Below are 144179 nucleotides of genomic sequence, written 5' to 3'. Positions count from 1 at the left end.
TTCCTCTGGATCTCTTCTCAACAAGCTCTCCTCCAGCCTCCATGCCTTCTTTTTGGGTGTTGCTCATTGAGTTTAGTTAGAGTTTCCTGTCCGGGGTGGGTGACAGATTGGTGCAATCTAGTTTCTGAACCTGGGAAGTACACAGAACAATTGTGACCTTGACTTTGCAGAAAGACAAAGGACCATAGAAGATATATTTGCCCAAGCACCTCCAGATGTGTGGTTCCAACAGCACTCTTCCTTCTAGAGTCTAGAATCTAGACTTTGAGGAGACTCAAAATAGAAGGACTTGCTTATCTAGACTTTGAGGAGACTCAAAATAGAAGGACTTGCTTCTATCAATCTACTGGAAAACAGTGAAAGGCATTTGCTTGGTGGGGAAGTCTTTGTAGCAGAAAACCAACCTGTAGTTGGGCTCAGATATTCTTCAGTTTAATGGCTAGAGTGTGCTCACTACGGATCAGTAAAGGGTGTCTGCACTAGCCTCTCTCCCACTGGTCCCATTCCCTAACCCCATCTGTACCTGCGGGCCTGAAGGCTGGGTGGAACCTCCACAGGCTGGCAGAACTAGTGTCTGCGTGACCCTCCTCGCGTGGCGTCCTTCACGGTTGCTCTGGGACACAACCGCAGCAGCGTTGGATCGACAAGAGGTAATGAGGGACACATGGAGGTGCCAGCGCCCCTGAGGCAGGTGCTGCCCGCAGGAAATCCAGAGCAGGAAGATCTAGACCTAAAGGAAACCCCTAAAGGATTGCCCCCTACTACCCTTAGGATCATACGGAGTAGGGAATCCATGACCCATCAACAGAAAACGTTAGGGACTGGCTTTGGACACGACTTTCTGGTGAGTTTCAGTTCCATAACAGCTTCCTTTTCCTCCCCAGTATAACCCTACAGGCAACTCTTGCCGCAGAGAAGAGCCTTTGACGGAGTTTGTTACATATTTTAAAAGTCGTCACCTCGTAACGGGTAAGTTTTTAACTCAAGCATCGTCTAAAATGCTTTTTGATATTCCTTTGTGTATTTTCATCCTGTCGAAGACCAATGGGCCGTTACTAAGGCAACTGAAACCTCCAGAGTTTGTGGCTTATATGAGGAGAAGAGAACGTGCAAATGCAAGATCTGGAAGCAATGCTGAATTCTAGATACGACGGTGCACAGCAGTTGAAGGAAAAGGGGAAAGACTGGTCAGACATTAGAGAGGGGGAGGGGTAGAGAGCAAGGGTGGGGAAGTGAATTTTCAAACCTATGTTTATCTAGAAAGCCACATAAAAAATGTGTCAATCTTTTGGCTGGAAAAAAAACCCAAAAATTGTCGCTTATTGGTTTGAGCAACATATGAGTATTTATACAATGTATACGAATTCAGACTTCCAACAGGTAAAACCTAATAATGCCATGGCTTCTAGCTTTTAATATCTTCTCAATCAAACTCTGCCAGATCATCAGGGAAAGTTTACCCTGTGCCCCACTAAGTGGCTTAGATATCCACCTTTGTTCAGACCAGCTAGAATCAAAAGAATACTTTTCATGGGTATTAAATACAGAAGCTGAATAGGGGTTGTGACTCCTACAAAATAGGAAGCGTTGCCCTCGCTATCAGTGTTGGAGATGATGAGTTACCTACCGAAACCCCCTCCACTGTCTCGTTCACTAACTTAAGAAACCTACCTACTCTCTATAGTATTCTATTTTCCATCCTTCTCTGAAGCTAGTGTATGCGTGTGACACAGATCCTTCCAGTCAGACACCCCTGAGACACACTTGAACTTCCATGACACCAATAAAGAGTAATAGGCTAAATCAAAGCTACCAAGAGCCAGAACTTTCTGATGCTGCAACAAGGACACATGAGTGGGGGCTAGAGGGACTGATGGGAATGGAGCAGCTATCATTTGGTACTTAGCCACAGTCTAACTTCTTGAGAGATGAATATTACTACTAGTAGTCTGGTTCAAAAGCGTCGGTCAGGGAACAATCAAGTATCTTTTAAAAAGTGAATGGCAGCTGTGGAATTAGATTCCCCCTCAGGCTTAGGAACCTTACCCAAGAGAAGAATAATAGTCACTAACAGATTTAATTTATATTGATTTTTGTCCACATTTTTCACAGGAGATATCCTCAGATCCCTCTTCGTGAATATGCCACAGAATCGTCTGTGGGTAAAGCAGGAACTGACATTGTTGGGGGTAAGAACAAGACGCTGCTCCAGTGAGCAGGTCAACTGTGAGAAGGTTGTCCCCCTTAACACAGGAGACCTGGACCACCTCTGTATGCACCATGAACTCTTCAAATGGAGGCAGATCTGTTACAATGGTTTCTGCAGGTGACATGATACCAAAACATAGACTGAATTTGGACATGGAGAAAAAATATTCTTTTTTTATAACCATCTATCAATTATTTCTATTGTAAACTGATGGCATGTCCCAAATGAATTGAGCAAATTGTCAGTAAACCCAGAAGAAGCTGCAGACGACACAGCCCTGTGAACAGTGGTTGGTCACACAGGTGCTGTGCTGTCCGCACCCTCTCACAGACACGCTACTGCACGCCCAGGCCGTCCCATCCACTACATACTTTGCCTGAGCAATTTTGCATCATCCACTCATACTACTGAATGACAGAGCCAGATTAGAAGTTATACACAAAGGATTAAAAATTAGATGAGAAAATCCCTAAATAACCAAAACATGCACACATATAAGCACACATGTGGGCACAGGGGATCTAGAAATAAATTAAGCAAAGGCACAAGATACAAGATGAATTGTGTTTCTGTACAATAATAATAAACTTGAAGATATCAATCCCCAAAGAAAAAATACAAATATTAAAGAAACCATATATAGAACTTATAATTTGAAAATGACTAAATACTATTGGAAAGTTCAAATTAGGTTACATCAATAATAAGACACGTTTATAGATTGCAAAGCTCAACATAGTAAAACTGTTAGTTTTTCCTATCCTGGTGTATGGGTTTGGCAAAATTCCTATTAAAATCCTAGCAAGTCCTATTGGTAGTCAAAGATTATGTGGAAGGAAAAGAAACAAAAACAACTAAATCAAAGTAGGAGAAATAACACTAGTTGATTTTTAAGATACTGTCTGCCTATAGTCATCAAGATTATGTTCTTTAAATAAGAAAAACACAGACAAACAGAACAGAACACAAAGTCCAAAACTAGACTCCACAGAGACAGCCAACTGATTTGGGGAATAGGAATTGTTTATTTGTGTTTTGGGAAGTTATCTATGTGGCATAGGGGTCCTCAAGCTACAAACCCTGCTTCCTCAAGCAAACCAAGCCATTGCGGGTGTGAATCACCTTGGTTGGTCAGTTGGTGTTTTCATAAAAGAACTCAATGGAAAGTTTCTCAGAAGAATAAAGAACAGAGATCAAGTGAAAATAGGAACAAAGAGCCTTAATAGACTCCCAGATTTTGAGAAATTAGGTGACTATTTAAAATCTATGAGAACCAGGTGAGTGATCACCAGGAGTAACAAAAGTCAGTGGGAAAGTCACAGGAAGAGTAGAACTTGAGACGTCTCTGTGGTGACAGAATAGGTCTGTGACTTGATTACGTTTGATAAAACATGACAAGAGGGCCTAGACCTATACACAGAGCATTGTGTCACGGCTGATGTCCTCTTCGTAAGTTCTGGAAGCTGTCACTACCGTGGTAGAACACCACCTTTCTTCATTCTGGCATTCGTCTTGAGGCAAGTTCCTTTCTAAGAGATAGCTGGAACTCTAAGAATGGTGTCTTTTCCTTTCAGACTGTGCAATTAATGACCAGCCTGATTGTGCAGAGCCTGGGATACTTCTGGACATTCCTGTACTTTTCTCAAAATATTGCATTTGAAATGGACAGTGAATATACCCCTATCGTTGGAACTTCAGGATACTCACTTTGGGCCTCTTTGCTTGTGAGTAACATCATCTCTATAGAAACTACAAATAATGTATTCCTTATATGTCATAGATTCTGATCCAAGTATACACAATCCCTATTCCCTAGGAAACCATCCCCATGCCTACCTGAAAAAGAACATATCATGATGCTCCTGAACCCCATTTCTATTACAACCATAACATTAGTGAATAGGACCTTCAAAGCTTTCATCTCCATACATACAAATCTTGAATTATTTCTTGAGTTGTTTTCTTAGTATTCCCAACTAAGGAACCAAGCTGGTATCTCTCATGTTGCAGAATTCTAGAATTATCTTGAAGCTTATATTTTACATAGTGACTGGGTATTAACAAATGTGGTATTTGCTTCCAGTTTAGCCTATCAGGAAGTTTTTCAATAGCATTGCAGCGGAGGCCTTCAAATCACATGGTAAGTCAGAAGACTCTGAAAATTTTTCATTATCAATAAAAGTATTAAATTTCCAAAGACTAAATACAAACTTTAAAAAGGAAATCTAAGCCAGTGAGGAATGAGCATGGCCTCTGTGTGACCGGCCATCTACCTGGAAGCCATGGGGGGGTGGGGGCGGTGTTTGAAGTATGAGAAACATAACATGAACCAAAGAAAGGTGAAGTGGTTAATGTCATCTCAGACAAAGAAAGTACAGAAATAGTACTATTGTCATACACGAATACTCAAGTATTCATGATGATAAAGGCCACTACTTCTTAAGACTTAACAAACCTCAACTTCAAACTATGAGAAGCAAGGGCCAGGGTTATGGCTCACTGTCTGTGCAAGCAAAAGGACCTGAGTTCAGATCCCCAGAATCCATATCAATGCTGCGCACACTAGCAGACATCTGTAATTTTAGTGATTCACAACAAGATGGGAGTAGAGGCAATGGAATCCCCAGACAATCCCAGGCTGGCCAGCCTGACATATGCAATTGCAAACAACAAAAAGAGACTCAGTCTCAAAGTAGATGAGAACAGACACCTAACATAGTTTTATTTCCTTTTGTCTAGTGAAATTTTCTTATACTTTGAATTTCATAATGCAATTTTATATATGCAATTATACAAATAATTTCATACAGTGTATTTTAATCATATATACCCTCCATTATCTCCCTCTGACTCCTCCTGGAACACCCCTCTCAATCCATCTCCCTCCCCACTTCATGCCATCGATTATTATTATTATTATTATTACATTCTTATTTTATTAATCACCCCGAGACCATTCGTACTGAGGATGTGAAGTAATCCAGTGAGGTATGGGCAATCTGCCAGAAGTCACATCCCCAAAGAAAAGTGACTCTCACTCCCTCAGCAGCCACCAACTGTCAATAGTTCCTCAGCTATGGGTGAAATCTTGGGAGCCCTTCTCCCAATTTGAGGATTCTGACTGGCTTTTTCTTGTGTAGTTCTTATACAGGCAACCACAGCTGCTCTGAGCTGATAAAAAGCAACAACCGTGTCATATCTAGATGACAGCATTTCTCTTTCTCCTTAGCCTGTAGCGCTTCTATTCTTTCTTATCCCCTTTACAATATGGTAAATTTTGCTCATCTACGACTGAGCACTCGCAGCCATTTATTCTAAATATCTTCACCAGTTATGACCTCTGCGTTATCTATGACCCACTTCAAAAAAACCTCTCTGACCAAGAGTGAAGTCAGCACTAAGCTATGGGCATAAACATAAATATTTAGAAGGCAGCTTGACAACATAACCATTTAATAAAAGATTATTAGTAGGTTCCCTCTATGGCCTATGATATCCCCAGATATGATGATGTTTACAGCACCAACTGTGGAATCCATCGTGTGGAATAGGCCTCAGAACCAATCAGAAAGCAGCTGGCTTTCTGGTCATGCCACTATTGCACCAGTGAGCATAACGTGCCTGGCAGGTTGGTATTATAGCATGCAATGCCCAGGGCTAAGGAAGCCCACTGATATCTTTGTTCCATGAATGCACAGTGTGTACCACTGTTCAGTACTATGAAAGCTAGCCTTTAGGGAGTCAGCTTCCAGGGAAGTTTGAGGTAAAATTCTTCATAGCCTTCACTGGTTTGCTTTCTACAAAGGAGACGTTTTCCTGGAGAATAAATGAACTGACATCAATGTACAACATATAACAGTTTACATGAAGGGTTTTGTTCTTTGAGGTAGGTTTCAGGATCTAGTGATTCAAATTGTCATGCTTGCTATCTAGCTTTATGAACTAGGAAGAAATTATTGTGAGTATGGACAAGGAATAATAGTTATTCTTCTTAATAACAATATTAAATAATATATCTCCTCCCTGGCATTATATGTAGATAAAACACAATTATTTAGCAACATCATAAATCATGAATTATCTGAAGTATGTAGGATGACAAACATACAAACATGTGGCCTGGGTAATGACCTCCAACCATGTGTAACTCTGTACATCAAAAAGAAAATCTCCTCATATTGAGCTAGATAGAACCTGTATGCCCAAGAAAATTCCCCAAATTTTGCTTTCCTGATGTCCAAGAACCATAGAAATCTTCTAGAGTATTAGATCTCTGGCAATGTAAAGCCGTGCAATATTGTGAATTTGTCAATATCATGGGAATGTTTTATATTCTATTTACAATTTATATGCACTTGATTTTATTCCATAGTTTGAAAAATATCTCATGCACAGACCACCTTTTTTCTGTCCCTTTATCTACTAACTCAGGAGAGAGTAAACATTGAGTTTGCTATCAGTAGAGAAATAAGTAGCTGCACATCATTTCAAAAGTTTTATTATCCCCCAAATTGTTTGGTCCTACTAGGAGCCTAACCAATCTGCAGTTCTAACAATCTTTCTGGTGCTCTCACTATGCCAGGAAGATTAGAATTTCTATAGTTCTATAAGAATACACTTGCAGAGAGGACTATGGAATAGTTTCCAATGACTGGACAATACTTTTCAATCTGTTCTAGCTGATTTGGACTATGACAATGAACATCTTAAGCCTCTTCGCAACACTAATAGGAGTGTTTTTAATAATACTTGAACTGATGATGACTTCAGGTATACAATCTTCTTTGTGGCAATACGTAAGTACTGGGTTTCTAAGAGAATGTCTTCACAATTTTAGAATTAAGCCTTCAGTGAGGATCAAAATAGTCAAGTATCAGCCAAATCACCAGAAGTCCTCTCATAAGTTTACTCTCAGGCATATGCGCCTATTATTAGTGTGATACAAGCTACATGTTACAGTTCAAAGTCTGCATGATCATATAAAATCTTACAAATATTAATACAGATATTTTGTGGATGAAGCATTATGGTCAATCCTGATTCCTCCTGGTTGCTACGAGACATTTATGAGTGGCAGGTTGTTCTTCCTAGGTACCCACATCCTTAAGACCAGATTTCCCAAGGGTTTAAAAGATCAAATTTGCTAGAGTAAGACTTTCTTCTTCCAAGAATGAAATGGCATCCATATGGACTTATATTAGCTATATACTCTTGGTCAGTGAACGTGCTGTAGTTGAGAGCCTTCATCCAAGAACTGATGGAAACAGATTCAAAGATTCATAACCAAGCATTAGACCAAGTTTGGGAAATCCTGCTGAAGAAAGGGAGGAAGGATTATAGGATCCACAGAATCATGGACATCACAAGAAAACTGACAGAAACAATTAACCAGGATCATAGGAACTCACAGAGTCTAAACCAACAAACAGGGAGTCTGCATGGACAAAGTTATGCCCTCTACACACATATGACAGTTGTGTAGCTTGGTCTATTTGTGGTACTCCTAACAATGGGAGCAAGAGCTGTCCCTAATGCTTTGGCTGGTTCTTGGAAACCTATTCCTCATCCCGGTTTGCCTTTCCCAACCTAAATACAAGAGGAGGTGCCTTGCCTTACAGCAACTTGATATACCATGGGGGGCCTGTTCCTTTCTGAACAAAAACAAAAGAGGGATAGATTGACAGGTAGGGGGAGTTGGGGAAGAGAATAGGAAAATAGGAGAGAGGGGAAATGTGGTCAGGGTATAAAATAAATTAATTTTAAAAATAAAAAAGTGCTGTAGTCTATAGACTGAAGCTTATCTTGACAATGGATATAATTTGGAAGGCTCGTATACTCTGCTCTGTGTGCACTATGCCATGAGGACATTATGTGTTTCTGCATCTGTCTGTTAGAGGGTCCATGTAGAACTATTTAAGGCTGTTTATGTTTGTGTCTCTGTGGTCCTGTGCAGGTGGCACTAAGAACATAGGCACACTTAGCTATTTAGGTTTGTTGGTGTGAAGAGAAAGGATGATGAAGACAGAGAAAGAAGGAGGAGATTCTGAGCAAATTTTGTAAGAATTTGAAGCCATGGTGTTGAATTCTTGTCGGTGGACTACTATCCTTCTAGTCTATGCCCAGAGCTTTACAGGAGCCAAAACAGCTGGGCTCTAAACCATAACTTTAAATTGATGCCATTAGATGTTACTTGTATCTAACTTCCTATCTGAATTAAGAAAGCGCTCCTTATTTCAACATAAAAGAGTTATGGTTAATAGACTAGTTCCAAACTATATATGTGTGTAATTCATCATTCCATTTTTCTTATTTCTATGTATTATTGAGAAAACTTTACAATAAATAAATACAGATATAGATAAAAGCTTGTGTATCTCTGATGAAATAAAGAATGAATGTTTAGCTATTTGATTAAGGTCATGGGTCTAATAACCTGAAAAGCATTTATGCCAATCAAAGCTAAATCCAAGTCACTACACCACAGTAAATAGAGTCTTAACAAAAATCAAGTCAGTGACACATGAGAGGATCACTTTATCGATGTAGGAAGTGCATTTCTTTAGGAATGCAGGAATGTAGGAAGTACCATTTACTAAATGGTAGGGTAAAGTATAAATATATATGCTTCCCCATTAAATAAGTCCTATTACACCGAACCTCAAAAGAAAATGTATCACTTTTTTATCTTCTCCAGAGTCTCGCTATCCTTAAGAAAATATACTTGTTCTATCCACTACAAAAAAAGAATATACAATGATTCCCATTATTTTCTTGGCAGAAATGTATCAATTCACCATTCTCAATAGCTATCAATTATCATATAATCAAATATATGCATGAATTTTCAACTATTAAGGGAATAGGATACAGGAAACTTTATCTTTTCATTTTTTTCTCCTTCCTACAACATAGCTATACCTCTGTGAGTTTTAGCATTGAAAAGTAGAGTTTAGAAAGCATTCTAGTTTGCTTTCTCCTGATGTAATAAGACACTAACCAAAAACAACTTATGAGAGGAAAGAGTTGATTTCAGCCCACACTTTCAGGTCACAGTCCATCACTGAGAGCAGTCAGGGAAGAAACTCAAGCAGGAACTGGCACTATAGAAACAGGAGGAGAACATTGCTTACGGACTCGCTCTCAGACTTTCTGTCTTGCTCCATGTTAGCTTTCTTTTTTTTTTATAGCATATGTTTATTTTTATTTTTTTTATTTCCATCTCCTTCCCTCCTCCTCCCCCCTCCTTCCCCTCCTCCCCCCCTTCCCTCCCCTCCTTCTCCCGCTTCCCTCCCCTCCCCTCCACCCATACCTCCCCTCCCTCCCTCTCAAGGCCAAGGAGCCATCAGGGTTCCCCACTCTATGCTAAGACCAAGGTCCTCCCAACTCCCCCCAGGTCCAGGAAGGTGATCGACCAAGCTGAGAAGGCTCCCACAGAGCCCGTCCATGAAGAACAATCAGAGCCCAGAGCCATTGTCCTTTGCTTCTCAGTCAGCCCCCGCTGTTGGCCACATTCAGAGAGACGGGTTTGGTCGCATGATCCATCAGTCCCATTCCAACTGGAGTTGGTGATCTCCCATTAGTTCTGTCCCACCGTCTCCATGAGTGAACGCACCCCTCTCGTTCCTGACTTTCTCCCTCATGTTCTCGCTCCTTCTGCTCCTCATCGGGACCTTGGGAGCTCAGTCCAGTGCTCCAATGTGGGGCTCAGTCACCTTCCCCATCTGTCGCCAGCTGGAGGTTCCCTCACGGTCCTGACTTTCTTTCTCATGTTCTCTCTCCTTCTGCTCCTCATCAGGACCTTGGGAGCTCAGTCCGGTGCTCCAAGGTGGGGCTCTGTCATTTTCTTCATCTATCGTCAGGTGGAGGTTCTATGGTGATATGCATTCAACCTACACTGCCCTGCCTGGGGATGATGAGATCCACAGTGGTTTGGACCCTGCCACATCAGTCATCAACCAAAACAATTCCTCACAGGCATGGCCTCCCTTATCAGATATCTGGAGGTTGTATCTGGCTTACATAAAAGCTGACAAGCATGGGAACCTTCCTCCTTTGCTATTTCATAAAACTAATGTTGAGTTGTGTTCTTAATTCTTCTTTCAAGTTCTGGGAGAATTCTATGATTAATCCATGGCTGTTTCTTAGGAGATATTTTATTGCCTCTTTAGTCTCATTTCTGGAGATGTTTCAACTCTTTCATTCATTATGGTTTAATTTTGATATGTTGAATGCATCTAGACATTCCTCCATTCCTTTAGGTCTTGCAAGCTTGTGAAATATAGGTTCTTACAGCATGTCTTTCTGGATTCCAATTTTTGTTGGAAAGTGTTATAATGTCTCTCTCTTCATTCCTGTTTTATTACATATTCTCTATCTTTCCTTTGCTTAATTCAGCTAACAGTTTATCAATCGTTTTATTTTAAAGGACCAACTCTTCATTATATTGATTCTTTGCATTGGTTTTTGTTTATTTGTTTTCATTTTCTTAATTTTATTTTTTTGTTTCCCAGTTTTGTTTTTCCTAGCTACTGTTTTGAAATTTGCTTTGTTGTTGCTTTTTCCAAGGTTTCAAGATGAATTATTGAACTGTTGTTAACCTGAAATGCCTTTTTGATGTAGGCACCAAGTGCTGTAAACTTTCCTTTCAGGTTGTCATCAGCATGGCCCATTGATTTTGGTCTGTCATATTTTTATTTTCAGTCAATTCTAGGAATGGTTTTTCCTTCCTTCTTGGTCTCTTCAGTAACACAATTATTCAACAATACGCAGTTTAAGCTCCATGATTTGATATACTTCTTATAGTTTTTTTTAGAGTTTTTAGTTTTTTATTTTGGCTTGGTTTTTCAAGATAGGGTATCTGTTTAGCTTTGGAGCCTGTCCTGGAACTTGCTCTGTAGACCACACTGGCCTCAAACTCACAGAGATTCATCAGCCTCTGCATCCTGAGTGTTGGGATTAAAGGCATAGCTCTCCCTGTAGTGTATTTTTTTTCTGTTGATATCTAGTTTTATCACTTTGTAGTCAGATAGAACTCAGAATTTAATTTCAGTTTTCTTATGTTTGTTGAAACTTGTTTTGTGTCTTAATATGTGATAGATTTTGGATAAAGTTCTATAGGGTGCTTAGAAAAAGAATGTATATTTAGTGTTTGAATAAAAGGTTCCATAGCAGTTAGGTTTGACATCTCACCAGCACTGAGGCACAAGAAACATTACAGAAGAATTAGAATGTGAGAGCTGAAGGATGGCTGGGAATGCTGCAATGCCATCTTCTGGGAATGATATCACTATCATTATAGAGAACCCCCAGCATCTGTGCTTACCTGCACAGAATCTCCACAAGATTAAGCCAGCTAAAATTCTGGCATAGACATGGCAGATGAACACCAGGCCCCAACCCTTTCTAAGGAGCTATTGGAAGCAGATAATTGCTGTGGGAAGAATCATACTTCTGTAATGATATGGTCATTAGTCCACTAGATGGCTCCACACATATGCATATATGGGCTATAAAAAAGACATGAAATTGGGAGGGGAAACTGGGGGTTGAACCAAGAGTTGGAGGAAAAAATGGGAGTAGAAAATATTGTATTTCATTGTATACCTAGATAAAATTCTCAAAAATAAAGAAATTACTAAGTAAAGACTATATTTTTCTCTTGGGGTACAGAGAAGTGGTAGGATGCTTACAGGATATCTCTTCCTGTTCACTGTCTTGGAGATGTTTATGGCATGCACAGTAACTGAGTGGACCTACAAAGCAAGACAAACAGAAGATTAAAATGGTGAGTCTATCATTTCTCCTTCGGTGAACAGAAGCTACTAACTTCTGTGATATATCCTGTTCAAATTACTTAGAAAGAATTAAGCATCAGTAATGTCATCCCTAATCTGTGGCTAGTGGTAGGTGAATATATTTTTGTAAAACTATTTGGCACTAAACAGCTTTTTCTATAACTGAAACTAAATAAATTACTCTACATGAAGTGAGTAGGGCTGAGAATGTTGCTCAGCAGTAGAGGACCTATGTAGCTTTAGTGAGACTCTGATCACCAGAAGAAGCACATAAAAAGAAGTCAGGTGGGTAACCTGGGGTAGAGTGCAGTGACAGAGACCCTGGTGCTGGCTTTTATACTCAGCTCTGCTTGATTAGCCAACCGTAGTTCTCACCATCCAGCTGCACAAACACTGTCACCAGCGCCACCACTTGACTCTTTTTTTTTTTTTTTTTTTTTTTTTTTGGTTTTTCGAGACAGGGTTTCCCTGTAGTTTCTAGAGCCTGTCCTGGAGCTAGCTCTTGTAGACCAGGCTGGCCTCGAACTCAGAGATCCGCCTGCCTCTGCTTCCCGAGTGCTGGGATTAAAGGCGTGCGCCACCACCGCCCGGCCACCACTTGACTCTTAATCCATCAATACGCCTTGTTCAATGGACCATCTTAATCTGTAGATGGAATTCCTTAAGTAATCTCTGTCTGAAATTAATGTGAGAAAATTTAAAAGGGAGAAGGCATTATCAGATGAATTCTTCTAGGATTTTCCACCTTATCTTACCTAGGAAGCTACCTCTCAGGGTACTTATATCTCGATGACTATTTGAGATTTAATAAATTTTCCTTAGCTAATGTAGTGAGATATAGAATTGAAATTCATCAAAAAAGAACAACACTAATAAACTTTAAAATTATATGGCTGGAACTAGAGCGATGGCTCAATACTTAAGAGCGCTTGATGCTCTTACAAAGGACCAAGGTCTGATTCCCAGAACCCACGTGTTGACTTACAACCATCCATAATTCCAGCCCCAGGGAATCCAACAACTCTGCTCTGGCTTCAGTGGGTACCAGAAACATGCATGGTGCATGGGTATGCATTCAAGCAAAACAACCATACAAATATATAAATCTTCGTAGAGGTATATGTGGCTCTACTTAAAAGGAAAACACAGAATTCTTTGAGCAAAGGGATGAGAGAAAAAGCATAAATTGAAATAGTTGTTTACTCATACTAATAAAATATAAATGGAGAGAAGCAGAATATATAGGAGAGGCAAAAGGGAGAAAGGGAAATAAATAACACAAGGAGTAGGAGAAAAAAATATTAAAACTAAGATTTAAAAGAAACAACATGATTGGTCTCGGAAATATATCTCAGATGAATCCATTGCTAGCATTTTTAAGGCTCTGGATTCCAAGGCCAACACAAAAGAAGAAACAAAAAAGGTAGTTCAAGACTATTCCCTATTAGATCTCTTTAAAGTGCTGCTGAAATTTTATAATTCTTTTTTTTTTTTTTTTTTTTTTTTTGGTTTTTCGAGACAGGGTTTCCCTGTAGTTTCTAGAGCCTGTCCTGGAACTAGCTCTTGTACACCAGGCTGGCTTCGAACTCAGAGATCCACCTGCCTCTGCCTCCCGAGTGCTGGGATTAAAGGCGTATGCCACCACTGCCCGGCGAAATTGTATAATTCTTTATGATGACATTAATGAGTGATTTCCTGTCATCTGCCTTACCACAGGTTCATAGAAGAAAACGAACCTTTTCCTAGAAGTATCATGGCCTCAGTCAAGGAGGAAAGTTCAATGATGAATGAGAACTTCATTTTGTTCAAGAGACCTCTCAGAAACGGAATTTTATTGTCTGCCTCAGTAATTCCTCTCCTCCATTTCATTAATAAAAAATAACAGCAATGAATATGTTTTCCTTTACATGTGGGAAGTCAAGCATGAGCTGATTTCACTATTGTAAATTAATCTGGGATTGAATCTGGTCAGGTGGACCAAAGGAGATTCTAAGACCAAGGAATCTGATGAATGGGCATGAATTTTCTAGCATGGACTTTACACCTAATGTTGATGAGGTGAAGTAATGCTGACTCAAAGCCATTTTGTAATGAAAAGATAGGCAGGCCAATTCAGTCAGTGGGACAGACTAGCTCTAACACCAAACATCTGTCTAAACAGCTATTGTTAAATGATGCAGAATTTATCTATAGTGTATAATACAGGTAGACTATTAGATATACCATTATATAACTGAGACTACTTGATGTCCACGGAACTCTTTACTAGAAAGTCCATTCTCTGCAATATTTTATTCTTTTTCCCACAGCTTTTCTCTTTGACATATTATACTTAAATTTTATGAATTTTAGAACAACTACCTTTCCACAATATTCTGAGTTTCTGAAAACTTTTTGTGTTGGTCATCTTTCTGTTTCTGTGACCAAATGCCTGAAGAAAACAGCTTCTAAAAAAAGAAAAGTTTATTTGGGCTCCCACTTTCAGAGACTGCAGTTCTCGCTTGGCTGGATCTAGTTCTTTTGGGCTTGTGGCAAAACAGCACCATGATGATGAGAGCGGGGCAGAGCAAAGCTGCTTACTGCATAGAAGCCAGAGAGGGGGGAAGAGGGAGGGAGAGGGGAAGGGAGAGAGAGGGAGCAGGAAGGGAAGAGGGGGAGGAAGAGGAGAGAAAATGTGCAGAAGAAGAGGAAAGGGAGAAAGGAAAAGGGGGGATATGGGGAGAGAATAAAGAGGAAGGAAGGAGAAAGGGGAAGTGAAGAAGAAAGAGGAAGGGAAAAAGAGAGAGGGAGAGGAAAGGGGGAGGGATGGGGAGAGATGAATGTGGAAAGGAAGAGGGAAGGGGAGAAAGGAGAGGGAGAGAGAGGAAGAGAGAGAAATAGAGAGAGGAAGGTTAAGGGAGGGAATAAAGAGACTGAGTGAGGGAAGAGACCATGATGGGGGGAAAGAGGGAATGGGAGTGAGAGGGAGCGGAGATAAAAAGAGGGAGAGAGAGGGAGAGGAGAGAAGGGGAAAAACAGAAAGGGAGATGGAGAAAGAAAGGGAGAAGAGAGAGAACAACAACCAGAGAGTCACCACCTCACAATCACCACAGATTGGAACCAAGTCATTAGCTTCTGGACCCCTGAAGAACACTTGAAACCTAAACCAAGCCTCTTCCCTCCTTCCTTCTCTTTTGAACCCCATAACTTGCTCCCATTTTCCTGTCTTCATAAACAACTGATCCATGATGCAAAAGATACATATTTTACATGCAGGTGCCCCTACAAAGGTCTGTGGCATTTTATTATATCTGTAATTCACATAGATCATACACACACACACACACACGCACACACACGTTCACACACACGCATGCACACACAGACTCCTTTTTCCTCCTAGTAGTATGATTTTAAAATCCACTCATGTTGCTATTTATATATCAGTTGATTTTAAATGCTACCTAATAGCCTGTGGCATCTATGACAGCACATTTATTACATTCTTTCTTCCAGGAATGGGCAGGTAGGTTACATTTTCTCCCCTTGAATAATTTCTTTGGGACCTGCATTCTTCACCAGGGTATCTGATGTACATGTGTATACCCAACACACACACACACACACACACATACACACACACACACACACACACACACACACACACACATCGTTTTCTTAAGCAGAACAAGAAGCGCCACCATTTTGGCGTTTCTCCGTTGCCGGCTACTTGATGTTGCACTCTTTTATCTACAATGTACTCTGTATTCTCTTGGTCTCTTAAGGGCTCTCAGATGCTGATACCTAGCAGTGTTGCTTCCAATGGTCAAAAGCCTTTTTCTTTTTGCCATTGCTGCGAAATGGAGTTCACGTGAGCAGTAAGTACTCATCTACCCTGTGCTCCTGGCGAACTGGAAACCACAGTTCTGAGAGAGAGTGGGAAACACAGATATAACAAGAAGAAATACAGAATGAGGAACAACATTCAAATACATGGGGGATAAAGGAATAACAGCTGAAATGAAGCTCATAACCCATGCAAGGAAGTGAGCTTCATTACACAGAAATGCAGACACTAGCAAATAGAACTCTGGATTCTTAGTGAACAAGGACGTACTGAATGGTGTATGAATACATACACTGGGGAGAGATGATGGAAGAACGGAAAGGCCTTTGATTTGCCTGTCAAACAAATAGAAAGCCATCTAAAGGGGGGAGTGAGAAGATGACTCGATAGATAAAGTGCTTGCCACACAAGCATGGGTACCTTTATTTGAATCCTCAGTGTGCATGTAAAGCCAGATATGGTAGCAAACACATCTATCGTACCCCCTCTCAGGTGAGGAGATTGGGCAACAAAGACAAGAGCATTCCCAGAACCCAACTGCTAATCATTCGGTTATTTGCAATTGAGGTTGTGTTGTGGTCTGAATGTGCAATGTCCCCCATTGGCTCATATGTTTGAGGTTTCACAGCCTGGCCACATTTCTTCTTCTCCTGACTTCCAGATCGAACTCAGGCTTCTGCTACCATGCCATCGTTACCACAACGATTCTATCCTTTCGGATTTGTAAGTCAAAACAAAAGCTTTCTTTTGTGAGGGACCTTTCTCACAGCAAACTAAACGAAGCTAAAATAGGCTCTTCTGAATAATAATGACTAATGTGACTATTTATGGACAAGTTTTTATGGAGTTATGTTTTTAAATTTATGTAGATATAGACCAAAGAGCCTAATCACTAATGATACAGGGAAAACATAGGCAGTCCTTAGAAGAACGTCTACTATTACAAGTCTACTTATTCCCAAGTATCTGCACAATTTACCAGCAAGGTTTTGGGTTCCAAGCTCTCAGTATATTCACTGACTCTTGTTTCTGTTTGTCTTCTTGCTGTTGTAGTCACCCTAGTGGGTGTGAAATCCTATCTTGATGTGGGACATTAGCATGGCTTAGATTTGCATGTAGCTGATCGGAATGTAGTCCAACATATTTTCATGTGATTATTGGCCATTGTAAATCATCTCTGAAGATATAGACTCTTCTGTCAATGCTTAATAAGGTGACATTATTGTCCTCATTACAGCTTGTAAAGGCTGAAATCCCTTCTGAGATGTATGTGGAGACTCTGAGATTTCAGCCCCGATTTTTGTAAATGTTTGCTTCCATAAAAGAGTCATAGGGTTTCTTTTACAATTTTATTAATTTGTAATGCACAAAATATCGGGTTTTACTATAACATTTCATACATGCATTTCATTGTGATTTGTCCGTGCTCATTCCCAGATTATCCTTCCCCAATATGTCATTGAAGTCAGTTTGCATGATTTTATTTTAAAAATTGCTCAACCATGAAATTGCTCTATATTTTGGAGGCCTCTTATATGTTGTGACCTATTTGTTTGGTTTGTAGCAGAGAGAAACTTGCAGCAATCTTCTTCATCAAGGACTGCCCAGGATAGGAGCTGGAGAACTGCCATAAACGCGCTGCCCCCCCCCCATGCACTAATTCAAGCCAAACAAAAAGTCCATCACAGAAGAGGGAAAGTGGGAACAAAGTCCCGCCCCTAACCAAAAGCTATTTGCAGTTTATACTTGCTGCAAGGCGAAATCAGTTTTCTCCAATGTAGTGACAAGGTGTGTAATTCTTCAAAGGGCGGTCTCAGACCAGCAATGTACTACCACAACTCAATGGTAAAACACAGCAGCTCCCCTACTCCACCCGGTTGCTCTGTGCACAGGCACAAAGACAGAATAAAATGCTGGCATTGCCGGGAAAGCTGTGCGTTTGGCAGCTGCTCCCTTTATCCTCAGATGACCTGTGGGATTAGCAGGGCTGCTGTGTGCCACTGCCACTGTCCCCGGTGCCCGCGTGGGCCTCTCGCGCAGTGCCCTTGGTAACCACGCTCTTGACCACAACCGCAGCTTTTGATCCTCGCGAGTGGAGGATGAAGGGGTACCACCCAGTCAGCAGTGCCCACCGGGCTCCGCTCTGCTGGCTGCAAGGCTACAAGCCCCCCCACAGAGGGAGCTGCCCACCCGACCGGGCCACTCAGGGCATGATGTGAGTGTGGGAGCTCAGACGGAGTCACACCGAGGGCAAGGGTTCTGAGGCCCTGGCCCCAACTCTCTCATCCTGAGGTATCCCATCTCTAGGAATGTTTTTCGGGTAACAATAGTTGAGTTGAGACATCCAAGCTCATCTATGCATTTGGGCGAGATTCAGACGACTAGGCGGCTTCTCCGGCTTCACCTGGGAGAATCTTCTAAGTAAGTGAACGTCAGTGGAAAGGTTGCCCATGGTGGGTGCGCACCATCACAAACCAAGACACCCAGGCTATGTGAACCACCAGATTTGAGTTCTAGATTGAAACTGTTATATATCCTAACCCTTTCAACAACCCTAAAGTGTCCTTTTCAACCTGGGAGTCTGCATTGCCAGGGTCCCTAACGTGATCTTCCCTGCCCCAGACACATATATTCCTGTAGCCTGGATTTTAAACATTACCACTTCATACATACCATTCAAATATGATGAAAGTTACTGAGTTTCAGCTTGTTCTTAAGAACAATAGCAAACCCCATAGTGGCTCCATCTCCTCCACCCTCTCTCAGGACAGAACCTCCTTCAGTTCCTCTCTTTGTTAATATTATTAAGCCAGTGAATAGCTTGGGCCCATGTGATCAGACCCACCACCTCAGATACCCTGAACCAAAAGCCAGTCCTACTGGATTGTTACAAACATCAGAAGCCAAAAAACCTTAGACACAGACACACAAAAAAATAGGACATCTTGGTGGAGCAGAAACTGATCAGAAATGGCGAGAGTATGATTTAGCCATTATGTAAGTTTTTGTTTCTGTGTAACCTTCCCTCTTAGAAGTCTGCTCATGGAAATAATGTATTCCCACTGTCATTTGCCCTGAAATATCTTTTTACTTTTTTTAATAGCTATTTATTAATTTAGCATATTTACATGGATTTATAAGAATTTCACTTTTCCTTATTTTACTGAGGGTGTCAAGTTTCGTCCCATAGTCACTGGTGACAAGGACGTTTCAATCTTAATTACTCCTATTTGCACTGTATTTTAAATGTTTGTCACCTATCATACACATTTTGAAATGTGTATTTTATTAGTATTCAAGCCCACAGAAACCACTAGCCTGACTCACAGGAATACACAGAGTCTGAACTAACATCCGGGGGGCCAGCATGGGACCAATCTAGGCTCTCTGCATATATGTGACAGCTATGTAGCTTGGTCTATTTGTGGGACTTTCAGCAATGGGAGCAGGGACTGTCCCCAGTGCTTTGACTAACTCCTGAGAACTTATTCCTCATGCTGAATTGCCTTGCCCAGCCTGAATACAGGAGGATGTGCTTGGAGGTGCTTGGTCTTATAGCAGGTTGATATGCCATGCTTTGCTGAAGCCCGATGGAGGCACGCCCCTTTCTAAGCAATTACAGAGGAAGAGTGGATTGAGGGGGGAGGGAATGAGAGAAGAGGAGGGAGAGGAGGCTGTGACTGTAACATAAAATAAATAAATTTTTAAAAAAGAATTGGGATCATGAAACAACCCAAAAAGTCATGAATATGAGAAAGGGGCTCAAAGGAAAAGGGGCATGACAGAGGTGGGACAGAAGGGAAAGTTAAAAGATTGTAGCTCATACATGTATAAAATTGCCAATGAATAAATATAATCAATAAAAAAGGTAAGAAATAAAAATGTCCCCATGTACCCATAAGCTCAGAGCTATGAGGGACAGCGATGGTCTGCAGGAGCTTTCTGGTCATCAGCCTAGTTCCAGCTGAGTAAGAGACCCTTCCTCAGAGGACTTCAGGGTGGAGTTAGAAGGACAGCAAACATCTTCCTCTGACCTCTACACCCACGTGGAGCACATACATTCACCACACACGCACAAACCACACACATATGTGCAAATCACAAAAATGGAATCCTTGTGTTCATTTAGAGTCATGAAAACTTTTAGTTTTCCCTAAACATTATTGCCTATTCACCCCCTTTTCCCCAGCAATATGTTGACACACCTAATTATAATAATTATAAATATGTGAATAACCCCATAAACCTTTGGTATAATGCATAGAATCACCATCAAGTGATGTAGGAGTGTTTCTATCTGCTGTTTCATTGGTTAATTAATGAAGAAACTGCTTGGCCTGATAGGTTAGAACATAGGTGGGTGGAGTAGACAGAACAAGATGCTGGGAGTGAGGCAGATGCCTCAGGCAATTGCCCTGCCTCTCCTCTCTGGGACAGATGCAATGGAGCCAGCTGCCAGGTCAGACATGCTGAATCTTTCCCAGTAAGACACCACTTGTGGTGCTACACAGATTATTAGAAATGGGTTAAGCAAGATGTGAGAATTAGATAATAAGAGGCTGAAACTAATGGGCCAGGCAGTGTTTAAATGAATACAGTTTGTGTGTTGTTATTTTGGGGCATAAGCTAGCCAGGCGGCCAGGAGCCGGGCGGGACGAAAAGCAGGCCTGCCTGCTGCTCCCATCACTACAATCAAGATTTTACATCAATTAAGTAATTGCAGGCCAACTATGATGAATGCTATTCGATGGAACGTTCTGATAATTTGTCACACTTTTTATCTATTTATTTATTTATTATCACCCTTAAATCAGTGGTTGCTCAATCCTCACCCTTATAGCTGTAAAATATATTAAACCTATCATGAGGGCCAACTCTTTGTTGTCTCTTATACTTCTAGTGAATCACATATTGTTCTTACAACATCTATCCTTTCATGTTTAAACACATGAATACTTATATCTTTGTATATTTATTTGTACTTCAAGAATGGATGAAAACTTACAGGAACAAAATATGCATAGACATATTTTAATTCCCCGCCAAATAAGTTAAAACAATGAAAAATGAACTTTGTGCTAGTATGTTCACATCTTAGAGGTATGATAGTCGCTTCGAGTGATGCTTGAAATCTTCTCTTTTGTGGCTCATAGTGAACTTACAACCACCCAGAGACAAACTTGGTAACTTGAATGAGAATGGCCCTCATTGCTTCATATTTGAATACTTAGTTCTAGTTGGAGCAGTTGGGAAGGATTAGGCCTCGTTGGAGATGTGTCACTAGAGGTGGGCTCTGAGGTCCCAAAGACTCCTGCCCTCCACAGTGAGCTCTCCCTTCCTTGTGGCTGTGTCATAGATGTGAGCTCCAAGATACTGCTCTAGCACTATGTCTGCTTGCCGATGCTATGCCCCCATGATGGTAACAAACTCTAACCCTCAGAAACTGTAAGCCATAAATAAACTCTTCTATAACATGCCAAGATCACAGTGTCTCTTTACAACATTAGAAAAGCAGCTAAGATAACAAGACATTTTCAACAATCATGGTTTTTCTTGTATTTTGTTGTTATTATTGTCAAAATAATTTGGTCACTGGGAGTCTATTGACCTGGCTTCTTTATCTTTTTCAAACACTATTTGATGCTTTTGGCAGCAGCCTTTCCTTTCATTTTTGTTTGGTTTCCTGTTGGTAAGATAAAACACTGGCAAAAACTAAGGTGGTAACTAAAGAGTTTATTTCATCTTACAGGGTCCAGTTCATCTTTGAGGAAGCCAGGGCAGGAACTTGAAACAGAAACCTTAGAGAAATACAACTTACTCACTTGCTGCCCTGGCTTGCTCTGCTCTCTTCCTTACATAATGCGGGTTTACCTACTCAGGAATGGTACCACAGTGGGCTGAATCTTCCTACATCAGTTAGAAATTAAGAAAATTCCTTCACAGACATGCCCACAGGCCACTCTGATGAAGGCAACTCCTCAACTGAGCTTCCTTTTTCCCAGGTATGTCTCAGTTTGTGTCAAGTAGACAAAAGTTATGATACCTTCTTTTAAGATGATGCCCTCACTCATAAAGTCTCACCAACATGGCTGCCTAAACAGGAATTGAGCAAAGACAATGGCAATAGACATTCCAAAGTGCATGGAGAAAAGGCCAAAGGTCTCAACCCTACGCAAAGGACTCAGGCAATTAAGGAATGCTGAGAAAGATAGAAGCAGTCTTCCCCAGGGAAGAGCACACCAATTGTTTATCTAGTGCCAATTAATTAATTAATTAATGCAGTAACATTATACAGACCAAGATGGTTAACTATATATGTATATATTTACATATATACATATAAAAATATATATGTATATATATATACATACATATCAGACCTGAAAGTCTATCTCTGCACTGACATACTTCCTTCTACATACCTATTCCAACAAAGCCACACCTCCCAACAGTGTCATTCCCTGTGAGCTTATGGAGGTCTATTACATTCATACCACCACATTCCATTCCCTGACCCTCATAAGCTCGTAACAATACCATAATCCAAAATGCATTGAGTTCAACTTCAAAAGTTCTTATAATCTATTACAGTCCAACAATATTTAAAAGTCTAAAATTCAAAGTCTCTTCTGAAATTCATGTAGTCTTTTAACTGTAATCCCCTATAAAATCAAAATCTAAAAACAAATCGCATACTTCCAACATAAAATGCACAGGATGTTCATTGCCAGTCCAAAATGTAGGGAAAGAGCATAGCAAGGAAACAGTGGACCAAAGCAAAATCAAATACCGGTTGGGCAAAACCCAAGCTCTGCATCTCCATGTTTGATGTCAAAATGCTCTTCCCATCTCCAATTCCTTTCAGCTTGGTTGACTGTAACACGCTCCTTTCTCTTGGACTGGTTCCTTTCCTGTTCGCAGCTTTCATTGACAGGTATCCCATGACTCTGGCATCTCTAATATCTTAGAGTCCCCAAGGCAATCCAGACATCAACTTCACAGCTTCACACAATGACCTTTCTAAATCTTCATTGAAGGACAACCCTAACACGTCTGGCCTCACTGGCTTTCCTTAGTCATGGAGACAAATTCCATAGATCCCTCTATGAAATTAACTTAACTCCAGAACCACATGGCCAAAGCTGCCAAGTTCTGCTGCTTAGTGTGGCTAGAACATGGTCTTTTATTCAATTACATCTTCAACATTCTGTTTTCAGTGGTTTGTTTCACTGCCTAATCTTGGCTGTCCTGAAATGGGATCTGTAGACTGGGCTGGCCTCAATCAGAGATTCACCAGCCTCTGCTTTCTGAGTGCTGGGATTAAAAGGGTGTACCACCACATTCTGCTTTAAGTTTTTCTTTAATTCCTTTTCACAAGTTGGAAACATAGCTGGATGGGATCTTGCCCTGAGGTCTCCACTCCCTGTATTCCATTTCTTAATCTGTTTATCCCCTTGAAAATAAGACTATCTCCATTCCACTTTCTAGTGGTCTTTTTCTTCTCAAATTGTACATTTTGTATTTTTCCTTTCTCAGCTTGCTCCTTTTCATTATAAATCTATATAAGAATGATCAATAATAATCACATGACAAATCAATACCAGGTTGCTTTCCTGTCCCAGTGGAATTAATTCACATCTCTTCACTTCAGCATCAGGCAGACAGTTCAGACAAGGGCAGAAACAGCCACATTCTTCACCAAAGTATCACAAGAGCAGCCTCTAGGTTATATATTAATATTCTTCTTCTCTAAAACCTCTTGAGTCAGTTTCCCACAGTTCAAATAACTCTTGGAGTCACTGTCTTCAACTAGTATGGCCCATTAAGTAGCATTTAAAGCATTCCACTGCTTCCCTAACCCAAAGTCCTTATTACTCCAAACAAAAACATGGCCCAGCCTAGTACAGAAATACATCCTCCTAGTACCAACCTTTGGCTTAGTTAGAGTTTCTGTTGCATTGAAGAGACATGATCATGACAAGTCTTATAAAGAAAAACATTTGAGTGGCTTACAGTTTAAGAGGTTTAGTCCATTATCATCATGGGGGGGGGAGTATGGCAGCATGCAGGCAGACATGATGCTGAAGAGGTGGCTGAGAGTTCTATGTCTTGCACAGGCAACAGGAAGTTGTCTACAATACTTGGCATGGCTTGAACATATATGAGACCTCAAAGCCCATCTCCACAATGACACACTTCCTTCAACAAGGCCATACTTATTCCAACAAAGCCACGCCTCCCAATAGTGCTGTTCCCTATGAGAATATTGGGGGTCAATTACATTCAAAATATCACAGATGTCAAGGAGGATTATATGGAAGGGTTTGGAGTGAGAAAAATGAAGGGGAAATTATGCAATTATAATTTCAAAAGGTACAGAAGAGGATACCCTCTAAGCATTATTGTATTTCCACACAGCCAACTCTTCTGATTTCTTATGTAAAAATGATAATGAACCAATTTAGGTAACTAAGATTGTACACGGGGTTTTATTAACAAGCCAAAAGGCTACTTCCTCGGGCTAGTTTGAGGAGCTCAGCTAGAAAGGACAGTCATTTTTAGAAATTTGAGTTTACATTGTTTCTTATGGTTTGTGATTTTGTTGACAAGAGAAAATTCTACTTCAGTGGTAACATCCAAACACTATCAAAATATCAAAAATAAAACCTCTTTGGCTATGTTTGTCCCCAACCCAGTATGAAGAATATTCTTTCCAAAATTGTAGCCCCTCATCTCATCTTTCCCCTACAACTCTTTGCTTGTCAATACAATTTACATAGGTGGGTCAGTCCCATCCTTCTCCTTGGCGGCCACTCTCTCCATATGATTTCTCTCCAATCTTGCTCCTCTATTCACTCAGCATGAGAAAAACACCTCATCTGCTGGCGAACAAAGAAAATAGGAAAGTTGAACTTAGTTCTTCATTCTCCTTTTTAACTTCTTTTATTTGTTTTACAGCTAGTATCCATTTATGAGTGAGTACATACCATGTTCATCTTTCTGGGTCTGGGTTACCTCACTCAGGATGGTTTTTCCTAGGTCCATCCATTTGCATGCAAATTTCAAGATGTTATTGGTTTTTTTTTACTGCTGAGTAGTACTCCATTGTATAAATGTACCACATTTTCTTTATCTCTTCTTCAGTTGACGAGCATTTAGTTGATTCCAGATTCTGGCTATTACAAATAATGCTGCTATGAACATAGTTCAACAAATGTCCTTATAGTATAATTGAGCATCCTTTGGGTACATGACCCAGAGTGGTATTGCTGGGCTTTGAGGTAGGTTGTTTCCTAATTTTCTAAGAAATTGCCATACTGATATCCAAAGGGGTGGTGCCAGTTTACACTCCCACCAGCAATGGAGGAGTGTTCCTTTACACCATATTCCTCACAGTCATTTTGATTTGCATTTCCCTGATAGCTAAGGATGTTGAACAAGTCCTTAAGGGTCTCTCAGCCATTTGATATTCTTCTGTTAAGAATTCTGTTTAGATCTGTACCCCATTTTTAATTAGTTTATTTGTAATTTTGATGTCTAATTTTTTGAGTTCTTTATATATTTTGGAGATCAGTCCTCTGTCTGATGTGGGGTTGGTGAAGATCTTTTCCCATTCAGTAGGCTGCTGTTTTGTCTTATTGACTGTGTCCTTTGCTTTACAGAAGCTTCTCAGTTTCAGGAGGTTCCATTTATTTATTGTTGCTTTCATGTCTGTGATACTGGGGTTATATTTAGGAAGTGGTCTCCCATCCCAGTGCATTGAAGGCTACTTCCCACTTTCTGTACTATCAGATTTAGTGTGATATGATTTATATTGAGGTCTTTAATTGTGGGCTTTTGTGCATAGGGATAGATACGGATCTATTTGCATTCTTCTACATGTTGACATCTGGTTATGCCAGCACCATCTGTTGAAGATGATTTCTTTTTCCTTTGTATAATTTTAGCTTCTTTGTCAAAAATTAGGTGTTCATAGGTGTGTGGATTAATATCCAGGTCTTTGATTCAATTCCATTGGTCAACTTGTCTGTTTGTATACCAGTACCAAGTTGTTTTCATTACTCTAGCTCTATACTAGAGCTTGATGTCAGGGATGGTGATTCCTCTGGAAGTTCCTTTATTGTACAGGGTTGTTTTGGCTCTCCTGGGTTTTTTGCTTTTCCATATGAAGTTGAGTATTATTCCCCCACTCCCCCATCCCTGTCCCCATTTTACCCAGGAGATCACTTTTAATTCCCCTTCCCAGGGAAATCCATGTAACTTTCTTTGGGTCTTCTCTGTTATCTAGCCTCTCTGGTGTTGTGAATTATGGGTTGGTAATCTTCTACTTTACTCCTAATATCCACTTATGAGTGAGTACATAGCCTATTTGTCTTTCTGGTCTGAGTTACCTCACTCAGAACGATTTTTTTCTAGTTCCATCCACTTGCCCGCAAATTTCATGAGGCCATTGTGTTTTACAGCAGATAATAATCCAAAGTGTAAATGTACCATGTTTTCCTTATCCATTCTTTGGTTGAGGGGCATCTAACTTGTTTCCAGGTTCTGACTATGATAAATAATGCTGCTATGAACATAGCTGAGCAAGTGTCCTTGTGATATTATTGAGCATACTTTGGGTATAGGCACAAGATTGGCATAGCTTGATCTTCAGGTAGATTGGTTACCACCGCAGCTGTAGAAGTTTGCATTCCCACAAGCAATAGAGGAGTGTTCCCCTTACTCCACATACTCTCCAGCTTTGCCTGTAGGAGGGGTACTTATTTTTTGAGTTAATCTTGTATTCTGCCACATTACTGAAGATGTTTATCAGCTATAGGGGTTTCCTGGTAGAATTTTTGGAGTCATTTACGTTTACTATTATAACATCCCCAGTTAGCAAAAGTTTAACTTCTTCCTTTCCAATTTATATTCACTTGTTCTCCATCTGTCATCTTATTGCTCTAGCTAGAATTTTGAAGACTATATTGAATAGTCCTCAAAGATATGGAGACAGTTGACAGACTTGTCTTGTTCCTGATTTTAGTGGAATCACTTTGAATTTCTTTTCATTTAATTTGATGGTGGCTGTTGGCTTGTTGTATATTGCTTTTATTATGCTTATGCATGGTCCTTGTATCCATGATCTCCCCAAGACCTTTATCATGAAGGGGTGTTGGATTGTGTCAAAGGCTTTTTTAGCATCTAATAAGATGATCATACAGTTTTTTTCTTTTCTTTAAGTTTATTTATATGGTGGATTACACTGATAGATTTTCATATGTTGAACCATACCTGCATCTCTGGGATGAAGACGACTTTATCATGTGGATGGATTTTTTTATATGTTCTGGGATTCGGTTTGCTAGTATTTTAATAATAGGAATCAAAGTCACTTGATACACACTTTTTAAAATAAAGCTATTTCCAAACAATTCTATGGTAGTCAATCAGGGACTCCCATTTTAAATGCCTTCTTCAAAAATAATTAGTACTACTTTTTTCTGTATCTCTTTACAGGAAAGGAGCACATTCATCTTCTACAAACTTTGTGCCATATCTAACTTAAAATGTCACAGAATAAAAGACCAACAGTTTATGTTGTAAAGGAAGAGATAAAAGCAATGGGGGTAAGGACTAAGTACTATTTTGGTTAATAAATAGTGCTACTTTTACTAATGAAAACATGGAGAAGCAATGATGTCATTTATAATCAGTTCCTTGAAGTTCAAAATATAGATAAATGCGTTTTGAAGTAGAGACAATTAGACCAGAGCTAATTGGACACACAGAGAATGATTCATACTCCATTTCCAAATACTTCAGCATTATCCCAGCCTACACAGGTTTTTAGGAAACATATTTTGAGGTAACAGTTGTTGAGAAAATTTGCTTACTGCCTTTGCTGGTAACCCTTATTTGAAAATGTTTGTAGATGATAAAAAGAAGGTCAGGTAGTAATGTCAAATACAAAGCCAAAAGAGGCTGTATAGACTTGGGGTTTTGTGTTGTCAACATGGTGCTCTACACTCAGCCCCAGGGGAATCATATAGTGAAGCAATGCTGTCCCTCTCAGCTCTCTTCAAATTCAGAACACTATCCTTATTCATAATACCCATCCATACTTATGAGACCTTGCACAACGTTTGGGTCCAAGCCAACAACATGAAAACTTACACCCCCTCTCCAACCTCTCTCCAAGCCAGATCTCCCACATCCTTCTCCAGAATCCAATGCTCTACCTGACATTTCCCATCCGTGTACCTTCCGCAACCCATCAGATCTATCTTGAGCCCCACATCTATACCCTGGATGAGTCAAATCACCCCTGATTGCACCATAACCAACCTCTACTACTCTGTCAGGACTTACCCTACCTTACCCCCAAACCACAGGTGTCTCCCACACCACATCCAAACATTCCATCCATTATAGATCCATACCTACACTCAAGGCTTAGACCAGGAAGCATATCCAGAACACTAGCCCATTCTCCTAAGACCACCTGACTCCATTACACCCAAGCTATTCTCAACCTCTAGGTCCAAGTCACCCACATATCCTCTCTTCTATTCCAATCTTTTCTGTCCATAGACTGAGAACACAACACCACAAATAATCAATAACATGATGACAGCAATTAATACAAACATTCCAAGAAAACTTTAAATATCAATGACCTCAATTCTCTAAGCAAAAGATAAAGACTCATCAAACAGACCAAGAAACAAAGTCATCTATCTGTTACCTCCTAGAAACACATCTTATCTTTAAAGATATATACCACCTTAAAATAAAAGGATGGATAAAAGTACTCCAATCAAATGGTACCAGAATCAAGCAGGGATCACTATCATAATATCTGACAAAAGAGGTTTTAAATTAAAACTAAGAAGAGATAAAAAAAATATTCAAGCTAATCAAGGAAGCAAATAACCAAGAAGACATTATTACTCAAATTGTATAAGCACCAAATTCTGGTGCACCCAATTTCATTAAAAATGTATGATGGCAAAGAAAACCAGTGTACAATCCACAATCCCAGACAACTTAGACAACAATGGGTACACTTAAAGAGGCTTACATAGATCTAATCTACATGGGAAGTAGAAAAAGACAAGATCTCCTAAGTAAATTAGGAGCATGGGGACGTTGGGGGAGGGTTGAAGCTGGGAAAGGAGAGGCAGGGAGGGGAGCAGAGAAAAATGTAGAGCTCAATAAAAATCCATTTAAAAAAAAGGAAAAAATGTATGACTGGATTTAAAGATTTAAAGATACAAATAAACATGAATCCAGCGATAAAAAGCAATTGCAATAATCAACTTTCTCCAGTAGATAAATCATCTGTACAAGAAAATAAACAGAATAGCATCATAATTAATTGATATCATACATATCTCTAAAATAGTCCACCCAAACACTAAAGAATACAAATTGCATTTAGCAGCACACACAACATTTTCTAAAATGATCATATCCTGGGACATAAAACAAATCTTTACAAATTCAAAAACACTGAAATCACTCCTTACATCTATCTTACCACAATGTAATAAAATTTAAAATTGACAGCAAACAAATCTCTAGTAAGTATACAAACTCATGGAGATTAAACAACTCATTACTGAATGAATAATGGGTCAAATAAGAAATCAAGAAAGAAATAAAAATTCTCCTGGAACTAAATGAAAGTGAAAACACAACAAAACCTTTGGGATACACTGAAAGCAGTCCTGCCAGGAAAGTTTATACCTCTTAAGTGCCTACCTTAAAAAAAAATAAGAAAAAGCACAAATAAATGACTTAATGATGAACCTCCAAATTTGGAAAAACAAGAACAAACCAAATCCAAACCCAGCTGATGGCAAGAAATGATAAAAAAAATCAGGGTATAAATCACTGAAATAGAAATTAAAGAAAAACAATACACAGAATCAACAAATCTAAGACCTACTTCCTTGAGAAGACAAATAAGATTGACAGACCCTTAGACCAACTAAACAAAAGAAAGACATGGCTCAAATTAACAGAATCAGAATAAACGGAGACATTACAATAAACATGGAAGAAATTGGGAGCAGTATAAAGGGATGCTTTAACATCTGTCATCCTAGCTGGAAAACCTACAAGAAATGGAAGAATTTCCAGACTCAGCTAAACCACCAAATTAAACCAAGAAGTGAAGAAATTAAAGAGACCCCTAAGAAGTGAGAAGACTGGAATAGTAGTAAAAAAGGCTTAACGTCTTAAAAAAAAGAAAGTCCAGGCCCAGATGGATTTATAGCAGAATTCTACCAGACATTCAAAAAAGATCTACAACCAGTTCTTCTTAAACTATTTTTTTTTAATGGAACAGAAGGAGTACTCCAAAATGCCTTCTACAAAGTCAATATCACTTTAATATCCAAACCAGGTAGACACAAGAAAAAAAAAAGAAAACTATATGCCAAAATCTCCAATAAAAATGCTCAATAAAATACTTGAAAACAAAATACAGATACATGTATCAAAAAGATTAGCCACCATGACCAAGTTGGTAGTATCCCTAAAATGCAGGGATGTTTCAATATATGCAAGTCAATAAAGAATCCACATAAGTGAAATTAAAGACAAAAATCACATGATCATCTCAATAGACATATAAAAGGCCTTTGACAAAAATCTAACATGCCTTTATTCCTAGAGAATGCAGACCTAGAGATAACACACTTAACATAATAAAAGCTACATGTGAGAAACCCATGGTCAACACATCCTAATTGGAGGAAACTTGGAAGCAACTCCCGTGAGGTCAAGAATAAGACGTGTGCTACCATCCCTACTCATTGTCAATATTGTGCCTGAAGTACTAGCTGAAGCAACAAAGCAAGAGAAGGATATTAAAGGGATACCACCAGGGAAATAAGTAAAGCTATCCCTATTTGCAGATGGCATGATATTATACATTAGAGATCCCAAAACTTTGACCAAAAAAAAAATCTAGAAATGATAAACAAATTTAGTAGGATACAGAATCAACTTGCACAGATCAATAGCTTTTCTATATACCACCAACAAACACAGAGGAAGATAGTATGGACACATGCCCATTAACAACAGCCTGAAAGGAAATCAAATATCTAGGGAAAAACCTAACCAAGAAAGTGGTGGACCTCTACAATGAAAATGTTAAACCTTTGAAGAAGGAGCTAGAGAAAGACACTAGGAAATGGAAAGGCATCCTATGCTCACAGATCGGCAGTTAGCATTGTGAAAAGGACTGTTTTACCAAAAGTTATGTACAGATTCAGTGCAATCCCAGTCAAAATCCCCAACTTATTCTTCACAGAAATAGACAACACTATCCTAAAATGCATACATAACCACAAAAGAACCAAGATAGCCAAAAACAATCATGAGCAAAGAGACCTGTGATGGAGGTGAAGAGAGTGCTCATCTAGATCTGAAGATATGTGACAGTATCATCGTTAATAAAAGATAACAATACAGTGCTCACACAAACACAAACCTGCAGACGAAGGAAACAAAACTGAAGACCCACATATGAGTACACATAACTTCAGGCACTTATTATTTGATAATGATACCAAAAGCATATGCTGGAAAAGAGAGCATCTTCAGAAAATGGTGCTGGGAAAGCTCAATGTCCACATGTAGAAAAATAAAAGTAGATACATATCTAACATCTTGCACAAAAACTACAAACGTGTCAAAGACCTAAACATGAAGCCTGAGATACTGAAACTTCCAGAAGAAAATATAGGAAGTATTCCACATGATACAGGTACGGCAAAGGACTCCCTTTCCATTTTCCCAAAATGTAAGGCCAACAACTGACCAAGAGGGGGTTGATAAAACTAAAAATTTTCTGTGTAGCTAGAATCAAGCAGGTGAACGGGAAATCCACAGAATGGGAGAGAATATTTTCCAGCTGCACATCTGACAAAGGATTGATATCCACAATATATAAAGAACTCAGTAACAAAGAAGCATAGAATCAAATGACCCATTCAAAAACTAAGGCTGGGACCTGAACAAAGATTTCTCAAAAGAAAAAAAAAGAAGGGTTTTTTAATTAAAAAAAGTTCATTGTCCATAGCAGTTAGGAAAATGCAAATCCAAACAACTTTGAGATTTCATCTTATCCAAGTCAGATGACAAAGAAGAATAAAACAGACAACAAAAATTGCTGGAGGCAGGGGTGGGGTTTGGAGGGGACCCTCATACCCTCATTCACTGTTGCTGGGTGCAAACCTTATAGAAATCAGTCCAGAAAATTCTCAAAAACTAAAACTAAATCTACCATGTGATACAGCTGTACCATTCTTTGGCACATGCCCAAAGGACTGGACATTCTTCTCCATGGATTCTTGCTCAGCCAGCTAACTAACTGGCCGACAGTGAAAATATGACACATATACACCACAGAATCCTACTCATCTGTAAAGAAAAATGAAATTTGTGAACTTTTCAGTAAACTTTTTTTTTCAGTGAACTTTTCAGTAAATGGGTAAAAGTAGTAAAGATCACAGCAAGTGAAGTGATACAGACCTAGAAAGACAAACATTACATGTTCATTGGAAGCTCCTAGCTTGAAAACATAATATAAGTTACACTATACAGACTGCAGTTATATTTAGAAATATATACATTATACATGTACAATATGTATGTACAACAACAATAAATGAAAAGAGAGGCCATGGATTTGAAAGAGAGCAAGGAGGGTTATATGGGAGAGCTTGGAGGAAATAAAGGGAAGGGGAAAATGATATAACTGTATTATAATCTCAAAAACAAAATAAAAACCTGCACCTAGAAAATCCAAACATATCAAATATATGACTATTTTCAGCTGTTTTGGAATTGGCTGGTCTATTACAAAAATACAAGGCACATATATAGTAAGGCCAGGGAACTGGTGGTTCCCTTCCTTACCCTAATCCCATGATATTTGATGGATGCCCCAACAGTACAGAGAAACTTTAGGTGACTGTCCAGACAGCGAGTTGTCTCTGTCATTTCTAGAGTTTTATAAGTTACTTATTTCTTGTTTACTTAGGTAACATTATATCCTTCTAAAGTCTTTGATGGAGTTAAAAAATAAATAGATAGTTATAGATTTCCTTAGTTATGATAAAAGATAAAATAGATTTAAATATTGTAACTGTAATTCTTGCTTGATAACTGTTTTGTTACATGTAATTTTGCTATGTTAAAGTTAAAGCCTTTCTTTTTTGTTTAAACAGAAAAAGGGGAAATGATGGAGGAGAGTTATCTGTCTATATTTCTTTCATTGGTTAATTAATAAAGAAAAAACTGCCTTGGCCCTTTAAGAGAACAGAAAATTAGGTAGGTGGAGTAGACAGAACAGAATTGTGGGAACAAGGAAGTAGAGTTGGAGAGACGCTTCAGGCAGTCGCCATAGGAGTCTCCATGCTGCTCTTCTCTGAGATGGACACAGGTTAAGATCTCTCCTGGTAAGGCACACCTCGTGGTGCTACCCAGATTACTAAATATGGGTTAAAGGAAGATGTGAGAATTAGCCTATAAGAGGCTACAGATAATGGGCCAGGCAGTGTTTTAAAAGAATACAGTTTCCGTGTAATTATTTCGGGTGTAAAGCTAGCCAGCGGCGGGTGGCAGGACGCAGCCCCGCCGCTTCACACAACAGATATTATAGGTCAAGGCAGCTTGTTCCTTTTCTCCTTACACGACCTTGAGAATGGATACTACTACCATGCCTCTGGGAAGACATAGATTGACTTATTAATGAGCTCTACAACCTCAGAGAGAAACAAGGAATTAGAATTCTGTATTCGTTTTTTCTATAAAATCCTTGTGGTTCCTTCACTGAACTTAGAGCAAGTCTGTGGCTCATGCCCCAAAAAGGAGCTAACACCGAAAACCATGAGAATGGGCAAGCCCTGGAAACCCATCCTACATCTCTATTTCTAGACATTATATCAAAGCAGAAGTCACCAGTAAAAACTCCATCACCAAATGAATATATATTTGTGGGCAAATCCAAGCAAGCAATAAGTGAAGAAACAGCCCAAATGCCCAACGCTCTTACTGCTTCCTCTTATCCAGCCTCTATTTGAGGTCTGGTGGCCCTATTATCAGTTAAAACAGGAAGGTGTAATTAAACCTTGGTTTACAAATGATTGTGACTGATATCCAAGAACCTCCCAAGAGTAGATAGCTCAGTACTACAGCCCCTGACTGGGGTACCCCCAAAGGAGAAATGTGACGGAAAATCTTGCCAAGACGCATAATTTCAAGTGCTACACCTGCTTGCTTTTTCTGTACAGGAGAAATGGCGAGATGTATGATCAGAGGCTAGCCCGCTGCTACAAGTTCTATGGTTTGGCTAGCTGATCAGGGGCTTGGAGGAAACGATAAACTGGTGACAAGATGTGACAGTGTTAATTGTCAACTTGACAGACTAGGGGATCCTCAGGGAGAGGGACGTCTGAGCGTGGCTGCAGAAGATTATCTTGATTATAACAATTGTAAAGGGAAGACGTGGCCACTGTGAATTTTATACTGTATAAATGGAGAATGAGGACTGAGCAAAGCGAGCATTCATCTCCCTCTCTGCTTCCTGACCATGGTTAAAATGTGGCCACCTGCTTCATGTTCCTGTTTTCTCAACTTTCCCGCCATGATGGACTGTACCTTTGAACTGTTGGACAAAAGAAACCTCTTCTCTGTGAAGGTGCTTCTGTCAGATTGTTTTTCACAAGAACTAAGACACTACGAAAGCATTGTTTGAAATAAATATCCAGATAAGCAAAAGAAAATTAAACATATTTGCATCTCAAGCTGGCCCTCAGCAAAGGGCACTCTCAGCAGAGAAGGGTTTGAGCAATCAAGTAGAGAGGATGGCTCGTGAGGTGATTGCATGCCTTAGCTTGCTTGCTTTCTGTTGCTTCAGGGGAAAAGAATAACAAGACAGAAAGCAACTTGGGGAGAAAAGGGTTTGTTTGGCTTGTAGGTTACAGTCCATTAACAGAAGAAGCCAGGGTAGGGAACCTAGAGGCAAGCGCTGAAGCAGAGGTCATGGAGGAACACTGCTTACTGGATTGTTCTTCAAGGTTTGCTCCACCTGCTTTCTTTCTTGTTTTATTTTGTTTTGTTTTTTGAGACAGGGTTTCTCTGTGTAACAGTTCTGGCTATCCTGGAATTTGCTCTGTAGACCAGGCTGGCCTTGAACTCACAGAGATCCATCTGCCTCTGCCTCCCGAATGCTGGGATTAAAGCTGTGTGCCGCTACCAATCAATCCATTTTCTTATATATCCTAGGACCACCTGATCAAAAGTGGTCTCTCTACATCAATCATAAGTTAAGAAAATGCCCCATGTGCTGCCCTACAGGCTGGTGTGCTGGGGGAACTTTCTCAGCTGAGGTTACCTCTTCTCCAATGACTCCAGTTTCAAGTTGACTAAAAATGAACTATCACAGTATCAACCCATGTCTTCCCCATCTTCATCACTATTCCATAGATCCTTAGCTTTCAGACTTCATGAATACAATTTTTCAAAACAAGGCCTAAACTAATTTAGTTTCCAGTGGCAAAGGTCAGCACTGGATGTGGGAAGGGGTAGGACAAGGGAAACCAAAGTTCAAGTCTAGTCAAGAAGGAAAGAGAAAAAGGAGAGGCCAAAAGTCCCTAGCTGGTTTTGTGGGTTAAGAACAAGAGACAGATATCTTCAGGCTAGAGACTGCCTAACAACCGTGCCTAAAAAGGAGATCAGTACTCAGAAAAGACTTTGAGATCCCATGATCAGCAGTTCTCCATTTAGCCATAGCACCCTTCTGTGAAAGACAGATCAATAGGCTTCTGCTTTTCACTTAACTGGAGTCACCTATACAATCAAAATAATTACACTTGGAAGCTGCTATTAAATAAAATCCTGCTTCAAGCAAAGAAGATCCAAAGCACCCAACAGTGACTGCCACAACAGTCTCTACCTGGGCTCCTGGCTGACGTATAATTCCTTCAGCACTCAGAGATCGTGAACACTCACCGTCCTGAAGCAAAGGGCTTGACAGCACAATGGAATTGTGTCTGGGGTCTCCATGACTACATCAATCTCCTAGAGACTAGAACCAGCATCTTACTGAATGTTCATCTCTGGAGACTCTTGACTAATATACTAATACACAAAGCCAACTAAACACATTAGAGGCTTCTCAGCCACACGCTGAAACCACCCTGAGTAGATTCACCTTGAAGAATAACACTGGCTTTCTCTTCCCACAGGCTGCACAAATAATGCTTGGCCTAATTCACAGTGCACTGGGGTCTCTCTGGCTCTTTTTGTACCATCTAGAAGATGAGAAACACAGTGTCGGTCCTGTCCTGATGTCAACTGCCGTCTTTTACCTGTTTGTGTCTGGATCATTTGTGAGTAAACTATGGCATTACTGATTTCTCTTTATTTGGTTTTAATTGATGAGTTAAAGTATGTGGTGGTCACTAGTATACTAGACTCAGCCGCTGCTTGTCAGTGCTCATTTGAGCCTGGAGAAGTTGTTTTTTGCGTTTGTCTCATGTTCTGCTAAGTGTCTCAAGAGGTCGAGATGCACAGGTAGAAAAGATATCAAAGGATTATTATTCAGAAGACTCACAAAGGACATGGCTGATTATATAACGACGATAAGGCCTTTCTTTTCAGGTTGAAAACGCAAGAGCAAGAGTTTAATGCCTACAGAATTAGAGGTGATTTTTGGAAAAATTACATAAGAGAAAAGAAAAGAAGAGCCCTGGGGACCCAAAAGAAGTCAAGGGAAATTAAATAGAGGTTCCTAAAGTGGATATTCTAATTTCTTTGGTGTGTTTATCAAATTGCCCACTAGGAGCATCCCCAATTTAAAGTAATTATACTGAGGGAAGCCCAAAGCTATGATTTTCCCCCAGCTATCTTAGTTCACAGACACACTCAGTCCAGAAGAAATTTGTTGATGGGGGGGTCATGTATGTAGAAGTAATGTGGCCTAGTGTCACAACTGACTTTCCCATGATATCAGGCCTCCTGAAGCAGCAATCTTAATCTAAGGGTGAACTTCTTTACAGAGAACAGGTTTCAGGAAATCCTTCCCTGCCTTCTTATTTTCCTCTACCAAGAAGGAGCTATAAAGGAGCAGAGGTCTGAGTAGTGCCTAGTCCCTGAACTTTGTGGAAAGTTCTGAGACATACAAGTAGTCATTTCACTCAGCAGGGATCTGACATTCACTTCATTGATTGGCAGACACTTCCTCAGAGGGCTCACCTCTGAAGGCATTGCAAAACTGACAACTTTCTGGAAAGAGGTATGTACAATAAAGAACAATGACTTAAACTGGAATGGTACAAGGAGTCGCCAATCACAAAGTGTCTAGAAAAAAAATCCTAAGCCCAAGACATAAACAGGAAGTTTATAGAAGAAATTAACCACAAATAATATTCGATATTTCCCAATGGCACTTCAAGTTCATTTTACCAATTTCCCCAAGGATCAAATGCAGTAGCTCTTCATATCCCACTTTACAAATGAGGAAGACAAGTTTTGCAAAGTTTAAGTAACTCTGAAAGAGTGCACCACAATAAAATGTCAGGGTTTTCTTTAGACCAAGTTAAGGTCTGTAGATGAAAGTTTCTTTCCCACCCAGTCCTGCAGTCATTCAGTTCCAAATAAACACACAGAGGCTTATATTATTTATAAACTGTTTGGCCTAATACTCATGCTTATTACTAACTAGCTTTTACAACTTAAATTAACACATAATTCTTATCTATGTTTAGCCACATGGCTTGGTACATTTTCTCAGTACAGCATTCTCATCTTGTTTCCTCTGCATTTGACTGGCAACTGCACCCCTTCCTTTCCTCTACCCAAAATTCTCCTAGTCTGGTTGCCCCACCTATACTTCCTGCCTAGCTATTGGCCAATCAGCATTTTATTAAACCAGAACAACTGACAAATCTTTACAGTGTACAAGAGCATTATCCCCCAGCAACAGTGCCTCTGCTTTCGTAACAGATTGCACCCTCCTGGGTTGGGAGAGTCTTTATATCCTTCTTAGGATATTTGTCATTTTTGTAGGCACTGCAGACAAATGGAAGACATACTACAGGAAGAAGAGTTAACTCTGAATAATCCACAAACAGCCACACTTTCAACTCATTTGAGTAGGTCACAGACAGCACAGTGCTTGAGGAAACTAGCCATAAATAAATAAAGCAAAAACAAATTCATTTGATGAATTGTTTCCTGAAACCATTTTGCAGTGATGGGGCTTTCCCCTGGAATATCATGAGAAGGAGGACTCCTGTGAATGAGAGCTGCCGTACTAGCCCTCTTAGTTTATAATACTTCAGGTCATTGACTTGCCCACTGATCATCAAAGCAAGCCAAGGGTCCCCTATTTGCCCCTCATAAAACTACTAAGAAATTCCTGAGTGCCATCAGCTACATGCTGATCTCATAAATGATAAACATCTTTTAAATGTCTTTTCATCTCTCTAACAGAGAAAAAGTAGAATTTATTTAGGGAATCCCTTAGAACAAAATAGATTTTTTTTTTCATTTCAATGCCACTATCTTCTTAAAAATCCAGGGATACTTTAAACATCAGAACAACACTGGTATTAGGGAGAGAATCTGTTGAGGGGACGGAGCATCCTGAGCATGGGTGTTTCAATATTTATTTCTACCCGCAGTTCATCAACTCAGGATCCAGCAGTGTAGTCCAGGGTGATGCTTCAGCATGTCAGGTATGTGGGAAAGCAGAACACACCCTAAAGACGAAGTGTTTGATGATTCTGAGACATTGTGGTGGGGTGGGGGACCTCTTCCAAAAGCTCAGATGAAAAATATCACTTAGCCGGGTGGTGGTGGTGCACGCCTTTAATCCCAGCACTCGGGAGGCAGAGGCAGGCAGATATCTGTGAGTTCGAGGCCAGCCTGGTCTACAAGAGCTAGCTCCAGGACAGGCTCTAGAAACTACAGGGAAAACCCTGTCTCGAAAAACCAAAAAAAAGAAAAAGAAAAATATCACTTAATGTTTAAAAATGTACCTCAGTGTGTCTTTTTTTAATAAATCAACTCTTTTTGGTAAGTGATCTTTATTTGGGGGGGCAGATTTCGAGACAAGATTTCTCTGTAGCTTTGGAGCCTGTCCTGGAACTAGCTCTTGTAGACCAGGCTGGCCTCAAACTCACAGAGATCTGCCTGCCTCTGCCTCCCGAGTGCTGGGAGTAAAGGCGTGCACCACCACAGCCCAGTTACCTCAATGTGTCTTATGTGGGAGTATGGGAAGGGTGCCTAGTGAGCAAATAAGGAGAGATATGAGAGAGTCCTGGTGAAATGAACCCATATTTGTCATCTAAAGGGAGTATCAAGTGTTGTAGACTACTTCCCACTTTCTCTTCTATCAGATTCAGTGTGTTCAGATTAATATTGAGGTCTTTAATCCATTTGGACTTGAGTTTTGTGCATGGTGATAGATATGGATGTATTTTCATTCTACAGGTTGACATCCAGTTATGCCAGCAACATTTGTTAAAGATGCTTTCTTTCTTCCATTGTATAATTTTAGCTCCTTTGTCAAAAATCAGGTGTTCATAGGTTTGTGAATTAATATCTGGGTCTTCGATTCGATTCCATTGGTCAACATCTCTGATTTTGTGCCAATACCAAGCTGTTTTCATTACTGTAGCTCTGTAATAGAGTTTGAAGTCAGGGATGGTAATGCCTCCAGAAGTACTTTTATTGTATAGGATTGTTTTGGCTACCCTGGGTTTTTGTTTTTCCATATAAAGTTGATTATTGTTCTCTCAAGGTCTGTGAAGAATTTTGTTGGGATTTTGATGGGGATTGCATTGAATCTATAGATTGCCTTTGGCAGAATTGCCATACTGTGTTGATCATCCTGATCCAAGAACATGGGAGATCCTTCCATTTTCTGGTATCCACTTCAATTTCTTTCTTCAAAGACTTAAAGTTCTTGTCAAACAGATCTTTCACTTCCTTGGTTAGAGTTACGCCACGATACTTTATGCTATTTGTGGCTATCGTGAAAGGTGAACAAAACTCTCAAAGGAGAGAAAGGGAAGTTAGGGAAGTTTGAAGGTAATTTAGTCGGTGCCTTAATTAGGTTTCTATAGCTGTGATAAAACACTATGCAGAACCAGCCAGGTTCCTTCTCTAGAAGCAATTGGCATCACTCCTCAGGACCACGTGTTTATAATCGGATGATGTGGGAGAGTCTTCTGTTTGAGTTGATTTCATTGGCTAATAAAGAAACTGCCTGGCCCATTTGATAGACCGCCTCTTAGGTGGGTGGAGTAGACAGAACAGGAAGAGGAAGTGAGGTAGAAGGATCAGTCAGATGCTGCGCCTCTCCTAAGTTAGACAGACCACCATGCCTCTCCTCAGAGAGAAGCCAGACACGATGAAGCTCCAGCCCAAGATGGACATACGCTAGAAACTTCTTGGTAAGGCACCACTTCGTGGTGCTACACAAATTATTAGATATGGGTTAATCAAGATGGGAATAAGAGGCTGAAAATAATGGGCCAGGCAGTGTTTAAAAGAATACAATCTGTGTGTTGTTATTTTGGGTAAAGCTAGCTGGGCAGCCAGGAGCCGGGCAGCGGGAAGCCAGCCTACAGCTAATCACTACAGAATGGCGCCCAACGTGGATAACTGAATCCACAGAAAGCCTGAGAAAGCTTGGGAAAGACTAGAGTAAAGCATGTTTTCTTGATAACAGCAATTTCTCGGGTCTGAGCAAGCGCTCTCATCTAAGAGAGGCTTCCTGACTCAGCTTCAGCTGCAAAACCCTGCAGCTCATTAAGAGGTCCTGCCACAAAACACTTAAATGGTGTTGATGAAAAGCTTTTCAGTTTTCAGCTGTAGCAGGAAAAAAGTTGTGCTGTTTTAAAATGCCAGCTTTCTGGGCCGTCCTGCCAGGGCAAACTCTGACTCTTTCAAGCAGGCAGTCCTGACTATGGAGCTTTTGAGTGTTGTTTAACACTGTTGCAGCTTGCTTGCTGGCAGGGACCTTGAACCGCCAAAGAGTTGTGGTACCTCTGCCATGAGGCTGGAAAGCTAGGGAATGGGCTGGATCTAGCCGCCAAAGTCATGGCTTTAGTCCTACTGATATTGTTTGGTAAAGTAAAGACTCATGTAGTCAGAAAGAGAGATATACAGTAAAAGAAAAATTCAAAGTTGAAGAAAATGTCTAAGTGGTTTACACTGTGTTAAAAATATATGCAGGCTAAAGGTTAAAGTTCTTAAAAGTAAAAAAAAATAAAAAAGAAAAAAAAGGAAGTAGTTTGTTGTGGTGGTACACACCTTTAATCCCAACACTTGGGAGGCAGAGGTAGATTGACCTCTGTGACTTCAAGGTGTGGCAGCACACACCTTTAATCCCAATGCCTGGGAGGCAGAGACAGACAGATCTCTGTGAGTTCAAGGTGTGGTAGCATACGCCTTTAATCCCAGCACTTGAGAAGCAGAGGCAAGTGGATCTCTGAGAGTTCAAGGACAGCCTGGTCTAAGAGTTATTCCAGGACAAAGATATACAGAGAACCTGTCTCAAAAAGTAAAAGTAAAAATAAACGAAATAGAGGTTAAAACAAAGCTGCACAAAGATGGAAAATATACAGAGAATCTTGATACTGTATACTATTATGTTTTCTTTGAATTGTTTGAATGCTGAGGAAGGAGCAACAGCTGCTAAAAGATATTTGTTTGTAAATGCTGCTGAACTAATCCAAGAAAGATATCTTGAAAATACCTTGACTTCAGAATTTGGATCTAAGGATATGATACTTTGGAAAAGAGATTCTCCTTTTGTTTTCACAGAGGATGAGACACTGTGGATTGCTTCTATCCCAATGTGGTATGATAGACCACGCCCTCCCGAAAGATTGCTGTGAACACCTTCAGAAAATTACTTCACCCAACTGATGACTGAGATGAACCTGGCACACAGGTTACACCATGAAAGATCTGATTAACGGCGTCCCCATTCAGCAGGAAGCAGTTTGGAGAGAAATAACTACGTCCATATTCCCAAATATTGTTTATGAATGTTCTTTTACATTTAAAGGGGGAGATGATATAGATATGAATAATTTACATTGGTATAAATTTTGCCTTATTGATAGAAATTTAAGATCTATTTTGTTATATGTATATGTATTTCTAATAACGATTAAGGTATTGTGATTGTGTAGTTCATTTAAAAATGTAATGTATAATTAGGAAATATAGGTTGCTAATGAAAAATCATTGATAATAGTTAAGCTTGTAGTCATGTTAGTTAGATTTTCTAGATACATAGAGATATATTTCAGTTAGATAGGCATACTTCATATCTTCCAAAGACTACAGAATATTGCATTTTAAATGTCTTAATAAGTTAGGGTTTTTCATGACAATGAGACATGTCTGCTCCTGGCAGCACCAATCTACTTCAAGAGGAAGATGGGCATCGAAGAGGCTCCTTATTGAGTTTGATAGCCATTTGGGCAAGAAACTGCTCTTGCCTGGACTGATGCATAGACTGGACACAGAGAACCCTAAGAGAGAAGACTGCTGAACTTGCCTATAGGTGAGATGATTCTTTGGGGTTCCTAATTCAAGAAAGAGTCTGTGAGACATTCTGAAGGACACAGCAGATAGTGACTGAACTACCTTTGAAATTTCCTGATCATGGAAATGTCTGCTGGAAACTATGGGCCTGTAGGCTGAAGATGGATGCCCCAACAGTACAAAAGAACTTTGGGTGACTGTCCAGGCAGTGAGATGTCTCTGTCATTTCTAGAGTTTTGGAAGTAGCTCTTGTTCACCTAGGTAATATTGTGTCCTTCTGGAGTCTCTGATGGAGTTGAAGAATAGATAGATAGTTATAGTTGTTTTCCTTTGTTATGATAAAAGATAAAGTAGATATAAATATTGTACCTGTAATTCTTACTTGATAACTGTTTTGTTATATGTAATTTTACTATGTTAAAGTTAAAGCCTTCTTTTTATTGTTTAAACAGAAAAAGGGGAAATGATGTGGGAGAGTCTTCTGTTTGAGTTGATTTCATTGGCTAATAAAGAAACTGCCTGGCCCATTTGATAGACCGCCTCTTAGGTGGGTGGAGTAGACAGAACAGGAAGAGGAAGTGAGGTAGAAGGATCAGTCAGATGCTGCGCCTCTCCTAAGTTAGACAGACCACCGTGCCTCTCCTCAGAGAGAAGCCAGACGAGATGAAGCTCCAGCCCAAGATGGACGTATGCTAGAAACTAAACGGTAAGGCACCACTTCATGGTGCTACACAGATTATTAGATATGGGTTAAAGCAAGAGATGTGAGAATTAGACAATAAGAGGCTAGAAATAATGGGCCAGGCAGTGTTTAAAAGAATACAATTTGTGTGTTGTTATTTCGGGGCATAAGCTAGCCGGCGATCAGGAGCAGGGTGGCAGGAACGCAGCCCGCAGCTCCTCACTACAATCGGAGAAGCTTATTACCTTTTATAAATGATCTTCATGGAGGGAAGGAGGTTTCCATCAAGACAGAGTTTCCCCATGTAGCCTGGCTATCCTGAATCTCTTTGTAGATCAGTCTGGCCTTGAACCAAGAGATCTGTCTGCCTCTGCCTCCTGAGTGCCAGGATTAAAGGCAGGTGCCACCGTGTCGGATAGGAGGTAGATTCTTAATCCATAGACGAAGCCATGGCTAGGATACTACGGAACTGAACAAAGTGGGGTCTCCCCAAACCCGTCTCTCTGAATGTGGCCAACCGCGGGGGCTGACTGAGAAGCAAAGGACAATGGCTCTGGGCTCTGATTCTGCTGCATGGACGGGCTCTGTGGGAGCCTTCTCAGCTTGGTCGATCACCTTCCTGGACCTGGGGGGAGTTGGGAGGACCTTGGTCTTAGCATAGAGTGGGGAACCCTGATGGCTCCTTGGCCTTGAGAGGGAGGGAGGGGAGGTATGGGTGGAGGGGAGGGGAGGGAAGGGGGAGAAGGAGGGGAGGGAAGGGGGAGGAGGAGGGGAGGGAGGGGGGAGGAGGAGGGAAGGAGATGGAAATTTTTAAATATAAAAAAAATAAACCATGAGAAAAAAAAAAAAACAAAGTGGGGTCTCCTGGTTTCCATGGCAGAAGATTTCAAAGTTTCCTTCCCAACAACTTAAGCTAATGTGGGGAGAACTAACAGATGACTTGCTGGTTAACTGAAGCCCTTTGCTAAACTAATGTGTGAGCAGAGTTCAGATATCCAGAACCTATCTATATAAATGCCAGGTGGGCATGGTGCCTCACCTGCCATTGCAGCCCCAGAAGACAGAGGATCCCCAAAGCAACCTGGATAATAAGACCAATCAGATCAGTGAACTCTGGGTTTGACTGGGAGACCCTGTCTCAGGGAATAAGATGGAAGAGTGATCGAGGATGGATGATACCCAGCCTCAGCCTCAGGACTCCACATGCACACCACCCGCACATTCATGCACATGTACACACACACACACACACACACACACGTTTGTGTGTGCAAGTACAAAATTGGTAGAATAGCTAAAGAAGAAAGTCCTTAAAATGCAAAGAGGACTTCCTGCTAAACAACCTGGCATTTCTGTGTCCCATAAGCCCTTTGTTGGCGGTCAATAGGTCATACCCTCTTCCCATTACCACAAGCACAGCCTTCTAACATGCAACAGTCTCTCACACATGAATACAAAATACATACAACTTCTTCAGCTCCTTCTCAAAGGGACGCCCTTCCTTCATAGCTCATGCAGTGTCCTCAGTGCCTCTGAAAAGAGGTTGGTGGCTGTTTCAACAGAAATTTGGAACCACTAAAAGGGCTTAAGTAGTGAAGTGGCAGGAATAAGCCTGGCAAGTTCTGAGCTTGAAACGTGTCGATATCAGGGTACTTATTAAATTTCATTACATTACAACCAGAATATAATTTTCTCCCCATTATCATTATTCTAAGCCGCTCTTTTTTTTAATTTTATTTTTTATTATGTGAGTGTTTTGTCTGCATGCCTGTCTGTGCACCATGTGTGTACAGTGAGTGCCCTCAGAGGGCATCAGATCCCCTGGCACAACATTGGAGTTACAGACAGTTGTGAGCTGCCCTATGGGTGCTGGGAATTAAACCTGGGTCCTCTGGAAGAACAGCCAGTGAGTTTAACTGCTGAGCAACCTGTCCAGTCCCTGTTGTAAGCTTCTGTGCTTAGCACACTGGAGGTATTGCATAGTGATACCCTGATGAGCACACGCATGCCTCTTGTGAAACAAAACCCTTTTATGTAACTAACTTCTAGACAAGATTGGGGTGGCGTTTTGATAGCTACTACTTTTAATAAGCTTGCCAAAAGTAGGATTTTACAAGTTGTCTTTAGTACAAAAGAGGTAGGGAGATAGGTGTGTGGGTATAATGTTCCTTGCACAAACATGAAGACCTGAGCTCAAATTCCTAGAACCAATGTAAGCAAGACACAGTACCTCACCTGTAACTCCACTATGTCTAGGGTGAGATGGAAGACAGAGAATACCCATGTGTACACACACACAATAGTGTTTTAAGTCTTTCTTTTACCCATGACCTTTTCGTTTTCTTTTTACATATCGCAGCTTGTGTTAGGAATTGTGATGAACACCATAAGTATCTTCGTGGCTATTATGGGAATAATTATATTTGCCGTTGAGTTTCCAGCTTTTGAAGCACTGGGAAAGCAGTACATTTGGTCAAATGTAAGTACTAATTTTAACAATAACTCAGTAATAGTGTTAGAAATAAAACCCTATTATGAATGCTACAATGAAATTGCTCTAAGATACATATGGATAAAAAAAAAACAACAATTTTGAAATTGCTAAGGAAGTCTAGAGAGCACATAATGGCTGGGAAAGAGCAGAGAATTTGCTGAAGTAGCCAGTAAAGCTGCTATTGTGACACTGGAATAAAATCATAGAGTCGTCACACAGACTCACCAATAACAGCGGACAGAGTCATCACACAGAGACAGACTCACCAATAACAGCGGACAGAGTCATCACACAGAGACAGACTCACCAATAACAGCGGACAGAGTCATCACACAGAGACAGACTCACCAATAACAGCGGACAGAGTCATCACACAGAGACAGACTCACCAATAACAGCGACAGAGTCGTCACACAGAGACAGACTCACCAATAAGAGCTGACAGAGTCGTCACACAAAGACAGACTCACCAATAACAGCGGACAGAGTCATCACACAGAGACAGACTCACCAATAACAGCGACAGAGTCGTCACACAGAGACAGACTCACCAATAACAGCGGACAGAGCTGAGACTGGAGGCAACCCGAGCGACACAACAAGATCCCTGTCTCAAGAAACAATTTATCTTTGGGGATTTCATACATGAGTACACTGTATTTACATCATTGCTACCCCCACCTCTTATTCCAGTTCCTTTCTTCTCTCCTTCCTCTTGGCTTCATGACCTCTTTTCCCACAGTCATTATTGGTTATAAACTATTGAGTCTATTCAGTGTCACTCATGTGCACATATGTTTAGGGCTGACCTCTTGGCATTGGATAACCTACCAAGAGTGCATCCCTGGAGAAACCTGATTTTCCCTCCCTCAGCACTTATTGGCTGCCTATCAGGAGTTGGGCTTGTGAAATTTTCTCCATCCTCCTTGGCATGTCAGCCAGTATTGTCATTTTGCAGGTCTTTTCGGGTAACCATATTGTTGAGATTTCGCGGGTACAGCTTCCCTCCCTGTCATGTCCAGAAGACACCATCTCACAGCAGAGTTCTGGTCCTTTGACTCCTAGAACACCTTTATTTGTGGGATGAAGTCATATCAATCATCATTGGGAAATGAAACTTAAATAGTACCAAATCAACAAGATATCTATCTCAAAGAAAATTTAAATAGCCACATAGTCTCGTTGTGTGGAAAAGTAAGTCAGAGACAAAAGCATAAGCATAAAATTATGAAAATCACCATAACTACATGAACAAGAAAGAAAACTAGGAAACGAGAGGAGGAAACTTAACAAAATGTTTTCATTTTTGACCTAAGATAGGCTTAGATAACAGCAGCTAAATAAATGAAGTCAATGCCCAGGGGCTAGGAGAGTAGGGTCACTGCCTCAGTGGGCAAAGACAGTTCCCAAAAGACCAGAGGACAAAGCTACTGAGAATTATTGTCAGGCCTCTTAAACCTACCAAAATGTAGCTCCACTAGGTTGTAGACTTGAATAGGCCCTGTGAGCTTCCCCCCTTTTAATTTTCCACTTTGGGAGTGTGTCCTCTGTCCACTCCACTCTCTGTCTGTCATAGCATTAAATGACTTGTCTTCTGACTCCATGAGTCTACAGCCACAGAGAGATTTTACCCACTACTAAACTGTAGTATGCGTTTCTCCTACAACTGATTTCAAGAAGGATTTAGGCTTCTTGGCTTGATAATATTTAGGAAGATTTTGGACTCAGAATTGATGCTGTTAAAATTTGGAGAGATGTTGAGGTGAGATGAACATATTTTACACATGGAAAGAACATGAACTTGGAGGGACTAGAGGCAAATAATTATAAGTTGAATTGTATTTTATTTTTTAAGTACGTGCAACTGTGAAATTCAGTGAATGGAGCCATTAGAGTAATAATTTGTTAAGTTAAACTGAAATCATATTGGAGAAGGGCAGACCATATCACTGGTACATGAGGAAGAGGGCCATGTGAATATAAATACACCTGTAGTTCAGGGGACTTCCAGAATCTGAAGAGGGAAGTACACTCCTTCAGAGTGTCTAGAAGGAGCATGGTCCCACCAGTACACTGGATTTTTTAGCCTCTTGGACTAGGAGACAATTAATTTCTATTGTAGAAGACATTCATGTTATGGTGCTTCTTTATTACAACACACTTGGGGAACTAGCACAGGAGGCCAGCTTATTCTTTTTTCAATAGCTGATTCTTTGTCTGGCTTCCAATAGGGCAGCATTTGTTATATTGTATATTTTAAATAGGCAGATGGGTTTAACCCATTAAAATAGTTGTGCTGGCTAGTTTATGTCATCTTGACACAAGCTAGAGTCATTGGAGGGAATCTCAATTGAGAAAATACTTCTATAAGATTGGGCTGTAGGCAAGTCTGTATGATATTTTCTTAATTAATATTGATGTGGAAGGGCCCAGATCACTGAGGATGGGGCTACTTGGGGTAGAATAAGCTGTTCTAAACACAATTCATTCTGGAGGAAAAAAAGATGGAACCCAAAAGAATCTGATTGTTTCTAACAGAATGGTCCATTCCACTAGGTAAATTCTCACTCTTCCCATGAGCTGAGAGAGAATAGCTTCATCAACTTCATGCAGCAACACCACTTAGAGCAGGGCATAGTAAAGAAAACAGAATATATTAAATAGAAGAGCATAAAACACAGATCCTATGATCAGCCCCACCAATAGGGACTGAAAAAAAGAAAGTTACTCAGCAAACCGTATGCTGCTCTGTTTCCTCTACTTCCCAGCCTCATCAAGTGTAAAGCAGCAATAAAGTTGGGAAGCTGCTAACAGAATTAAAGCATTTAGCAAGTGATTCCTGCATAGATAATGAAGCAACTAACTTGAAATAACCATAGCTGTTTGGAGCTGAAAGGGCAAATGATATATTCTGAGCCAGCAATGCTTTTCTCTCCATTCTCGGAGGATTTACTCACACGAGGGATTTTTCTTTTCTACTCCAGATGGCTGGCATGATGCTTCTGCAGATCTCCATCTTTTGTACCATCACAGAGCTAGTCATTACAATCATCGCAGTCGACTTGTTCAGAAACGCGTTTCATCAACCCAGGCTCTGGGATGAACGTAAGTAATGGAGAGAGGGGGATGACTCACAGGGTAAGGTACCTGATGCACAAACATGGTGGCCTGAATTCTAGTCCCAACTCGCATGCAAGAAAGGTGGGTGTGGTAGCAGGTGTCTGTGACTCTCCCTGAGGGGGACAGAGATAGCTGGTCTGCCAGTCTAAGATGAAACATCAAGTGTCAAATTCAGTGAGAAACCTGTGTGAAGAATATGTGCAGACAAATAATGAGGTGGGGAACAACATGGCGGCAGCATCAACCTCTGGCCCCCACAGGGGCCTGAAGAAAAAGAAAAAGAGAGAGAGGAGAGAGAGGGAGAGAGAGAGAGAGAGAGAGAGAGAGAGAGAGAGAACATTATTAGATAAAGAACAGAAACATAATCACTAAAAAAATTATAAATTATGTACATTGATTATAATGATGGTAGCTTTAATATCTTTTCAGCTTACCTAATTTTTTTTCAAAATGGATCATTAATCTCAAAAATACTTGTATTCTTTTATATCAGCCTAAAATCCCGCCTGGGGCAGGATGCCAGTTCCTAGGATTCTGGAGGGTACTCTATGAAAACAATTGCTGAAGTGAGGCTGAGTAGTAAATGAAGACAAGATCCTAAGCAGATTTAACTGGGTCATTTAAGAATGTTGACTTTAGACTATGGGAGCCAGGGGGTTCTTGAAGGATTTCAACAATGATGGATCTCAGTCAACCGTTTTTCCTAATGTAATTACATTCATTGGAATATGTTCTGTAGCAAATTACAGGTGCCCAACCCTAACTCAAATTACTCATCCAATCAGAAAAGACTGCATCTCTTAGAACAGCAATTCCAAAGTTAGGAAGATTTTGGGCGTGGTTGGTACAGGACTTTCTTGTCTTCTTCTCTTCTTCCACTCTGCTACCTGCATCCTTATCCTAAGACTATTTCACTTCATGATCCCTAGATGAGTCAGGCAACATAACTCCTGGTCACATCCCTCAGAGACTGACTCTACTGGCTCTTTTTCCTCTGAAAGAATAAGATCTCTCTCTCTCTCTCTCTCTCTCTCTCTCTCTCTCTCTCTCTCTCTCTCTCTCTCTCTCTCTCTCTCATGCAACTGCCTCTAGCCTAAATAATAGCAAAGAGGATGGGATTGACATAAAAGGGTTATATAAATCATAGTGGTAAGGTGATTTTGAGAGAACCCACCAATTTCCAGGTCATTCTAGAAGGAAACAAGAAAAAGAAACCAGAAAAGGAAAAAAGGCATTAGACAAGGATAATTAATGGAGTGTTCCAACAGACCAGCCAAGTGATGCATATCTAAACTTAAATGTCGTGGAATACAGCTGGGCAGTGGTGGCACAGGCCTTTAATCCCAGCACTTGGGAGGCAGAGGCAGGCAGACCTTTGTGAGTTCGAGGCCAGCCTGGTCTACAAGAGATAGTTCCAGGACAGGCACCAAAGCAACACAAAGAAACCCTATCTTGAAAAGACAAAACAAACAAAAAATGCAGACCACATAAAGGAAGATAAGTTTGACAGACAACCAGAACGGTTATAAATTGTTTTATAATCAGTTTTCTCAGGAAACCAGGACTATAGATTACTCAATCTTTATTTATAGTTCCCATTCCACTCAAGGGTTATTGAACATACCTTTGAATATTTAACCTCAATTCCAGTAGATTAGGAGATGGTTTCTTAAATATTCACATTTTAGGGGGATTTTTGTGTGTCCTTACTCAGCATAATGTTTAAATCCTTTAAAGGACAAACACAAAAAGAACAAAACTTTTGCTCAGGAAAACAATAATACCATCTCCCTTGGATATGTTCTAGCCTCAATTTCTGTTGCTGTGGTAAACTACCTTGCCCCCAAAGAAACTTGAGAAAAGAGTTTTCATTGCTTGTAATTACAGGATGCAGTACACTATTGTGGGGAAGTCAAAGCAGGAACTTAAAGTACCACATCCACACTCAGAGCCAAAGAAAGAATAAAAGTGTGGAGCCTTGTATGCTTACTGATCTCAGCCAGTCCAAGGCCTGGCCCCTGACATGGTGCCCCCCACATTTGTAATGGGTATTTTCACCACATTTAATAATCAATATAATCCCCACAGCCATGTCCACAAACCAACCCAATCTAGATAACTCTTCAACTGAAAGTTTCTTCCCAGGTGATAGTAGCTTGTGTCAAGTTAACCATTAAGACTAGCCAACATAGGATGCCTTCTGCATGGCATCCAAGACATCTAAAGCTGAAAGAGCCCCCAGAATATAGCAGAAGGTTAAAGACCTTTTCAAAGGAGTACTGCATGGGGGCAATGGGGTTACTACAATTCCCAGAAAGTTGTGAGGTGAATACAATGCATACATGTATACTCCAGCATTCAGGAGGCCAGTGCAGAAGGATCATACATTCCAGAAGGATCATACATGTAGCAACTTGGGCTACATAGTCTACCCAAAAGCAAACTAACAAAATACCTCATATGTCTTAAGTCCATGGGTCCTGCATCCCATTGACGCCTCCCTCAGAACAAAGCAAATGCTGCCTTTCCAGAATTTCAGCTCTCTGTGATTCAGGCTTGCATGTTTGAGCAGTTGTTGTCCAGTTTAGTTTTGACTCGATAACTCAGAGCAAGACTTTTCTCTTCAAGATGATACTAATTACAGATTTGCTGTCACTCAACTTCCCCTAGGTTCCTCATCTTCAGAATCCCTATAGGAAACCCCAACTCCACATGAACTAGAAGTCTCTGAAGGCTCCCCACAAAAGCAAGTGGAAGCTAAGGATGATGCGACGAAGTGAAGAGCCCAGTGATTGGTTTTACAAGACGCCTCGCGGGAAATGCACTCTAAGGACATCCTTGCCAGTCCTCACTTTTTCCTAGCTCCTTAATAAAGGGTGCAATTCAATCACAAGCTGGCTCTTCCCCCACTGTCTTGTCAGTGTTCAAATTGCTGTGAAGAGATCCCATGAGCATGACAGCTCTTGCAAAGGAAAGCCTTTAACTGGGCTGGCTTACCATTTCAGAGTTTTAGTACATTATCAGCACGATAGCATGCTGCAGGATGCAGGCAGACATGGTGCTGGAGAAGAAGTTATATCCAGATCCCCAGGCAGCAGAAAGAGAGAGCCACTGGGCCTGGCTTGGGTTTTTGAAAGCTCAAAGTGCACCCCCAGTGACTCACTTCTCTAACAAGACTGTATATACTTCCTGATCCGTTCAAATAGTACCACTCCCTGAGCATTCAATAGATGAACCTATGGAGGCCATTCTTATTCAAACCAACACAGCCACTGTAGATTACCAACCTAAGATTTGGAGCATGAAGGGAAGTAGAGGTGACTGCTCGTTTTTATCTCATTCGGTGGAAAACATGATGAAGGAAGAGATCCCTTCACTGCAGAGAAGAAAATTCTGGCCTTGGAAGAGGCATAGTGTTGCTGTAGCAGAAAGCAGACTCTAGCTTGTCTCTGATCTGCTGGCTTGCCTACAGAGCAGAGTGGTCCCTAGCCCACAGAGTAGAAGAGAGAGCTACACGATGTCACTAAAACAGCTTAGAAGAGCACATAGCTAATTCATAGCACTCCATCAACAGGCTGACAGTATCAACCATTAGTTCTCATTATTGTAACCATGGTGATTCAGCTATTTCCCAATACTGGTAACCAGAGCCCATTGCTGAAAGCTAAAAGTATGATCACTTTTAGTATTTTAGGCCCCCCCAAAAAAAAGTCCCTTAACACTTTCTGGAAGAGACTGTTATGGGCTTGTGTCCCTATTAAAAGGAAAATAGATGTTGTTTTAGCACCTGATCTCGGAATATGGCCTTATTTAGAAATAAAGTCTGGGACCAGCAAGATGGCTCAGCAGATCAAGGTACCTGATGTTGAGTTTGACTACCTGAATTTGATCCTTGGAGCCCACATGGTAGAATGAAAGAACTCCTACAAGTTGTCCTCTGTCCTCCACATGTGTATAGAAGCATGAACATGAATGTACAAACAGAATAATTTTGCTTTGTCTTTCAGACAAAGTCTCATTGTATAGTCCTATCTGGCCTAGAACTTAGCATGTGGAGCAGGCTGGACTTATATTCACAGAGATCTACCTGTTTTGCCTTCCCAGCACTAGGATAAAAGGCATGTGTCATTATGCCCTTCAAATAAATAATTTTAATAAAAATAAAATCTTAGCCAGGCAGTGGTGATGCATGCCTTTAATCCCAGCACTCGGGAGGCAAAGGCAGGCAAATCTCTGAATCTCAAGCCAGCCTGGTCTACAAAGGGAATTCCATGACAGCCAAGGCTGTTTCACAGAGAAAACATGTCTTGAAAAACTACGGGGAAAATGGAATAGAATGAAGTAAAAATAGAATAAGGGAGGGGCCTAATCCACTGTGGCAGGTTCTCTTTCAAAAGTAGGGATTTGGGGGAATCCCTGATCCTGTGCAGTGGAGTTCCATCTGGACTGGTGAGTGAGTACGACCCTGAGGCAACCTGCCCTGGAAGAGAGCACAGACCCCCCCTCCCCCAGCTCCCTCTGCAGGCTTGTCTTTGTTTCTCATGTCCCTGCCTCTCCCAAGCCTTCCCTAGTGTTTTCAGGTGTCTTGCTCCCTTACTAAGGCCATCCACCCAAAGGGGTCAGACTCTGGCCTCCAGACAGGTCTGAGGATTCCTGCAAGGGAGTACAAGCTCCTTCAGATTGTGCTGCCAGGTTCGCTGTGTGATATTCCATTCCACCCTGCCCCCACCTTGGCCCTTTTATCCTGGTGGCTTCCCTGGGCTGCCTGGAATCCCTGATCCTGTGCAGTGGAGTTCCATCTGGACTGGTGAGTGAGTACGACCCTGAGGCAACCTGCCCTGGAAGAGAGCACAGACCCCCCCTCCCCCAGCTCCCTCTGCAGGCTTGTCTTTGTTCCTCATGTCCCTGCCTCTCCCAAACCTTCCCTAGTGTTTTCAGGTGTCCTGCTCCCTTACTAAGGCCATCTACCCAAAGGGGTCAGGCTTTGGCCTCCAGGCAGGTCTGAGGATTCCTGCAAGGGAGTGCAGGCTCCTTCAGATTGTGCTGCCAGGTTTCCTGTGTGATATTCGTCCCACCCTGTCCCCACCTTGGCCTTTTTATCCTGGTGGCTTCCCTGGGCTGCCTGGAATCCCTGATCCTGTGCAGTGGTATTCCATCTGGACTGGTGAGTGAGTACAACCCTGGGGCAACCTGCCCTGGAAGAGAGCACAGACCCCCCTCCCCTAGCTCCCTCTGCAGGCTTGTCTTTGTTTCTCATGTCCCTGCCTCTCCCAAGCCTTCCCTAGTGTTTTCAGGTGTCCTGCTCCCTTACTAAGGCCATCCACCCAAAGGGGTCAGACTCTGGCCTCCAGGCAGGTCTGAGGATTCCTGCAAGGGAGTGAGGGCTTCTTCAGATTGTGCCACAAGGAATAGCTCCTGCTCTGGCACTGAGGAGATCCAACCAGATTCAGTCACAGCAAAGAGTGGTTTAAGACACCAAGCACCTCCCGGCTCCATTTGAAGGAAGAGATGGGCAGGCGCCAATGCAAGAACTCCTCCAACAACATGAAAGGCAACATGACATCACCAGAATCCAGACATCCCGAAACAAGAATTGAACACACTTACTCCAGAAGATATAGAAGTAACCGACCTTAAACAGTACTTTATGAAAATAATAGAGGACCTTAAACAAGAGGTTAAAAAAAAAACTGCCATAAAGAAATGGAGATGACAAACAAAAAGGTAGGCGAAATAAATAAATCTCTCAAAGATACCAAAAAAAAAAAACAAGAAAAACAAGAAAAAGCAATCAAACAGGTAAGGGAAACAGTACAAGACCTGATAAATGAAATGGAGGTAATGAAGAAAACACAATCTGAGGGAAGACTGGAAATGGAAACTCTAAGTAAACGAACAGAAACTTCAGAGACAAGTATTTCCAACCGAATACAAGAGATGGAAGAAAAAAATCTCGGACTCTGAAGATACTACAGAGGAAATAAATTCACAGATTAAAGAACAAAACAAATCTAACAAATTCTTAACACAGAACATACAGGAAATCTGGGACACCATGAAAAGACCAAACCTAAGAATAATTGGGGTAGAAGAAGGAGAAGAATTACAACTCAAAGGCCCAGAAAACATATTCAACAAAATTTAGAAGAAAACTTCCCCAACCTAAAGAAGGATGTTCCTATGAAGGTACAAGAAGCCTACAGAACACCAAATAGACTGGATCAAAAGAAAGCATCCCCACACCATATAATAATCAAAACACAAAACATACAGAATAAAGAACAGATATTAAGAGCTGCAAAGGAAAAAGGTCAAGTAACATATAAAGGAAAACCTATCAGACTAATACCTGACTTCTCTACGGAAACCATGAAAGCCAGAAGGTCCTGGATAGATGTTTTGCAGAAACTAAGAGACCATGGATGCAAGCCCAGATTACTATACCCAGCCAAGCTTTCATTCACTATAAATGGAGAAAACAAAATATTCCAGGATAAAAACAAATTTAAACAATACATAGCCACAAATCCAGCCTTACAGAAAGTAATAGAAGGAAATTCACAAACAAAGGAGTCCAGCATTGCCCAAAATAACTCAGACATCTAGTGACCCTTCACCAGCACATCCCAAAGAAAAGAAACACACAATCTCTACTACCAAATAAAAAATGACAACCGGAGTTAACATCCACTGGTCATTAATATCACTTAATATCAATGGACTCAATTCACCTATAAAAAGGCACAGGCTAAGAGATTGGATACGAAAACAGGATCCAACATTCTGCTGTTTACAAGAAACACACCTCAACCACAAAGACAGACACCTACTCAGAGTAAAGGGTTGGGAAAAGGTTTAACAAGCAAATGGACCTAAGAAACAAGCGGGTGTGGCCATACTAATTTCTAACAAAGTTGACTTCAAACTAAAATCAATCAGAAGAGATGGAAAAGGACACTTTATACTCATAACAGGAAAAATCTATCAGAATGAAGTCTCAATCTTGAATATCTATGCCCCTAATATAAAAGCACCCACTTATGTAAAAGAAACACTTCTAGAACTCAAGGCAGCCATCAAACCACACACACTAATAGTTGGAGACTTCAACACTTCTCTCTTACCAAGGGACAGGTCAATCAGACAGAAACCTAACAGAGAATTGAAAGACTTAATGGAGGTAATGAACCAAATGGACTTAACAGACATCTATAGAACATTCCACCCAAATAGGAAAGAATATACCTTCTTCTCTGCGGCTCATGGAACCTTTTCGAAAATTGACCATGTACTTGGTAACAAAGCAAACTTCCACAGTTACAAAAAAATATTAGTAACCACCTGTGTCTTATCAGATCACCATGGATTAAAATTAGAAATCAACAACAATGCTATCCCCAGAAAGCCCACAAACTCATGAAAACTGAACAGTCAACTACTGAACCACACCTGGGTCAAGGAAGAAATAAAGAAAGAAATTAAAGTCTTTCTTGAATTTAATGAAAACAAAGACACAACATACTCAAACCTATGGGACACTATGAAAGCAGTGCTAAGAGGAAAATTCATAGCACTAAGTGCCCACTTAAAGAAAACGGAGAAAGCACTCATTGGTGACTTAACAGCACACCTGAAAGCTCTGGAAAAAAAAAAGAAGAAGCAAGCCGGGCATTGGTGGTGCACGCCTTTAATCCCAGCACTCGGGAGGCAGAGGCAGGCGGATCTCTGTGAGTTCCAGACCAGCCTGGTCTACAAGAGCTAGTTCCAGGATAGGCTTCAAAGCTACAGAGAAACCCTGTCTCGAAAAACCAAAAAAAAAAAAAAAGAAGAAGAAGAAGAAGAAGAAGAAGAAGAAGAAGAAGAAGAAGAAGAAGAAGAAGAAGAAGAAGAAGAAGCAGACTCACCTAGGAGAAGTAGAAGACTGGAAATTATCAAACTGAGGGCAGAAATCAACAAAATAGAAACACAGAAAACAATCCAAAGAATCAATGAAACAAAAAGCTGGTTCTTGGAGAAAAAATCAACAAGATTGACAAACCCTTAGCCAAACTAATCAAATGGCAGAGGGAGAACACGCAAATTAATAAGATCAGAAATGAAAAGGGGGACATAACCACAGACACAGAAGAAATTCAGAGAATCATTAGATCTTACTACAAAAGCCTGTATGGCTGTCCCTTCCCAGCTTGCACCCAGAACCCCCTACCCCGCCTCATCCTCCCGTCTTTGGGGCCACAAAATCCCACAGCTCAGCCTGTTTGGGCTCCGGGGTCCTAGAATTGAGTGCACCCAGGCCAGTGGGAGGTCCCCTCCTTCATTAGCCTGCCTCCAGCAAGGCAGGCCCTTTGTTAGCTAGCTGCTTGGCCTGCAAGGAGACCTGACAGTCTGCCAGAGGATCCATCATTCATTGGGGTGAGTGAAGGAGTGAGTGCCTGAACCGGGCAGCTGCCAGGAGAGGGACCACCTACAATCCCCAATTCTCCCCCCCACCTGCACACTCCCTGCTCTTCCTGCAGGGGTTATTCTCTCCGGATACTGCTTCTCTCTTCTTGTCCCTTCCCAGCTTGCACCCAGAACCCCCTACCCTGCCTCATCCTCCCGTCTTTGGGGCCACAAAATCCCACAGCTCAGCCTGTTTGGGCACCGGGGACCTGGAATTGAGTGTACCCAGGCCGGTGGGAGGTCCCCTCCTTCATTAGCCTGCCTCCAGCAAGGTAGGCCCTTTGTCAGCGAGCTGCTTGGCCTGCAAGGAGACCTGACAGTCTGCCAGAGGATCCATCATTCATTGGGGTGAATTAATTGAATTCATTGGGGGGAATTGAACTTCTAAAAGAAGACCCAAAGGGGATTATTCAGAGGAAGAAATGGGCAGGCGCCAATGCAAGAATTCCTCCAACAATTTGAAAAACAACATGAAAGCACCAGAACCCAACGAAGTTATAACAGGAGGACTTGAACACACTAATCAAGAAGAAGTAGAAAAAATTGACTTTATGAAAGTAATAGAGTCCCTTAAACAGGAGGTGAAAAACTCCCTTAAGGAAAGGGACGAGAAGAATAACAAAAAGTTTGAAGAGTTGAGTAAATCCGTAAATGATATCCTAGGAAACCATGAAAAAACAATCAAACAGATAATGGAAACAGTGCAAGACTTGAAAACTGAAATGGAGGCAAGGAAGAAAACACAACCCGAGGGCCAGCCAGATATGGAAAATCTATGTAAACGAACAGAGACTACAGAAACAAGCATAACCAACAGAATACAAGAGATAGAAGAAAGAATCTCAGATTCTGAAGATACCATAGAGAAAATAAACGCACTGATCAAAGAAAACAGCAAATCCAACAAATTCTCATCACAAAACATTCAGGAAATCTGGGACACAATAAAAAGACCAAACCTAAGAATAATAGGCATAGAAGAAGGAGAAGAATTACAGCTCAATGGCCCAGAAAATATATTTAATAAAATTATAGAAGAAAACTTCCCAAACCTAAAGAAAGATATTCCTATTAAAGTTCAAGAAGCTTACAGAACACCAAATAGACTGGATCAAAAAAAACATCCCCCCGCCATATTATAATCAAAACACAAAACATACAGAATAAAGAACAGATATTAAGAGCTGCAAAGGAAAAAGGTCAAGTAACATATAAAGGAAAACCTATCAGACTAACACCTGACTTCTCTATGGAAACCATGAAAGCCAGAAGGTCCTGGATAGATGTTTTGCAGAAACTAAGAGACCATGGATGCAAGCCCAGATTACTATACCCAGCCAAGCTTTCATTCACTATAAATGGAGAAAACAAAATATTCCAGGATAAAAACAAATTTAAACAATACATAGCCACAAATCCAGCCTTACAGAAAGTAATAGAAGGAAATTCACAAACAAAGGAGTCCAGCATTGCCCAAAATAACTCAGACATCTAGTGACCCTTCACCAGCACATCTCAAAGAAAAGAAACACACAATCTCTACTACCAAATAAAAAAATGACAACCGGAGTTAACATCCACTGGTCATTAATATCACTTAATATCAATGGACTCAATTCACCTATAAAAAGGCACAGGCTAAGAGATTGGATACAAAAACAGGATCCAACATTCTGCTGTTTACAAGAAACACACCTCAACCACAAAGACAGACATCTACTCAGAGTAAAGGATTGGGAAAAGGTCTATCAAGCAAATGGACCTAAGAAACAAGCGGGTGTGGCCATACTAATTTCTAACAAAGTTGACTTCAAACTAAAATCAATCAGAAGAGATGGAAAGGGACACTTTATACTCATTACAGGAAAAATCTATCAGAATGAAGTCTCAATCTTGAATATCTATGCCCCTAATACAAAAGCACCCACTTATGTAAAAGAAACATTACTAGAACTCAAGGCAGCCATCAAACCAGACACACTGATAGTGGGAGACTTCAACACTCCTCTTTCACCAATGGACAGGTCAATTCGACAGAAACCTAACAGAGAATTAAGAGACTTAATAGAGGTAATGAACCAAATGGACTTAACAGACATCTATAGAACATTCCACCCAAACAGGAAAGAATATACCTTCTTCTCTGCGGCTCATGGAACCTTTTCGAAAATTGACCACATACTTGGTAACAAAGCAAACTTCCACAGTTACAAAAAAGTATTAGTAACCACCTGCATCTTATCGGATCACCATGGATTAAAATTAGAATTCAACAACAATGCTACCCCCAGAAAGCCTACAAACTCATGGAAACTGAACAGTCAACTACTGAACCACACCTGGGTCAAGGAAGAAATAAAGAAAGAAATTAAAGTCTTTCTTGAATTTAACGAAAATAAAGACACAACATACTCAAACTTATGGGACACTATGAAAGCAGTGCTAAGAGGAAAATTCATAGCACTAAGTGCCCACTTAAAAAAAACGGAGAAAGCACACATTGGAGACTTAAAAGCACACCTGAAAACTTTAGAAAAGAAAGAAGCAGACTCACCTAGGAGGAGTAGAAGACTGGAAATTATCAAACTGAGGGCAGAAATCAACAAAATAGAAACACAGAAAACAATCCAAAGAATCAATGAAACAAAAAGCTGGTTCTTGGAGAAAATCAACAAGATAGACAAACCCCTAGCCAAACTAATCAAACGGCAGAGAGAGAACACACAAATTAATAAGATCAGAAATGAAAACGGGGACATAACCACAGACACAGAGGAAATTCAGAGAATCATTAGATCTTACTACAAAAGCCTGTATGCCACAAAATTGGAAAATGTAAAAGAAATGGACACTTTTTTAGACAAGTACCATATACCAAAGTTAAACCAGGACCAGGTAAATGCTCTAAATAGTCCTGTTAGTCGCGAAGAATTAGAAACTGTTATCAGAAACCTCCCTACCAAAAAGAGCCCAGGACCTGATGGGTTCAATGCAGAATTCTACCAAACTTCCAAGAAGACCTAATACCTATACTCCTTAAGGTATTTCATAATATAGAAACAGAACAGTCATTGCCAAATTCCTTTTATGAAGCTACAATTACCCTGATACCTAAACCACACAAAGACTCAACCAAGAAAGAGAATTACAGGCCAATCTCACTTATGAACATCGATGCAAAAATTCTCAATAAAATACTGGCAAACAGAATCCAAGAACACATTAGAAAAATTATCCACTACGATCAAGTAGGCTTCATCTCAGAGATGCAGGGCTGGTTCAACATATGAAAATCTATCAATATAATCCATCATATAAATAAACTGAAGGAAAAAAACCATATGGTCATCTCATTAGATGCAGAAAAAGCATTTGACAAAATTCAGCACCCCTTTATGATAAAGGTCTTGGAGAGATTAGAGATACAGGGGTCATTCCTAAATATAATAAAGGCTATTTACAGCAAGCCGACAGCTAACATCAAATGAAATGGAGAGAAACTCAAGGCCATCCCACTAAATTCAGGAACACGACAAGGCTGTCCACTCTCTCCTTATTTCTTCAATATAGTACTTGAAGTTCTAGCAATAGCAATAAGACAAAACAAGGGGATCAAGGGGATTCGAATTGGAAAGGAAGAAGTTAAACTTTCATTATTTGCTGATGATATGATAGTGTACATAAGCGACCCGAAAAACTCCACCAAAGAACTCCTACAGCTGATAAATTCCTTTAGTAACGTGGCAGGATACAAGATCAACTCCAAAAAATCAGTGGCCCTCCTATATACAAAGGATAAGGAAGCAGAGAAAGAAATCAGAGAAGCATCACCATTCACGATAGCCACAAATATCATAAAATATCTTGGGGTAACTCTAACCAAGGAAGTGAAAGACCTATTTGACAAGAACTTTAAGTCTTTGAAGAAAGAAATTGAAGAGGACACCAGAAAATGGAAGGATCTCCCTTGCTCTTGGATTGGGAGGATCAACATAGTAAAAATGGCAATACTACCAATGGCAATCTATAGATTTAATGCAATCCCCTTAAAGATCCCATCAAAATTCTTCACAGATCTTGAGAGGACAATAATCACCTTTATATGGAAGAACAAGAAACCCAGGATAGCCAAAACAATCTTATACAATAAAGGAACTTCTGGAGGCATTACCATCCTTGACTTCAAACTCTATTACAGAGCTACAGTATTGAAAACAGCTTGGTATTGGCATAAAAATAGAGAAGTCGACCAATGGAATCGAATAGAAGACCCAGATCTTAACCCACAGATCTATGAACACTTGATTTTTGATAAAGGAGCTAAAAGCACACAATGGAAGAAAGAAAGCATCTTCAACAAATGGTGCTGGCATAACTGGATGTCAACCTGTAGAAGAATGAAAGTAGATCCGTGTCTATCACCATGCACAAAACTCAAGTCCAAATGGATTAAAGACCTCAATATCAATCTGAACACACTGAACCTGTTAGAGGAGAAAGTGGGAAGTACTCTACAACATTTGGGCACAGGAAACCGCTTCCTACGTATAGCCCCAGCAGCACAGACATTAAGGGCAACATTGAATAAATGGGACCTCCTGAAGCTGAGCAGCTTCTGTAAAGCAAAGGACACTGTCACTAAGACAAAAAGGCAGCCTACTGACTGGGAAAAGATCTTCACCAACCCTGTTGTTGAAGGCCTGATCTCCAAAATATATAAGGAACTCAAGAGACTAGACTTTAAAATGCTAATTAACCCAATCAAAAAATGGGGCACTGAACTGAACAGAGAATTCTCAACAGAAGAAGTTCAAATGGCCAAAAGACACTTAAGGGCATGCTCAACCTCCTTAGCAATCAGGGAAATGCAAATCAAAACAACGCTGAGATACCATCTTACACCTGTCAGAATGGCTAAAATCAAAAACACCAATGATAGCCTTTGCTGGAGAGGATGTGGAGTAAGGGGTACACTCGTCCATTGCTGGTGGGAATGCAAACTTGTGCAACCACTTTGGAAAGCAGTGTGGAGGTTTCTCAGGAAATTTGGGATCAACCTACCCCAGGACCCAGCAATCCCACTATTGGGAATTTACCCAAGAGATGCCCAATCATATTACAAAAGCATTTGTTCAACTATGTTTATAGCAGCATTATTTGTAATAGCCAGAACATGGAAACAACCTAGATGTCCTTCAGTGGAATAATGGATGAAGAAAGTGTGGAATATATACATATTAGAGTACTACTCGGCGGTAAAAAACAATGACATCTTGAATTTTGCATGCAAATGGATGGAAATAGAAAACACCATCCTGAGCGAGGTAACCCAGACCCAAAAAGAGGAACATGGGATGTACTCACTCATAATTGGTTTCTAGCCATAAAGGACATCGAGCCTATAATTCATAAAAAATCCTAGAGAAGCTATATAAGAAGGTGAACCCAAAGAAAAACATATAGTTATCCTCCTGGTTATTGGAAGTAGACAAGATTGCTGGACAAAAAATGGGAACATGGGGGTGGGGTGGGATGGGGGGGGTGGGGGGATGGGGAGAGAAAAGGGTGAAGTGGAGGATGGGAAGAGCTTGGGGGAATAGGATGGTTGGGGTATAGGAAGGGTGAATATGGGAATAAGGAACTATATATCTTAGTTAAGGGAGCCATTCTAGGGTTGGCAGAGACTTGACTCTAGAGGGGTTCCCAGGTGTCCAGGAAGACGACCCCAGCTAGTTCCTAGGGCAGCTGAGGAGAGGGTGCCAGAAATGTCCAGATCCTATTGTCATACTCATGAATATCTTGCATATCACCATAGAACCTTCCTTCACCTGGCATTGGATGGAGAAAATGACAGAGCCCCACATAGGAGCACCAGACTGAGCTCTCAAGGTCCTGATGAGGAGCAAAAGGAGGGAGATCATGAGCAAGGAAGCCAGGACCGCGAGGAGTGCTTTTACCCATTGAGACGGTGGAACAGATCTAACGGGAGACCACCAAGTCCAGTCGGAATGGGACTGATGGAACAGGGGACCAAACCGGACTCCCTGAATGTGGCTGACGGTGGAGGAGGACTGAGAAACCAAGGACAATGGCAATGAACATGAACTCTACAGCATGGACGGGCTCACTGTGAGCCTTGTCAGTTTGGTTGCTCACCTTCCTGGACTTAGGGGGAGCTGGGAGGACCTCGGACTTAACATAGTGAAGGGAACCCTGATGGCTCTTTGTCTTTGGAGAGGGGTGGAGTGGGGGTATGGGTGGAAGGGAGGGGAGGGAAGGGGGAGGAGATGGAAATCTTGAATAAAAAAATGAGAAAAAAAAGCCTGTATGCCACAAAATTAGAAAATGTAAAAGAAATGGACAGTTTTTTAGATAAATACCATATTCCAAAGTTAAACCAGGACCAGGTAAATGCTCTAAATAGTCCTGTTAGTCGCGAAGAATTAGAAACTGTTATCAGAAACCTCCCTACCAAAAAGAGCCCAGGACCTGATGGGTTCAATGCGGAATTCTACCAGAACTTCCAAGAAGACCTAACACCTATACTCCTTAAGGTATTTCATAATATAGAAACACAAGAGTCACTGCTAAATTCCTTTTATGAAGCTACAATTACCCTGATACCTAAACCACACAAAGACTCAACCAAGAAAGAGAATTACAGGTCAATCTGACTCATGAACATTGATGCAAAAATTCTCAATAAAATACTGGCAAACAGAATCCAAGAACACATTAGAAAAATTATCCACTACGATCAAGTAGGCTTCATCTCAGAGATGCAGGGCTGGTTCAACATATGAAAATCTATCAATATAATCCATCATATAAATAAACTGAAGGAAAAAAACCATATGGTCATCTCATTAGATGCAGAAAAAGCATTTGACAAAATTCAGCTTCCCTTTATGATAAAGGTCTTGGAGAGATTAGGGATACAAGGGTCATTCCTAAATATAATAAAGGCTATTTACAGCAAACCAACAGCTAACATCAAATGAAATGGAGAGAAACTCAAGGCCATCCCACTAAATTCAGGAACATGACAAGGCTGTCCACTCTCTCCTTATCTCTTCAATATAGTGCTTGAAGTTCTAGCAATAGCAATAAGACGACATAAGGGAATCAAGGGGATTCGATTTGGAAAGGAAGAAGTTAAACTTTCATTATTTGCAGATGATATGATAGTGTACATAAGTGACCCGAAAAACTCCACCAAAGAACTCCTACAGCTGATAAATTCCTTTAGTAACGTGGCAGGATACAAGATCAACTCCAAAAAATCAGTCGCCCTCCTATATACAAAGGATAAGGAAGCAGAGAAAGAAATCAGAGAAGTATCACCTTTCACAATAGCCACAAATAGCATAAGATATCTGGGAGTAACTCTAACCAAGGAAGTGAAGGATTTATTTGACAAGAACTTTAAGTCTTTGAAGAAAGAAATTGAAGAGGATACCAGAAAATGGAAGGATCTCCCTTGCTCGTGGATTGGGAGAATCAACATAGTAAAAATGGCAATACTACCAAAAGCAATCTATAGATTCAATGCAATCCCCATCAAGGTACCATCAAAATTCTTCACAGATATTGAAAGGACAATAATCACCTTTATATGGAAGAACAAGAAACCCAGGATAGCCAAAACAATCTTATACAATAAAGGAACTTCTGGAGGCATTACCATCCCTGACTTCAAACTCTATTACAGAGCTACAGTATTGAAAACAGCTTGGCATTGGCATAAAAACAGAGAAGTCGACCAATGGAATCGTATAGAAGACCCGGATCTTAAACCACAAACCTATGAACACCTGATTTTTGATAAAGGAGCCAAAAGTACACAATGGAAGAAAGAGGGCATCTTCAACAAATGGTGCTGGCATAACTGGATATCAACCTGTAGAAGAATGAAAGTAGATCCATATCTATCACCATGCACAAAACTCAAGTCCAAATGGATTAAAGACCTCAATATTAAGCTGAACACACTGAGCTTGTGTTCCGGCTGCCAGCGGTCGGAGGGGTTAGGAAATAACCAAGACAGTCCTTTTATAATAAATCAGTTTTAATAAAAGGGGAAATAAGGGAACTTACAGAACCTAGGGTCCAGCGGAGCAGCAGGTACGCAGGGGAGAGCTAAAAACGGGGGCTCCTTCCGGCGCCCCATCCTATTTAAGGGATATCCTACTCCACTGGGGCAGCCACGCCCCTGAACGCAGGGATTGGGCCAGCTGCCCCAACATCTCCCCCTTTTGTCTAAATAAGACAGATTCAGAAACCAAATACAACTATATACAATGGGAACAGATCATATAAAATTACAAGAAGTAAACAATATCAGGCGAGGAGTATATAACAAAAAATTTTTCTAATCACTCTACTTTGGGAAGTCTAAATAATCTAGAAGGTAGCTACCATTATCTAATCTTTAACCCCATCAAAGATCTGAGAAGGAGAGTAAAATTACCAAAGCAACCAGGAAGCACAAACGAGAAACTTCTAAAATGTGGAACAGAAGACAGAGACAATTGACTACCTGGGCAACCACACGAAGTCTTGATAGCAATGTTGAGGCAACCAACTTTGGCTGAGGCCTGAAAAAACCTGACATACCATTATACAACGGCAAGGAACCTTTAGTAGAACAATCCTATCCTGTCTTGGCAAGATAAGACAATTTTGTTTTATCCACTTATGGATATTTTGTAGTTTAGTCAGTAATGGAGGTATGGGCTTTTCTTTGCCCCAAGGCCAGTTTTGCCAAGTAGAAGACAAACTCCCAGTGGAGTGTCTTTGGTGCTCAACGTTTTCTCGGGAGTAGAGCATTGTTGCCAGGAGTGATTGTGTCTCATAAATATAAAACTCTAGGTTAGATTAAAGGCCATGTTTTACAGCTCTTTAAAGAGGTTGAAGATTATGTTATCTATACTAAATACAACCTCTATGTGTCTAAAAAACCTGATTGTCCTAAATATAAATATGACCAACATATAATTCTCAACACTTATGTAACTGTATGACTAATAGAATAGACAACTGTGCAATAAATGAAGACAATGATTTCCAAATGTAAACAGGGTCATTACATAAATAATATCTGAGGTAGATATGTACATTGTAATATAGTAAACAATGTCATTACATAAATAGTATCAGAGGTAGAGATGTACATTGCAATATAGTAAACAATGTCAATATAACAATTGTTTTAAACAGAGGTAGTATCATACTCTCATACAATGTTTAATATATCAATATACAAGAATCAACACTCATATAGTTTTTTTAAAAAACAATAACTCACAAAAATCAATTATTCCTTTAGATCACCAGTTAATCCCTCCCCCCCTGCGCGCGCGGCTCTCAAGGGCCGGTAGCCGGACCTGGCTACGGGGACGCACGCGGAGTGCAGGAGCAAGCCGCGGTTTTGTCTGGTCCCACGGCGCGGAGCGGCCCGTGAGGCGGGGCAAACAGCTCCTGGGCGGAGCAAAGCAGCGAATCTGCCAACCGCAGCAGACTGTGGGGTACGGGTGGTTTCAGGTGGCTTGGCTGCCCAGGGTTTTGCCCCACGTGGGAGCACCAGATGTTCCGGCTGCCGGCGGTCGGAGGGGTTAGGAAATAACCAAGATAGTCCTTTTATAATAAATCAGTTTTAATAAAAGGGGAAATAAGGGAACTTACAGAACCTAGGGTCCAGCGGAGCAGCAGGTACGCAGGGGAGAGATAAAAACGGGGGCTCCTTCCAGCGCCCCGATCCTATTTAAGGGATATCCTACTCCGCTGGGGCAGCCACGCCCCTGAACGCAGGGATTGGGCCAGCTGCCCCAACAAGCTTGATAGAGGAGAAAGTGGGAAGTACTCTACAACAAATGGGCACAGGAGACCGTTTCCTATGTATAACCCCAGCTGCACAGACATTAAGGGCAACATTGAATAAATGGGACCTCCTGAAGCTGAGCAGCTTCTGTAAAGCAAAGGACAGTGTCACTAAGACCAAAGGCAGCCTACTGACTAGAAAGATCTTCACCAACCCTGCAACTGACAAAGGTCTGATCTCTAAAATATATAAGGAACTCAAGAGACTAGACTTTAAAAAGCTAATTAACCCAATTAAAAAATGGGGCGCTGAACTGAACAGAGAATTCTCAACAGAAGAAGTTCAAATGGCCAAAAGACACTTAAGGTCATGCTCAACCTCCTTAGCTATCAGGGAAATGCAAATCAAAACAACTTTGAGATACCATCTTACACCTGTCAGATTTGCTAAAATCCAAAACACCAATGATAACCTTTGCTGGAGAGGTTGTGGGGTAAGGGGTACACTCATCCATTGCTGGTGGGAATGCACACTTGTGCAACCACTTTGGAAAGCAGTGTGGCGGTTTCTCAAGAAATTCGGGATCAACCTACCCCAGGACCCAGCAATTCCACTCTTGGGAATCTACCAAAGAGATGCCCAATCATACTACAAAAGCATTTGTTCAACTATGCTCATAGCAGCATTATTTGTTTTTTAAAAATATTTATTTATTTATTATGTATACAATATTCTGTTTGTGTGTATGCCTAAAGGCCAGAAGAGGGCACCAGACCCCATTACAGATGGTTGTGAGCCACCATGTGGTTGCTGGGAATTGAACTCAGGACCTTTGGAAGAGCAGGCAATGCTCTTAACCCCTGAGCTATCTCTCCAGCCCTAGCAGCATTATTTGTAATAGCCAGATCCTGGAAACAACCTAGATGCCCTTCAGTGGAAGAATGGATGAAGAAACTGTGGAATATATACATGTTAGAATACTACTCAGTGGTAAAAAAACAATGACATCTTGAATTTTGCATGCAAATGGATGGAAATAGAAAACACTATTCTGAGTGAGGTAACCCAAACCCAAAAAGATGAACATGGGGTGTACTCACTCATAATCGGTTTCTAGCCATAATTAAAGGACATCAAGCCTATAATTCGGGATCCTTGAGAAGATAATAAGAAGGTGAACCCAAAGAAAAACATATAGTAATCCTCCTGGATATTGGAAGTAGACACGATCGCCAGGCAAAAATTGGGAACTTGAGGGTGGGGCGAGTCAGGGCCAAGGGAAGATGGGGAGAGAAAAGGGTGAAGGGGAGAATGGGGGGAGCTCGGAGGAATGGGATGCTTGGGATACAGGAAGGGTGGATATTGGAGCAGGGAAGCATATATCTTAATTTAGGGAGCCATCTGAGGGTTGTCAAGAGACTTGACTCTAGAGGGGTTCCCGGGTTTCCAGGGAGACGCCCCCAGCTAGTTCCTTGGGCAGCTGAGGAGAGGGAGCCTGAAAAGGCCAGTTCCTATAGGCATACTGATGAATTTCTTGCTTATCACCATAGAACCTCCACCTGGCGATAGATGAAGAAAATGACTGAGCCCTACATTGGAGCACCGGACTGAGCTCCCAAGGTCCTGATGAGGAGCAGAAGGAGAGAGAACATGAGAAAGAAAGTCAGGACCGTGAGGGGTGCGTTCACCCATGGAGACGGTGGGACAGAACTAACGGGAGATCACCAACTCCAGTTGGAATGGGACTGATGGAACATGAGACCAAACCGGACTCTCTGAATGTGGCCTACGGTGGAGGCTGACTGAGAAGCCACGGACAAAGGCACTGGGCTTTGATTCTTCTGCATGGACGGGCTCTGTGGGAGCCTTCTCAGCTTGGTTGATCACCTTCCTGGACCTGGGAGGAGTTGGGAGGACCTTGATCTTAACATAGAGTAGGGAACCCCAATGGTTCCTTGGCCTGGAGAATGAGGGAGGGGGGTATGGGTGGAGGGGAGGGGAAGGGAGGGGGAGGAGAAGGGGAAGAGATGGAAATTTTTAAATATAAAAAAATAAACCAAAAAAATTAGTTTAAAAAAAAAGTAGGGATTTGGACACACAGACAAGGAGGGAAGGATGATTATGGGAAGACACTTAGGACTGTGGAAGGGGAAGGACAAGAATAATGCATCTAGTAGTCAAGAAACGCCAAGATCAGCAGAAAAACAGCAGAAGCCAGAAAAGGGATAGAAAGGCACCTTCTAGCAAAGTGTCCAACTTTTGAAAATTGCAACATGGCATTGTTGGCTACAAATACATTGGGCCAAACTCATGGCTATCGTGGGATGCATGAGGCCTTCAGAACACATATATCGCAGTGTCCACAGAGAGCCTGATGCTGATAACATCTTGATCTAGAGGAGTGAGATGGTATATTTCCATTGTTCTTAGTCACTCCGTCTGCGGCACCTTTTCACTCTGAGCTGCCTTTGCACCCGAGAGGCCGGTGTTTACAAAGGGAGATCAGCTTCTCACACGGGGCATCCTACCCTGGGAATGTGGCCTTTGAATTAATTGCTCTTTTCTCCTAAGCTGGGTGAGAGAAGAAGCTCTGGAGTTTGTGGGTGCTCCGGGAGAATGTCATTTCCCACGGTTAGGCTTTGAGATAGAAGTGACATCTGCTGTCCAGCTCTAGAAAAATCATGACAAGATCCATGGATTTCAAGGCATGGTTGTCCAGTCATTCAGGGAGACCCAAGGACCAAGAAGGGGCCCCCTCCTGCCTTCTGGCTCCACTATGGAGCACTGGTGGGAGATGAGCCTAGAAGCCTTGGGTTTCCTGAGAATCACCACAGCATGTGGAACAAAGCATGTCTAAGCATCCCATCAAACAAGCAGTTTGGGTCAGTACCAAGACGCAGCAAGTGGCCAAAAATTCCACGAGTGCCACTAGCAATTGCTGAGAATTAGGAGGCTCTTTATTGGGGCCCCTAGAATCCTCCAGAATCCCACCTATATTAAAGTATACAGTCTACAGAAAGAGGACCTTATTCTGACTTATGTGTGCACAAAGGTGTATCAGGCTTTCTCTGGGCTGTCAACCAGCTACTAAATAAAGACACAGATACTTATTATTAGTTATGAATGCTCAGCCTTAGCTTATGCTTGTCCCATTAGCTCTTATTACTTAATTTAACCTGTTTCTCTTCATCTGTGTTTTGCCTTGGGGGTTTTTACCTTTCTCTCATTTTGTATGTCCTACATTTCACTGCTTCCTCCGTATCTGGCTGGCCCCGATGTCTGCCTTCCTTTCTCCCTCTTTCTCTATCCTCACTTCTCTCTCAAACCTAGATGTCTCCCCCTACTTATTCTTTCTGCCCAGCAACCCTGCCTATCCCACTACTCCTAGTTATTAGCCATTCAGCTTTTTATTAAACCAATCGGGTGCCTTGGGAAGGCAAAGCAACACATCTTTACATCATTAAACAAATGCAGCATAAACAAATATAACACACCTTTACATAGTTAAAGTAATAGTTCCCACAAGACACAGGTATATGCACTCTTATACACACACACACACACACACACATTTGCACATGGGTGTGGAGGCCAGAGGACAGCATCAGCTGTCATTCCTAAGATGCTGCCCTTCTAGTTTTCTGGTACAGGGTCTCTTACTAACGTGGACCTCCCCAGGTATGCTAAGTTCACTGGCTGTTGAGCCCTGGGATCTTCCTGTCTTTCCCTTCCCACAGCTGAGATTAAAAGCACATGCCACCACATGCTTTTCTTTAGCATGGGTTCTTAGACTCTCAAGCCTGCAAAGCACCTTACCCTATCTCTCCAATCCCAAGAGAACTCACTTCATTTCATTTTAAAATCAGCAAAGGCTGTTTTTGAAATATTCATATTTGTCATGTAATATGCATATTTAATATTTTATAACAACAAAAACAATTGTAATTGCTACATATGTAAGTAACAAGGTTGCTTCTCAGTTTTTCTGTGATGCTACCGCCAGGCTCCATCATGCAGCTTCTCCAAAGACTCCTTCACAAGTGTAGTCAGCGAATTCTCTATTCCTGAAATGCTTAGCACTGGCAGATAGCTGAGCATCCTTGAGGAAGGTTATGATTTGAACGTGAATTGTATCTATAGGTCCATGTGTTGAAGACTCGGTTGATCTTCCATCTTCCTATCTCTTAGAGCTACCTGCCCACCAGGAAGAGAACAGTATCACCTCAAATCCAAACCACCAGCATTGCTGGTATTGGTTTGGGTATCTGCACCCCTCCTGAGGTCTCCCTCTCCTCAAGATTTTTAGTCCCTTCAAGACAGTTGTCACCATTTCCAGGAAGTCAATAAAATGAAGGAAAATCCCAACCTATATGATAGCTAGTTAAATCTGGTCTCATGAGACTCACATGAACTAAGGCTTGGTCATTTACATGGGCTGGTTCAACCCTTATTACTTCCTTCAGTAATAAAGTGACTTACCTCATCCCTCTCTCTTAGAGGCTGTTGGGTTATTTTATGGAGCTAGACAAATTACAGAAAATGTTCTCTTTAAAAAGCAAATTCACAAGAATAGCAAGAAAAAATGGGTTTAATTTCAAGAAAGATTGATCCTATCAGACATTAAAGCATTGTGTAAAACCTCTATAAAGAAAATACCATTGAAGTAGCACATGCATATACAAGCACGCCAGTGGTATAAAAAAATCTCAAATGGAAATTGAGCTTGTTACTAAGGTGACATTTCAGTACACTGCAGTAAAAACGGACTAACTAGTAGAACGTTCTAAGATAACCAAATAGTCTTTTGGAAAGGTATAGAATCAGAAGTACAGCTTATGCTATTTGCAAGAATGAACTCATACAAGGAAACAAAATGTAAAAGAAAAAACCAGAGCTACAAATGTAGCTTAAGTGGTAGAGCCCTTTCCCCAACATGTGCAAGACCCTGAGTTTCATCCCCAGCACTGTAATGGAAGAAGGGGAGAGAAGAAGAGGAAGAGGATGAGGAAGGAGGAGGAAGGAGGAAAAAGATGGAAGAAGGAGGAAGAATTTTGGAGGGCACGTATGTAAACTATCATAACATAAGCAAACAGTGAGAGTTTGACTTCTTCTTTTCCAATTTGTATGCCCTTGATCTCCTTTCGTTGTCTTATTGCTCTAGCTAGGACCTCAAGAATTATATTAAATAGATACGGAGAGAATAGGCAACCTTGTCTTCTTCCTGATTTCAGTGGGATCGCAATGAGTTTCTTTCCATTTAGTTTGAGGTTGGCTGTTGGCTTGCTATATATTACCTTTATTATGTTTAGGTATGTTCCTTGTATCCTTGCCCTTTATCATGAAGAGATGTTGTACTTTATCGAAAGCTTTTTCAGCATCTAATAAGATGATCACATGGTTTTTATTTTTCGGCTTGTTTATATAGTAGATTACGTTGACAGATGTTCATATGTTGAACCATCCCTGCATCTCTGGGATTAAGCTGACTCTATCCTGGTGGATGATGGTTCTGATGTGTTCTTGGATTCGATTTGCCTGTATTTTATTACTTTTGCATCAATGTTCATAAGTGAGATTGGTCTGTAATCTCTTTGTTAGTAATGTCTTTCTGTGGTTTGTGTATCAGGGTAACTGTAGCCCCATAAAAAGAGTTTGGCAATGTTCCTTCTGTGTTTATTGTGTGGAACAATTTGAAGAATATTAGTATTAGTTCTTTGTTGAAAACCTTGTAGAATTCTGAGCAGAAACCACCTGGTCCTGGGCTTTTTTTTTTTTTTTTTTTTTTTTTTTTTGGTTGGAAGACTTTTGATGACTGTTTCTGTTTCTTCAGCAGTTATAGATCTGTTTAATTTGCTTATCTGGTCTTGATTTAATTTTGGTAAGTAATATTTATCCAGAAAGTTGTCCATTTTCTTTAAGTTTTCCAATTTTGTGGAGTACAGATTTTCAAAATATGACCTAAAGATTCTCTGGATTTCCTCCATGTCTGTTGTTATGTCCCCCTTTTCATTTCTGATTTTGTTAATTTGAATATTCTCTCTATGCCTTTCAGTTAGTTTGGATAAAGGTTTGTCTATTTTGCTGATTTTCTCCAAGAACCAACTCTTTGTCTCATTAATTCTTTGTATTGTTTTCTTTGTTTTTATTGGGTTGATTTCAGCTCTCCATTTGATTATTTCCTGCTTCTTTTTGTTCTAAAGTTTTCAAATGTTCTGTTAATTCACTAGTGTGGGATTTTTTTCCAGCTCTTTATGTAGGCATTTAGTGCTATGAACTTTCCTCTTAACACTGCTTTCATTGTGTCCCATAGATTTGGGTATGTTGTATGGTCATTTTCATTGAATTTTAAGAAGTCTTTAATTTCTCCCTTTATCTCTTCCTTGATATCTTCCTTTATCTCTCACTTCATGATTCAGGTGAGCATTGTTCAATTTCCATGTGTTTGTGGGCTTTCTGGAATTAGTATTGCTGTTGAATTCTACTTTTAAGCAATGGTGATCCGACAAGATACTTGAGGTTATTCCAATTTTTTCTGTATCTGTTGAGGTTTGTATTGTTACCGAGTATGTGGTCAATTTTTGAGAAGGTTCCATGAGGGGCTAAGAAGAAGGTATATTCTTTTATGCTTGGATGAAATATTCTATAGATGTCTGTTAAGTCCATTTGAGTCATAACATCTGTTAGTTCCCTTACTTCTCTGTTAATTTTTTGTCTGACTGACCTGTCCAGTGTTGAGTGTGGAGTGTTGAAATCTCCCACTACTAGTATGTGGGGTTTAGTGTATGATTTAAGCTTCAGAAGTGTCTCTTTTACATATGAAGGTTCCCTTGTATTTGGGGCATAGATGTTCAATATTGAGATTTCCTCTTGATAGATTTTCCTGTGACTAATATGAAATGTCCTTCTTTGTCTCTTTTGATTGATTTTAGCTTGAAGTCAATTTTGTTAGATATTAGGATAGCTACACCAGCTTGTTTCTTAGGTCCATTTGATTGGAAAATTCTTTCCCAACCCTTTACTCTGAGGTGATGTCTGTCTTTGAGTTTAGGTGTGTTTCTTATATGCAGAAGAAAGATGGATTCTGTTTTCATATCCAATCTGTTAACCTGTGCCTTTTCATAGGTGAGTTGAGTCCATTTACATTAAGGGATAGTAATAACCAGTGATTGCTATCTCCTGCTAATTAAGTTTTCATTGTTGGTGATGTTAATTTGTGCATTTTTCCCTTCTTTGGGATTTGCTCCTATGAGACCATCAATTGTCTGTGTTTTGTTGATGTAGCTTGGGTTGGAGTTTTCCTTCTAGTACTTTGTGTAGGGCTGCATTTGTGGCCAGACATTGTGTAAATCTGGTTTTATTATGGAATATCATGTTTTGCCCTTCTATGGTGATTGAAAGTTTTGCTGGATATAGTAGTCTGGACTGGCATCCGTGGTCTCTTAATGTCTGTATAATGCTTGACCACAACCTTCTGGCTTTCATTGTCTCCAGTGAGAAGTCAGATGTAATTCTGATAGGTCTACTTTTATATGTTACTTGGCCTTTTTCCTTTGCAGCTCTTAATATTTTTTCCTCATTCTGTATGTTTAGTGGTGGGTTTTTTTTTTTTTTTTTTTTTTGGTTTTTCGAGACAGGGTTTCTCTGTAGTTTCTAAAGCCTGTCCTGGAACTAGCTCTTGTAGACCAGGCTGGCCTCGAACTCAGAGATCCACCTGCCTCTGCCTCCCGAGTGCTGGGATTAAAGGCGTGCGCCACCACCGCCCGGCTGTTTAGTGTTTTGATTATGTGGCAAGAAGACTTTTTTTGGATCCAGTCTATTTGGTGTTCTGTAAGCTTCTTGTACCTTCATATCTTTCTTTAGGTTGGGAAAGTTTTCTTCTATGATTTTGTTAAATATATTTTCTGTGCTTCTGAGTTGAACTTCTTTTCCTTCTTCTATCCCTATTATTCATAAGTTTGGTCTTTTCATGGTGCCCCATATTTCCTGAATATTTTGGATTAAGCTTTTGTTAGATTTAATGTTTTCTTTGACTGATGAGTCTATTTCCTCTATTGTATCTTTAGTGCTTGAGATTCTCTCTTCCTTCTCTTTTACTTTGCTGTTCCTGCTTGCCTTTGTGGTTCCTGATCTTTTTCTCATGATTTCTGTTTCTATAATTCCTTCGGCTTGTGTTTTCTTTATTGTTGCTATTTCAGTTTTCAAGTCTTGTATAGTTGCTTTCATATGTTTGATTTCTTTTTCTTGGTTTTCTTTAGGTGATATTCTGATGCCTTCCAATTTTTTGTTTGTCTTTTCCTCAGTTTCTTTAAGGGAATTTCTCATTTTGTCTTTAAGAATTTCAAACATTCTCTTGAAGCTATTTTTAGGTCATTTTCTTCTGGTTCATCCATATTTGGTTGTTTAGGTCTTGCTGTTGTAGGGTCTTTAGGTTTTACTGGTGTTGTGTTGCTTTTTGTGGTGTAGAGTGTGATCTTACCTTTTCTACTCATCTTTTCCTCTAGTAGGTGTGGTTGGGGTTGTCTGAGATTCTGTTAGCTCAGATGATTGTTCCTCATAGTAGTCAGTGTCACAGTTCTAGTTGCCCTGTTAGTTACTCCATGTTCCTGGAGATAGCTCAATGCTCCTGTGCTTTGCTCTGCTCTCTTGGAGTTTGCTGTCTCAGGCCTACTTTGGCCTAGGTTGCCGGCTTTGCCCTGTTTCTATAAACCCTGGTCTGGATCCCCTCCTGCAGAAGTCCCTGGCTTGGAGTTGGACCTGTTCTGGGGGAGATCGCTGACTCTGAATCTGGTCGCTGGCTCAATCCTGATCCACCAGTGTCTGGGAACTGGGTTGGCTCCCAGAGCTGGATTTGCTCCTGACTTCTGCTCCTGGTGGAGCTTGTTTCCTCTGGCTCTTTCTGTTCTAGGAGTCTGCTCCTGTGTAATTTGTTGCCCAAGGTAGAGTTCCTTGCCTCAGGGCAACTTTGGCTAGGTTACTGGCTTTGACCTGTATCTATAAATCCTGATCTGAATTCCCTCCTGCAGAAGTCCCTAGGTTGGATTTGGACCTGGAAAGGTTTCTGGTTCTGGTCTACTGCCTCGGAGGTCCCCGGTTCTGGTGTGCCTGGACCCACAGAGGATCTGCTTGCTTCCTCAGAGGTCCCAGACTCATGTTCAGACCCACAGAGGTTCCAGGTTCCTGCCTATTCCCTTTGATGTCCCAGACCAATGCCCGGACCCACAGATGTCCTGGGTCAGGCCTATTCTCTCTGTGGTCCCAGACTCATGACTGGACCCACTGAGATCTATGGTTCCTGCCTGCTCCATCGGAGGTCCCAGGTTCATTCACACCCAGACTGGCAGAGGTCCTGGCTCAAGCCTAGTTCCTGGGAGGTCCTGGATTCACGTGCAGACCCACCAGAGTCTTGGCTTAGGTCTACTCCCTTGAAGGTCCCAGATTCACATCCAGACCCTCAGCAGATTCTGGCTCTGGCTCACTCGCTCAGCAGTTATTCCCCTATACCTGTTCCGGTGGAGATCGATGACTCTGGATCTGGTTGCTGGCTCAATCCTGATCCGCCAGTATCCTGGGACTGGGTTGGCTCCTGGGACTGAATTTGTTCCTGGTTTCTCCTCCCAGTGGAGTTTGTTCCCTCTCTGTCCTAGGTAGCTGGTTCAGTCCCACTCCTGTTCCAGTGGAGATCGCTGCCTCTGAGTCAGGTTGCTAGCTCAATCTGTTTCCTCAGGCCCCATTTCTCTAATTTCTTTCTCAACTCATTTATCATCTGTATAAAAGAGGGCTACTAATTTTTTTGAGGATGTGGGGTAAGGGGAACACTCCTCCATTGCTGGTGGGAGTGCAAACTCCCTTGGCTTTGGAAATCAGTATGGCAATTTCTCAGAAAATTAGGAAATTATCTACCTCAAGACCCAGCAATACCATCATTGGGTATATACCCAAAAGATTCTCAAAAAAAATAACATCTTGAAACTTGCAGGCAAATGGATGGATCTAGAAAAAAACTTATTGAGTGAAGTAACCCAGACCCAGAAAACAAGTATAATATGTATTCACTCATAAGTGGCTTTTAGACATAAAGCAAAGAAAAACCAGCCTACAGGCCACAATATCAGAAAACCTAGACAATAAAGGGGACCCTAAAAAAGACATACATGGATCTACATAGGACGGTGAGAAAGACAAGATCCTCTGAGTGAATTGAGAGCATAGGGGTCATGAATGAGAGAAGAGAGAAAATGTATAGCTCAATAAAAACAATAAGAAAGAAGTTAAGGGGCAAATCCGGTTGAAATGGGTGTTGGCAAGGTTTGGCTGCATCTGGGTTTTTCACCCTTTTTACTTTTAATGTCCCTTATGTGTGCCTGTGCTGCCCAAAGCTTGTCCTGTGCTCCCGTCTCTTCTTGGTTTTGTCCCTTTACATAGGCTCTGCCTATAATGTTCTTTCAACTGGCCAACTTCCAAAGTTTCAACTATCCCCACATCTTTATGTGCCTAGTCAGTGAGATTTTATTGAGTGTCTCTTATAGACCAGTAGGAATTTTCAGCACCTACATGGTGGCTCACAACCATCTGTAGCAGCTCCAGGGGATCCAGTGTCCCTCTTCTCGCCTCTTTAGTCACTGCACACATAGTAGACAAGCAAACATAAATGCAAAAAAAGCCCATACACATAAAATAAGGAAATCTTTGCTAACAAATATGGTTACCCATTGGTTCCAACTTTTCTCAATGCAGTTCAATGATTTCAAATATTGAAGCACTCCAATGCCCATCAGTCATTCCTCTCTGTGTTCTCCTGGGATCACTTTATCTCTTTGCTGTGAAATTGATGTCATCCTGTCCTCTATTTCAGCTCAGTACATCAAGCCCTGAGTGCCCAGGTCATTCTTTTGTCTCCCAGAGCACCCAGCACAATCTATCCATTCAGGCATCACGAAACCCTTGACAAATGGAACTGTATTTAATTGGTTCCATGACTAAAGCAGGAAGCAAATATGGGTGTGGAAGCTCTGAACAGCTGCTGACCCAGCCCTTGCCCGGGAAAGAAGTGGAGAGGACTTTGGATCATTCTAAATGAATCGTCCAACTGGACAGGGTGCAGTCACTCTCTAGAGAAGTAAGTTTTCCACAGCAGAGAGTTGGGAACAGCAGCAAGAGAGGCTTACTTGGCAACAACACAGTAAGGTGAGTGTACATAATCAAGTATTTGTATGGATCGCTGAAGGATGGGGAAAAGGGGAATGTCACATGAGATACGGGGAATGGATGAAAGATGTTGGAAGGGTGTATTGCACTCAGTTTGCTGTGTCTGCTCCAAAAGTGGAATGGGAAAAGGAAAGAAAATTTTAAAGGCACACAAACTCAGCGGATAAGGGTTACTGTTGCCAAGACTGATGACCTGAGTTTGAGATCTAGGACCCACATGGTGGCAGGAGAAACTCAACTTCCACCAGTTACTCTCTGACCTCCAAATGTGTGACATGGAACACACACACACACACACATTACACAGATAATGGACTTTTCTTGAGCACAATGACCTCCAATTTTTTAATATGTCCCTGATACTGGAGAAGTCTCACTCTCCGTTTCCTTTTCCAAAATCTAATAGAACTGAACTCAGTGTTCCCAAGAGTCCACTGTGGCACTCCAGAGCCAGATAATGTCAATGTATGCAAACCAAGATGGAAACACTAGGAGCCATGCAAATGGGGAAAAGGCTCAGCCTGTCTTCCGGGATCACCTAACCTCTCTGGGCCGTACTTTACTAATCCGTGGGACTAAGGTTAAGATTGAAAGAGATGCCTTTGTAAAGCACTGGCTGCCTGGCATTCTCAATAAGTCCTGTAAAGAAGGCTTAATATTGTCTCTAAAATAGGATTAGCAAGGATATGGGGTTGAATTGCTCAAGAAAAAGTCATTCTCAGTTGGGGTTTTTATTTGCTTGGTTGGTTAATTGGCTGGTTGTTTTTTGTTTATTTGTTTTGCTTTGTTTTTTAGAGAGGGTTTCTGTGAAACCCTAGCAGTCTTAGAACTCACTCTATAGACAAAGCTGGCCATGAACTCACAGGGATCTGCCTGCTTCTGCCTCTTGAGGGCTGAGAGTAAAGGTGTGCACCACTCACCATGACACCTGGCTTCATTCTCAGTTATTTTAAAGTGTTTAAAGTCCTATATATGTGCACTTGTGTGGGTGTGCAAGCATATGTGTGCACATATGTATGGAGGCCACAGGTCTATGTTGCGTGTCTTCTACGCTCACTCTTCATCTTGTCTTTTAGACTGGTAACCAGCTAGCCCTAGAGATTCCCTGTCTCTCCTGCCCGGCAGGTATGCTTGGCAATAAAGACAATAACAATAAATCTGTTTTATTATTATTGTTGTTATTACATTTTATTTGCTTACTGTGGATGACCACAGATGTGCCAGTAAATGTTCTTGGAGATCAATGCACAACTTTGGGGAATCAGTTCCACCATGTGTGTCCCAGGGGCCAAACTCAGGTCATCAGGCAGTAAGTGCCTTCACCTGCTAAGACATCTCAAGGTCAAGATCCTAGGCTTGACATTTCACTAAGGTGCTGGAGATCCAAACTCATATCCACATGCTTGTGTAGCAAGTAGCTACTGTTTGGGCTATCTCCCCAGCCTCTTGAAACCTTTTGAAAACTGTAAACACAAGTATACAAATGACAAGTGACTCTATTGCATTTATTTCTTTCATCAGCATGAACCCAATGACTTCACCAGGCCCCATGGCCAATTCTGTATATGTGGTGCCACCCTACAATGGTTACCCAGTGATCACGGGAACGGTGGCTCAGGTGCCTCTGTATCCAGGCAACCAGACTCAAATCCACATAATTCATGGAAATCCACCTGGTTCGGTGCCAGTCCAGAAAGTCTTGAAAGACGGCAAAGTCCTAGGGGTAAGTGAAAGTTCACTTTGTGTAGCCCTGAGGCCACGCTACAGAGAGAGGAAAACAGAGACTTGAGATAAATGGCTAGAAATTCCAAAGAGGGAGCAGCAGACTGGGATAGCTCAGTTGGTAAAGTGCTTAGTGAAGCACTTGCAAGCTGAAAGCCATCTCCAGAGGTCCATTTGTGAGATTTTAGACTCCAAATAAGCCACCATGCACAAGAAATGTGGTACCTATAAGTTTATTTGTTGCAGTGTGGCTTGTAGGGACAGAAAGATGGACACAACCAAACTCTTCTGGTTTTGTTTCTGTTGCTGTGATAAAAAATACTCTGATGAAAAGCAACAGATGGGAGGAAGAAGTTTGTTTGGCTTACAGTTCCAGGTTACCAGGGAAGTCAAAGAGGAATTTGAAGCAGGTTACATCACATCCACAGCTAGAGCAGAGGGGAACTAACACATCTATGCTCCTTCGAGTTCTCTTATATCTTTCTCTATCCTCTACAGTTCAGGACCTCTGTCTAGGGAATAGTGCTGCCCACGACGGACTGGATCTTCCCACATGAATGAATGAGCAATGGAGACAATCCCCCACAGAAATTCCCACAGTCTAACCTAACCTAGACAGTTCCTCATTAATACTGTCTTCCTATGTGACTGCATGTTTTATCAAATTGACAGTTAAAACTAACCGGTATACTATCCATCAGTTTAATATTAGTCAAGCCACTGTGTTGTACTTATAACAAAAAGAATGTTATAGAACCATGAAGAGAACAAGGAAGCTCTTTGTGAAATGGCTGGGTCTTATTCCAAGATATGTTATTAATGTACCATTAGTATGAACCTAAGGAAACAATATATATGCTTTATACAGCATATCTGCAGGAAACACACACACAGCAGTATTTATATTAGCTTTTTATGGATGCTATAATATAGCCAATGGACTGATAGCCAAGAATAACAGAAATGCATTGCTTCACATTTCTGGAGAATATGTATCTAAAATCAAAGTCTGTCGGGATGGAAGAACTGCCATAGGTTGGGTAGCTCCCCCTGCAGGCATAAAGGAAAGATCTCTTACAGATCTTTCTCCCAGTTTCTAGTAGCTCCTTGGCTGCTGCAGCATCACTCAGATTCATGCGTGGCTGTTTCGTTTTATTTTGGTTTTTGAAGTAGGCTTTGGATCCAGAATCCTAGATTTTCACAACTAATTTTTTTAAAGTAATGACACTGGTGATATTGGATTGGAACTCGCCCTATTCCAGCATGATCTCATCTTGATCCATGGCATCAGCCACATTCCTATATTCATATCAGGCCATATGCAGAGAAACTAGGACCTCAACACTTAAATTCGGTAAAGAGTAAGGAAGGACAAAGAATCTACGAGACAAGAAAAAAAATTAAAGGCAAAAAATTACACACAAGGATGCTGAACCTAAGACTGTGTGTAATATAAAAACTAAGGGTCATCTTGCCTATCCAACATCAATCTTAGAGCTGCCCTCAGAAACTCTAGGAAGCCCTTAGAGAATATTTTGAAAAATAGCTAGTGAATAGGGAAGTGGTTCAGAGAGCAAAGTGCTTGCTAGTGTAGAGACCTGAATACAGACCCAAAGTAATCATGTAAAACTTAGGTACAATAGCATGAGCCTATAATACCAGCACTGGGAAGGAAGAGACAAGAGGATCCCTGGAGATTGCTGGCCAGCAATGTTAACCAACTGGTGTGCTCCATGTTTGGTGAGAGACTCTGTATCAGAAAAATAAGATGGAAAATGACTGATAAAGACACCTGATATCAATCTCCAGCTTCCACACTCACATACTTTCACACACATCCATGCGCATACACGTATGAACATGTACAAACACACTCATACATACCAAGAAAATTTAACAACCCAAGGATATTCTCAGGATGAAGCATTAAGTTAATAAAGTACAGAGACATTGTTTCTATGTTACCAAGATTATGCGTTTGAAAAAGAACAATAGAAGGTTATAATGAAATGTAAATGTTTGCTTTCTCCAGGGAGGGTTTGATTATAGGTAGTTTTGATTTTATTAATATGTTTCTCGCATTATCTTTTAGACCAGGGACACCAAATGGGTATTACATAAAGGAAGTAAGAGGAAAGGCAAGATCAGGGCTTAGAGGCAAAGACTTCAGCTTGTGGCTCTCCTGACAGGCCATCCAGATCCTGATTGGCTTGGTGCACATTGGCCTGGGCTCCATCATGCTCACCAACCTTTTTGGGTACTATATACCCGTGTCCCTCTATGGAGGCTTCCCCTTCTGGGGAGGCATCTGGGTGAGTAGCTCCAGTCTGATGCTCAGGGCAGCCTCATCAAGCTGCTGGGGAATACGGAGGTTCTTGATCAAAAGTCTTAGTTGGAGAAGGGGTTGGGATGGACTATAACTAACTGCCATCAGTTGGGTAGCACCAGACCATAGAAATGTGTGATCTCCCTATTCTGAAGGCCAGAAATCCAAGACAAGAATGTCAGCTGGTAATTGCCACTGCAGTCTCTCCTAACCTATGTCTAGCCATCTTCCCCTGGTGCCTGTCTTGTGTCCCAATTTCTTTGTTGTTGTTGTTGCTGCTGTTGTTGTTGTTGCTGCTGTTGCTGCTGCTGCTACTGATGATGATGATGATGGTAATGATGATGATGATGGTAGTGGTGGTGCTGGTGGTGCTGGTGGTGCTGGTGGTAAAAGTGGTGGTGCTGCTGGTGGTGGTAGTGTTGGTGGTTCTGATGATGGTGTTGATGGTGGTGGTGGTGGTGGTACTGATGGTGGTGGTACTGCTGGTGATGTTGGGAGTGGTGGTACTGGTGGTAGTGGTGGTATTGGTACTGATGGTGGTGGTGGTACTGGTGGTACTTGTGGTGGTAGTGGTGGTACTGGTGATGGTGGTACTGGTGGTGGTGGTGGTACTGGTGGTACTGGTGATGGTGGTGGTGGTAGTGGTGGTACTGGTGATGGTGATGGTGGTACTGGTGATGGTGGTGGTGGTAGTGGTGGTACTGGTGGTGGTAGTGGTGGTACTGGTGGTGGTAGTAGTGGTACTGGTGGTGGTGGTGGTGGTACTGGTGGTGGTAGTGGTGGTACTGGTGATGGTGGTGGTGGTACTGGTGGTACTGGTGGTGGTAGTGGTGGTACTGGTGATGGTGGTGGTGGTACTGGTGGTGGTACTGGTGATGGTGGTACTGATGGTAGTGGTGGTACTGGTGGTGGTGGTGGTGGTACTGGTGGTACTGGTGGTACTGGTGATGGTGGTATTTTAAATTAGCATGCAAAGTAATGGGTTTATTATGGCACTTTCACTCCTACTTTGTTCTTCTCTTCTCCCTGGCACTCCCCTCCCTTGTTTCCCTGCTCCCCTCCCACTTGACCCCTTTCTTCCCCGAATACCTCCCTGTTTTAGTTTCCTTTCTATTGCTGTGATAAAACACCCTGATGAAGCAACACAGGGGGAGAAAGGATTTGCTTCAGCTTATGATTCCAGACTACGGGCTACATTCCTTTACTGAAAAGAAGTCAAGGTGTTGAGAACTTGAAAGAGCTAGTCATATCAAATACAGTCAAGAACAAAGAGAAATGAATGCATGCACACTTACTTTACGTGCTTGCTGGGATCAACTCAAGCTCTCAACTCCGACATAATCAGGAACCCGTCTGAGGAATGGTGCTCCCCACAGTGACTTTTGTCTCCCCATATCCTTAACTTAAGATAATCACAGGCCAAATAAATGTAGGCAATCTCTCGTTGAAATGATATTACCTAAATGATCTAGGTAATATTAGGTTGACAGTTCATCACACTCCCCTTCTACTTTCATATCCAGTTTCTGTTGCCACTTTCATTTGCCATTTGCCATCAATCTTATGATCTCTTTGCCCCTTTTCATGACTTAAAACACCATGCATGCACGCACACGTGCACGCGCGCACACACACACACACACACACACTACAATCTGCCCATGAGAGAAATTATGTGGTATTCACCTTTTAGATTCTGAATTATTTCACTTAACATGACAATTTATAGTCCATCCAGGTTAACATCCACTTATAAGAATGCTAATGGATATGCATGATAGAATACACCTTTAATCCCCGCACTCTGGAGGTAGAAGCAGAAGGATCTCTGTGAGTTCAGGGACAGTCCAGTCTACAGAGTGAGCTCCAGGCCAGCCAGGGATATATAATAAAACCCTATCTAAAATCACATTATGAGGTTCTAGGATTAGGTCTTTGAAAATATGAAACTGAGGGTAAGAAATCAAGCTATCGCCCTACAAAGCTGTACCCACCAAAAACAAGGTGTTTCTTCTAGATCATCAACCCAATAATAGCAGCATTTAACTCACAAAGAAAACAATACTGGAGCTAGGCTTTCAACATTGTTCAACAGACACCCAGAAGACTAAGCTAAAAAACAACTATTTTGTTATTGTTATCCAATAGTAAGTGGCCCAGCAGTGGAGATGTCTAACTTATTGTCTATAGATGGGCTCAGAGGCCATTTCAGTGGAATCTCCAACACAATAACTATGCATTCTTTTTCTAAAAAGGTCCATGGCTTTTATTAGATTATCAAGGTTATCTGTGACTCCACAAAAAAATTGCAAGCCTTTCTCAATGCCAGTTTATTGCCTTTGGACTCTCTCATTCTTTTCCTGGTTCCTCCCCAACACACACACACACACATGCATGCACACTGCTCTTCTACAACTCCCTTTCCTTTTTGCTTTCCCCTCATCTACCTGTGATTCAAATATGAGTTTTCCCATAAATACCCAAACTCCAGAATGACCTTAGAAGGCAACCAATGCCATCCTTTCCTGTACAATGTTAATAAAATAGCTTGGCACTCTGCCATTCCCACAGCCTCACAAGCCTGCAAAACCATAAGGATGTATCCTTCAGAGATACATCCTGTTCCCTCTGACTCATAGCCACGACTCCTCCTGTTCATGACTCTTCTTCCTTGGACTCTGACCAGGACTTAGAGATCAGTCCCCTTCTTTCCCCCAACCCTCTACAGATGCCTGTACTTGTAGATAGACTTGTATTGAAATATCTCATAATGTCACAGCTACTCACTGACTTGCTGTACCATGTTAGAGCCCCTGGGTGTCTGCGAACAGCAGGATGTGCCCTTCAGGGCACAACTTTCTTCCCCTTGTCCTCGGGTGTGTTGTTGTTGTTGTTGTTGTTGTTGTTGTTGTTTGTCACTTCTTTAAGTCCGGGTCTGTCTTTCTGTCCCCTTCTAATACTAATGCCCTCCTTCTCCCGAGAGAAGAACATCTCCTCCGGCACCTCCAGAGGACTAACAAGAACATGAAATTCCAACTTCCTTCCCTTATTTCCTAACACATTTCTATAAGGGAAACATTGTAAAATTGGATTTGTTTTTCCAATGAGAGAAAGAAAAACAGGACATTTTCCTTGGAAGGGAAGCAGCTCAGACACATTTTCGCTGTAGGTGACCACAAATCTGCCCTGAGCGGGAATACGGGATGAAGACTGAGATGTTGAGTCTGATGTCGGGCTATCTAGGTTTAGTCTCGGGCTTTGCTACTTGCTCGATGATCTTGGGTGAATTGTTTAAAACCTATAAATCTCTTCTGCCCATTTTTCAAATTTACTTTATTCATTTTTAAAATTTTATACATTTATTTATATATTGTGATCACGTTCGCACCCTCTTCTCACTCCTTCTAACTCCTGTCTTTCCCCCAACTCGTCCACCTTCTACTTTCATGGTGTTTTTTTTTCTTTTGACCCACTGAGTTTAGTTAAGATTGCTTGTATGAGCATGGGTGAGTGGTATTGACTGGAGCATGGTAACTTCTTAGGGGCTACACTGCTGAAGAAAATGATTTCTCTCCTAGACCCAGATTTTGCCCATCTTTAAAAAGGAAGTAACAGCAGTGTTAGGTGGACTATTGCTCAAGGTTTAAGTATGGGATGATGAGGATGTTCTTGACTCACATTGTACAACTCTGTAAATATATTTAAATGCTGGGATTGTGTGCTTTAAATCGATGAATGGTAAGGTATGTGAACTTCCCCTCAGCAGAGCCATTTCTTAGAGCACCTCAAGTAGAACCCAGCAGATAGTAGCTTTTATGAAATCTTAGCTACTCTCTCCCAGACCACCATTGTTATCACTCTGGGAAAGCAATGGCAAGCGATCCCTGAGCCACGTTGCCTGCAGAGCACCAACAATGGGGGGAGAAAATTTCCCCTTGTGTGATGCTCAGCGTCAGAGACTCTCATTCATTATCTAAGTGATTGACAGAACCCATTCAGGCATGAAACCAGAAGGACTGGTGCTGAACTCCTGTCTGGACACCCAGAGGAATCAGTACCCTTCCCCTCTCCCCTCCAGGGGGTCCACATCTCATAAACCCTGGTCAAAACCCTGGAAAGTAACAGATGGTGGACATATGTAAACCAATACCAGGAAATGAGGTACATCAGTTGGGAACTATGAACAAGATATAGTAAATATGAGACATAAGTTATAACAATGATGCCTAAAAAGATATGAACGGCCACATTGTTTTCAGATGAGGAAATAAAGACTTGGAGCGGCTATTAATCCGCCAAAGATGATTTAAGTTTCAAACTAGATTTTAAAACCTGCTCTGGTTCTTTGACTGTGTGTATGGTTTATAATTTATGTGTTCTCAGTGTGTACTCTGCTCTTTTAAATAAACAGCAGCCATGGGCAGGGGAAGGGGGACCTGTTCTGGTGAGTCCTAAAATCCTGACTATCCCAGCACTGTCCTTTAGCAAGGCAGCAAACACATTTTCTACCACTGCAGAGCTGGGATTGCCATAAGTAACTCTGTGAGAGACATCCCTCTCAGAATCAGATTCCTAAGAAAGCGTACACTGCTGCCTAACACTTGGTAAATTCCCAATCTCGTGCACAAGTTTATCATTTCAGGATCTCTCTCAGTGGCGGCAGAAAAACAACCCAATTCACCATGCCTGGTAAGTCACATTCTGAGGCTGTGCGTCCAGCGGGGATCTGTAGTGTCACAGTAAGGAATAAGACTGACAAGCAATCCTTCCCTCACTCTGGCTCCACCAAGACCAAACCTAAGGCACTCACTTTCACGCTAACCCTTACGTACAGGACACAGACCACACACACACAACTCAGAAAAGGAAGAGCAATGCTTCCACCACTGTCAAGGTGTCAGGATGGAAAGAAAGGCAGAGGAAGAAAGCACTGGCTTGCATAGGAGACCTTCATAGGAGGAGACACAAAGCTGGGAGGTACTCGGAACACAGTACACAGAGTATGTCCATAGCACATAGAACACATAAAACATTTCTGCAGGGGCCAGTAAAGGTTCCAGCACCTGCTTCACTAAGAAATCCAGAAACTGAACTCTGAAGAACTACGTAGAAAGAGCTTTTTCTGCTTCCCTAGTAATGGACCAGTATAATAGCTGCTTCCTTGATGGCAGGTTGCCCGGAGTAACTGTTTCCTAGTGATCAGGACCCTACAATCAGATGAGCACTAGTGGAAAACATCCAGAAAGGGAAGTTCAACATATCTAGACATACCTTTCTGTAGATGGTCCAGATGCATAAAGGGTTTCATACCATTGAACCCTGACTTTTACCATCAAATGGTTTTGACGGTAAAGATTACACACAGTCTAACTGAACACAGTGCAAATGGAGGACGGGAGCGTGCTGAATCTGGCGTCTCAGCTTTGCTCAGCTTCCTCTCCCGCCTCGACCCTGTGTGTCCTCTCCAGATGAATGCCAGTGTGGGCCTGAACATCTTCAGCGCCATCTCTTCTGCAGTGGGCGTTATGCTCTTCATCACGGATATGTGTTTCACAGGAACAGCTATCCCTAACTACCATTACTACGGCAGCAGGGTGAGTGTCCTCAGTCAAAGATCTCTGCCACCCCTCAGCTATGTTCAGACCATGCCAGAAAGAGCCCAGCAGCTAGGTCTTCCCTCTGATTCTTGTTAATGTGGGAGAAATGGGGGGGGCAGGGCCTTAAGGTGCAGTCAGGGTCGGAGACATTTTCGTTTTGAGGAGTGACACTTTGAAATCCAGGTTGTGTTTTACACTGACGACGTCTCCGTTATGGCCTCAGCACTCAAACCTGGTACTCAGCGGCCACAGGGGATTGCGAGACTGAACCTAATGGGCGGCGTTGGGCATGTTCTCTCTGCCTGCCCGTAGACCACAGCCCCTCCCAGCAGACAAGTTCTCCCCTCCCCAGCCCCCTCTCTCTTCTACACTATCTCTCCCCTCCATTTTCTTAAAGGTTTTCTAGAGGCACACAAGCTTGCTTTCAGCTTCTCCTTCTCACAAGGCAACTCCATCCTTCAGTTGCTAGAGACAAAACCATTGACCCCTCTCTCTCACTTCTCAGCTGGGTCCTTAAAGAATCCAGCTGGGTTTTTTTGGGGGGGGTGGGGGAAGAATGCATACAGAATCCAGACATGTTTTCCACTTTCTTCCCAGTGTAGAGTGTGTCCTAGCTACTGTGTCTCTCATCTCAGTCACCAAAACAGCCTCCCCTGCACCTGCTCCTGACCCTCTCCCTATCCCTACCTCTCCCCTGCTCCTACCCCTGATCCTGACCCTCTCCCTACCTCTACCCCTCCCCTGCCCCTGCTCCTGACCCTCTCCCTACCTCTACCCCTCCCCTGCCCCTGCTCCTGACCCTCTCCCTACCCCTACCCCTCCCCTGCTCCTACCCCTGCTCCTGACCCTCTCCCTATCCCTACCCCTCCCCTGTCCTGATCCCGCCCCCCGCCCCCTGCCTCCCTGGTCTCCTCAAAGCTCTCTTCAGCATGGCATCCAGCTGATCCCTCTGACACACAAGGCCATGTGTATTCTCTACTCAACCCATTTTATTAATAAATTACCCCTGATACAACCTTTTACAGCATTTCCTTAACCAATGATTCTCCTCCCAAAAAGGCCACTGCAGTGGATGATAAAATAATCATTTTCCACCCACACTTCAGCCTCACAAAGACCTGGGAGACAATTGTCCCCATAAGGCTAAGAGAGGGAGACTTTGCCAAGGCCACACAGAGGGCCCATTGCAGAGTCTTGTCAAACTCCTGGCCCAGTACTGATGCCCTCGAATTTTTTTTTTTTCTGATTCCAGAATATAGGCATGGCTATTTCTGGTGTGCTTCTCATCTTCTGCCTTCTGGAGCTCTGCATTGCTAGTGTGTCTTCGCACTTTGGCTGCCAAGTGACCTGCTGTCAGCACAACAATGTGAGTCCTGGGGTGCCCTGGTGGGTAGAAATACACCCCAAGAGATTGGAAGACTAACAGGGTCTCTGTGGATTTTGTTCCTGCGAAAGAGGAGGAAGTGGGAAAATAGCCACAGGTCTCAGTGTTTACCTTTAACTTGTCTTTATTGCTGGGGTGCCTTAGTCTACTCTCCATTGTTAGCACTCGGCTGGGTAATTTATAAAATAAAGAGGTCTTCTTGCCTCTCAGTTCTAGTGGCTGGAGTAGCTACACAGCTTTGCCCTCGAGTACTTCTGAGCAGAGGCCTTCTCTGCCTGGGTTATAGCACAGCAGAGAAGGAAAACGAAGAGTGGCCTCGTTGAGAAAGGTTGAAGCATGTGGGGTGGCCTTGCTTTATTACAGCATCCTCTTGAGAAAAGTAGCCCTCTCCCTGAGTCAAGAATAAACCCATTCATGAAAGGGGTACCCACAGCCTAATCGCTGTCCCCAGACCTCAGCCACACCATGCTAGAGTGTAGGCTTCCAGCAATGAACCTCTGGAGGACTACTCTAGCGTTCTGGAAGTGTGCACCTGCTGTGTGCCTTTGTTTTTCAGGTGGATGTGGTCATTCCAAATGTCTATGCAACAAATCCAACAGTCGTCCCAGAACCACCAATCCCAGTACCAAGTTACTCCAGTGTAGTTCAAGACTCCAGATAAGTGAAGGTGAAAATTCTAGAAGACTTTCACTGAGACCAAGTGATGGCCTCCCCTGCGTAGGCTCCTGTAAGCCAGGTTCTTCTTTTCCTGACAAACTGGGGGAAATGTCTCTCTTACTGCTTATTCTGTGGACTTGTGCTTCAGTTCACCCTGGCAAGTGCTGCTGGCTCTCTACTAGAACAAGGTGGGAGACTGAAGTGAATTTACATGAAGATGTCCTCCCGAGACACGCGCATCTGTATGGTGGTAGGCGTCTCTCCGCCAGCCTTGGTGTATGTACAACCACGTACTCCCTGCCTACAGGAATAGAGAAATAGAATAGAAAAATTGTTATCTCATCACCCAAATTCCCTCTGTTCGTCATTCAATCTTCTAATAAATATATATTAAGCATCAGAAATGCCCAAGGCTTTATTCGTGGCAGACGTGAACATGATATAGTTTTTGACCTTGTGGATAAGCAAACTACTGGCCTTAAAAGGAAAAAAAAATCTCTTTTGCTAATCCAGAGCAGTATGGCGGGAGTGGGGGGAGCAACACAGAAGAAGCTCAGGTGGATATGGTTTTTTTCCAACAGTGATGCAAGAAGGAGTGAGAAATCATAGAGCTGGGAGACCTCCAGAGAGGGCCAGCCTCTGAAATGGCCGGTACCTTTGTACACTGACACCACTGAGTTCCGTACGTTGAGTTTTAGTATATGATTTTGGGGCGTATACAAATGCCCAGCCTATAAGACAGACTATGTGAAGTCTGCTGATATGATTCAAGATAACATGTATAAGAAACCAACACGTGAGTTGGGGGTTTCCGTTTCCAACCATGAGAGATGGGATCAGCCATATTTAGAGATGAGTTGTCAAAATTGCTAGTGGAGCAAGGGTACTACAGCATCTGCTATGTAGGAACCAGAGGTGATGTTAAATACCCAACAACCACAGGACATCCCCAGAGCAAAGAAAGGTCTAGCCCAAAATGGCAACAATGCTAAGGTTGAGAAATAAACCTTGTTGTTTTTTTTTTTTTTTGAGAAAAAGGCCATGAAAGAGTAATTCTTCCAAACACACAAATATAGAGAGTCAGATTTCCTTCATATACCCACACCAAAAACAAACTATTAAAACAGAACAGATGGTAAAGTCTACATTTCTTCAGACATAAAAGATATACACAAATCTGATGAGGTTCAGGATGCTCTGACCCAAAATGTGTCATCAGGCACTTGAGAAAACCTATAAGCGGGAGGTCACTCCCACCTTCCCTTGCCTGTCCCCCTGAATATGGAGCTCACCCTCTGTCCCCACCTAGAGAAAAAGCATTCTGCTGTCTGAAGACACAGAGAAGACATTAGGCAAACAGGCCATGTGAAGCTCACCCGTTCATCACCTTAAATCACCCTTTTTAAATTGTTTTCAGATGTTATTCATTTTTATTTTATGTGTATGGAGTGTTTTGCCTTCATTTATGTGTGGTCTGGGAGAGGCCCTAGTGCCCAAAGAGTGAGTTTCCGTTCTGAAGCCTCACAACCCTGCCTAGAAGCCCTCGTTCCTCCTCCCCAGTGTGCAATCTGGGTCCTCCAGTCAGACTCAGCAGCTCCTGGGGAAAGCCCACCAGACTTGATCATAGACTCACTCGTTTTACACAATCATACAATACCCGCCCGTGCAGGTGGCAACCAGGTCTCCAACACTCTAGCTGAGCAACCTGCCCCCCGCTTCTTTACAGAGGCACTGGCTGTAAGGGAGCAAAGTAACCATTCTTTCTCATCTACCCTGGAGACTCTCAAAGACCCAGAAAGGCCTTTTACCTATGGACCTGAGAGAGAATGTGGGAGTTCCCAAAGCCATAGGAGTGTGAGTCACGTTACAGCTCAGACATTCCAACATGCAGATCAGCATGTCCTCTCCATTCACTCTACTTCCAGACCCCGGGATGATGATTCTTGGTGGGATCATTATTACCTACATAATGCAGCAATGCCTTGTCCAGAAGTCTTCTAAGAATGCCTTTATAGCCTCCTGCTACCGTGATGTGAGTCCTGGGGCTTTCTGGGGGGAAGGATGGTCTCTAGAGGGACCTCCTGTTTCTGCCTCCCTACCCAGAGACAAGTATAGTGACACAACATCAGAGTCCTTCAAGTCTGCACATCCTTCTTGCATCTTTATTACTAAGCCTTTGCTTTGCCTGTGTTCCATAAGTATGTATATTCCAGTTCCAACCATCATGACAAATACATTGGGCAAATCAAGTCAAGAAAGCCACCCATGGGGTCATTCCAGAAAGCTCCAATATTTCAAGAAGCAAACCTAGAGGCCAAAATAAGTCATCTCCCTTCTGGGTATACATCATCCCGCCTCTTCCTTTCTTAAAAGACTGAGTGTTAGGATTCAGGCATTATGCTAGCCTGCCCTGTCATCTGGCAGGAAGTACCCAGGCTGTACCATGGCCAGCCCAGGGTCCAATGGCTGCTATGTCACTACATAGTCTGTACGCAGATGCAAAGGTCCCTGTTTGTGAATTTTTTTAATTGCTTTTATTGAGCTATATAATTTTCTCTGCTCCCCTACCTTTCCTCCTCTCCCTTTCTACCCTCTCCCATGGCTCCCATGCTCCCAACTTACTCAGGAAATCTTGTCTTTTTCTACTTCCCATGTAGATTAGATACATGTATGTCTCTCTTAGGGACTTCTTTGTTGTCTAGGTTATCTGGGATTGTGAATTGTAGACAGTTTTTTCTTTGCTTTATCTCTAAAAGTCACTTATGAGTGAGTACATATGATATCTGTCTTTCTGGGACTGGGTTAACTCACTCAACATGATGTATTCTAGATCCATTTGCCTGTAAATTTCAAGATGTTGTTTTTTTCTGCTGTGTAGTACTCCATTGTGTAAATGTACCACAATTTCCTTATCCATTCTTTGGTTGAGGGGCATTTAGGTTGTATCCAAGTTCTGGCTATGACAAACAATGCTGCTATGAACATAGTTGATCACATGTCCTTGTGGTATGATTGAGCATCCTTTGGATATATACCCAAAAGTGGTATTGCTGGGTCTTGAGGAAGGTTGTTTCCTAATTCTCTGAGAAATTGCCATACTGATATCCAAAGGGGCTGTACCAGTTTGCACTCCCACCAGCAATGGAGGAGTATTCCCCTTATTCAACATCCTCTCCAACAAAAGTTGTCATCAGTATTTTTGATCTTGGCCATTCTTACAGGTATAAGATGGAATCTCAGAGTTGTTTTGATTTGCATTTCTCTGATGACTAAGGATATTGAACATTTCCTTAAGTGTCTTTCAGCCATTTTAGATTCCTCTGTTAAGAGTTCTCTGCTTAGATCAATACCCCATTTTTTATTGGATTATTTGTTCTTTTGATTACCACTTTATTGAGTTCCTTGTATATTTTGGAGATCAGCCATCAGTCTGATGTGGGGTTAGTGAAGATCTTTTCCCATTCTGTAGGCTGTCACTTTGTCTTGTTGACCATATTCTTTGCTTTACAGAAGCTTTTAAGTTTCAGGAGGTCCCATTTATTAATTGTTTCTCTCAGTATCTATGCTGCTGGGGTTATATTTAGGAAGTGGTCTTCTTGCCAATGCATTCAAGTGTACTTCCCATTTTCTCTTCTATAAGGTTCAGTGTGGCTAGCTTTATGTTGAGGTCTTTGATCCATTTGGACTTGAGTTTTGTGCATGGAGATAGATATGAATCCATTTTCATTCTTCTACGTGTTAATATCCAGTTATGCCAGCACCATTTGTTAAATATGCTTTCTTTTTCTATTTTATATTTTTTGCTTCTTGTCAAAAGTCAGGTGTTTTTAGGTGTGTGGATTAATATCCAGGTCTTCAATTTGGTTCCATTGGTCCTCCTTTCTGTTTTTATGACAATACTAGGCTGTTTTCCATACTGTAGCTCTTCAGTAGAGTTTGAAGTCATGGATTGTGATACTTCCAGAAGTTTCTTTATTGTATAGGATTGTTTTGGCTATCCTGGGTTTTTTGCTTTCCAGGTCTGTGAAGAATTTTGCTGGGTTTTTGATGGGCATTGCATTGAATTTGTAGATTGCTTTCAGAAGATTGCCATTTTTTGCCATTTCTTTGGTGGGTTTTTTTTTTCAGTTTTTCAAGACAGTGCTTTTCTGTAGCTTTGAAACCTGTCCTGGAACTATCTCTTGTAGACCAGGCTGGCCTCAAACTCACAGAGATCTGCCTGCCTCTGCCTCCTAAGTGCTGGTATTAAAGGTGTACACCACCACTGTTTTGAATGGATAAGAAAAAATGTGATACATTTACACAATGGAGTACTACACAATAGAAAAAATAATGACATCTTGAATTTTGCAGGAAAATGGATGGAGCTAGAACACATCATTTTGAGTGAGGTAACCCAGACACAGAAAGACAATTATCACATATACTCACTATAAGTAGTTTTTAAACATTAAACAAAGAAAGCCAGTCTACAAATCACAATCACAGAGAACTTAGACAACAATGAGGACACTAAGAGAGACTTACAGAGATCTAATCTACATGGGAAGTAGAAAAAGACAAGATCTCCTGAGTAAATTGGGAGCATAGGGACCTTGGGGAAGGGTTGAACAGGGGAGGGGAGAGGCAGAGAGGGGAGCAGAGAAAAATGTAAAGCTCAATAAAAATCAATAAGAGAATTATTTTAAAAAAGAGTGGTATAACTGGATCTTAAGGTAGATTGATTCCCATCTTGCCGAGGAGCAACTACACTGATTTCGGTAGTGTGTATACAAGTTTGCACTCCCACCAGCAATGCATGAACGTTCTCCTTACTTCATATCACAGCCTGAACTGTCACTTTGTTTCTTTGTTTGTTTGTTTTTAAAACAATTTTATTTTACATTGTTTTTCTTTTTTCTTTTATCAGAGGCAGTTTCTGGTTTTATCTTTCATCTTGTGACAATCAAGAATTTGGACCTTTGGGTTGTCACCAGGCAAGAGAGTAGCAGGATTGATGGGGGTAGGTTTCTCAAACTAGACTCAACGATGATCCAGGAGTAGGGCCTGGTATTGGTTCACACAGGCATTAGACAGCCTGAGTTGTGGTTTTTCTTGGGGGAGAGCCTCAACTGTGTGGGGTGTTATGCATGTATAACCTGACCTAGAGCCAGGAAGTAGTGATGCAGGTCTTTAATCCCAGCACTCAGGAGGCAGAGGCAGGTGGATCTCTGTGAGTTTGAAGCCAGCCTGGTCTACAAAGTGAGTTCTAGGGCAGCCAGGGCTACACAGAGAAACCCTGTCTTCAGCAGAAACAACAACAGAAACAGCAGAAACAACAAGGTCCTGAGCCAGAGTTAACCTTTTATTTTATTTTATTTTATTTTATTTTATTTTATTTTAAATTAGACTAGCAGTAGTCACCATAGTTCTTAGGCATATGGTTCATCCTGGGTCTACCAGGTTCACTTGTTTGGATGGACATCTATATCACAGGACATTTTCATGGCCTCGGAGTTTGGGTGAAAATCCCTTTTGTAATGTTTTTTGTCTTGGGGACAAACAGATGAAAAGGTTTTGATTCACCTGGAAGCGCCAGGCTGGAGTCAAAGTCAGAGCTGCTTTTAAAGCCTCATATGCCTACTGTTTAGTCTCAGTCTAGCTTGGGGATCAGTACCCCTTCTTGTGCTGATGTAGAGAGGCCTTGCTCTTTCTGTAAACTCTGGTATCCAGAGGCAATACCTAAGAACCTATTCTAGCCACACCCAGGAACTCTTAAACCTGTCTCAGTCTTTGAAGTTGGGATCTGAAAGATGGCAGCAATCCTCTGAGACAGGCTCTGCTCAGTTCGCCTTAGCTGGTAGCCAAGATAGGAAGCCTGTGATGTATAAAGTGGGTCTTTCTTAGCACTCTATAACCCAAGGTCTGTAGCTCTTGGGCTTTATAATTTAATTTAGGCTAGAAAACTCCCCCTCCCCACCCACTGACCTTTAGGTTCTCATGAAGACCACTTACCCCTGCCCAGACCCTGATCAAATCTCCTCTTCAAAGTACTTAACATACCCAGGGCCAGAGTCCCACCTCCTGCTATCCAGGAAGTTGAGGAATCCCTATTCCTATTTCCCACTCTCGACAAGATCCACAGCTTAGTTAATCATTTCCAGCCTGAAATCTGCTGAGACTGCTGGTTATGCTCAGACCCTTGGCCCCTATATTACACGGGGATAGAAATTAACCAGACTGTCAGCTGAGTGACTGCCACAACTCATTGTGACTGGGGGCGCCCAAATGAACATTAGAGGGCTTGCCACGGGGCTAGAAATGACCTAGTATCCAAAACCTTTAACGGGGGCACTTTCCCTTGTTCTAATATCGTCTGTGTTCTGCCTTTTGGGTTAATTCACTCAGACAACAGCAATATCACTGGGTCCCCAAGACCACTCGGGGGACATATACTAATGATTTGACTACATGTGCCTCTTCTGATGTACGTTCTCAAACTAAAAAAAAAACCCTTTTATGCATCTTAGTATACTTTCTGCCCCAAGTATACTGATATAATGGGGAAGAAGAGAGAACACATTTTAATATGGGCCCTGGACTACAAAAAAAAAGAGCTGTGCCTGTCCTCATCTCACTCCCAGTTGGAGCAGATAGAGCTGGCTCAACAGCCATAGACACATCAGCCTTTATCAGGAGATGAGAACTTAAGGAACTAAGCAATCAACTAAGGTTGATCAGGACCTAGAGGTGTTAAAAGTTTCCTTTTTGAATCAGAACAACAGCAGTTAGACTCCCTTGTGGAAGTGGTCCTGCAAAACCAGAGAGGCCCAGATTAACCTCTCATGAAACAGGAAACTACGTATGCTTTAGGAAAGAACCCCATTGTTTCTATGCTAATTGATCAGGTGTAATTAGAAAAACATCTTGCCATGCTAGGGAAAACCTAAGAGAAAGAGGTGGGGGAGAGATAATAGGTACCAGTCTCTGTTCTCTTGGTTCCCCTGGCTAACTACTCTGCTATCAGCATTGGCTGGGCCTTTCATTCTCACTCTGATTGGATTAACAGTGGGGTCCTACACTTTAAATTGCATGGCCGAATGGGCAGAAGAGAGGTTCAATGTTTCCCCATCTTGTTTCAGCTGGAGCCATTTTTGGTTTAACAGAAGCTGACCTCCCTCTGCTTTCTACCTGCTCTGTGAAAAGTCCCATGGGGATGCTTGTTTCAGAAACTCAGGTTCAGGTAACTGATTGTTCTTGGCTTCTGTTACACTGCTTGCTTGCTTTATCTCCACGTTTCCTAATTTTCTGAGAAATCACCACACTGTACCACCTTGCATTCCCACTAGCAATGCAGAAGTGTTCCTTCCCTTTCTCCCCCCACAGCCTCTCCAGCATAAGTTGTCATCAGTGTTTTTGATTTTGGCCATTTTTACAGGTGTTAGATGGAATCTCAGAATTGTTTTGATTTGCATTTCTCTGATGACTAAGGATATTGAACATTTTCTTAAGTGTCTTTCAGCCATTTTAGATTCCTCTGTTGAGAGTTCTCTGTTTAGGTCTATACTCCATTTTTTATTGGATTATTTGTCCTTTTGATGACAAATTTCTTGAGTTCTTTGTATATTTTGGAGATCAGACCTCTGTTTGATGTGGGGTTGGTGAAGATCTTTTCCCATTCTGTAGGCTGTCGTTTTGTCTTGTTGACCATGTCCTTTGCTTTAAAGAAGCTTTTCAGTTTCAGGAGGTCCCATTTATTAATTGTTTCTCTCAGTGTCTGTGCTGCTGGGGTTATATTTAAGAAGTGGTCTCCTTTGCCAGTGCATTCAAGTGTACTTCCCATTTTCTCTTCTATAAGGTTCAGTGTGGCTGGCTTTATGTTGAGGTCTTTGATCCATTTGGACTTGAGTTTTGTGCATGGTGATAGATATGGTTCTATTTTCATTCTTCTACATGCTGATATCCAGTTATGCCAGCACCATTTGTTAAATATGCTTTCCTTTTTTCATTTGATTTTTTTTGTTTCTTTGTCAAAAATCGGGTGTTTGAAGGTGTGTGGATTAATATCCAGGTCTTCGATTCCATTCCATTGATCCTTCTCTCTGTTTTTATGCCAATACCAGGCTGTTTTCAGTACTGTAGCTCTGTAGTAGAGTTTGAAGTCAGGGATTGCAATGCCTCCAGAAGTTCTTTTATTGTACAGGATTGAGTTACACCATTCTTGGGCATATTCTCAAAGGACACTTCATCCTACCACAGAGACACTTGCTAACCCATATTTATTGTTGCTCTATTCATAATAGTCAGAAATTAGAAACAACCTAGATGTTCCTCAACAGAAGAATGGAAAAGAAAATGTGGTATATTTACACATTGGAGTATTATTCAGCAATTTTTAAAAGGAAATAATGAAATTTGAAGTTAAATTGATGTAACTAGAAAAAATTATTCTGAGTGAGATATCCCAGCTCCAGAAAGACAAATATGATCAGCACTCTGCTGAGCCATCATCAGAAGCTTCTTCCTGCTGCAAATGGGAACAAATACAGAAACCCAAAGCCAGTCACTAAGCAGAGTGTGAGAGACCTTGGAACACTCAGCCCTAAATGGGACGTCTCCATCAAGTTCCTCCCCTCAGAGTTCAGGGAACCCTGTGGAAAAGGAGACAGAAAGTGGGTAAAAGTCAGAGGTGTTGGAGACATGAAGACAACAAGCCCCGCTAAATCAACATGAGCAAAGCTCACATGAACTCTCAGAGACCGAGGCAGCACACACAGAGCCTGTATGGGTCCACACCAGGTCTCTGAGTATATAATATGGCTTACAGTTAAGAGTTTTTATGGGATTCCTGAGTGTGCAAATGGGTGGGTCTCTGTTTCTTGTGCCTTCTCTTGTGCTCTTTTCCTTCTATTTGTTTTGTCCAATTCCAATGTTCTAGTTTTTGTTTTATCTTGCTATATTTTCTTTTCTTACATTTTATTTAAAAATTTAAAAAAAAATAAATCATCATTGGCAGATTTGTATTAAGAAAGCTACTTCAAGGAATTGGCATGCAGTTGTGGTGGCTTGAGAAATCCAATGCAAGAAAGCTGTGAACTCACTGTGGACCACAGGTGGTGGAGAGTGCAGAATGTTTTACTCAAAGGTGGCCTTCTAGAAAGAATAGCATAAACTATGATATGCACTTGAAAGCAAAAACATGAAGGGAAAGCCCTAGCATGTTCATATTATCTCATGGTGAAAGCAAATGCCTTAGAGGAATATTCTTGGTTCTTTTCACATGAACAAAGATGGCGTGATACAATACCATGTGTATCTCCCCCCCCCACACACACTGTTCTTGTATTTTCTTAAGATAACTGTAAACAACACTTCATTGTTGGGGAATGATCTTTTTGTACACTGAGAAGATGTGTCACTCTGATTGGTTTAATAAAAAGCTGGATAGGCAGAATTTGGGGGACAGAGAGGGTACTGGGAAGAAGGCAGAGATGCCAGGAGATGCAAATCAAGTAGGATGGGCACTACAGAGATAAGGTAATAAAGCCTCTGTCTCATTTTTTGTGAGCTGGCAGCATAAAGAAAAATCTGACTACAAAAGCATCCAACATTGAGACAAATATTTCCATATAAGACCTGAGAAAGCTTTTAAAATGGTTCCAAGCACATGAAAATGAAGCCAAACAAAGCTTCCTAGACCCACAGTCTCTCATGTGGGTTGCCTTATAGATAAGCATCTCCCAATTACTGTCTGTAGGTTTAAGCCACCAATACTATGAGCAAACTGTGTGGCAGTTTAAAGTGTTGCTCATGCAGAGAGAAAAGCTTACAGATACACGGTAAAGCAGGTTCAGATGGGGAAAAGAAACCTAAACAGGTGACAATGTGTTTAACAATGTGTGTAGGCTTAAGAAAAAAAAAAGAAAAAGGATATAGACAGTTATAAAAGTAGTTTAAAATAATCAAGTCTTAAGAAGAAAAGTAAAATAATAAAAAATAAGCCACATAAAATGGGAAATATTATAACATAGGGAGTTTGGACCTTATAATGGTGCTTTATTAATTTTGAATTTTTTGAATGCTAATGAACAAACAAAAACTGCTGAAAGACATTGGACTGTGGGAGGGACTATTGAATTAAACCAGCCCATATGCTTTAATAATATAATATAAATTATTTTATATAATAAAATAAACTTTAATAATATAAAGTTAATAATGCCTTAGCTTTAAAATGGAAGTCAAAAAATTTATTACATTGGGGAAGAGGTTATGCTTTTGTTTCCACAGGAAAAGGCTATGGATTCCTTCCAGGTTAATAGAGATCAGATTTGACCAATGGAGACCTCCTGGGTATTGTGGATACAGCCATGGTGGAGGAAATCAAGAAAGACAACATGACAGGTAACATGTAAGCTGATCCCACTGCATGGGAACAGCTCAGAGATGAGATGAGACATGATAAATTTTGTTCACTACAGAGTCCTCAGACTTGTTATTACATGCCAACCTTTCATATGGCATGGGTAGAGATTATATTACAGTCTGGTTATGCAGTCCAAATGGATTTATAAAGTTGTAGATGTCTTTTGACTGCTCAAACATAAAACAAAAAATCATCTTTAATGAACATGTGCACACCACATATTCCATACTTGTGTTAATGCAGGTATGTTTCTTATCTTTAAAAGTTCATGTGTTTTTTTTTCTTTTTTTTTTTTTTTTTTTTTGGTTTTTCGAGACAGGGTTTCTCTGCAGCTTTTTTAGAGCCTGTCCTGGAACTAGCTCTTGTAGACCAGGCTGGCCTCAAACTCACAGAGATCCGCCTGCCTCTGCCTCCCGAGTGCTGGGATTAAAGGCATGCGCCACCACCACCTGGCTAAAAGTTCATGTGTTTTTGAACTAGTGGACCAGACTATAAAGACAACAAGTGGCCCAGGCAATCCAACCTCGCAAAGTGCCTCTGTTGCAGTTTGCTCAGAGTTCTACATTCAGAACAGCTTCAAGGCTGCTTGCTGAGATGGTTCAGCCTTATAGACTATTCCAGCCAGGACTTCAGATAAGCCTTGTTTTATTCTATTACACTGAGACTAAACAATAGCTAACTCTCCTAGGACTTGACCATTAACTTTTTCAGGGCCCCCAAAAGATGCCATTGCCCCCAGACAACAGGTAGCAATCTAAAGAACACAACATCCATCAAGAGATGGAGTGGATGGTTTTTGCTCATTCAGTGGGTTATTGACATTTGTTATCAATTAGGGGGGCATTGGTTACAATATGTTATTGCTAATGGTCAGGAAAAAAAGCTGAACAAAGCAGATTAGATTTAGTAATCTCATTCTGAAAAAAAAGGGGAATATAGAAATGATAGGATAAAAGGGTAGATGATAAATCTATTTTGAAACTAAAAAAACAACTACTAGTCTTAAATATTTTACATTGGCATGAATTTTTATATATTGATACAAATTTAAGGTTATTTTTGTTATACTGTATATATTTTTCTATTCTTGTTTAAGGTATTGTACCAATGTAGCTCATTTAAAAATGTTATGTAAAGTTTTAGTCCTTGCAAGCTATTTAAGATAGTAAAGAAATACAGGTTAATACTTAGTCATCTATAACAATCAAATTTATGTTAGATATGTTTTAAAGGTCATACAAAGATATATTTTAGATAGATAGGTGATCATCAAACACTTCAAAGATCTAAAGAACATGGCATTTAGCCGGGCGGCGGTGGCGCACGCCTTTAATCCCAGCACTCGGGAGGCAGAGGCAGGCGGATCTCTGTGAGTTCGAGACCAGCCTGGTCTACAAGAGCTAGTTCCAGGACAGGCTCCAAAGCTACAGAGAAACCCTGTCTCGAAAAACCAAAAAAAAAAAAAAAAGAACATGGCATTTTTAATGTTTTAATAGCATAAGACTTTTGATGACAATGAGAAACATCTGCTCCTGACAACACCAATCTACTTCAAAATAAGATGATGGGTATCAAAAAACCTTCATATGAAGTTTACTTTCTTTGTGGCAAAATCAAGCCATTTGGGCAAGAAACTGCTTTTGCCTCACCTGCTGACAGAATGTTGTTCAAACTGGACAGAAGGACACAAAAGAAAACTGTCCAACTTTGCCAACGCAAGGACAGTTCTTCAAAATTCCTGCTTCACAAATTTCACAGATATTTTAGGCCTTTAAGATGAAGACAGATGCCCCCACATTGCAGAGGAACCTTGAGGTGACTGTCTAGGCAGCCATATATAGATGCTTTTGTCATTTCTTAGTTTTGGAAGTTGCTTGCTCTGCATTTCCTGTTTACTCAAGTAATGTTTTTTTCTTCTTGGGTCTCTGATGGAAATTTAGACTAAATAGTAACAGTTTTATAGTTTTCCTTGTAACCAAATTCAGAAAAGACAGTTACATAAGAGTTGTAAAGTTTATAAGCTTAAAAAACAAAAGCTTAAGTTATCTAAAAAGATATTTTAAGATCTAAAAAGATATTTTTAGGATGCTAATATAAGTTAAGACAAAAATGATTTAGATATAAAACATTGGACTAAGATAAGATGGATAATGGAATGTTTTCTCTAAATTTGCCAAATATTAATAGATTAGATATTGTGAATGCATTTTTATTAATAATTATTCTTATTATATATAGCTTTACATCATTAGAGTTGGAACCTTTCCTTTTTATTTAGACAAAAAGGGGGAAATGTTGTGGAATAACCTTTTTGTACACTGTGAAGATGTGTCACTCTGATTGGTTTAATATAAAACTGAATGATCAATACCTGTGCAGGATTTCCAGGCAGAGAGGATGCTGAGAAGAAGGGTGGAGATGTTAGGAGGTGCAGAGGAAACAGCATGAGCAAGACAGAGTAAAGGTAACTGAGCCACACAAAAGAATGTAGATTAAAAGATGTGAGTTAATTTATATTATAAGAGCTAATAGGACAAGCCAAAGCTAAGGTCAGGCTTTTATAATTTCATAAAAAGAGACTCATAAAAAGTCTCTGTGTGGTTATTTGGAAGCTGGCAGGTGGGACAGAAAACAAATTACTACACTTGGTGTTTGCTTATTTTAATAATGAAAATGAAAAGAGCTTTGTTTTACACTACTCTTTAGCTTTGAAAAAGGGTAACTGTATTGTGAGAGTTAAGATAACAGGGTGCTGTGGGCAAATAACAGGATGATATGGTCAGGCTACTCTCACTGACTTAAGAATCAGATTCTTGAGACACACTGAATGTGCCATTTCCATTTTCCAGAAAGAACTGGCTCAAACACAAGTAATTCACATCGGTGACTTAAGTGGCTCCATCTTGGCAAGGGACTTGAGCCACCCTAACAGTTCTACCCATGCTGAAGATATCATGAGTGTACAGTGGCTTCAAACAATAAATCTCCCAGAATGCTAAGGCTAATATGTTTTTGTTCATAAAAATGTGAAAAATAATTTCCAAATGAAATGACTGCATCTTAACTTCTGCATTTATAGGCAAGAATTTAAATATTGTTATCAAAGATCATCAATGACTATATATAGCGGTTTGAATGAAAATGACCCCTATAGGCTCATATGTTTGAATGCTAGGTCCCCAGCAGTAGAATTGATTGAGAAAGACTAAAATTACTGGTCTTGCTGGAGTAGGTGTGGCCTTGTTGGAGGAAGTGTGTCACTGGGGCTAAACTTTTAGGTTTCAAAAACTCACACCAAGTTCAGTCTCTTTCTCTGTCTCTGTCTTTTTCTCTCTCCTCTCTCTCCTCTCCTCCTCTCTCTCTCTCTCTCTCTCTCTCTCTCTCTCTCTCTCTCTCTCTCTCTCTCTCTCTCTCTCTCTCTCTCTCTCCCCTTCTCTGTCTCTCCTGCCTGCTGCCTCCTGATCAGGATGTAAAGCTCTCAGCTACAGATACAGAGTAGGAAGGCAGTCTGGTTCCCAACATGAAGATCATGGACTGATCCTCTAAAACTGTACAAGCCCCCAGGTAAATGATTGCTTTTATACGATTTACCTTGATTGTGGTGTCTCTTCACAACAGAACAGTAACTAGGACTTCATCTGGGATGGTTACTTTTTGTTTTAGTTTGACAGGATTTAGAATTAGCTAGGAGATGGTTAGGTATTCCTCTACGAGATTCTGCAAGAGTGTTTTCAGAGAATAGAGCATAAATCTAGGTAGAGTCATCCCACGGGTTTGGGGGCCTAGATGGAATAAAAGAAGAAAAAGACAGCTAGCAGAGTACCAGCACATGCCCTCGGCAGAAAAAGATGCATATGGTGGCTATTTAAGAACTTATTGTGCACTCTACAATATTTGTCTGTTGGAGCCCTGGGAAAAACACAAGACTATCTGAACCCATGAATCTTCTGACATTTTAACTTAAATATGTGACTTAGTTGATACCATTCCATCTTCCTGTACTTAAGTGGAGAATTTTGTCTTTACCACAGATATATACCAAGACTGGGATGTTTGGATAAAAATGTATACTGATGTACATATATATTTGGTTCCTGTCATTTATATTGCAGGCTTTGGCCTACTTAACCTGCCATTTTAACGATCTTGCCATTTGGAACCCTGGTCTTATATCTATTGGCCTTGAATAAATGGTTATTTTATTATTGTATATATGCTTGTTCATCAGAATAGCCGTAATAACTACCACTATTCAATAAAATTACAAGAGTTCTAAAGCTTTTATTTCTGTCAATGTTGTGGATTTATCCTTCTGAGTCAAAGTTTCTAAATTTTGCTTCAAAAGTAGAAACTGGGACTGGAGAGATGGCTTGGTGGTTAAGAGCACTTACTGCTCTTCCAGGGGTCTTGGGTTTGATTCCCAGCAACCATGTGGCAACTCACAACAGTCTGTAACTCCTGTCCCAGGAGGACCCAAAGCCTTCTTTTAGCCTGCAAGAATACTGCATACATAGGGTGCACAGACATGCAGTCAAGCAAATGCTTCTACACACAATTAGTTAATCAATTAATTGAATACATAAAAAAGCTTTCCAAAAATAATGTTTTCTCTCTGTGCACACATACACTTTATTTATTTACTTTGTACACATAGGGGTGTATAAGTGGTTGTAAGTTAGTCCACAAGAGCCTGAAATAAAGGAATATCAAATATTTATTGGGGAACACTCATGAATAACAATAAGGTAGAGAGCCACATGGGCCTATGCCCTGAGGGTGCTAGAAGCTGCATTCAGATCTCCAAACACTACACAAGAGAACTAGAGAGAGCTTTCCTCTCCCTTATGTGAGATCATGTCCACACACAGAAGCCACACCCTAAGGCTGGTACCCAACTATTGACAGAAAGGAATTACCACAACAGGGAAGCGTTGGCCATGATGCTTGTGTGAATGTCAAAAGACTATTTTTTGAGAGTCTGTTATCTCCCTCAGTCATGCAGGTCCCAGGGATCAAATTCAAGTTGGCAAGCCTATCTGGGAGTATTTTTACCCACTGAGCTAACTCAGGGGAGGCGGAAAACTTCACAAGTAAGCAAAAGCAATGAGGCAAGCAGATCTGATCTAAACCGGGAAGAGCGAAACTGAACTTCAGTCATTTCCTTAAAAGGCTTCTGCTAGAGGAAAACACAACTGAACCTCAGGGCCAAGAGAAACTTGAGATTAGCCAAATAAAGGCAGTTCTCCACATGCAACTCTGCAAGTTGTTCTCTTTGCCTTTGGGACACTATATAAAGGCTTCCCTCGGCTGAGGATCATCAGCACTTTCTACCTCTTGTAGTTCTGTGTTCTACAACTGAGGGGCTGATTTCTACTCAGCTCAACTTCTTTAAAAGAATCTTCCTTTATTCTAAACTTTAAAGGGTGTAGAAGAACCGAGCAGGAGATCAGTTGGTGCCAACTTCAGGAGGCCTTGTGTAAGTCTTTTGCTTTATAAGGGGAAGTCTTGGTGGGATGGCTGCCCTTGGGAGGGATTCAGTCCAGTTTGCTGGTCTTAGGAAGAGTAAATGCATACATCTGATTTCAAAACTTGAATGAAAATTCAGGTACTATGTGCAGAGGTAAGATTCCCATGGGAGACAATGATTTCTTTGAAGAGTGGATATCTCTCTGTGTCCACAGAGCTACATTATGGTCTGGGGTATAGGAAAAGAGAGACACTGATGGCTCGAGGGGAGGTGGGTCTTGCTCTAGAAGTTGTGCCTGTCACTGAACTCTTTGTGTCCCCTATAATTGCAATCCTTCCATCTGCACAACCAACCACACAGCCTCTCCCTCATTCCCATCCCTCTTGTGTGACAGGGTCACCGTTCCCCACTCCTTTCCTAAAGTATGCCCTGCCACACTGAAATATACTCACACACCACACACACCAATCCTCTACACACACACACACACACACACACACACACTCACAATTTTAAAACCGATTCAGACGAGAGCTTTGGAGACTTGAGAGAAATGTACTGACATTAGAAAGAAAAAAAAAAACCAAGGCAGGAAGGCAAGCTGACTATCTTGGTAGCTGCTGGGATGAAGGGTATGGAAAAGAAGAAAAACATTACATGGCTAATAAAATACATAACAGACACACCTGGAAAGCAGAAGCAGTTGCCTGGGCCTTTGGTCTTTATATTTTACGCATTGATGTGCAGATTTGACTGCCTCTCAGGTGACATCATTAGAGTTTTAAGGAATGAGCCTGGACCCAGTTATCCCTAACAAGTTAAGCTGGACTACTGTCTTCAAGATGGCAATCAAAGGGAAAACTGTGAAACGTAGAGAAAGATTTGTCCAACATGGCTACACTGAGAAGAACAAATAAAGAAATCCAAGAGCTGCAGCCCCCACCACTAAGCTCATCTTTCAGTTTTACGTAAGATTTATAAATAGAGTGTCTCTCTTTGGAATATCTTCACTCCCTCCAGGCACGAGCCTTGGACACATAAGTGACACTCCAGCCTTTCAGGCCAACCAAAGAAGAAATAAATGATGCTACTGCTTTGTTTTTAACCTGTAGTCAGCTAAACGTTTCAAGGTGTAGCCTAGAACTCAGAATTGTGTTAAGACAGAACAATTGTTACTCATTGTAATCGGTTTATCTTTCAGCTTTGTTAACTTTGGGCCAGGAAGGAATAACTGAACAGCATCAATTACTATCAGTTTGCCTTAGAGCTTTGTTAACCTCAGCCATTAGTTCATCTTTCCCTTGAGTTAGTAACAAGATGCCTTCAGATCTTTAGCACTTACTGAGTTCTAGCTCAGGTGCATTTCCAGCCCAGCAATGGACGTCCAGTGCTTGAATACGCCTCATGAACAGCTTGGAAACTTTTTATTGCTCTTGAAATCTGCTCTCTCTTAATTGTCTTCTAGTTCCCTATCTAGCAAGGCATTGTCGATGTCTGGTCATGCCATTTGTCTCCAAGGGATTTGACATATCTTCAATAGTTCCTGGGGCTTCAAAGAGTACTTCCATTAGCTTCAGACCTGCCTAGTATCAGGCTTACATCCTCCCGGTTCTCCCACACACACTCTGCTGAGTTAGCTCAACTTGGGAATCACTTTGTTGGGTCTAGGCGGGTAGCGCAAAGATGAGAACACCACCAAGTCTAATAAACCAGAAGCAAACTTTATTCCAGAAACCAGATCCTAGGAAAACCAGAAGCAAACTTAAAAATAAAAAATAAAAAAACACCACGGGGCACAGAAGCTTATCAGCTAGCTGAGACCACAGCCAGAGATGGTGCTTGTTTGTTAGGCTGTGGCCAATGGCTGGTTTCTGAACCCATCTTTTATAGTTAGGGCACCAAGCATTAGGTCTGAACAAAGGAATTTTTATGATATTACCCTGACCCCATGGGTCAGTCAATGGAGACCCTAAGGAGGAGAGTGAGTTCTAACTTCAATGGGTAACTAGACAGCTATCATAAAATCTGTTTTAGAGTAGATTACAGCGAAAATCACTAATTGTAAGAAAACAGATGTCTTTGAAATAGTCAGAAAAGGGATTTCTAGTAATACTAGAAGGTTAATATTAGAATTAATCGGTTCTTAGGCTGAGAACTTAGGAGATATCAGAAAGCTTTTTACACTATCTCAAGCTAAAACTCAGATACAGATTGCCATACTTTACAACCTCCATTATCAGAGCTCATTAATGAAACCATTGTATTTGTCCACTGTCTCCTGATATCTCCAGGTGTATCCTGGAGTCCCACGCATCCCCTTTGATGGTACCAGTTTTCCATAACGGAGACAGTGTCTAACACAGAGGTCACATATCTCTGTCTCCTAAAGGTTAACTCCATTCACATCTGTCATTTATCAGGGATGGCCAGGACACTACTCTCAATTTGTAGGGAGAAGCTCTGGCCTTGTAAATAAAACGGCCAGTTGTAAAATGAAATGACCTAAGCTGATGGAGGCTTCCCAAGCATCCGAGAAAATAGCTCACTGTGAATGACTGATCCTTGATCTGCTGAGAAAGCTGCTGATAGTCTGTTCTCATTTTCCTAGACTTACAACTTTATATTTTTTTATTCCTACATTTTTATTTTTAGAATCTACATTTTTATTTTCTTATTCTTGTACTCTTCAACTTCATTGGATCTTTTTCAGCAGGCAGCCAGAGGGAAGCCTCACTTCCTTGTCCAATCAGCAAAAATGTCACTGTTCCAGGTAAGCAGATTGACTCAGAACCTGGCTTCATCTAGAGGCTCAGAACAACAATAGAGGTTTACATCAGGACCAGAAAACTATTTATTAATGAAGATATGGACCTTACCAGTAGTCAGAAATCTCCCCTCCCCAAAAGGCTTTTTCACACCCTCTTCTTCCCCCAAGATGCTCATGCCTACTTTCTCCTCTATCTCACTTTCTCTGTGTTCTTTTTTTTTAAAGCTATTTATTATGTTTACAGTGTTCTGCCTGCATGTATGCCTGCAGGCCAAAAGAGGGCACCAGATCTCATTACAGATGACTGAGAGCCACCATGTAGTTGATAGGAATTGAACTCAGGATCTCTGGAAGAGCAGCCAGTGCTCTTAACCTCTGAGTCATCTCTCCAGCCTTTCTCTGTGTTCTTGTACATAGCACAAACACTATTCACTCTCTACACAGAGCACATTCACTGTCACATTGACTCCAGACCACACCTCTCTGTCCGAGCAAACTACCAAAGTGTTTGCCTGAGCAATAGCTCCTCTTCCTTCAGGACCACTGATATCCAGAGGGAAAATGATAACTTCTTTTCCACCCACACTGGATCCTCTTAAAGACTCAGACTGACATTTTCCCCAATGGGACTGAGAGATAATAGAGGACTCCACAAAGCAATAGAGTCAGGTTCAAAATCAAATTTGTTTTCATGTCCTCTCTGTTTGTTCTGCGTCCAGATCACAGGACTGCTTGGAGGGGGGATACTATGTCTTATCCTGTCTGCTTTTGTCCATCTGTCCAAGTCTGCGGTCGGGACTGGTAACAGCCATCCGTGAGTGTCGTTTAAAATGGGTCTTTCTGTTTCTCTTAACTGTACAGAAGCAGGTAGAGTCACACAATGTCTAATCCCTCTGAACATGACCATCTTTCTGTCACTCAATGTTCCTTCTTGTGTCTGTGTTTTCCAGGGAAACAGGTCCTGACAATTACTCACATGGAGACCCGAAAACATATGGAAGCCATTCGAAGAAAAATCCACCATGTAATTAAGGAAACCTAAAGATTCTAAAGAGCATCTATCACTGGAACCCAATGAAGGCCACCTCCTTCTGGGCTTTCAAGATCTCCCTTTCCTTAGGAATGAGGAAATAGCCTATTGTTTGCACCTTGAATCTTGTGATTTGATTCAATTTGATAAATCATAGTCAATTAAATAAATAAAAATCTAATGTGGCTTTTAACCAACAGGTCTTCCCAAAACATTTATAAACTTGTGGTTTGGGTATCTATAAGCCAACCTTAGTATACATATATGTTTGTGTATGTGAGAGTTTGTGGGTTGGAAGAGCAAATTCTAGAAATGTGATCTGCAATCTCTTATTTATTTAACAACTGTGTATTGAACATTTATTTTATGTGTTAAATGCTTTTTTCATGGCAGAAGTTGGGTAAATATTGTAAAGATGACATCACCCTTGATTTCAAGAAATATGGGCCTTTGCAAAGCAGACACTGCATATATTAGCCAGTTGTTCATCACTAACAAAATACATGGCACAGCCTAGTTATGAGGAAGAAAAATCTACTTAGCTCACGGTTTGGAGATTCTAAGGCATGGCACCTATACCTACCCAGTTCTAGGGAGGACATCTCAGCAAATGGAAGACAGCAATAATGGAAGCTGTCAGTGAGGTATGCCACAACTAGTCAATCCAGAAGCAGAAGAGGTGGGTGGTACCAGACTAGCTCTTTTCATAGCTACTATAAGTCTTGGAGCTTCTGAGGGGAAAGGTTTATCCAATGGAAGTGTTACAGCTCTGAGAGGGAAGGTTGCCCCAGCAGAGGAGTTACAACTCTGAAAAGAAAGGTATCCTGGCAATCAGAAGCCAAGGAATACCAACCACTAAGTCATGCCACACAACAAACCTTACATAAGAGATTTATTGGGAGAGACACAAGAAGATGGCTGCCTCTGCTCAGTTGAGAAGCAGCAAAAACTGAGCAGGAGGCAGGCTTTATATAGGGTATCTTGGGGGGGCAGAGCTGTCCAGAGTAGCATGGGATTGGAGGGTTTTATGGCTTGATCTTGGGCTATTTTTGTTGTTGCTGTTCTGTAGCGGGGTGCCTGGTCACTCTCCTATCTCAAGGGGCTAAGATGGCCTTTAAAGAAGTCTAGGGGTGGGACCTAAACATTCTTGCCTCCAGCAGCTTATATTACCCCTCTTTTTGTTTACTATTGATAGACAATCAGGGGTTAGGAGAAGGAAAAGAGGTCTGATGTTATCTTAGACTACTTTCTGTTGAATGGGAGCATTGAAGTCCTTGGAGCAAGCTTGATCTTTTCAGTCAGGGTATAATGGGGGTAGGTGATTACAGGCCTCTGTCTCAAGAGCAAGGGGTGGGTAATCATGCAATAGCAAATGATTTAAAGTCTGGTTAAAAGAAATCCTTTGGATCTGTTGTTGAAGAAATGTAAACACAGAAAACAACCAGCCATTTACAGCCAACAACCCTATGGCTTTGCCAAGTGGGGCTCCCCATTGGGTTGACTAGTTAAACACTAGTTGTCACTGCTGTACATTCCCATGGCCTCTTACAATAAGTAGCTCTCAGCTGACAGGAAGGTGGGCTCAATATCACTTAAGAGAAGTGATATTAAGGATTTAAGGATGTTTGATGAGCTATGGACCACATCTTCTACAGTGTCTAAACCTAGAGGTTGAGAGAGTTTGATCATACTTGATGAGAGGCTATAATAAATGTTATAGCAAAGTTTACCAATGAATCCCATCTCCTATCTTGGGTGCCATGGGTCCTTAATTAGGATATAAAAGATCCCCCATTCTGCATAAATTGTAGAATGCCTTCTTGGATATGTATCATGTCTCCAAAAGACTTATAATCAGCCTCCATAGGTCTCTGGCCATTGTCAACAATAGTTCCTAGCTTAATCATAGACAAAGCAAGCATGGAGACAGGTGGTTTATAGACTGATTTAGGTCTTATAGGGCTAAGCCTCTCCTTTTGGTAATCTGCTGCTGAGCGGTCTCCAAGCCCCACCATACGGGTGGTTTGGTTGAACTGTTGGGTATAGGTTTCCTGAACCTGAAATCTCCATACATAGAATTCACCACCAATGCAAGCAAGCAAGAAGTAAAAGGAGAAGAAGTTGGTCATAACCCAATAGGGTCAGGCTTGGGTTTTAGCAGAAGTATGAGGTCCCATCCTTCTGAGACCAGAGGCAAGTTGGTCAACCATGGTATCTTCTGAGACCTAAGAGAGCAAGGTCCTATTGGAGTCAAAATGTTTAAAAAGGAGGATTAGTTCGAGACTATGGAGTAAAGGGTTTGAGATGAGAAGCATGAATCTGGTAAGGGAAACCACAGAATTTAGAAGTGGTTGTGGTAATAGGGATGGCACTGAAAGGACCAGTCCCTTTAGAAGAAAGAGGAGGGGGACTGTGACCAGAAAGAAAGATGAGGACCAAGTCCCCAATATTAATCAAAGAGGAAAGGGGGTCAGGATGAAGCTGAGGCAAATAGTGGTGGGTGAAATTCCAAAGGAGATGGTGAAGATAGCTTAACAAGGTGATAAAAAGGTGATCAGGGAGAGGTGACAGCTAAGACATGAGGCCAGAAGGCAGAATTGATTGTTCATATGTGAGCTCAAAAGGGGAAATGGAAAGAAGTTCTTTAGGAGGGCCCTCATTTGCAGAAGAGTCAACAGCAATAGTTTTACCCAATTGGTATAGAGTTCTTGGGAGAGTTTGATAAGAATGTTTTTGAGAAAGCCATTGGTTCCTTCAACCCTGCCTGAGGACTTGGGATGGTAGGGGATATGGAAACAGGATGTTAATTACTTTAGCTAAAGTTTAAGAAATTGAGAGGAAAATTCGAAGTCATTATCTGATTGAAGGGAAATTAGAACTTTGAAACAGGGGATGATCTTCCTGGAAAGGAGATCAGAAACTATCTGTGATATCAGTGGTGGAAAAGCTTCTACCCACCCTGAGAATGTGGCTACAAGGAGTGAAAGGTATTCAAAATGTCTAACTGTGGGTATGTGGGTGAGAGAAAGCTGCAGTCTTACCCAGGAAGGGACCTCCTGGCTTCATGAATAGGAAAAGAGTGCCTGGAGGTGGAATTAAAAAAATAACATATTTTATAAGATCCCAATGATAGTCTTTAGGAAGAATACATCTTCAGAGGTAGCTGCATGAAAGTTCTAATAAAGTGAGATAAATCCTGTCTATTAGGGTGAAAGATATGGTGCAGATAGGTTTAAATTAGTCTAGTATCTGGGGATGACAATAAAAATGTGGGTTGCGAACTATAAGTCCCTTATGGCATGTGACAGAGAACCAGGCCTCCACGAGCTACAACTCTAGCCATTGTGTCTGTTATCTCCCTTGGAGATGATGGAATTGTCCTTAGTGAGATGGCAATGGACAATTCCTAAGGCCATGGGAGGATAAGAGGCCTTTAGCAAGGCAACAATTATGGACCCTCCTTTTGTTGTTAGTAGCCCACACTTCTTCCAAATAGCTGCAGGTGACAAGAGAATGTGAAAAGAGCAGACTTGGATTCTGCATAAAAGCTTAGGGATTGCCTCTTTGCTAGTGGAAAGGCCTGAGTAAGAGCTACTAATTTGGCCTTTTGGATCACGGTTCAGGCTGGAAGGGCCTATGCTTCCATCACCATAGTATCCAAAACAACAGTACACCCTGCTTTTCATACTCCTTCATGTAGGAAGGAGCTGCCATCTGTGTACCAAGTACATGTGACTTAAAGTAGCAAGCACTTCATGTACATGTGTAGGATGATGTCATAACTCTTTTAGGGTCTCAATACAAGAGCAGGATGGAAAGTATTCCAGGATGGGTCAGGGAAGACCCTTGAAATGTCAAGAGATGGGCATGACTAAAAGGTGAGTGTGGTGTCCTCTATCAATGCTGTCTGAAGAGAGAGGGAACTTGGAAAGAGGGTAGTGTTTGGAGATGCTTGCATGTTAGAAGGTGGAACAGGTGGTGAGGAGAGAAGACAGTAATAGGTGACCCAAAGGTTAACTTCTTTTATTCACATATAAGAATTTCAGCTGTGTCCAGAGCATGCAGACAAGGTGTCCATCCTTTAATAGTATGGTCTAATTATTTTTGATAAGTATGCAACAGGTGCAAAGAAAGATCCTCGTTGGTGACCAAGGACCCTGAGGACATATCCCTACTAGTCTGTAACACAGAGAGAGGTGGAGTGAGCTTAAGACCAGAAGATGTAGGCCAGGGCCTAGAGGAGGGCCTGCTGAAGTTTATGAAAGGGCTTAGTAATGGGCACAAGGAGGGGCTCATGGGCCAAGGGCCACCTCATACAAGGGGCAGGCAAGAAGAGAGAAAGAAGGAATCTAAGAGCATAAAAAGCAATCATCCCTAGAAAGGATAGGATTTTGTCCCTGATTATAGGGACCAAAAACAACTAGATTAGATATTTCCTATGTAGGGTAACATTATGAGTTGGAACAATAGTTAGTCCCAGATAAGTAACCTGAGAAGTGGTCAGTGGGACCTTAGAAGGAGAAACCCTAAATCCCCAGCTAGACAGAAAGTTCAGTGAAGAAGAAGTGTCTGCCTAGTTAATTTGCAGGGACGGGCTACAAAGGAGAAGATCATCTACATATTGTATAAGTTTGGATTTAGGAAGAGACAAGAATAAGCCAGAGGCCAAAACCTGGTCAAATAGATGTGGGCTTTCTCAGAACCCCTGGAGTAAAAGACCAAATGAGCTAGGTAGAAAAGTGAGTGTCTGGGTCAGCTCGAGTAAAAGCAAAGCTATTTTGTGACTAGGGGTCCAGAGAAATAGAAATGAAGGTGATCTTGAGGTCCAGGAGAGAGAAGTGGGAGGTCTCTGAGGGGGTGGTAGTGAGGAGAATGCAGAGGGTGGGTACTACCAGGTGAAGGGGAACTGCTGCCAAGTTGTTAAGTTGGAGATCCTCACCCAAGCAATAGCTCCCACTGGGTTTCTTAACTGTGAATATTGGAGCACTAAAGGGGGAAGAAGTGGAGCACAAGAGATTCTTTCTTAAAAGGTCAGAGATTAGATGCTTAAGTCCCAAGAGGCTTTGGGGGAAAAGTAGGCATTGATCATGGGTGATATAAGTAGTAGAGTTTTGTAGTTGAATAATGAGAGGGTGTGGTAGTTTGAATGCAGTTAGCCCTCATAATCTCATAGGGAATGGCACTATTAAGAGATGTGACTTTGTTGGAGTGAGTGTGGCCTTGTTGGAGGAAGTGTGTCACTCTGGACACAGGCTTTGGAGTTTCCTATGCTCAAGATAACCACCCAGAATCTCAGTCAGCTTCCTGTGGCCTGCATATCAAGATGTGGCCAGCACCAATTCTACCTGCATACCACCATGCTCCACACCATGACGATAATGGACTAAACCTCTAAATCTGTAAGCAAGCCATCCAATTAATTTTTTATAAGAGTTGCCACATGGTCATGGTGTCTTTTCACAGCGATCAAAACCTAAAGATAGAGGGTACTGATGTTTGCCTATGGAAGGATTTAATGTCCCACACCTGGGGATTCACCTGGGGAACTGATAAGTGAAAAATGTGAATCAGATTATGTGATTTTCAGAATGAAGAGGGGAATGACTGGTGAGCAAACAAAAAAATAGAGGCTCCTACTTTAGCTAAGAGGTCTCTTCCAAGCAAGGAGGCAAGACAGGTTGGTACTGATAAGAAGAAATGAGTAAGGGGAATGGCTCTAAAAAAATCAGCTAAGTGGTGGGGTTTGGTGAGGTTGGTAAGGCTGTCCCCCACTCTGACTTTAGAAGAACAAAGAGGAATGTAGGTCCCCAAAACTTCATCAGAACAAAAGAAGTGACCCTGGTATCCAGAAGGAGATGAATCGCCCTAATACTGTCATGACTACCTAAGGTTCCCTGTTGGAGATGGCAATAGTCAAGCCCCGGGAACCCGGGTCCCCTCAGTTGTCCATGGCACTACCTAGAAGGTTGCTGGAGGGTGATGTGGGTTTGATATCCTCCTTCACAAAGGACATGAGGGCAGTCAGCAGCCTAATGTCCCTCTTAATGGGACCATGGGCATGGTCAGAATAATTTGTGATGGTTTGGATAGATGGGGGCCCAGTGACCCAGCTGACCACATTTGAAACATGACCTGGAGGTTCTCAGGCTCTGGGAGCCTGGGCAGCTACTATGGCCAGCTGAAGGGCCTTATCCAGCATCAGGTATTTTTGTTTTCAGGCTTTTTCATCTTTCTCATGGTACACCTTGAAGGCCATGGCAAAGACTTCTGCCTGTGGACTCAGGGGTCCTTTCTCTTGATGTTTAAGTTTGGCCTTAGGGAAACTCTGTGAGGTTATAGGGAGTTGTTTTCTGTCTGGAGTCTCAGGATCCATATTGGAATACTGTAAGAGCCTTTGTAAAGAAGTCTAGGAATTAAGATGGAGTTTCATGTTTGTTCTAAAGGACCTCTTGGATTTTTTCATAATTTGCCACTTGAAGGACAGCCTTGTGGAAACTGGCCATGAGGCAAGTTATAAATTTACCCCTCACAAGGATGCCCCTGGGGTATTGTAATTTCATTCAGAGTCCTAGTTAGGGACCACCTCAGCCCCAGCTGGTGGGTGGCATTAGTTTTGTGGGTTTCATCTGCATGTGCCCTGGCCTGGTCCCTGACTCACCTTCACTCTTTGGGGAGATTACTGGTGAGAATCGTATAAACATCATGGAAGGTAAGGTTTTAAGTTTGGGTAATATACTGGAATTCTTTAATAAAGGTGTAAGAATTAGCAGTTTAGGACCCCAATCTCTTTTCTATTTGAGAGAGTTAATCTAATGAGAAGGGATGTCTACCCTGACCAAGCTGTCCATCCTGGCAACCTCTGGCAAGTGGAGAACAATGGCCGGTTTAGGCTGGGTATAGGGAGGTAGAGAGGGTCCCATAGCAGAGCAGGAATGAGTATCAAGAAGACTATGGGCTACCAGTGAGCTGAAAGTAGGTGCCAGGGAGGAGTGAATTGGTCTGTCACTGAGGAGAGAGAAGGAACCTGGAAAGGCCAGGGAAGGAGGGGGGACTGTGGGCTGAGATCTATAGCAGAGAGCTTCATTAATTGAGTCGAAAATAGTGGAAGAATCATCTTGTTCAGGCTTCATAGCTAGAAAGAGCTGAGTGGGGGAACAGGAAGAACAGAGAGAAGACTTGGAGTAGAGGTTAAAAAAAAGCTTTGACATAGGGAATCTCTTTCCATTTTCCTAATTGCTAGCACTAGTTGTAAAGGTCCCAAATAATATTGGGATCTAGGGTGCTGGTAAGCAGCCATTTGGATTAATTATCTAGGATTGAGGCCAAATTTGATTCCAAAGGCAACAAGTTTAGGGCCCCCCCCATGTTGGGTGCCAGGTAGAGGAATTAAATGTTTTCTAAAAGGCATCCCAAGGTGTTGGGGACTGCGGACCCTCAGACCCTGAATTTTCTATGACCCCTTGCCTGCTGGAGTAAACAGCTTGTTTTCCTGTGCCTGCAGCTTCTCTGGGCACAAGACCCTCATGAGTTCCTGATCGCAGGGGAGTGGTTTCTGGTGAACTTGCAGCTAAAAAATCCCAAGAGATAGGGTGTGGTCATTAATCAAGGAGAACCCTATATAAACTACACTGGAATGCAATAAAGGGGGCATTCTTGTTTCAAGAGTAGGTTTTTTAATCCCCAGGCCCTTGCCCAATCTCAGTTCCATGTGGTGCAAATGCTACACCAAGGGAGAACAAGAAGGTATGGAAAACACCATTCCCATGGAATGAGAGGAAGGAAAAATATCACTGTACCCTATACTCACAGGCAGCCCCAGGACTCAGGGAGAACCAGAGGAAGATATAAACCATTCAATGGATCACCAGCACACTCAACAGCAGTCAGGGGATTAGACTGGCTAAGCCTAGGGAGAAACTTGGCACCTGGTACCAGGGCCTTCATGGAGGCCAGAAGAGAAGACAGAAACTGAGCCCTAGAAGGGGGGTCTCATCCACAGGAAAGGGTTGGGTAATGGAGTCACAAAAGTCACAAAGGTCTAGAGGAGCTAGCTGTAGGGCTAAGAGCAGCTCCAAAGGGAAGGTGGGAGAAGAGGGCAGGAAGGGGTGCAGCAGTACATTTGGGACCTAAAGACACTGCAGGATTGCAGCTCTAAGGGCAGTGGAGCAGAGTCAGGTGAAAAGGACCAGCCATAGTCTTGAAGACCATGGCTGAGGTTACCTCCACCTCCAAGAGTACCAACAGTCACTTCCTCAGACTTGGGAAGTGTTATACCAACCAAAGGGTAAGTTTACCGAATTGTCACTAGTGGGTGAGTCAGAAGGTGAGTCTATTGTGAGTGGACCAGCGATGAGGAATAGGGTCCCAGCGCAGCTCAGACCCCGAGGATGAGCACAGGCACCAAAAGAGTCTATCTGAGTCATAGCATCAATGTAAGCATTACAGTTCTGAGGGGAAAATGCTTCCTCAATCAAAGTGTTGTATACAGCTCAGAAGATAAAGGCTTCCCCCAGTGGAAGAGTATACAGCTCTGAAGGGAAAGATTTCCCAGCAGTGTAACAGGAAGGACTACTTGTTGGTTCCTGGCTACCAGCTAGCTTAGCCCCAAAATAGCCACACAGAAATTGTATTCATTAAAACACTGCTTGGCCCATTAGCTCTAACTCCTTATTGGCTAACTCTTATATTAATTTAACCCATTTCTATTAATCTGTATATCGCCATATGGCATGTGCAGAGGCTGGTCTCCCAGGTGATCCCTTGCTACTGATCAAGCTTGCTACTGAGACAAATATCACACTATCTTATCACCATGTGATAGAAAAGTGTTTATCAAGTCTTTATTACATAGAATGTATATATTACATATACATTCATGATAAGCCAGATTTTTAATTAATTCTTTTATTTTTGAGATTATAATATATCACTGTCCCCTTCTCTTTCCTACCTCCAAACCCTCCCATATATCCCTCCTTGATCTCTTCCAAATTCCTCTCTTGGAGGAAGGGAGCAGAACATCCATCCCTATATGCTTCCTGACTGTGGATGTGATGTGTCTAGTCACCTCAAACTCTTGCTGCCTTGACATTCCTGCCATAAGGGACATTACACTGGAGCTATAATCCAAAATACCCCTTGTCCCTTGGGAATAAAAAAACTTCTTAGAGAAATAAATGTTATTTTAGACCCCAATTCCAGGCTACAGTCCATCATTGCAGAGAAATCAAGGCAGCAGGAATTTGAAACAGCTGACCATAGAACATCCACAGTCAAGAGCAGAGGGAAATTAATGCACCATGCTCACACCTTTGCTTGCTTGTTCTCGGAACAGTTTCTCCTGCCTAGGGAATGCTGCTGCCCACAGTGGCTGGGTCTTCTCATGTCAATTAACTTAATTAAGACAATTATACACAGACATGCCCACGAGTCACTCAATGTAGACAACTCTTCACTGATATTCTTCTCTTGGGTGATTCTATGTTGTAAACACACAAACTAAAATAGCCTAAAAATATTTATTATTGAATCCTCTTAAGAAAAAGTTCTCTAACATGGAAGCTCAACGCCAACAATGTTGATTGTACCATCCCTAGCTATACTGTACATAGTCCATGCTGCTCCAATTTAACTCGTTCTCAGAGCAAAGGGAAGGGCTATGGCCCACACCTACCCCAATCCCTGTTTGTCCTCTGATGCCCATGATGGAGGTTTCCTCCTAGTGACATCAGTTATGACATACAGTCATGGTACAGGGATGCACAAGGATGATGACGCTCAGAAGGCATCTGTTCAATGTCCGTCTGGACTAATGACGGCTAGGGGAAACCCAGGAGGAGTTGAGGCGTGGTTTAGAGGTAAGATCTCCAGATCTTAATAGGCACATCAAGCTCTGTAGAAAGACCTTAGGAAGGCATTGAGCTCAATAGCAAGGTTTCTGACTTAAGAAACTGGGTGACAATCATTTACCAAGGTGGTGTTGCTAAAAAAATTCTTTCCCACTGGTGGAGAGACAAGTCCAAGAGTAAGAGCACTTACTCGAAGAGGACCCTGGCTCAATTCCCAGCATCCACACAGCAACTCGCAACCATCTGTAATTCCTACATAGGCTCCTGCTTGCATGAGGTGTATATATACATATACTGAGACAAACGCGTGCGCACACACACACACACATATATACATTCACACACATTCTCACATAAAATAAACTATTTTTTTAAAAAATAAAAATTCCTTCCCTGGCAGAAATGTAAACAATGTCTACATCTCCTTCTAATGCCCTAATGATAAACTAAAGTAAAATTCCATGACTGCTCATTCTGGGTAACTAATAAGTATATTGGACTTACTTACAGAGCAATGAGTAAGGGGTTACTGACAGGACTATGTGTGGTCTTAAAGCAGCCCCACTGGAAAGTCTGCATCAGGATGGATACTGATTCCCCCATGGCCTCACAGATGACACCTGCTTCCCAGCCCTTCCCAGCCTATATACCCTAGCCTCCCTGAGGATAAAGACAATAAGGGGGGCTGGAGAGATGGCTCAGAGGTTAAGAGCACTGGCTGCTCTTCCAAAGATCACGAGTTCAATTCCCAGCAACCACGTGGTGGCTCACAACCATCTAAAATGAGATCTAGTACCCTCTTCTGTCATGTACACACACATGCAGGCAGAACACTATGCATACTAAATAAATAAATCATTTTTTAAAAAGACAATAAAGGTATATTTGCATACAAGTGATTGGGAGCAGTGGCTTGATACTCAGGTAAGGGTCCTATGACCCTCCCTACCTCTTCTTCTAAGAGAGAAGTTCTGCCGTCAGCAAGCAGGCTCAGATGAACCCCTGAAGATGATGGTTCAGATAGTCCTGTACAATAGATGGGGGAGGATGGAGTAGAAAGATTTCAGGAGAAATGCCAAGACTTAGTAATATTTCCCTCAAGAACTTTCAGAAGCACAGAATTCAGAGTATTTGAAGATCTTAAAGGTAGCACAGTCTAGATATTTCTTCTTAAATCCCTTTGAAAACTAGTCCTGAATTTACAGTTTCAGCACCACCTAGCAGACTGTTAGACATGAAGTCACTGGCCTCACCCAGACCTACTGACACAGGAGTGTGGGGACGCATTTGACCAGGAATTGAGGCCAACACTTGGCATGTAGGGCCTCATAAAGCTAAAAAGCTTCTACACAACTGAAGAATTCATTGAAGAAGTGGAAGCCTACAGAATGGGAATCTTTGCCAGTATACATCTGATGGAGGATTAATATCCAGAACATAAATAATTCAAAAACTAAAGAGTTAAAAAAACTAACTTGTTTTTTAAAAAATCAACTTGGAATCTGAACAGAGAGTTCTCAAAAGAAGAAATAAAATGACTAAGAAATATCTTAAAACCTGTTCATCATCCCTAGATATTAGAAAATTGCAAAGTTTTAAAATTTCATCTTATCCCAGTCAGGATGCCAAGGATCAACAAGACAACTGACAATAGGTAGGTAGGTATGTAGGTAGGTAGGTAGGTAGGTAGGTAGGTAGGTAGGTAGGTAGGAAGATAGATAGATAGATAGATAGATAGATAGATAGATAGATAGATAGATAGATAGAAATTTGTAGGGGATTTGGGGACAAAGGAAATCTAGCCAACCAATGTAGAGAACCCTCAAAAAGCCAAAAAGTGAATCTAACATACAGTCCAGCAATATAGCTCTTTGTCACATGCTCAAAGTACTCTGCCTCCTACTCCACAGACACTCACCCAGCCACCTTCATCGCTGCTAGGATATGGAAACAACCTAAATGTCCTTCAACTGATAAATGAATAATGAAAATGTGGTATGGATACCCCATGAAATTTATTTATATTTATCTATACATAAAAATGAAACCATGAACCTTGCAGCTAAATGAATGGAATTAATGAAAATAAGATGGAGAGAGGTGGCACAGACCCAGAAAGACAAATCTTTTATGTCCTTGCTCATCTGAGGTTCATAGGCCCAGTTCTTCAGATGTGAGTACACTGCCTGCCTGGATTAATTGCAGAAAGCAGGAGAGTGAAAGGGAACCACTGCCAGGGTAGGGAGGATGATAGCAATAGAGAGCAGAATACCTGGGGAGACGGGGTAAAGTGGGGAGGTCCAAAACGATCTAATAAAGGAACAATAGATACCAAGGAGGAAAGAGAGAAAAATAACTGTAAGGATCTGAAAACTGTAAGGGATCATAAAATCAATCTGTTTAAAAATTACATATAATACCTCTCTGTGTCTCTGTCTCCACCCCCACCGTGTGTGTGTGTGTGTGTGTGTGTGTGTGTGTGTGTGTGTGCGTTTTAAATGAAGTTTTCTCATCTGAGCTGACAACAGCTCCCCCAAGAGCCATAGATATGAGAGGCCACCTTTTGAATTGTTGGTCAGGGTTGTCCAAGGGACTCCCAAAACCTTATTGGGAGCTATTGATGTTGCCCTTGATTGCCTCCCAGGGGTGAAAGGTGGGTCCTTATTGCTGAAGATACCATATATTTCAGACATGGACCCAGAGAATCTAATATAAAATTTTCCTCAAGACTCTCCTTCATGTTAGCTGGGTGATAGTGGCACATGCCTTTAATCCCAGCACTTGGGAGGCAGAGACAGATCTCTGTGAGACTGAGGCCATTCTAGTTTGCAAAATAAGTTCCAGAGTAACACAGAGAAACCCTGCCTTGAAAAACAAACAGCAAAAGATTATCTTTCATGGTAACAGAAGGTTTCATGCAGTTTTCAAGGGAAAGAAGCAACCAGTAATTCTGCCCAGCTATGATGCCTACAAACCACAACAATGATCAACACAGCCCCATAACCCAAAGAGTGTAATAAAGGTACACATACCTTGTCAGGAACCAAGAACCCTCTAAGTGCACTCAATAAGAGGGAAATCATGCCGGTACAGGAAACCTAGCCAACTACTCAATGCTACTGAAGTATGGGTCTTGGAGGAGAATCTATAACCACCAATTTATTAAACCAGCACAGTTTCTTGCTACATTTCTGAGTATTTGTCCTTATACCCACAGATAAGTATAGGTATCACCTTCATTAAAGAAATGTTTCCTTGTGGCAGATAGAGAAGTCTCACAAACATGGCTGCCTAAACAAGACCTGAACAAGGACCACACCAATAAGCAGGCTAGCATAGAAGGGGGAAGGCTGATAGGGCCTCAACCCTAGACAAAGAACTATAAAGCAGCTAAGGAGTACTCAGAGTGGGAGGAAATAATCTTTCCCAGGGAAGAGAATGCCAGTTGGTTATCTAGTACCAAGTTCTCAAGCCCAAAATCATATTTGTACAAGTAATATTATAAGGACTGAGGAGGACATATGTATGCGTGTCTTATGTAACATATATACATATACATACTGTGTGTGTATAACAATTCAAGAAAAAGAGGCTATGAATTTGAGAGAGAGCCGGGGGTTGGAGGATACATGTGATGGGGAAGCTCAGCCAATCACATCTGGCTAGGGTGTGGCTGCCTGGAGTCAGGTAGATAAACAGGGGAGATAGGTGCAAGGGCTCTCTCTGCATGGTGCTGTCCCGTTTGGACTTCGGACCTGTTACTCCAGTCGCGGGAGTTTCCCCGTTTTTCAATTATTAAATTATATCTGTTGTTTTGAGCTGGTCTGGTTATTTTAGCATACTGATCGAATATGCCTTCACTAACATACAAGAGAAAAGATTAGAGGGAGGGAAGGAAAGAAAAGGATGTATTTGTCTTAGTTACTGTTCTATTGTGGAAAAGAAGACACCATGATTTAGTTGGAGGCTTGCTTACAGTTTCAGAGGGTTAGGCCATGATATAGTGGTAGGAAACATGGCAGCAGGCAGGCGGGCATAGCACTGATGCAGTAGCTGAGAGCTCACATTAATCTGCAATTTGCAGGCACAGAGAGAGATGCTGGGCCTGGCCTGATGTGGCCGCTTGAAACCTTAAAGCCTACCCCCAGTTAAACACTTCCTCCAACAAGGCCACTCCTTCTAATCCTTCCTATACAGTTCCACTAACCAGAATCAAGCATTCGAACATATGAACTTATAGAGGTCATTCTGATTCAAACTGCAATAGTAATTATACTTTATTTTCAAATATGAACCTCCAGGTATGGGGCCCTCCCTTGTACCAAGCCTTCTGCCTATTCAACTCCAGTCTAAGAACTACTGCTAGAACTTGTGGAAGTGACCAGCCCATGACTGGTCTAAACTGAGGCCCGTGGTACAAGAGAGATCCCATGCCTGATACTGCGTGGGTAGCCAGGGACCAGAGGCAGGACAGTACAGAGACCTAGAATAGATCCAAGTATGACTGGCAAAAACAAAAGTCAATGAAATGATTCCTAAGGACATTCTGCTATACTCACAGATTGGTGCCTAGCCCAGTTGTCTTCAGAGAGGTTTCACACAGCATCTGACAGGAGTGGGTGCAGAGACTCACAACGAAACACCAGGCAAATCCAGGGGAAGCCCACAGAAGAGGAGGAGAAAGAGGGATCGAGGACACTGGGAGAACACTGCCCACAGAATCAACTAGTCAGGGTTCTCAGGGGCTCATAGAGACTGAAGTGGCAATCACAGACCCTAAGCTACGTCCTCTGCATATAAGTTATGGTTGTATAGCTGGGTGCTCTTGTGGGACTCCTAACAGTGGGAGTGGGAATGTGTCTCACTGTTTTACCTGTTCTTGGGACCCTTTTCTTCTTAACGGATTGCCTTGTCCAGCCTTGAGGGTTTGTACCTAGTCTTATTGTAATTTGTTATGCCATGTTTGGTTGATATCCCTAGGAGATCTGCTCTTTTTTTTCTGGGAAAGGGAGGATGAGTGGATCTGGGGGAGAGGGAATATGGGGGTGGGGAATGGGAGGAATGTAGAGGGAGGGGAAACTGCAATTGGTATATAAAGCATGTAAAAAATTAAAATAAAAAATCACTGCTAAACCATTTTGTTTCATTTTGAGCACTTGTATCATTTGAATACCTCAAAAGCACATCATCAAAGACTTAGTCTTCGGGGTGTCAGGAGAGTCTGGACCTTTAGGATCTGGGACCTTGTAAAAGATCCTTAGATCATTGGTGGTATGGCCTCAAAGAGGATTTGGGGGCCCAGACCCCTTCTTCCCCCTTTGCTTCATAGAACCACCGCATGTTCTCCGCCATTGCAGTGTGGCATGCCCACCAAATGCCCAGTGAACGCTCTCACCCAGTCTTGAACTGGAATCTCCAAAACTGTAAGTGACAATCTTTATCTTTCTATAATTAGTTACTTCAGGAACTTCATTGACTACCACAAGCAGCTTCCAATACAACGGCGTATGCTGTGCTGAGTGTCAGCCACACTATCCTGGAGTGACTCTGCTGAGAAGCTCTTCCTAAGAATGAACTAAATCAAAAAGGACATCCAGATAAACATTTCTCAAGGTGTCAAATGGGAGTGTATTAGTCTGTTGTTGTTATTATCACCAAATACTTAGAGTGCCCTTTGTACTCTGCAGACACTCCTGACACCTCTGAACTCTGACATCAATTCAGGAAGACTAATATTGAAACCTTAGTAGGGAGATTTAAAAATGGCTCTTCACCTTTAGACTTGAAGAACTGGAATGTTAGATAAGAGCCAGACACAGGCCATCAGCCCATTCATTTCCTATCAGTCTCTGATAGACTGTCTCTCAACTTTCCTTTGATTGGTCTTTCTCTCACATACTAGTGTCAAGTACATTTCTGTGCCTCATAAAGTTAAATCAACAACCAGGAGTCAATAGAGACCATATAACTGCAGAGGGCAATAAAAGCCAGAGAAGTAAGGCTAAACTTTACTTGGATAAGAAGGAAATAAAATGCCATAAAGTACATCCTCTGTCACTCAGAACTGTTAGATGCATCCCATGGGATCTAGTAATGCGCTCTTCCTTCTGGCATGTTTAGTGCAGACATTTGAGTGTTCGTTTTAATGTCTGTGTTGTTTTTAAGAAAATACCTGCAAGCCAGGTGTGGTAGAACATGCCTTTAATCCCAGAACTCGAGAGGCAGAGGCAAGTGGATCTCTGAGTTCAAGGCCAGCCTGGTCTACAAAATGAGTTCTAGAACAACCAGGGCTATATTTGAGACCCTGTCTCAAAAAAATAAATAAACTTTTTAAATGCCTGCAAATAAGTCCTTTATTTATTTAAAAGAAGAAAAAAAAAGAGGTTTATTTGGCTCCTGACTCTGACACTGGAAGGTTTAGACAGGAGCATCTGGGTGAGAGTCTCCTGTGTTCATCATAAGAAAAGAGGAAGTAAAGTGCTAGAGAGTGATGAGGGATTCCCCTCTGTGTGCTGTGATACCATTGGTTAATGAAGAGAGCTCCATGTAGCCACTGCAGGAGACAGACACCGGAGGGAACTTAACGGTAGGCCACAACCACGTGGCGATACACAGATTAATAGAAATGGATTAATTTAAGATATAAGAGCTAGCCAATAAGAAGTGTGAGCTAATAGACCAGGCAGGGTTGTAATAATACAGTTTCTGTGTGATTATTTCGGGTCTGGGCAGCAGGGAAACAAACAAGCAGCCTTGGCCTACAAGGGAGATACAATCTCGCTCCTTCCTGTCAAGCCATCTTCTCAGGAGCTTGTCTAGTCCTGAGATGTCCAGCCCACTCCAAAGGACCAGCACTAAGCCCTTCATCGAGCAGGCCATGACCCAGCTGCCTCCTACAAGCCACACTCTCAATACCACAACAGTGGATTACAAATCATATCTATGCCATAGCGGTTTCCAAAGAGTACCCGATCAGTTAACTCAATGTTCTAGAAAACCAAGTAATTAACATTTACTGAGTCACTATCAACCATGTTATTTCTGTTCAGTGCACTTTTGCCTATGTTATATCATTTCATATTAAACATCGCAGAGGAGAATTGCCAATTCTGTAAAGAAAACAAATACAAAAAAAAAAATCAGGACTCATCAGGTTTTAATATTGTCATAGTACACCTGCCAGTAACTCAAGTGTTCTAGTTTGCTTTTTTGTTTGTTTGGTTGGTTGGTTTTGGTTTTGGGTTTTGTTACTGGGATAAAATGCTGGTCGAAAGCAACTTGGAGAGAAAATGATTTCTTCGGCTTACAGGTATAGGCCATCGTCAAGGGAAACCACAGCAGGAACTTAAGGCAGGAGCCTCAAAGGAACACTGCTTGCTGGGTTGTTTCCTCTGCTTCTCTGAACTACTAGGGAGGGGATTGCCTGCAGTGGGTGGGGCCCTCCTACATCAATTAGCAGTTGAGAACCTCCCCTCTACAGACATGTCCACACCTAGTCTTAGGGAAGCCATTCTTCAGTTGAGATTCCCTCTTTCCCAGGGGGCTTGCTTGTGTCAAGTTGACAAAAAGCAGCCGGCACGTGGTAGAACTGGATTTGGATTCATATCTTCTCCCTCAACAGCCCATGCTGTGTGGCTCCTGTGTCCTGTCACTTCTATAATGCTGACCACAAGGGAAACATGATGGTGGCAATAACAATGAGGTCGTTCTTTGTGTTCTAGCATCACCTCTTCTACTCAAACTAACATCACAGTTGTCATGTCTAATTCTTCTCTCTCAGCCAGCCTGTTAAGAAACTTTCCATTCAGAACATTTTCAGGACAGTCGCTCCACTTCTACCCCCACCCCCACGCCCAGGCTACCTACTTTCCCAAATTAAGTTACTGGAGTAGCCTCAAACAGTCTCCCAGATATTTTGCCCTTCCCTTCATAAACCCAGAAGCCAGCTACATTTATTCTTTGCCTCCCCTAAGATTCGGTCTTAGACAAATCCGTCGATAAGGGGACTGAAGAGATGATTCAGTGGTTAAGAGCACTTGTTGCTGTTGCAGAGGACCTGGGTTCAGTTCCCAGCATCCACATGGTTCCAGAGGACCTGATGCCCTCTTCTGACCTCTGCAGGTACCAGACATACATGAAATATATATAAACATATCTGCAGGCAAAACATTCATACGCATAAAATAAAAAAATCTTTTAAACATGTAAAAATCATTGACAGTCATCTAATCATGTCATACCTTAGCTTAATGACTTCCTGCTTTCTAATTCATAGCCATAAAAACCAAAGTCCTTCCAATGAGAGCCAGATCCCTGCAGAGTCAGACCTCCCTAAGCTTCTCCAGTTAGGACCCCCATCCTCCTGCCCCTCACCATGTTCCTCTGCTGATTCTGATTTGCATCTTGCTAGCTGCTCCCACCTCAGGTAAGGCTTTCCATGCCTATTCCCTCCCGACTTACCCACAGAGCTCCCTCCACACATTATACTCACACGTTCTCATTGTACAAAGGTATGGGTTTCATAATGACATTTTTATTCAAGCATATCGTGTACTCTGACTATATTCACCCCCATTACCCTTTCCTGACCTATGTCCCTCTAATTACTTTCCTTTCCCAAAGAGTCCACATTCTACTTTTATGTCATATATATGACTATATGACTATAGATAAATACAGATTTGAATATGCAAGACTATATACTTAATGTAAATTCCAACTATAAGAGAAAATGTGGCATTTACCTTTCTGAGTTTGGCTTATTCCACTTAGCGCAACAATCTCCAATTCCACCTATTTTCCTGCATATGACATCATTTCTTTCCCCTTATGGCTGAATTATGTACCATATTTTCTTTATTTATTCATCTGTTTGATGAGAGCTATTCTGGTTAGCTTCAATTGTCAATTTGGCACAGCCTAGAGTCATCTAAGAGGAGTGACTCAATTGAGAAATTACCATATAGACCTGTAGATATATCTGTCTTAGTCAGTGTCCTGTTGTTAGGAAGAGTCACCGTGACCACGGCAACTCGTATAACTGAAAGCATGGGTCTTGCTCACAGTTTCAGAGGTTTAGTCCACTATTTGCATGACAGGAAACATGACAGCATGCTGGCAGACATGGTGCTGGAGAAAGAGCAAAGAGCTCTACATATGGATCCACAGGCAGCAGGAAGAGAGAGACACTGGGCCTGACTTGAGCGTTTGAAAAGTCCACCCCTAGTGACACACTTCCTCCAAAAACTCCACACCTTTAATCCCCATCAAATAATACCACTCTCTAATGACCAAGCATTCAAACATAGGAGCCTGGGGGCCATTCTTATTCAAACCACCACAATGGGGAGATTGTCTTTATTGTTACTTGATAAAAGTGCCCATTCCCTGGGCAGATGGTCCTGGACTATATAAGTAATCTATCAGAGTCTAAGGTCACACACAGTCATGCCTATGTGGTCTCTCCTGTCTTCCTTGGCTGAGAGTGAGTTCCTTTGTCAGAGTTAGTGCTTCGAAAATTAGCAAGCATGCCTGCCTTCCAGTTCTGGTTTGAGCCCCTGCTCTGACTTCCCTCAGTGACAAATTGTGACCTGAAAGTTATGTCAAATAAACACTTTTCTTCCCTAAATTGGCTTTGATCAGAGTATTTTATGGCAGCCACAAAAGTGAAATTGGAAGAGAAATCTAGGCCGATACAATGACAGTATTGTGGGCAGTGCCGCAATAAACATGGTTGAAATGTAGTTTGTTTGGTTTAAGAAGGCAGCAGATCCCACAGGTGACAACTTCTTTGGATTTTAAAAGCATGGCAAACGACTACTCCTCCCACCCCAGTGACTGGCCAGGGTGAGGTGGGCGAAAGAGAAAACTAACTGTTCTCCCCAATAATGTGGGAATAATGTTGAGATTCTGGGGGCAGCTCTGCAGACATGCCAGGGGGCTGGGATCAGAAGGAAAAGGGAGGGGAAAGGGAGGAGGAGGGAAAAAAAAACACTTCAAAGCACAAAGGAAAACCAGGAGCCTAAGAAGAAAGGGCCTGCCCCAGTTCTTTGGCAAGAACAGGCAAGAGATTGGAGGCATTCGCTCTCACTGAAGAGGGCATCTTTCTGTTGCCCTACCCTGCCAACCCCCAGGTCCCACACACAACCACATGGACGGATTTGATGAGTAAAGCTTTGGGGGAAATTCAGACAGGGAGTCCTTGTCTCCTAGGGCTAACACAACAAAATACCTCAAACCGAATGGCTTGTGAACAAAGTGCCCCTGCAAAACCCAGCTCTCACCTCAAAGGAAGTAAGAGTTTGTTCTGGAGCCAAATGTGAGTGACTGTTGTTATGCCCAAGTTTCTGGTGCCCAAATGAATTCACGGAGCCAGATTTCTGATGCAAATTACATGAGAGTTTTTAATTCAAACTCAAGTTTGAACCAACATCTTTCTAGCACCCCAACATGGTGAATGCAGAAAGTGTGACAGGGAGCCCTGGGAGGGTAGAACTTTTAAAGGGGAAGTGCTGTAATCAAGGGAGTTCATGTCCTGTGCCTTCTCGGGATTGGGTGAGGAGGGCACAGGGTAAGGTAGTTTCTGAAACCATTGGTCAGTTTTTGGGTGTGAAATCCTAACAAAGAACCATTAATAACTAACAAGGTATCTTCAAGGACAGGATGCCTCCTAGGACCATCTGGACCTCATTAAATTTTATGGCCCTGCTCCCTATCTTCTTAATTGGCCATTGTCAGAGTATCTGTTCAAATTCTGCTACCTCAGCACATTCTGGAGCTGAGATTGTTTCCCTCCCCCACCCCCCCATTAAATGGCTTAAGATGAAGCCTCTTCTTTAAAATGGAGTTTGCAAAGTCAGGTCCTCACACTATGACCCAGTAATATGGATTAAGGTTACTCTGAATAGTGTGTTCCAACATGGTAATAGTTTTGTAAAGTTTTTAGAATGATGGAATAAAAGAAAGCCATAAATCAAGGCACTTGAACGATACGCCAACAAAAACACCAGGAATGTTGGTGACAGCAAAGAGAGGGGATTTCCGCCTAAGTTTGCCATGCTATCTGATGATATTTTTAACTTTGGACTTAGGGAAGCTAATGGTTCATTAATATATAGTTACTATGTAGTCCAAAAGCATTTATCTGATAGTCACAAGGATGGTTAAGTCAGACAAGGAGGTGGGAAACGAATCATCATTAAAGAGTAAAGATGGCTCAGGAGAGTTTGGCTCCAGGTCTGCAATAGTTCAGCTCTCCACCACCATCACAGAGGTTCTAATCGTTTGATCAGAATTCTTTCCTTAAACTCCAGTTTACATTTTGCTGTCCCACTAAAGTATGAGAAGAATGTATTTGCATATTTAGGACTTTCTGAAAGCAGGAACAGAACCTGCTGTATGCCTCTCTCTTACTTTCTCTAGTTTGTGGTAATACTATGAGACCCTCACCCCTCATTCTCAAAGAGACAAGAAGAAATTTCCTAGCAGAATATTTTAAAATTAGAAACCCCAAACTAGCTTCATGCTCCCAGGAAGGATAGTGTGCCCCTCCCTCCCTCCCCCCCCCCCCCCCCCCCCCCCCGCACAACCCAGGAGAATACACAGCATAGAGTCAGAGCGCCTGCTAGACCATCTGGTGATAAGGATGTCCTGACTCAGGGACAGCGTGACCTTGCTTGCTAACAAAGCCAGATGGGAAAAAGTAAAGACCTTGCACCGGTGCCAGACAACGCCCCCCCCCCAACCACCCAGAAGGGCTGCTTGTGATTCTTGACTTTAAAATAAGCTAACCCCACAAAGGAACTCTTAACTCCTCTCTACCTCGCTGCAATCAGGTGTTAGAGATGAGTTCCGAACTAGTTTGTATTGCGCTGGCAATAAAACCTTCCTAATTGCAGTCCTGTCTCTCTAGTTTTTGGTGGTCTCCCTGGGGGTCACAATCTGGGCACAACAAATACCTGGTGTTTCTTGGCTGATAGAAGCATTATCTGCTCCCTGTTTACATTCCTATACAAAATATTCTCTCTCTGTTCATGTCTGCTTCTCTGTCTAGACTGTAGAGACATAAAGGCCAAAAATAAAAAACATCAAGGTCTACACAGGTGAATGAAATGAGAACACAGTTGCTCCAACGTATGGTTGAGGGAGCTGTTTTTATTGTAGATACAGGGAGGATCCAGTCAGAGGCATCTGGAAGAGTCCAGAGCAGGGAGAGAAAGGAGTAGAATGAGCATGAATGAGTAGAAAGGAGAGGACTGAACCAGGCCTTGAGGGGGCAGGAGGCTGGAGAGAAGAAGAAGAGGTAGGGGACAAGAGAGAGAGAACCAAGAGAGCACATGGCTGGAATGGCAGGTTTTTGCAGGAATCAGAAGCTGGGGGAAGGGAGGAGAAGCCCCTGGGCTGGACAGGTTTAGGGTACGGGGGCGGGGCTGGATGAGAAGAGATAAGAGGAGCCAGCACTCTGTAAGAAGGCTTTCTGTGCAAAGAGACCCTAGAGGCCAGCAGGAGCTTTGGTGAGCTAATAGTACCACCTGACAGTAGGCTTAACCTAGGTGGAGGTCTTAGTTCTGAGAGAGTAAGTTGGACAGAGGCTCCCACCCCCAACCAATAATCTATCTGCAATTAATACCCACTGGCAAAGGAAAATCAGTTCTCTCCAGTGGCATCTCACTGGGCATATTAACTACACTTCAGAGCAGGCTCCATGCCCAGAAGTAGCTGACCAACACAAAACAAACTCATTTGTACTTTTGTAATCTTTTTGTCTCATTTTCTTTGTTGGAGCATTTATTGTCTTATTGGCCTTGGCTTGTATATATTTGTGTTTTTTTTTCTTTTTTGTGAGTGTATTTGTTTTTGTCTAGGGTCTTTTTGTTGTTATTATTGTTTTGTCTTGTTTTGTTGGTTTTTCCAAACAGGGTTTCTCTGTGTAGCTTTGGCTGTCTTGGAACTAGTTCTGTAAACCAGGCTGGTCTCAAACTCACAGAGATATGCCTGTGTTTTCCTCCTGAGTGCCGGAATTAATATGTGTGCCTCCACTGCATGGCCTTGTTTGTTTTCTTTTAAGAGGGAAATAGAAAAAGAATATAAAGTTGGTTGGGTAGGAAGGTGGGGAGGACTTGGGAGGAATTATAAGACAAAAAAATATGATTAAAATATATTCTCTGGGGGAAAATCTATAGTGAAAAGGAATAAAAAAGAAAAACTAAAAAGATCAAAAATCAGGCCAGCCTGGTCTACAAGAGCTAGTGCCAGGACAACTAGAGCTGTTACACAGAGAAATCCTGTCTCAAAAAAAAAATCAAAATCCCCTACTCCAACAATCAGACACTAACTTATACATATAGTCAGATTAATTAGATTCTTTAGATACATAGAGATTGTATTCTACATAGATAGGTAATCTTCAGCCACTTCAAGAATCTGTAGAACATGGGGCATTTAAATAACTTAGGGTTTTGTTGATGTGAGACACGAGAGCTCCTGACAGCACCAATCTATTCCCGAGAGAATGTTGAGCACCAAAGACACTCCACTTGGAGTTTGTTTCCTTCTTGGCACAATTGGCCTTTGGGCAAGGAACTGCCCATGCCTTGACCACTGACAAAGCACATGGTATCCAGACTGGATAAGCAGGACACAGGAAAAAGACTGCCAAACCTTGCCAACACAGGGTAATATGGTTCTGAAACTTTTCCTGCCTCTAAAAATGGTCTGTCAGTTACCTAGGCTTTAGCCAAAGTTGGTGTTTCAACATTGTAAATGAGACTTTGGGTGATTGCTCAGGTAGTCAATTGTCTCTGTCATATACTGTACATTTTGGAAGCTGCTTGATTGCACTTCCTGCCTACTCAAGTAATATTATCTTCCTCCTCAGGACTACGATGGGGTTGAAGATTAGATAGTTGTAGTTAGCTTCCTCTTATGATTTAGCCAAGTCATTTCCATTAAACTCCTTAGGATAGAATGTTTATTAAAACATTTAGCATATGTTCCTTGCTTAATATTGTTTATGCTGGTTGTAATCCTAATTTTATACTTGTTATCTGTTCCCAGTGTATATAGTTTTGTATTGAGTTTGGAACTCTCTTATTTAGACAAAAGGGGGAGGTGATGGGGAACCTCCGTCAGCCAATGACCTTTAAGAGGTTGGAACAGGTTAGGGCGTGAACATTTGGGTACACAAAGAAAACCCGCAGGCCAGCCCAGGGCTCATGTGCACTCTCTCTCTCTCTCTCTCTCTCTCTCTCTGGTTCCCGTGTTACACACCTGAGGTTGGACTTCTCGTTCCTGTTCCGTGAGTTTGCCCCTTATAATAAAGAAATATAATTGGAATCTTTTGGAATTAGTTTGGGATTCTTTGACCCACATCCTCATCCCACTTTTCTCCAACATGCCTGGAGCCTGCCCAGGCTTGGGATGTCTTAAATAAGCTCAGCCCGACTCCTGACGAGCCCTGGTGTCTCAGCCCAAATGGCTGGTCTTGGGAAGGTTGAGCGGTGCCCTACAGCTACCCAACAAGACAGTGCTGTCAGCCTATAGCCTCTTCCCGTGTCACCACACACAACCCAAGGCCAGACCACTTCTCTAAACCGTCATAAAAAGGGGCCATACCCCACTAAGAGTACAATTCGTTCTCTCTCCTCCTCCTCCCCCTCTCCTTCCCCCTCCCTTTCCTCACCTTCTCTTTCCCCCTCCCCTTTCCCCCTTCTCTTTCCCTCCTTCCCCTCCTTCCCTACCTCTCCCTCCATGTTTTTAATCTAAAGTGTATATTCTTTATTAAAACATTTATATCAGCTCTGGTCTAGTGAATACTTACACACACACACACACACACACACACACACACACACCATGCCTTGGACCCATGGTTGCTGGCATGGCATAGATCTGCTTTTTATAAGGACACCATTCGTGCTGGTTTAGGTCCCACCCTGATCACTTCATTTTAACCTAATTCCTTTTTATAAGGTCCCTAAATCCAAGTGCAATCACATTCTGACATTCTGCACGTGACATTTGTCTCAAAGGCAGACTTTGGCAGGAACCCTCCCACAGAATCTTATTCTAGAGAGGCCATAAATACTCTGAGGGGTAGATAAACTCCAGGTGGGAGCCTGACATTATATTCATTGGCTTTCGGTGAAACTTCTAGGAGGACTTTGGAGCTCGAAAGAGAAACCTGCTATTTCTTCCCTTGCACTTTTGAATTTCCAAAGCAGCTACAGAAAGTGTCAGAGCCTAAAGAAGACAGACTTGCCAGGACTTAAGGTAAGACTTTTGTGCATTCCTTCACAGGGTCTTGTCGGAACTTAGACCCTACCAAGAGGGACCAAAGACCTGGGCAAGCCCTGGAAAAGTCCTTTAGGAGCTTCAGGTGTCAGGGGTCCCCTGGAGACAGTACACTGAAGCATGGTGACTTTGCAACAACCCAACCTTGGAGACTATGGCTTCGGCACCTGGCAGGCTGCTGAAGAGTCAGGACAGGTCCCTGGAGCTATTTCCAGCTCTGTCTGAGCAAAGCAATCCCAGGAAAGAAGGCTGAAGAACGTGTTGGGAGAGGGCTGGGGTGAGAGGTGTTCTGGCTGACCTCTCCCTGAGACCATCTGTTCAATGCAACGTGGTCAGGTTTGTTTAGGACCTCAGCCAAGAACTGGTAGGAAAAAAAAACTCACTTGTTCCCACGTTTTCCTATCGGGTCCCCTGGAGCACAGCCCAGTACTTAGCTGTCTATGTCAATTGCCATGTCTGTGACCATATGACGATATTGTTCTTCAAACACTGAACAACAAGGAACCTTCTCTGAAAAAAATAAAGTGTGGGGAAGTTGGGGGAGATAGAGCTAACCTGCCTTCCCATGGCATGAGACAGAGAGCAGCACTCAGCATTGCTTTTATTTTGAAAAAGAGACAGACAGATGTTCCATCCAAACCAGGTCAGGGCTACAGCTCCCTCCATTAGCAGAATGTTTGCCTAGGGATGCACAAAGCCCTGGGTTTGACACACACTCTCTCAGCTCCACATAAACTGGGCATGGTAGTACATGACCCACACTTGGGAGGTGGAGGCAGGAGGATCCTCAGCTACGTACAAAGTTCCAGGAAAGTCTGAGCACATGAGACCCTGTCTCCAAAACAAACCTCAGCCTCAGCATTTTCTGCATGACTGTTCAGGTTAGATAACCTCTCTGACCCTCAGTTCTTCTGCAAAATATCTGTAGGAAAGCACATGGCTGGAGGACCGGCTTCCCATCTCTAGGGCTGTGAGATGTAATCATTTACTGTTGCTATAGTTGTTGCTATCTGCCACCTCCTTGGAAAACTTGGGGTCCTGAGAGAAAGCTCAGAGTTTAAGGAGATGTGGCACATGATGCTGGACATGGTATGGTCCCACAGCTGAACACTGATGGTTTGTGTCACCCGACGGGCACAGCGCTCCTCTATAAAAGTTAAAACAGTGTTGCAGAAATAAACCTAGATTCTAAGTCCCCCCCCCACCCCGCAAGCTATGCAATTAGTCACCTCCACTCAAAACCTTGGTTCCCGTGGGACTTAGTGGAGAGATGGGGGATGTGGAGATGAGGGAGACATCACGGGGACATTCCTTGGCTGTCAGGTCTCTTCCTCTTGTTCACTTTTTTATTGTGTGCTAAGAGTTGAATCCAGGGCCCCCTACGCACTGAGCAGTCACCAAGTTTCATTTCCAGACCTTTTTACTTTTATGTAATTTTAATTTTGAGACAGAGTTTCATTGAGTGGACCAAACTGTCTTGCAATTACTCTGTAAATAAGTAAGCCTTGGATTTGCAATCCTCCTGCCTCCGACTCCTAAGGAGCTAGTATCATGGACCTGCCCAGACCCTACTGGGCAGGCGTTTTGTTGCTGCTGCTGTTGTCTTCTTGGATTAGCCTCAAGACAGGGTCTCGTATATCCCAGACTGGCCTCAATATCACCATATGGCAGAGGATGACCTTGAACTTCTAAATCTCCTGTTTTCCCCTCCCAAGTGTTGGGACCCTAAGCATGTGCTACCACACCCAGTTTCTTTGGTGCTGGGGGTAGAACCCAGGATTTCGTGCATGTTTGGTAAGCACTCCGTCAAAAAGGGAGTCTTTCGGTGCTACTGGGGGCCAGCATCAGGGTCACCCAGGAGACACAGTAGAAGACAGAGAGCATCTGGACAGTGAACTGAGATTTTACCAAGTGATACTCACACTGCTGACCTAGAGACCACACTTGAAGATCCGTTTGGCTTAGTGTTGGAGATGAAAGAGCTTGGAGTCTAGGGGCTGCAGAGTTCAGAGGAGAGCCTTTCTGTTATGGATGGCCGCCGCCCTTCAACAATAGGCGAGCTGAGAGTGCTCTCCTGCGCTGGAAGTGAAATCGCCAAGGAAAGTGCTATCGATATCCACCTTTCTCAGACAGGCCACGGAGCTCACGCTCTTGCACCTCCAGGTCATAAAAGCAGAAACTGAGAAACAGACTCAAAGCTGTCTGACCTCTGGACCCTGATGCTGCCTTGCCCGGGGGGTTACCATCTGTAGTGAAGAGAGCCTGTCCATCAGCCAGCACTAGAGTCCAGCTAATGTCAGCTGTTTATGGGCATGTCCCTCCCTCTGGTCCTGCTAGCACTATGGAGCACGGGAATGGGTTTACCTTGTGTTTATCATCTAGAGAGGCCAGAAGCTTCCCACTTGCCTATGGCTAGAACAGGATTTTGTGCCGCAGCATGGGACATCCTGCCAGCAAGGAGTGTACAGTTTGTGTGTAATATGATTAAACAGAAGTGAATGTTGACAGGTGAGTTGTTCCTCATCTGAATGGGAACATTTCCACCTAAGTCTTCAATGTCTAAGGAGGCTGCCTGTCTCCTGCCACACATCCTTTCTCACCAGCGCAGGAAACTCAAGACATCCTCCAGGTCTCCCTTATCAGAGGTCAAGTCAGGCCCACGGTCACATTCGCTCTCTTCCAGCAGCCTCAAACGCTGGAGATGGGAACCATGAGCTGTAAGGGGCAGGCCGCCCTAACCGGTACCCTAGAAACAGCAGCTGGGATACAGATGAAAGGAGGGTAACAAAGTACCCACATCATTCCCTTCTCAGCACCCGCATGGCAGCCCACAACCATCTGTGACCCCTGTTGCAGCGACTCTGGTGCCCTCTTCCAGCCTCTTTAGGCTCCAGGGACACGCATGGTGCACAGACATACATGAAGGCAAAACCCATATACATAGAAAAGTAAACTAAATAATTTTTAAGAGACCTAGATTTTCAAGTAGGGCTAGATCACGTGAATATTATATCCCCAGAACATGAACTTCCAGAAACCAAAGACATGCATCTTGTGCAGTAGGCTTGCATTTTAGTGAAGACAATGACAGCCACAGGGAGGGATAAGATGGATTGTTGATTTATCAGTGAAAATTGCATCTTGTGTGTTTTGTAGCATCTCTACATCATGAACAAACAGCAGAGTGTGTCTGCTGTTACTGCCCCAGGATATGTCCACGCCGTCCAGCCTACCTATGCTGTGGCCTCTGGAAGCCAGGAGAAGCCTTTGGAAATGACCACTTACCCGGCACCAGCAACCATGCTTCAGCGCGATACAGGGAGTGCAAACTTACAGAACCCGCTCATTGTGATCCAGAACCCAGCTGGAATGACAGGCCTGCAGGCCCAGCCCGCTGTGCCCCAGTATCCAGTGGGAATGGCTGGTGTGCAGGCTCCACCAGGAGTGATCCAGTACTCACCAGAAATAACAAGTGCCCAGGTCCTGCCTGGAGACCCTCAGAATCCCCTGAACACTGTCCCGGGGCCAACACAGACCTCAAGCTATCCCCAGTGGAACATGTCCTTTATGTCTTTTACTGAATTTAATCCCAAGAAATTCATTAACGAAGAGGTCAGAACTTTAGGGGTGAGTATGACGTCATCTCTCCAGCTTTGTAAGCCTATTTCTGGTGCCTCTGGGTTCAGAGGGCAAAGGAGGGTAACAGGTTCTAAAGGCTAGGTCTGGGACAACCCCACAAATGGCAGTCCCACCCTGTATCCCTCTGCTCCCATTTTACTCTATAGGCTCTTAGGGAGGCTATAAAGGGAGCGGTTCATTTCCTGGTTATCAGGGGCCGGGCTCAATAGCAGTTTCACTAAGAAGACCATTGACCCAGGCAAGTGGCACAGGCCTCAGAGCCTCAGCTGCTGTTTTTCTATCAGATGATCTTGTAAGCTCCTCTCTATCTTACAAGCTCTGAGGTGGCCGATTTCCCCTTCTGCTAAGGGTATTCCTGCCTCTTTCCTGCATCCTCTAGTTTCATTTGACACTTTGAAAAGTTCAGCTTCGTTCTACTTTTTGAGGCAGAAACAAGATCAGTCCTACGCTCTGCTAGAAGCCAGCCAATTCCTAGTAAGGTGTCTGACTCACGGGATGGCTGGCTTCTAGCGAGTCCTCTCTCTCAATGCACTGGCTCACTCAGCATGGAGACAGATGCAGAGATGACCAAGGCATGGTCCTCAAAGACCAAGGGGGGATTTATTTCATGGTAGTTATTATTACTGTACCTTCCGGCAATCTCCATGAAGACACATGCACAGTCTTGGGGCTCAAAGAGTACAGATGGCCCAGATTCCTTTGAGAAATCACAACCCTCCTAGAGGCAAGAGGACAAGGGCAGGTTCAGAAGGATACGGACTCAACAGAACCCTACTCTAATGGAGATCTGGCTAGTCTATGTCCTACGAGCTTCAAACATGTCAGAAGCTTTGTATGGTGATGTTGAGGGCCAGAGAGCCCCCTTAGGGGTAGGGCCTAGTGAGAGGTATAGGTTACTGGGCTAGTCTTTGTAGAATCTTAATAGTTCTCATGGGAGCAAGAATAGCCCCCAACCCCTCAGCTTTCTGTCTCACTATAAAATCTCTCCCTCTTGCAAGTACTCTCACCATGGTACTATTTACCATACAGTGACACAGCCAGGGAAGCCCTCACCAGAGCCTGCCTTATGCAACTTAAACTGACAGTCCCAAAACTGTGAGCTAAATAGACTTTTTCCTCCAAATTACCCAGCATTTGGTATTTCATTTCACCAACAGTAAATGGGCTAATACAAACCCAAACCCTCTTTCCTTATCTATCTGTAGAAATAAATGAGTAGATTGGGTCAAGAACAGGGAGTGTTGTTTGTATCCCCAATTTATCAGAGACACCTTTTAGACTAAAGTCTGCACAACTGTCTCAGGAATCCAAATGCTGATCCCAAGGGCCAGCGGAGATTTTGATTGCATGTGAGAAGGTGATGTGGTGCTGTTACATGGGCAATGCAATTCTGTTTTGTGATTCTTATCTGATTAATACTGGTGAAATGTGTGTTGATTCTGGTGGCCAACTATCTGAAGGTATTTGGAAATCAAGTTCCAAAGACAACTGCTCTGAGCCATCTTGCCCTTTTTATTGCCCAGGGTACCCACTGGTACCACCTGGGGAGCTATCAAACACACCTGGAACAGGCCCCCCAACCAGAGACAGTGGTCTAGTCTAGATGTTGGTCTAGGTGAACCCCAATACCTCAAGTGGCTCTGGGACACAGGCAAGGTACTAAAGCCCAGGCCAGCAGCCCACAGTCAGGTTCCACTCTCACCTGTCTGCTCTCTGCTCTCCCCACAGGCTATCCAGATCCTCATTGGCCTGTTTCATATTGCCTCTGCAGCCAACCCTCAACTATACTGGACCAGTTCTCTGCTGGGGCCATCAGGGTACCTGGTCTGGGGAGGACTGTCTGTGAGTATAAGGCCATGTGGCCTCCTTTCTAGGTCATCAGAGGGGACCCTTGGACCCTATATCCAGTCATATAACCCTTACAGCTTCGAAGTCTGCAGGCGCTGCTGAGGCTAAAAAGCCCGCCTACACCCTGGCAATACCACGTCCCACCTCTAAGGAGGTTTGGGCTGCAAACATTTATTACCATATTATTATTAGAGTTTTTAGGATCGGAGCCTGGGCTATGCAGCACTAACAAGCCAGGCTCCACTCCCCACCTGTAACAGGTCAACTGAAGAGACAGGTCAAAGCAAAAAAAGAAAAGAAAGGTGGTTTATTTGCTGTAACCACAGTGAGAAGAGAAAGAAAGAAAGAAAGAAAGAAAGAAAGAAAGAAAGAAAGAAAGAAAGAAAGAGGCCCAGTGACACCTCCCCCAGTTTCACCCTTGAGATTTAAGTAGAGAATAAGGGGTACACATGACTAAGCAGTTATGGTCAAGGTGTGGTCCTATTCATCACTGACCCATCATTGCCTCAGCTCCAGACTGTCCTGCAAAGTCACCTGACAAGTTGGCAGAGGCAAGCTCTTCCTCTGGCTGCCACCAAGCTTCAGCCTTCTCTTCCTCCAGCACTGAACACTTAGAGCAATTTTAACCCCTAGTATACTTGTCTTAATGCCCTAATATATGTAAGTCGGAGTCCAGAGAGGTTCGTGCTGCACACAGCATCTGCCTCCCATTCATAAGAGCAACTGCAAATTTTTCAGGGATGAATTAAGCAAGTTGTCCATTCGGTGATAGGAAACTGACTATTGCAGATAAACAGCAAGGGTCAAGACGAAGGTTCTGTCCTTGGTAGTACAGAATGAAGCGATGTGAGTAGGAGCTATGGTCACTTTCACAGGTAAGAAGGAGAGGACCTCAACAGTAACTCAGAGTGGTCAACTGTGTGAAAACAGGGGCCTTGTTAGGACTCCCAAGCCGGTCTAGGGGCACAGCAAGAGGAATTAGTAGCAGATACAGAGCAGGACCCCCAGTATCCTCTCTCCCAGCCTCAGTACAATGACCACCATGCTACCCTGCCCCTAATTTCCCAGGATGAGATCGTATTCAAAGACAGGACAGTGTGAACAGTGAGTGAGTTTGGACATGGTATGGCCCACCGTGCTCTTGAGGAGACCTAGTCAGACAGTGGCGATAAGGAATGACTTAGGGCATCCTACATGACCTGTAGGGATCCGAGCGCCACAATATTTGGTAGGTTGGAGACAGTGATAATGTCAAGAGGAAGCTCACAGATTTACATGCGTGGGAAACACAATGTTTGGAATTTAAAAACACTTTTTTTATGTTTATGTAGTTTATCATCTCTGGATCCCTCTCAGTCTGCGCTGAAAAGGCTGCCAACAGTTGCATGGTAAGTCACAATGCCATTTCTTTAATACCCATGAGTCTTAAAGAGCTATAGTTGGCCCTAAGGACCATTAACTTGACTGAATGAATCCTTTATTTTACACAACTGGCCATGAAATTTAAAGTGCAGGGCCTAACTGTTAATCTAGTCTGTTTTACAAGCTCAGTTTTTACAATGGAAATTCCCTTGTTCTCGGCAGCTAGGGAGCCTGGCCTTGGAGCATGCATAGAACTGTAAACTCTGTACTCCTGTCTCAAAAGATAAACTCCCACATATTTCTCCAATACAATCAGACCTCTGAAGCGGGCATCAGTGAGCAATGGACAAGATGGAACATGGGGTGCAGGTCTGTAGTCACTATAGCTATCGCCTCACCTGCACCCGTCTTCCTCCGTGGCTCCCAGGTCAGGGCCTGAGGGTTATGGGGCTTGGGCCATGACCCTGTACTCATACCGAGACTCAGGAGGAGGCAAAGAGGCAGGGAGTGTGAGGGCCAGGGCCAAGTGAAACCCAAGTTTTGAGGAGTCTGTAGTCTGGAGATAGTCCTTTGGCATCACCATCTGTGGTTTCTGCTTTGAACTGGGTGTGGTGGATCCATGGTCTCATGTCGGCTACTTTCACGGCCATCGAAGTGGAGAGAATCAGTGTGTGGGTCCTTTCCAGGCTGGTTTCAGCCCCCGTTCAGCTATCTGCTTGACCCCGACAGTAACACTTGGGCAAGGGGAAGGTGGTGATGGACTTGGAGGTCAGCTGGGTCTCTCAGATAATCCAACGAATAACCTTTATGAAGGGCTAGACGGCCTGGAGTGACTTGAGAAAGGAATGGTCAGAGAGCTCTGTCAACTGCTTGCCTCTGAGCAGGGGAAGCAGTTGGGAAGGTCTTTCAAACGCAATCTCATAAGGGGTGAATCCCTCCCCATATATGATTAAGTGAGCCCAAAGACCAAAGCAAAATGATGGAAGTAGCTCTATCTACCTTTCACTGGACTAGAATGAGAGGTTGTTTAAGGTTTTTAATGTGCTGTTTATTCATCCTACCTGTCAAGAATTATAAATAAATAAATAAATAAATAAATATCAAATATATCTATATGAACGATTAAGTTTCCAAACTGTGCCTAAAGCTGTTGGTGTTAATTAGGAGGTTTTGGCTATGAAAACCAGGTCGTTGTCAGACCACATTACTAGAGAGAGGCCAAATTGAGGGACCAGTTTCTAGAAGAGCTTTTTAGCTATCATTTGAGCAGTTTTAGTCTGGGTGAGGAAGGCTTCTACGCACCTGGAAAAGATATGCTTAAAAACCAGCATGTGCTTGCATCCTCTCCTTGCAGGCCAGATCTTTGAGAAGTCAGCTTTCCCAGGGTTTGCTAGGGTATTGGTATCTCATTTGGACCCCTTCCTGGGTAAGGGCTCTTGGTTTTGATTTGCTTGAGCACAAACCTGGCATCTGGCTGCGACATCCCTTGCCAGGCTGTCCAGTCAAGGTAAAACCTATCTCAGTTTGAGCAACTCAAAGTTCTGTGGACTCCAGATGGGCAGCCAGATGGTCAGTTACCAGAATCCTGGCAGTAGTTACTGGGAGAACGATCGTCCCCTCTGGTGTTCTCTACCAACTTGGGGGTTCGAACTGTCTTTTTAATTATTTTTCTTCCTCTCTTTCCTCTTGGTCGTATCACAAAGTCTCAGGTCAAGGAATATTATCAGAATTCAACAGAGTATCAAGGGGATCCTTGATACTTAGCAGTGTTTTTCTGGCAGCCAGATCAGTGACCTAGTTACCTCTTGCCTCAGGACAGTCATCTTTGATGTCCTGGCAACAGAGGATAGCAACTCATAGGGGAAACCACATAGCCTCTAGGAGGACTAAGATTTGTTTTGTTTTGTTTTGTTTTGTTTATGTCCTCTCCCCTGATGATAAGAAGCCCTCTTTGTCTACAGATCCTATATGGACATGTGTAGTATAAAAGCAGATTGGTCAGTTCTATTCTCCAAACTGTCATACCTGGTTTGGGCCCAAATAATTCTGCTTAAAGTAATTACTGCAGCCCCCACGTACCTGGTTTCATCTTTAATTAAGCTACTCCCATCTGTGTAGAGCACTGCACCAGGATCTTTCAGGGGATTATCACCTCGAGTCAGTTATAGATGAGCACCTGCTGGTCATTATCAGTCAAATCAGAAGCACGATTGGTGGTGATGGGTTCAAACCAGACTCGGGGATGGTCCAGGAGAGACTTGGTACTGGTTCACACAGGCATTAGACAGACAGAGTTCTGGTATTCCTCGGAAGAGGGTCTCGGCTCTGTGGGATGCTGTGAGTCTAAGTCTGACCAGAGTTAATTTGTTTGCTTGTTTTCATTTGACTAGCAGTAGCCACAATAGCTCTTAGACAGACGGTCCATCCTGGGGCTCCAGGGTCTAATCAGTTGTGCAGGTGAGTCAAGGGCATCTCCGTGACCCCAAATTTTGGGTTAAAACCCCTTTGCAATGTTATTGTTTCCTAGACAAACAGATGGAAAGATTTTGAAACATTTGGAAGTGCCAAGATAAAGCTGAAGTCAGGGCTGTTTTTAAAGCCTCAATCCAGATTAGAGGCTCAGTGTACCCCTTGTTCTGGTGTATAGAAGCCTTGTCATTTCTTCAAACCCTG

General features: G+C 42.1%; 4 protein-coding genes across 5 annotated transcripts in view; all 4 read left to right on the top strand.

The window, feature by feature from the left end:
* The first annotated feature begins 664 nt into the window (after nucleotides 1-664).
* LOC119803328 (membrane-spanning 4-domains subfamily A member 13-like) lies at nucleotides 665-11989 on the top strand. The gene is made up of 6 exons (XM_042054428.1): nucleotides 665-782; nucleotides 2113-2189; nucleotides 3784-3933; nucleotides 4293-4349; nucleotides 6889-7005; nucleotides 11879-11989. Exons 1-6 carry the CDS (start codon nucleotides 665-667, stop codon nucleotides 11987-11989), a joined length of 630 nt encoding a protein of 209 aa, XP_041910362.1.
* A 15389-nt stretch (nucleotides 11990-27378) lies between these two features.
* LOC121677057 lies at nucleotides 27379-69907 on the top strand. The gene is made up of 6 exons (XM_042054427.1): nucleotides 27379-27438; nucleotides 36079-36222; nucleotides 38518-38571; nucleotides 45442-45561; nucleotides 48561-48681; nucleotides 69678-69907. Exons 1-6 carry the CDS (start codon nucleotides 27379-27381, stop codon nucleotides 69905-69907), a joined length of 729 nt encoding a protein of 242 aa, XP_041910361.1.
* Nucleotides 69908-79685: 9778 nt separating this feature from the next.
* Nucleotides 79686-89853, top strand: Ms4a8 (membrane spanning 4-domains A8). The gene is made up of 6 exons (XM_038336500.1): nucleotides 79686-79886; nucleotides 82075-82197; nucleotides 86841-86900; nucleotides 87680-87811; nucleotides 89061-89174; nucleotides 89749-89853. Exons 1-6 carry the CDS (start codon nucleotides 79686-79688, stop codon nucleotides 89851-89853), a joined length of 735 nt encoding a protein of 244 aa, XP_038192428.1.
* A 43699-nt stretch (nucleotides 89854-133552) lies between these two features.
* Ms4a18 (membrane spanning 4-domains A18) overlaps nucleotides 133553-144179 on the top strand; it is a 19380-nt gene continuing 8753 nt past the window's right edge. Inside the window, exons 1-6 of one of the 2 annotated variants that reach the window (XM_038337281.2) lie at nucleotides 133553-133662; nucleotides 134521-134636; nucleotides 137040-137165; nucleotides 137814-138284; nucleotides 140025-140138; nucleotides 141476-141532. In XM_038337281.2, the coding sequence (XP_038193209.1) occupies nucleotides 137826-138284; nucleotides 140025-140138; nucleotides 141476-141532 (630 nt within the window). In that variant the 5' untranslated portion in view covers nucleotides 133553-133662; nucleotides 134521-134636; nucleotides 137040-137165; nucleotides 137814-137825. The remainder of the gene's footprint in view (nucleotides 133663-134520; nucleotides 134637-137039; nucleotides 137166-137813; nucleotides 138285-140024; nucleotides 140139-141475; nucleotides 141533-144179) is intronic. The other variant, XM_038337274.2, reaches the window with a different exon arrangement.

This window comes from Arvicola amphibius, chromosome 1 (assembly GCF_903992535.2).
Source record: "Arvicola amphibius chromosome 1, mArvAmp1.2, whole genome shotgun sequence".
NCBI lineage: Eukaryota > Metazoa > Chordata > Mammalia > Rodentia > Cricetidae > Arvicola > Arvicola amphibius.
This window is presented reverse-complemented; position numbering and strand designations above follow the sequence as displayed.

Excerpts from the sequence above, each read along its gene's own strand:
- LOC119803328 (XM_042054428.1), top strand. The coding sequence starts at position 665 with ATGGAGGTGCCAGCGCCCCTGAGGCAGGTGCTGCCCGCAGGAAATCCA. Across the intron at positions 3,934-4,292 it reads CACTTTGGGCCTCTTTGCTT|TTTAGCCTATCAGGAAGTTT; the intron begins GTGAGTAACATC and ends ATTTGCTTCCAG. Across the intron at positions 7,006-11,878 it reads AATCTTCTTTGTGGCAATAC|AGAAGTGGTAGGATGCTTAC; the intron begins GTAAGTACTGGG and ends CTTGGGGTACAG.
- LOC121677057 (XM_042054427.1), top strand. The coding sequence starts at position 27,379 with ATGTCACAGAATAAAAGACCAACAGTTTATGTTGTAAAGGAAGAGATA. Across the intron at positions 38,572-45,441 it reads GTGATGCTTCAGCATGTCAG|CTTGTGTTAGGAATTGTGAT; the intron begins GTATGTGGGAAA and ends TACATATCGCAG. Across the intron at positions 48,682-69,677 it reads ACCCAGGCTCTGGGATGAAC|TCATTCAGGGAGACCCAAGG; the intron begins GTAAGTAATGGA and ends ATGGTTGTCCAG.
- Ms4a8 (XM_038336500.1), top strand. The coding sequence starts at position 79,686 with ATGAACCCAATGACTTCACCAGGCCCCATGGCCAATTCTGTATATGTG. Across the intron at positions 82,198-86,840 it reads CCTTCTGGGGAGGCATCTGG|TTTATCATTTCAGGATCTCT; the intron begins GTGAGTAGCTCC and ends CTCGTGCACAAG. Across the intron at positions 86,901-87,679 it reads AACCCAATTCACCATGCCTG|ATGAATGCCAGTGTGGGCCT; the intron begins GTAAGTCACATT and ends TGTCCTCTCCAG.